Source organism: Micropterus salmoides, unplaced genomic scaffold (assembly GCF_014851395.1).
Source record: "Micropterus salmoides isolate LMB-PRFRI ecotype aquatic unplaced genomic scaffold, ASM1485139v1 Ms_hic_scaffold_17, whole genome shotgun sequence".
NCBI classification, from domain to species: Eukaryota; Metazoa; Chordata; class Actinopteri; order Centrarchiformes; family Centrarchidae; genus Micropterus; species Micropterus salmoides.
Window position 1 is genome coordinate 20,258,065 of NW_024040817.1, and position 144,179 is coordinate 20,402,243.

At 41.0% G+C, this 144,179-nt stretch overlaps 6 protein-coding genes and 1 long non-coding RNA gene across 9 annotated transcripts in view; 4 read left to right on the forward strand and 3 right to left on the reverse strand.

Annotated features, from left to right (window-relative positions):
* Window positions 1-2,013, forward strand: part of gabbr2 (gamma-aminobutyric acid (GABA) B receptor, 2) — a 203,150-nt gene extending 201,137 nt beyond the window's left edge. Inside the window, exon 19 of the mRNA XM_038725903.1 lies at window positions 1-2,013. This exon is cut by the window's left edge and continues 1,818 nt beyond it. The gene's annotated coding sequence lies outside the window, so the exon portion shown is untranslated.
* A 5,458-nt stretch (window positions 2,014-7,471) lies between these two features.
* elp2 (elongator acetyltransferase complex subunit 2) lies at window positions 7,472-35,982 on the reverse strand. The gene is made up of 22 exons (XM_038725113.1): window positions 35,755-35,982; window positions 35,541-35,619; window positions 34,903-34,973; window positions 34,665-34,809; window positions 33,386-33,463; window positions 33,021-33,085; window positions 32,837-32,903; window positions 30,724-30,870; window positions 30,384-30,467; window positions 29,016-29,116; window positions 21,870-22,001; window positions 21,139-21,288; window positions 20,015-20,206; window positions 19,673-19,742; window positions 19,359-19,454; window positions 17,844-17,901; window positions 16,770-16,842; window positions 15,866-16,058; window positions 10,420-10,541; window positions 10,139-10,281; window positions 9,269-9,382; window positions 7,472-8,233 (listed from the first exon to the last, which is right to left on the reverse strand). The coding sequence occupies exons 1-22, from the start codon at window positions 35,965-35,967 to the stop codon at window positions 8,035-8,037; spliced, it is 2,592 nt and encodes an 863-aa protein (XP_038581041.1). The 5' UTR covers window positions 35,968-35,982; the 3' UTR covers window positions 7,472-8,034.
* A 6,736-nt stretch (window positions 35,983-42,718) lies between these two features.
* On the forward strand, window positions 42,719-98,721 carry ctnnal1 (catenin (cadherin-associated protein), alpha-like 1). 3 transcript variants are annotated; one of them, XM_038724789.1, is made up of 19 exons: window positions 42,719-43,075; window positions 78,076-78,265; window positions 83,041-83,228; window positions 84,051-84,170; window positions 85,496-85,585; window positions 85,859-86,029; window positions 87,001-87,201; window positions 88,932-89,015; window positions 89,345-89,503; window positions 90,245-90,337; window positions 91,270-91,420; window positions 92,492-92,529; window positions 92,618-92,671; window positions 93,016-93,170; window positions 93,504-93,552; window positions 94,133-94,189; window positions 95,451-95,570; window positions 96,275-96,358; window positions 96,971-98,721. In XM_038724789.1, the coding sequence occupies exons 1-19, from the start codon at window positions 42,980-42,982 to the stop codon at window positions 97,139-97,141; spliced, it is 2,271 nt and encodes a 756-aa protein (XP_038580717.1). In that variant the 5' UTR covers window positions 42,719-42,979; the 3' UTR covers window positions 97,142-98,721. The 3 variants fall into 3 exon arrangements, with proteins under 3 accessions (XP_038580717.1, XP_038580716.1, XP_038580718.1); XM_038724788.1 differs by having other exon boundaries at window positions 42,720-43,075; window positions 88,929-89,015; XM_038724790.1 differs by lacking the exon at window positions 78,076-78,265 and having other exon boundaries at window positions 42,720-43,075; window positions 88,929-89,015.
* Window positions 98,722-100,727, reverse strand: abitram (actin binding transcription modulator). Its single transcript, XM_038724791.1, has 6 exons — window positions 100,515-100,727; window positions 100,283-100,334; window positions 99,959-100,088; window positions 99,782-99,858; window positions 99,628-99,697; window positions 98,722-99,272 (listed from the first exon to the last, which is right to left on the reverse strand). The coding sequence occupies exons 1-6, from the start codon at window positions 100,594-100,596 to the stop codon at window positions 99,135-99,137; spliced, it is 549 nt and encodes a 182-aa protein (XP_038580719.1). The 5' UTR covers window positions 100,597-100,727; the 3' UTR covers window positions 98,722-99,134.
* Window positions 100,728-107,091: 6,364 nt separating this feature from the next.
* Window positions 107,092-115,370, forward strand: LOC119907508. Its single transcript, XR_005445115.1, has 3 exons — window positions 107,092-107,333; window positions 108,929-109,011; window positions 115,309-115,370. It is a non-coding gene; the product is annotated as an uncharacterized LOC119907508 (long non-coding RNA).
* Window positions 112,861-118,238, reverse strand: sla1a (Src like adaptor 1a). The gene is made up of 8 exons (XM_038725273.1): window positions 118,074-118,238; window positions 117,495-117,575; window positions 117,041-117,140; window positions 116,737-116,823; window positions 116,371-116,474; window positions 115,329-115,460; window positions 114,773-114,902; window positions 112,861-114,237 (listed from the first exon to the last, which is right to left on the reverse strand). The coding sequence occupies exons 2-8, from the start codon at window positions 117,565-117,567 to the stop codon at window positions 114,042-114,044; spliced, it is 822 nt and encodes a 273-aa protein (XP_038581201.1). The 5' UTR covers window positions 117,568-117,575; window positions 118,074-118,238; the 3' UTR covers window positions 112,861-114,041.
* Window positions 118,239-137,012: 18,774 nt separating this feature from the next.
* Window positions 137,013-144,179, forward strand: part of ccn4a (cellular communication network factor 4a) — a 7,222-nt gene continuing 55 nt past the window's right edge. Inside the window, exons 1-5 of the mRNA XM_038725530.1 lie at window positions 137,013-137,331; window positions 140,436-140,724; window positions 141,465-141,719; window positions 142,893-143,083; window positions 143,177-144,179. The exon at window positions 143,177-144,179 is cut by the window's right edge and continues 55 nt beyond it. Coding sequence (XP_038581458.1) covers window positions 137,284-137,331; window positions 140,436-140,724; window positions 141,465-141,719; window positions 142,893-143,083; window positions 143,177-143,476 — 1,083 coding nt within the window. The 5' untranslated portion in view covers window positions 137,013-137,283 and the 3' untranslated portion in view covers window positions 143,477-144,179. The remainder of the gene's footprint in view (window positions 137,332-140,435; window positions 140,725-141,464; window positions 141,720-142,892; window positions 143,084-143,176) is intronic.

A 144,179-nucleotide genomic window follows, 5' to 3' on the forward strand; every position in this document is an offset into this window, starting at 1 on the left:
ACTTGGCAACAGTGAACATACCTCAGTTGCTATGGAAATGTAATTCAGTGCCATTGAACTCGGCCTAAGAAGGCTGCACTGAGCGAAACAGTCATCGACAAAATGTCGCCATTTTTTTTGTAAAACCGTCCTCATGCAGGAGAAAAGCAAATAGAGACTCCGGACAAAAAAAGGACTTTTTATGGAGGGCGAGAGGTGTTTGTTCTCAACATATGTTTCACCATTGGTGTCTTGGTTTTTAGTTTTTAAGGCGTTTGTTGAGCGCTGTGCCTGTTGTCTTATATTGTAGCCTACAGGATCCACAGTACATAAGTAGGGTGAAAATGGCGCTGACCCAGCAAACTACAACATTGCCCACACATCTGTAAATTTTACAACGTGTCATAGATTTATTAAAATTCAATGCCTCAATGCATGGGATAGAGTGGGAGAACTTGGAGAAAGCTCCACTTCAGCTGGAGTGGATTTCCTCAGCAAGCTGGTGTCTGATCTTAAAAACTATCGATCGGTCTTTAGTTGAAAGGCCAGTCAAGGATACAGAGTTGGAGTGGGAGACGAGCTAGCAGAGATCCACCTGCTATCGGACATATCAGAGTGACTTCCTATGAGAGCTCATACCCTTCCATCCCCTGCTGAGCACAGGAGCAGGGAAACCCCGAGCACAAACCTCCAAGGAGTCACGGCTTCTCCCGTACCTTTGCCAACCAGAGAATCACGGTCACTTGACAAGTGAGTGAGAGACATTGTCAGAGGGTTGGTTCTTCCCTTCAGGAGAAGAAAAACCAACTGCACATTTTATATATTACATTATATGTGATTGTGTACAATTTGCTGATACCCTGATGATGGTGTCCATGTATGGAATATTTGGTATTTGGCTTTCTCAAGATGGCATGAACTGAAATGTATAATTCACGGAGTTAACTCTGTTTTTGCAAGTGTCGTACCAATCCACTTTATTGTTTCATCCACTCACCTACAATTTGGTTTTATATTTCCTTACAAAACATGGATTTAAGTTATTTTAACCTGTTGATCAGCTCACACATGTCAATGCCAAGATTCTCAGTGGACAAACTCAACATAATCATATCAACTATGCTACCGGTTTAGCAGTTATTCACTGAGGGCAATAAAGTGAAAGCAGTAGCAAATGATCAATCTTAAAAACCCACTCCTGGCATTTACAAAATTACAAAATGACTTTTTTTTTGTCCATCTAAAATGCCAAATGCAGATCATCAGGTATGGTTCTGTTTTTTTATATGTGCCCTGATTTTTTTCTTTTATTATGATTAATTTCAACCGTATTTCAACATGGATGAAACATTTTTCAAATGCAATTGTGGTAGGTCAAGGGCTCATAATTTCATGTAATAAACGTCATGCTGATGGTTTGTATTTGCCACAGGTCTTTTTACCTTTTCTGTTTAAAGCTCAAATATACATGTACGTATATAATTATATCTGTATGTGTCATCATCAGGGTTTCTGGAGAACACGAAACATATATGTCCAAAAATCTGACAATATGACGTATATATTTAGAGGAAAAACACACAGATCCACACTGTTACTGTTTTGTCAGTGTGATATGTGGTATCACATGGAGTTAAGTTCAATTAAGAGTTTAAAAAAGTAAACAAAACCTATGTTAAATGCAACAAGTTCAAGAGGGGCAATAACTTGTTTTCTTATTACAGAAAGAATAGAACTATATATATGTATATGTAAAAGATCTTTACGTACATTCTCATTTTTACATAGGAAATATTTCACAAATGCGCCACAAGGATACTTGGAAGTCATTTTTTAATTTACAGTATCTGTAACTATGTTATGTACAGATGAGGTATAGATATGAAAAAGTTGTATAAAATAAGTATCACACCTGGAACACCTGAACATTTTTGGAGCCATTAGTTGTTATGGGGGGATTTGAATAACATTCTTCTTTTATTGTCTGAATGTTATGGACAGCCGTTACTTTTCACATCATCGTTAAATAAAGTGAGACTGAAAATAATGCAGTGTTTGTTTCATCTGCACTCAAGTCTTTGATGTAGATCTACTTTTGATGTCAAAAGTAGGTTTGCATTTACAATGTTGATTTAAAGGCACTTGATAAATGAGAAACCAGTCCACAATCTGCACTTTTAAATGTGCTAATGGGGATATCATCAAAAGTAGTTTTTTGGTAGCATTTTGGCAGCCTTAGGAAACTACACCAAAAACAAATGCGTAATCACAACCCATTCTCATCCCGGGACATCACATAAAAACGCTTTGTCAAGACCCATTGGTGTTGCTTTTTAATGCCCTGGTTACCCTTTTGCGTAGTTTTTGTACCTACAGGGCTCCGCGGTCAAGTTAGCAAGAATAACTATGTAACATCCAGTTACACTTTCAAAAAAAACCTACTGGTTAACGTTGTGAAACGGCATGTGGTTAACGTTGTAAAACATTGCAGTTTGGTTATATTTAGACAAAAAAAAAAATTGTTAGCTTTAGGAAAAGATCATGGGTCGGGTTAAAACAGCTACTTAGTTACAATACAACGCTAGGTACGTAACATCACTAAAAGGAACCAATGTTGAGGTTTTTTTTCACATGGGAAACAAACACAGGCCTCCTGGGTGAAAGTCCAGTTTTCGTCCCACTTGTCAGCCCCAACCACCTCCTTTCTTGGATTTTCATGTTAGTGATAGTAGTACTTAGGGTTGACCCCAAATAGTTGAAGATTCAGTGGTTCGATCAGCGGAGCCTGATTCGACTGTCAATCTCACAGTCAAAGCTTCGCAGCGAAACAAGGATCATGCCATTTTAGAAGAAGAAGAAGATATACTTTGGATAGATATATATTTGGCGATATGGGGGTGCTCAACGTCTGATATTACATGGAACTACCAGTTTTCTCCCAATAAGTTAATATACAGCCTATTACAATATAAATTTTAACGTTTATGCTGTAAAAAAACATGTAAAAAGAAAAAAGCCTTCAATAAATGTTTTTAAAGTGCATGAATAAATCCAAAATTGTAACCCTGCTGTTGGAGGTAACAGAGATGTAGCTGGCATTCATCAGCATCAGATCTTTGTTTCTTAGACTGTCAAAAACTAAAAATGGAGTGAAGTGTGCCCATGTGATACCCTGGCTAGTCAAATTAAAGCTCTAAATTAGCATACCAAAAGGCGTACAGCAAGCTGACAGCCACTGCAAAGTAAAAATAAATTTATAATGAAAAGCCTTGTATGTTGAGGTTGATAAATAATTGAACTGTTAGGAGGAACCCAGTGGCAAACAGGATGGAGGGTAAGAGTGTGTGTCTGAGTGTGTTCCTAACAGTGCCACTGTGTGTTTGCATCCGCGTTTGTGTGTTATTTATATATGTGCGAGTGGACGTGTCCTGATGTCAGAGCTTTTCTCTGTCCTCACTTTCAAATATTTAGTATGTGGATGCTAGACGCGGTAGCAAACTGTTTTCGGTTCTTGTGGAGCAGCTGGCTGAGACTGTGGCCAACTGTCATCTGACTGTAAGTAACATGCACTGTATATATCCTGGAATACTTGAAACTTACTTAAAATATACTTCATTTTAAGGTTTTAAGGGGATAGGGGGTCCATTAGAGGGTCATTTGCAAAAATATAAAAGCGCTACAACCACAACTGTCCTGATGGAGGATAATTTTTTCACAAGCTGTCACCCTGAAAGTTGTTCTTATTAATGCCTTATGACTTTAGTATAAACAATCAGTAAATTATTCATTAACCATTAATAAAAACTATCATAAAAGGAAAATTTGAAAGTTAACAGCTTGAGATATAGAGTTTTCTGCCTCAGCAATAATACAATGAACACAAATTGAATTTTTTTAGTGGTGTGAAAAATTACATTTAAAATATTCAGCAGCATACATATCTGTCAAGAAACATCCCTGTCCCTGTGTCTAGTTTTTATTGAAACTGTTTTCTACTGATTAAATAGTCCCCAATATAAACATTGTCTTTTACTGTACACATACTTTTTCAATGCTATTAATGCAATTTAATGAGCTTTAGAGGTTTTAGTAATCATATATATTTTTTTACTTTGGACAAAACCAGTCTAGCTCTTTCACTCTTTATGCTAAGCTAAGCTACCCACCTCCCGGCTCCAGAGCCAGTCAGCTACATCATGAGACTGATATTGATCTTCCCATCTAACTCTCGGCAAGGAAGCGAATAAGCATATTTCCTAAAATGTAAAACTACTCCTTTAAGTTGCAGATATTCTGTACGACTTTGCATGACGACTGCATAACCTTGTTCTGGCTGTAATTGTTGGTTCATACGACTCAGCAGGGAATCAAGTGAAATTGAGCTTTTAAATCCAGTATGCCTCTGCTGGTGCCTACTGATTCAAAGATAACTGCAGATTTCGGCGAGTTGCTTCCGCAGGAAGAAACGCTCCAGTGTGTGTAAATGCTGCATGACCTTCTCTTTCGTCTCGGCGGGATCATGCTGTGCAAATGGAAGGCGGGTTGATTAAGTTGACCTGGGTGTCAGTGGAAGGGAAGAGTCTATGTATCCTCCTTTACATGTGATGGCTCCATTGGAGAAACAAAGGCTTGGTTAGAGATGTTAACAGCAAGTACACGAAGCCAGTGCTATATCCAATTTATCCAATTCATGCACACATGCACATATTCAGCTGCATTGATCTGAGGATAGAGATGGAGAAGGACACACGCAATCATGAATCTCATTGGAGCTCCTTTGACAGTTTTTATGTCATAATAACTTTATTTTATGATGGGATATGAATGCAACAAGGTCAAACTGTATTTACTGAAGGGCCCTGTCTGTAAAAACAATTGTACACACAAAACTTCACTAATGTAGAATCAACTAATATTTTTTGCTGTGTTAGAGGCATGGCTCTAGGGGCCTCTTTGGTCCAGACTGAATTATCTCAACAATGGAGGATGGATTGCCATTAAATGTTGTATGACGGATTGCTGTGAAATGTTGGCGCCCAGAGGATGAATTGTAATGACTTTGGTGAGTTCCTGACTTTTCCAATAGCGGCACCTAGGGGTCAAAGTTGTAAAATATCTCAACAAGAGGGATTGGCACAGCATTTTGTACAGACAGTCATGGTTCCCAGAGGAAGAATCCCAGTGATGATGATCCCATGACTTTTCCTCTTGCGCCACCATGAGGTTGACATTTGTGTTTTTGAGAGCAATGTCCCAACAGTTATTGGATGGATTGCCGTGAAATTTGGTTCATACATTCATATATCTCTAAGGAGGAACTGTAATAACTTTGCAGATCCCTCCCTTAACTTTTCATCTAGCGTCATCATCAGTTCTAATGTTCAGTACTTTGGTTTATGATATTCCAATCAGGATCAGACTCAACTGTAGCCGGTGAACATGTTAAACATTTAACACCAGCATGTTAGCATTGTCATTGTGAACATTTTAGTTCAAAGCAACACTATGCATACTGGTAAGATTATACTGTACACCGTAGTTTACACACATTTTAAGTTTGGATTCATCTGCTTGTAATATTCAGTCAAAAGCTTGGATTGATTCATTTAACTGACATAAGCAAGCTAAAATGTCAAATATTTCTGAACTCCTTAAACCGACTCAGTGGTAGCACCATGAAAAGTTCCATAGGCTAGAAAAGAAGTGGCACTTTTATTTTTATATCTTTTGGACCAGTGTTAATGGGATTTTGTGATTAATGATGTTTTGTTGTAAGTTGCCTAAAGTAAAAGACAGTGTTTGTATTTATAAGATTATCTTTGATCCTGAGCTGCAATCCACAGTCTTTATACAGCTAATTGTGTCTTTACACAACAGCTGGAATCTTAGCAGAGAAAGTCTTAATACTGCAGGAAGCATAAAGGCAGGAGAATACATACACACAGAAATAACATACACTCTCACATGACTCATTCACAAACTACAGTAAGGCAATAAACTATACACACATAGTGAAAGCCCACAAACAGTAAACCCAGAACAATCTTTCTGTTAAAAAGCATATTTCTGACACACTTTCTTCGTCTTTGTCAATCAAGAAATGTCACCATTTTAATGCTAGATAAAAGAGCTCTCAATTTCCATATATTCATTTCCAATTTTCCCCTGCTCAAAACACTTTCCAGTGTTTCTGCTGTCTCAGTAACCTTTGTTGGTGGTATATTACCTGTGCCACTGGTTACCATTTTCCCCATTAATCTGCAATATTCAAGGATTTTCAGATGGGACACCACATTATGACAATCTAACCTCATCAAGATGTGTGGTCAAGGGCACGTTGGAGAGGAGGATATGCCATATGTATTAGTATGCTAGTCAGAGTGAAGAGCTGAGAGCTCCTCACAGATGTGTTAATGAAACTCCCCAGCAAGATGATCAGTCATGTTTAAATTGAAACATCACTGATAATGATTCAATAATTACATTACATTATTTATGATGTGGAAAATCCCTTGATGTATGGCCGTATTGTCCCAAAACCTCATTTTACCCTTTGAAAAACAGCCATTTCCTGGAGGAGCTTGTGTGGTGTGGGTTGACTGATGCCTCCATACATACCAGGATATGCGATTAGAGAGTTATAGGCAGCAGCTACAATCTCTTGCAGATAAATTTATGGCTGACATATAATGACGGCACACTCAGCTGAGCCCATAGTAAATCTAAGACATGGACTTCCTCTGTCCTTGAGAATTCTGTTAAGATCCGGTCTCCAACAGCAGGTGTACCTTAATCTAAAGCTGCAGTGTTCGATTACTGGACACTAATTGACCCTAATCTGCTGTCCTGCCTGTAGTGGACCATCCCAAAGTTTTATACCTACAACTCATGTATTCTTACTGCAAACAGTTTTGGAATGCACACTGTTCCCAAAATGGGAACTCAGGAGACACAAGATTATTACAGGATAGAAAAGTAGACAATATATATTTGTATATACTTACATTTTTCAGCCTTTTCTTTAAGTTTTTTTTCCCATGGTTAATATTACCTCTCCAGGCCACTAAAATTGTTGAATTAAAACAAAAAAAAAAAAAAAAAATTTAAATCAATCTTTGGTTGAACTAGTCAGTAGACATGTGACGGTAACTGGTGATGAGGGATCACAAGCTGGTACCGTGCAGTGGAAAAGGGGCTTTTAAAGAGACAGTGTTTAGTTTTAAGGGGTAAAAAGCCAAGAAGATTGGCTGGTCTACAGTTTCAGATTTTTTAATGGATTTTAAATAGATTTCCAGTTCCTATTCATTTCCATGCATTATGAAAGCATCCTCTGGAGATGTAAAGATTGGTGATCCATCTCAGTCATGTGTTCTTAAGTTCCATTGTTGTAATGCATACTGATTTGAAAAGTCTGCACTGAATTACCTCATTACAATAATTTTACTTGTGAGTTAAAGTAATAACATAAAATAAATTGTGCAACTCAGAAATAAATTGAAACCACTGGCTGCCTGGCAGAAACAGCGACTTTATTCATGAACATCATTGAGAGACCAAAGACAATTTGGATATACAAACCAATTAATTTCATAAAACAAATACACATATCTGAGAGATTAATAACACCCTTAATAACCAGGGAGAATAGCGTGATCACTTACTTGATTTCTTACTGAAAAGCATCCGTTTACCGTATAAATGTTTACTTGGATAACCACTCTAAATATGCAATCTGTATAGTGATCCAGCAGTGTCATCTTCTCTGAATCTAAAACACTATGAAGTGTTGTTGAAGCAAAATACCACCCTAGGGTCATGGTGTGTTCACCATCTTGCTTCCACCCATCAAATCCGTTCAGCTGTGTGCAGACACACTGCAGGGCATGTGTGCTGTGGGTTTGTCCTGCGACTGACCCATGACTTAACTGGCTGTCACAGGGATTGAATGGCTTGCCAGCAAGCAGCTGTGGCCTTGGTGCCACAGTCAGGCCTGTGGCCCTCAGTCCAAGTGTCTCTCTGCGTGTGAGAGACATAATAGTGTCAGTGTTGGTGGTGCTAAAGAGCCCGTTTGTTGATGTTGAAGATTTTGACAGAGTGGTCGGCACTGGCGCTGGCAAGCTGGACCCAGGAGCTCTGCTCCTTGATTCCACTCTCGCTGTCAGTCTGTCCATCCTTCTTGTTGTCGTCGTCTCGACCTGCCCGGCCAGGCCTCGGCCTCCAGCGAAGCCTCTTGACCGCCAAAGAGTGGCTTTGTCTGTGAAAGGATGTATGGTAAAGGGAAAGAACAGGATTCTGCTCTAGGCGACAGAACAAGCATTAGACTAAATCCAGACAAATAGCTTCTACACCTTCTCTACTACTTCTCCTTCTTAAACAAATGAGTATTATATGAACAAAGAGACAATCCCAAATTTCTGTCACACTATTTGGGATTATTGGACACACACACACACACACACACACACACATCCATCCACCCACCTACAGGAAGGTGAGAAATATGTCTGTAAAAAAATAGCTGCTGAGGCACAGAATAGCTACATTAACTTGATTTCAAAAGTTGTTAAAAAATTCTGACAAAATGTGGATTCCTTCCTAAGCTCTACATAGGATGACTCACTCACCCATGTGGAATACTAGACATACAGAAATGCCAAAAAAATGAAACGACCTGCAGCGGAAAAGTTGTGGCCAATCCGGCCACAGTGATCCCCAGTCAGCCTGACATATCACTGACACCAGGCACTATTCAGGCAGAGTTGGTGGACCAAACTATAATGCTCTCCCAGTTGTGTCCTCGCTTGGTTTATTTCATGTACCGAGCTTCAATATCTGTGTCTGGCTTGCAGTCTATGCTGAAAAATAGTGATACAAAGAAGCTTCCTCTGGTTTGTGTTCATTTGTTTGAGGGAGAGACAGAGGTGGTCAAAGAGAGTGAATGAGGAGTGGGAGTGCTGGTAGCGAGAAAGCCAGTGAAACCGAGAAATAAAAAGTTACTTTCTGATTGTTTCTGAGCGGTTACATTCTAAAAGTACAAATAAATACGCCCACATACCACCGCACAACCCTGTGGCCACAACGCCTGATTTGGTCTCAATTCAGCCAGAAACAGAAAGCTTCTGCATCTCACCAGCTATCAAACTGAAGCGACACTACTGTTTCTATGACACATTGTCATTTACATCTAATGCCCATAGCCATTGGAGGCTTTTCAAAGTTGCATCAGGAACTGAACTTCAGATGAACTGTGTGTGTGTGTGTGTGTGTGTATGTGCACTGTAAAGGATACGACATGTCCGTTGCTCCACAGCTGCTCCAGTCGTGTCCTCCAGCAGCCTCCTGGCTAGGACTCCATCTGTATAGCAAGATCCTGCCGCACTCCAGGCCAACTGCAAGCAGGTAGCTGAGGAAGACACCAAAACACACGTTTGCATCATAGCAGACCAAACCTTCACCGACTACATTCATTTCCAATGCGCAAACCTCAGGACAATGGTCTAGAAACAAAACTGAAATTGTGCAGAACTGTCATACTTTGATTCCACTACAAATATAAGATTAAATTCCACAGGATATAAATGTTTCAGCTGGGGCTTTGGAAAAAAACAGTAGTTTCTTTCAATACTTTATACTATGACCGATAAATCTGTATTTATATCAGTACTCTCAAGCAGCCCATTATGCCCCGACATAAGCAATATTGGTATATTGTAGTTGTACTGAGTATTCTAAAATCAAACATGAAAGGTGAAGTCAGACTTCTGCATTGTGTCTGCACAATGATATTGAGTATTGATTTGTAGCCTCTTCATTTCCTTAGTTAGTCCCCTGCCAACACTTGAGCATACTGTACTTCCTTATGCCTTAAAATAACTACAAACAACTTTACAATAAAACAATGGACAGTCTCCTTTCTTATTACTTCTTGTACATGTAGATAGTTGTTGTTAAAAACAGAATATTCTATGAACAAAATAAAAAGAGTGCTTTGTCTATAAGTGCTTGCAGAGATAATTCATGTATTTGGATGCTGTGAGCCATTTTAGTCATATGGTAACTCATTTCCTAAACACATCTTCACTGGGCAGAACATCTGCTATTAACTATTTGTGGATCAAATGAAAAGATTGGTTGTGCATCTGTCCATCTGTGTGTGTACCTGTTATCGGAGCAAAGCACGGGGCAGAAGGCCACAGCAGTAGCAGAATCACCCACATCCAAGATGGAAGAACATGGCTGAATCTCAGGAGGAAGCACAGAGTCTCCAGAGTCCTTTAATCTGCACGGGCCCCACACTATTACCTGGACACACACACAAAAAATGTAATTAATACACAAAAATTCATTACATTAGTATGTCACAATGCAGTTTTCTTACCATCACTTTTTCACCTTAAAAGCAAAGACTTGTATCTTTTTTTTTTTTTTTTGTAGAATTACCTTCTTGTCCCGACTGGATGTCACAAAGTATTTGCAGTCTGGGCTCCAGTCACATGACCAGATTATTCGGCTGTGTATGGCTGTGTCCTTCCCTGTGTGTGCATACAGCGAAAACTGCAGCTCTGCATGGATACAACAAACGCAAACAAGTAAAAACAATAAATTCAGACTCAAAATCCTATCATCCATCCAAGCACTGCATATATTTTGTCACATTTCATTTACAGAACACCACACTGACACGGCCCTGTTTGATGAGAGATGAGCTGGTAGTCAAAACTTTGTGTCACAATTATGTAGCATGACATCAGCATGTCTAGATCCCTACCTCGCTGCTCTGTAGCAGAAAAGCTCTCCCGAGTGACAAATAAACAACCAAACAAGACAAAGAACCTCATTCCAGCCCTTCATTTCAGTCAGTTTTGGTTTATGACCTGCTGCTGTTTATTTCCCCAGCCTAAGTCATTTCAGACCCCAGATTGGTTTTCCCCAGAGAGGTTGTTTGTATGCTGCTGGCAGCAGCCTGTCTGCGCGTCCCCAGCAGTACTGCTCTTTATTGGCATTCTCACACACGCGCACACACACAAACAACGAAGCCGGCATGTACACACAGCCGTATAAACTACAAAACTCTGAGTTAACCACCGTGTCGTGTCTATCCACAGCACATTCACTCTGCAAAATACACACACACACACACACACATATCTGAGGGTGTGATGTCTGGGACACTCAGGTGTCGCACCTCCTTCCATTAACACTCTCATCGGATGGCCACGAGGGGAAGGGGGTCTGTTCAGCCCAAACACACAGATGGAGACCAGAGACGGACAAAGTAAAAGAAAGAAGAGAGACAACAAGCAAAATAGACGAAGATAAAACAGCAGACAGATTAGAAGAAAAGGGAGGAGAGGAAAGTAACAGTGTCTCCTTAATGAAGATGTCTGGGTGCTTGACCCACGAGGGTGAGGAAGGCGAAAGAGGGAGGGGAGGAGGATGTGGTGAGACAAAACAGGTAAGAAGAAAGGTGAGGATAGAGGGAGTCAGTTTGTTTGATCAGCTCTGATTTCGTTTAACCTTCCCTGGTCTGAGACTGTGTGTTCCTCACAATCACCTTGAGTGATTCAGCAGCCAACCGGAACAGACGAGAGACCCCCCCCCAACCCCAAACCATCCCCAAACCCTCCCACAAACACCACCCCTGCCAAAGTGCAGTCCACTATACAGGCAAACAGGAGAGTGCAGGACTGGTTAGTCTCTGTCACTACCCATTAAGACCATCCTGCGCTGCCAAAAGAGCCACGAGATGAGTTATCAGGTGCAGGTAGGAGGTAATGCTCTGGGCTTAAATGTCGTGTTCTGCTCACCTTGGATGCAGGATTGGATTATTTGTCTGAGTAAAGGTGCTGAGATTCTCTCATATAAACAGACTCTGCAGGGGCATGCTCTTGTTTACCACACAGTCCCTGCAGGAGTTGAATGGAGAGTGGGGTCCACAGATCGACTCAGGACACTGGCCAACAGAAGTACTGATCCACTATCAGCCCTTATATTGTGTTTGTTTCAGGTTTCACCATCTTCCTCTAGGCTGTTTATAATTATTTTTATTTACCTGATCTGTGCCCTTGTTGATCAAACTTTTACAAATTACATTTAAAGGGACCAAGTGTATTTTTCAGTGGCCTCTAGTGCTGAGGCTTCACATTGCAACCACTACCTCCCAAAGTGTGTGCTCGTGCGCGTGCTCAAACTAATGACAAACAGAGACTGACACACCAGAGAGAGCGTCACACAAAATGCAGGAAACTCAGGTACACTCCCACTGCAATGTTACAGTAATATTTCATCAGCTTGATGTTGAACTAATCCATGTTTGTTGCACGACAATATTACATTAATTGCATTTAGCCGACATGATACGTCTGCATTAGCTCGCCTGCTGCTTTTCAATAACTATTTGTGTATCTTTTGCAGAGAGGCTCAGCAATGTCAGCACTGGTAAATGTATTGGATGATAACAAAAACTGTTAGTGAGCTAGACTGAATATTATAAGTGAGATTGTTACCACACAGCTGGGGCTCCGTCTCTTCAGCAACTGTTCCTCTTCTGCCACTACACATACACATTACGCCTACACGTGCGCACTGATCCCCCTATAGTGAGGGTTAGGGTTACAATTTTGGATTTATTCACGCACTTTAAAAACATTTATTAAAAGCTTCTTTCTTTTCACATTTCTATTTACAGCATTATATGTTGAAATGTACATCATAATAGGCTGCATATTAACTTATTGGGAGAAAACTGGTAGTTCTATTTAAAAACAGATGTCAAGCACCCCCATATCGCCAAAGCTTCGACTGTGAGATTGACAGTCAAAACAGGCATGGCCCAACTTAGCATCGAATCTTTGACTAGTTGGGGTCAGCCCTACATACAACTATAAACTATGTTTTGCAACAGATAACGTTAGTGTTACTGGTCGGTGTAACTCTGAAAGTCCACTGACTCCACCTGCGCCATGATTTTGTTCTGTCCCCTGCCCAGCGCCAACTTCCACTGGCTTTGCCTCAGACGTGTTTCAGCAGCGGAGCGTGTAGCCTGCCCCACGTTATTGACTTGTTTTAAATGTGTTCTATGTGCTTCTACTACCCATCACAACTCTCTGAACTGGTTTTGTTCCGTTCTCTGCACCGCTTCATATCCCACATGGAGCATTTCAGAATAAGAGCGTTTTGAACCAACTAGAACACAAAATCACAATATATATTTCACACGGTTTCCAGTAATTGTAGTTTACCTGTCAGGACCGGTCGTTTTTTGGTGCTACCAGACTTCATTTTTGTTAGCTGCTGTGTTGCTGTCGCTGTGTGGATGAATGTTTCAGCCTACTCAAACTCATGGATTTTGTGGAAAATCTGACCAGATTTCTTCACACAGGAAGCAGCATAGTGGCTGTTCCAAGCGACCGAGAAAGGAGGCATGTGTTTCATTGTTATGTGAGGTTTCAACCTGTGAACCCATTTATCAAGCGACTTATCAAGCGACTCCTACTTAAGTGCAATTTATACTTCTGCATCGAATCGACGGCGTGGCCCCCCTACCCTACGCTGTCACCTACGCCATAGAGTAGTGTCAGAGTAACCTTTAAAAGCAGCCCTCAAGTGATCACATGATTAATCACATGTATGTTCAGAGCAGGAATAGCCAATCAGAGACAAATATTTACCAACATCTACCATATTGTTCACGCACGGAATGTGACTGCAAACAAAATCAGAATGAGCTTTTATTTTATCCTTCAATCTCGGAGCTCTGAGACGGAGTCTATATCTATACAACAGAAGTATCTTGGAATTATAATTGATGATTCTCTCTCATTTGAACCTTACATTCAGCAACTGGTAATAAAAACTGAAGTGGGTTCTTATTTTAGAAATAAGTCTCGCTTTTCCTTTGAGGCCAAAAGCAACTTGTTGCTGCCTCCTTTATGTCTGTGCTGGACTGGTGATGTTATAGACATGCATACATCTTCACAATGCCTAGACAAATCTTAAAATTCTTACTCACTATTACTCACATGTAGACTTCATCATTAGCATATTGTTATTTATAAAGCTTTTCTTGGACTGCTTCCTTCATACCAATGGTTCGACATCCTACAAAAAAAAAAGTATGACCTTTGCTACCAGGACTTACTTACATCAACCATAAATTGAAATTACTTTACAGGTACATCTGGTTGTAGATGTTTTGAATGTCTTTAATCTTATAATTTTGTAATTTGTTCTTGGTTTTCATTTTAAATTGTTTTATGCTCGTGTTTGTCTGAAACCATGTTATTTGTGCTGCTGCCTGTCCTGAAAAAAAGTATTTTATTCCTGGTTAAATAAAGGTAAATTAAAAATAATTCTTGTTGTTTCCAACACTGATTAGAACAAAAAAAAAAAAGAAAGTTGTGTAACAATTAATAATTGTTCAAATAAAATGCAAATATTAGCTAAAATACAAAAAGCTGCCCTACATTAACTGAGTTTACTTGGAGTTATTTTGAGTCCAGAGATCATTTCTCATTCGCTTAATTTCTCAGACCGAAGGGGATATTTACAGTTGTGACCTTCCAGAAACAAATCTGTTTCTCTAACCATTATTGTCACCACCACTGAGTTAAGTCTAAAAGAGGTCAAAAGGTCAAGCTAAAACAAACACACTGGGTGATGGAGAGCTACAAAGGAAGCTTTTAGATTGATGTTTGCAATACCTCAAAATAACAAAAGGCTGTATTGTTGTGGGAATGTGTCTGGATCTGGTCCCAGGAGCTTGAAACCTAACTGAAGGCCGAGAACAAGCCGCTACAAGACCACTATGTCTGAGGGTTGCACAACTCTAGAAATGTGTTTACGGCGTTGTTTTCTTCTTTTTCATCGTGATCTTGACATGAATGTTGAAACGTTTTAACCGTGTGGATCGCTGGTGTGTGTGTCGCATTGAACGTTACGTCGCGGCAGTTGTGTGTGGTGTCGCTATGACGACAAGCTACGTACTATCTCTGGGTACTATCTGCACTGGAAAACGGAGCAGGGCCGAGCAGAGTCGAGTCTATCGATTTGCGCTGTGGTAGCATTTTTCGGCAAGGCAGCAGAGAACGTCAGAACACCGTCAACAGTTCAACGTTTAGTCCTGATGGTAAGATGTGGAACAATGATGTTGTGGACTTGTGAGTAACTTTTACCATCTGCTAGGTTACGGTCTCAGTCTGAAGCGGCTTTGATTTGGATCACACTACCTTGTTTCTTACGACACGCCCTTCTCTGCTTCTGATTGGCTAGTAGTCCTTACCTGGGAACTGGGCATGTGCAACTCCCAACAAAGATTTTGTACAAGTAAGATTCATCACTCTGTAGCTCAAGAGCGGAGCGTACAACACATAGGGTGAAAAGAGGAGCTGCAGCAATGTGCAGTATGAGAAAAATATGGTGCTGGTGTCATCCTGCATAATACCAGCAAAATGTGGCCAGTTTACATAGATATGCAGAGAAAATGTGGTTGCATCTAATCTTGCCTGTTTTAGCTCCTTTTTGGTCTAGTTTCAGTTAACGTCACATTACTTGTTTGGCTCTTCACAGTATTAATTAGAGGATTCCTTCTAATCAGGCCTGCTTGAATTTGATTTGGAATAAATCTGCTCAGTGGGTTTACCTTACTTTAATTCGTTTAAATAAGGTGTGCTGGTGTCATCTGCCAGTAAGGCTCCAATATCGTCTCTTTGTCTTGAAATCACACATTTTTAATTAAGCTATATTTATTTGCAAAGCAGCATGAGGAATCATTTTCTCAGCTTGAGCTGTCCTGCATTACAAAACAAGATCCAGACAACTAAATAATACATTTCTTTAAAAGGGGAACCCCCCTCTGTCGTGACATCTCCTCCTTCCTCTTGCTCACCTGGACTTTCAGGCGTGGGCAGGTTCTGTCTCCATAAAGACCACGTGCGATCACGGGACACGGCCAAAAGGAGTTGTGCATCGGGGGAGAAGGCCATCTGGGTGACGGTGAGGGAATGGCAGGGCAGCGTCTGCAGCTGACGCCATGTGGCTGTACTCCACAGCAGAACTGCTGCATGCTCAGCTTTAGATGCCTGGAAAGACAGTTTAGATTAGTTTATATACAGAGAAAAAAAAATACACAATACAACATCTTTAAAACGCATCTTGAAACCCACTTCTCATTCTTTTTCTTGATTTTACAACTTTTACTTTGTGGGTAATACACTTACTGTATTTCTCCTTGTTTTATACACTGTCTTCCCTGTCTTTCCTTTCTCCCTCCTAGCCATATCTTCTTCCTGCAAATTACTTTGGAACTTTTGTCTTGAATAAATGTTACAGAAAGTTTGCGTTCTTGCTTGCCTCTTAAAAAAAAAAAAAAAAGATGTAGAGGTGGGTTGTGGGATGAGAACGGCCGTAACAGGGAAGAAAAGAGAACATACTTGTGAGGGGAGAGAGGAATAAAGGAAAGAGGTGCAGAGGAAAGAAAGTAGGACAGCTGGAGGAAACAGGAGATGAAGGGAAGAGAGAAAGGGGAGGAACGCAGGGTGAGAAGGTGGGTGAGGTAGAAAGAAAGAGTCGAACTTAATCAGAGTGACTATATGCCACAGAAAGACAAAATTGTCTACACAATCAAGGTCAGGACAATGTAGGTTCCATCAATATCTGCCTGACAGCAGTGTGTGTGCTGTGGTGTGAAGGCAGAGTAAATATGTCATGATGCTCTCTCCTCTCTGATCTAATGCCCTTTGCTGGGGTAGGGGGTTGGACATGGTCTCTCGCCTTGATCTTATCACACTGACCTTGCATGCAGAGGCTACTACCGTCCTAGCGCTGTCTGCAGCGAGGCAGAACATCTCAAAGCCATGGCCGTACCTGGGGGAGACAGAGAAGGACAATTGTGAAGAGATTACTCATAGACAATGATTCAAGATAACAGCCACACTGAATATGTGGAAGGACCGACCAGCATCTGAGAGACAGACAGGTGAAGGGAGGAGGACAACAACAAAGAGAGGACTCCCCGTCTGGCAGAAAATTAAGTATTCTGTTTTTCCAGAGCGTTGCCCCAACAAGCTCCCAGCTTCGAGCCATCGTCGCGTGCTGACAGGTAAATAAGCGGAGTGTGAAATTAAAATACTGATCTGAGATGACTGGTCCTTCTACCGCTGACAGAGATGAACAATGATGATGCTGCAGCTAATCACTCACAGCCTAATTACTTTTAGCTTGCTGACTATCACCTGGCTGTTTTAAATGTCAACAAGTCAGCAAAGTGAAATCACAGCCTGCAACTCAAAGGAGAGAAATTCCTCCCACGACGACGAGGCTTTCAAACACTGTGGCAATTTGCCCGTGACTGAGAGTATTATTTGTGCCACAAAAATAATTTGGCCACTTACTCATTTTAATGTTCCTATTATGCACTAAATGAGTGAAGGGGGTGAAGCCAAATGGAGGTAAAAAAAAACAAACGCTTTTCAACACACACAATGTCCATGCTTCGTCATGTTTATGGCCGATTGACAGGTAAATGGATTTAGCATTGGCCACAAATGGAGGCAATATATTTAGCCTGGGGGAAGAGGCTCATGGGATGGCAGGACCGTTGGATCCTGATTGGCTGATGAATAGAGGGAGACAACCAAGAGTTTTGGAAAGTCTGTCATTTTCTGATCCAATAAACCCTTTTGGGCAAAACATTTCCCTCCGGAAATGTTGCTTCATTAAGACCAATATGGAAACTCGGACTTCTTTTATAAGAAAGGAAGAATATAAAAAGTGGGTTGTATGTTGTCTCAGGACTCTGGATAGTTTGTACAAGCAGGTAACTGTTTTTGGAAACACTGTCAGCAGAGACATATTTGGATACTCACAGTTTCTGTACCTCAGGCCAGAGTGTGTTCTGGAGAAGGTGATCCTCTGGTGGGGGCTCTACACGTGCATACACACAAACACACAGACTTCAAAATCCTTATATAACTGTCATTTGCAGGGCCCTGAAAACTGAGCTGTTTTAAAATTCTAATACAACCAGTTTCCAATTTACTAAATGAGGATTATACCAAAGTGGCTATTATAATTTCCCTCTTTTAAATCCCTGTACTATTAACCCAAAGAGCGACAGATTGGATACTGAACGTGTGCATTTGTGTATGTGACAGACAGTACAAGTTTAAAAGAGGGGGGGGCGGGGGCGCAAGCTTCATGGTAGACTGAGAACACAATCGATCGCCCTAAGACAAGGTTCACATTCAGCCTCTTTAAACATTTAGCTTTCATGACATCCTTAGCCCTGCAACTTGCCACCCCCCTACCCAAAAAAAGCTACTGCAGCTTTATCTTTGATTCTTAACAGCTGCTGGCTTTGAGGGGGATCAAATCTTGCTGGGTGCCATACCTCTCCTTCACCCCGCAGGCTCCCCACAAGCCTGTGCTGCCTTTGTATTGCATGTAATTAAAAGCTAGACTCCTTGTGTTTTTCTTATTGGTCATCGGCTTCTCATTTTGCCTAGTTATTAATTTGTCCCCCTGCCTGCAGAAGCCAATCAAACTTGTGAAAATGCGGTCTCTGCACTAGGTTGCTCCCTACGTAGCCCGGGGTCACCGATACTTAAACTTCGCAATCACATAAGCCTGCTTCCTAATTAGCATAGCAGATTAAGGAGTGGCTTCAATCATGCTGATGACAGCCCTCAACACCCTCTAGCCCAGGGGTTTTAAAGCACCATATACGTTCTCTTCATTTGACTCTCATCCATTCCCCATCTGCCCATTTCCTACAATTTCTATTTTGCCTTTGTTTCTTGTACTCTTTTTCCTCTGTGTTTCACTGCCGTCCTCTCCACACATAAACTCAATGCCATTTTTTGATCCCAAACCCATCCATCTCATCTTAGATTTGAGATTTTTCTCTGATTTGCAGTCATTGTGTAACGAGAGCCTGCAATTGTCCTGTCTATTTTTTGCTTCTGCTCACATCACTGCTTCCTGACTGACACCTATTCTCCCTCTTCACCCACTGCCCCTTTCCTCTCATCCCCTCTCCTGCTGTAATATTGTCGGCCTCCAGGAGACCTCTGGCACTGTGGCAGAAGAGCTGTAATAACTAACTGTCCGTCTGGCAGCCGCATATCATTGTCTCTTATAAGAACATCCAGCGACAGGCAGACAGGAACTTTTAAATGTGTACTGAGGCTGCAGAGTGGATTGCAACGAGGAATATGAATCAGGCTATCAGACTGCAGGGGAGACAGGAATGCACTTTGGCTCTAAAATTATTTATCAGGTAAATTAAATCAGAGTTTACTGAGATGACTACTTATTTGTAGAAATGACCATATTATGTTGGGAAAATACTTAAAAATGTTATTTTTGCAGCTTTACAGTACCAGTCATGATAAGCGGGTGGAAGTAAGACTCCCGGTATTGATCAGATAAGCTGTTGAACTGCCCTTCTTCTTCATTGGTTTTTGGGACAAGGTCGCCTGTAAAAAAAAAATTCTGTAAATATATTTGACTATTTGAATATTACATTATATAAAAAGGAATGGAAATACTAAACAAACCCTCAGTATAAGGCACAGACAGCTGTCTCAAACTACTGTATGGATCATACAGGCTCATGGCTCATGAAAATTGATCAGACAAAACCTGGCCACAACCCTGAGCTCAAAAAAAGAGCAGAGCTGAGCAAGTATTTTACCTTGAAATACAGCCTTGTTGGAGAGACCCAAGGCAGGTGTGCTGGCTCCTTCTGGAAGGCTGGCACAGTCCTGGCAATGTGCAGATAAATTAACAAACAGAGACACACACATCAATAACTATGCAGGAATTTTAAGGAGAGTGGGAAGTCCACTCAGCACATTTTACAGTTGGAAAACAAAGTGAAAGAGACACTACAAAGAAAGTGAGATCTGGCCTTTGGACAGAGGGCAAACATGTAGCTCTCTACAGGTCATGGATTTGATCACTTAACTATTTTGACAAATGGGATAAAAATAACTTGAAAATAATAATCATAGATAGACATTTCATTGGCACTCACACTAGATGTCAACAGCTTTTCTCTGGAGCTCCCAGAGATATTAGCAAAGTTCTCCACAAAATTCCGCGGCGCTTGAAACACTCGCAGGACCTTCTCGTCAGCTCCAGACACAAACTGAAACCTTCCAACCATGGCAAGACACTGCATGTCGTATCCATGGATCTGCGGCCGTGAGATCTCATGCCAGGTTTCCTGCAGGGTGAAAAAGACAGAAAAAGATATTATGAGTGACCAGAACAGGCTGCATGTGGTTGTCGGAGCCAGCATTTCACAATCTCTCTGATGTGGTGGAGTTTTGTTTCGTTTGTAACCAAGCCAAAACCCTGAACACTGAATCTGAATCTCCAGTTCAAATAAAACATTTCCAGCTTGAGATGCAAAGTGTTCTCACCAGAGAAGATGGAAGGAATGGCTCCACTAAAATGACCGGATTTCCTTTGGTATCGGCATGAGGTGGCAATATTCCAAACAGGCATCTTGAATAATGTGATAAAGACTGGAACCTTGATTATGCTTCTGCCCAAACTGAATGCTAAACTGGGATGTTTTACCTCGCTTCTAACAATTTAATCTCGATAAACCTGAGGTGAAGAAGTGGGAAGCGAAGACATTTCTGCAGTACAGCTGGGGCTCATCAATCAACACCTGCAACTCAAGTCTTGATTCCTTCCCTCAAAAATATATAATCACTTCTCAGAAAGTATTTATTATTAAGTCACAGCCTGCTGAAATTCAATCAGACACAGAGCCTAAACATATTTTAGTAAACCACTGCAAGTAGAGAATCTATTAGGTACACACTATATACACTATATCCCACAAAGGTTAATACAATTGGCACATGTTAAAAGGACAGCAGCATTACAGGAGACTGTTTGCAATGTAGGACTGCTTTATGGCAATATTAGATTTATAAATAATTGCATTAATGTGATGTATTACCTTGATTTTCCAGGTATTATTCATCAGATTAGCTAACAACAGTTTTCCATCAGGTAATAATATATAATTCCAAACTATGCATATAAAACATAAAAATAACTGTCACTAATTTTGAGCTACAATCAGCTTTGCAATTTCTCTTCTACTTCAACATGTTACAGGTGATTCTTTTCCTATTTTACCTGTTTGGCATCTTGTTTCCTCCATGGAGTGAAGAGTCTGGTGGTCTGATCTGAGCCCACACTGAGGATGAACTCACCCTCGGGATCCCAGCTCAGGTCCTGGACTGCATTAAAGTGACCCGATATCACAACCCCAGGCCTCCATTCTCCCTAGTCAGGCAGCATTGCAATAGTCAGTTCACAACTTTCAACTGATTTCTTGTCTAAATTTCATACACACCAGTGCCACATGACGGAAACCTCCAGAACGTATATGATTGGCACCTACAAATGGGCGAGTGATTATAATTTAGGTATTGCGGTCTGAGAAGACAATCTCCTTTGAAACATCTGAATTACCGGTAGTTATCAACACCTTCAGGTTTGTGCTGAACTTTAAATTCACTATCCAAGCTGGCGTAATTGAAATGCAGTTATCTCTGAACATGCGTTGTGACTTCAGACCCCGACTCTTTCTCAGGGACAGCCAACAAAGACACATGCGAAGCCAGTCAAATTGAGTGGCAGAGAGGAGACCTGGTGTGACTAATTACACAGTGTGGCTGTGTAGCAATGTGCTAACACGGAATCTCATTTCAAACACACTTACTGTTCCAGCGCTTCAAGGAAGAGTTTTACATTTCTTGTGTGAATGAAAGAAACGATATGTATTGTAACTGAACAAACTACAAAAACTACTGGCAGTATATTGATTTAGAAAGTTTACGCGTGACTGAGGCCATGACTCTCACCTCTTTCTCTTGGTGTTTGCACCAGAGATGTAGCGCTCCATGAAAAGCGTGAGCCACAATCATGGAGCCATCCGGACTCATCTGGCAGCCATAGAAACCCAGAGTGTTGCCTCCAACCTCCCCTACACGCACCTGGTGTGGAAGAAAAAAATAATAATAATAAATAAACACCTTGTGTGGATGATGATTACTAATCCGAAGAGTAAACTCACTGGCTTTTGAACACACTCGTATTGGATATCAGGTGGACAAAAGAACATTTGGTTTCTGGATCAGAGTCACTGACTTGTTGTGGGCAAAGATGAAAGTAACATGTAAAAACAGGAATGTGCATCAACTGCCACATATGGAGAAAAAAGCAACAAAGTCGGTTAATTTAAAGAAAATGTGATATTTCTGAGAGTTAAATTAGCACATCCTTTCATCCTATGCAACATTCAGACATGCAGCAGATAGTTCGGTTGTTGTGGCAAACACCTGTGTTTTGTGTAAACCTGCAGGCTACAGGCTCAGATTTATAGAAAAGAAGAGGACTGAGGGAAAGCAAATCTGTTCTCGGTCTCCCTTCAAGACTTATTAACTAACAGCTCCCACAATGGTGGACAGAAGCAGAAACCCCCCCCCCAGCAAATTAAGCTGACAAGTCAGATGAGAAATTATGCAAAATGGGACTCATTATAACTGAATAAACTGTGTTGTCTAATACAAAATGAAAGCAATTGCAGCGCAGCATATCACACTAAACAGATAATCAAGAAAAATGGCAAAGCTTGAGAAAACAGAGGGATTTACATAAAATTGGATTCGGGTGAGAGCCTGTGACCCCTGCCTCATGTTCATAGAGCAGATCATGTAGACAATGAAGGGTCCATGGGGCCTGAGCCTCCACTGCAAATAACTATCCAATTTAAAAATGCCCAAAATGATGAGTCTCTCAGTTCAGAAAAAAAATGGTAGAAAATAGAAATTGCTCCTTTAGGATTCTGACCATCTTGCTTTTGTGTGTCAAGACAATTCTGTATTGAATTTTGTGGATTCAAATCACTTTCTGGAGCAGAAAGCCCACTTTGATTTAAGTGCAGTTACCAATTACACTGACAAATGAAAATGTACTTGTTTAAACTCTTTCTGAGGTCATTCTGACTCACATTTAAGTTTCTTTGAAGTTTTTCTTTGCAAATCAGACACCAAACATAAAAAGAAGAACAGAAATAAACAAGTGCATTCAAAGCCAACATAAGTGTAGGAGGCAAAACAGAGGATTGCGACCAAAAATGAACAATAGTCAGCCATAATGCAAAGTAAATAGCTTCTATTTATTTCTAAAAATGTGTAAAAAACTTAATTACAATCTGTATTTGTTCATTCTTTCATTAATATCCATAAAAAAAAACACAAATTACATATTAAAATAGAGAAAAAACAGATAACATTAATATCTCATCCTGTTGCTTGCATAACCAGTAGGATTCAATGCAGGATTATGGCACTAGACAGAAATAACGAAACAATGTGGAAATTAATTGAAACATTTAAAATCTGAATAGAACAGGAATTCTTGTGTAAGCAACAGAGAGCTTTTCAATCCATGCATGAGCTGTCCATATTTTCACCTGCAGCTGGCTGGTACAAGGAGACATACACTTTGAATCATCTTTGAAATATAATGGACAGGGCAAGAGAGCAAGTCTATACTCCTCCTGCATAAAGAGACATACATATTCACAGACATCAGTAAAAGTCAGAAATCTTCATTATTATCATCAACTCACTCTTGACAACGATACTTCAATACCTAACCAAACAAAGAGAAACTATTTGCTTATAACTAAACTAAAATACTCAAGGACTTTAAGGGGGATTCTAAAGAGCAGGCCAACTTCTCACTGCCATGAGGAATTTAAACAATTAAAAGCTTTATCAGGCCCTGAGGCCTTGGAGGTAAACTAGGCCCAGAGGGCAGACCTATTCAAATCGATTGCAGCAGAACCCACCCTAGAGAGCGCTACACTGCTCCCTAAGCAGCACTGTGGTCTGTATCCTGATACGGCTAGGTAATATCTCCGGCCATCTTTAATTAGCTTGTGCTTTAAATGATATGGACATTGGCTGTGAGGAAATATGAGAAGTGCTAAATTCACACTGGAATGATTAAAATCTGGAATGATGTACAGCTTAGCCTGTTATCTTTTCTTAAAGTAGGTAAGTAGAGTGAGAGCATGTTGAGCTGCAGCAGAGAACTGAGGCAGACCGCAGGAGAAACACACAAGAATGTGCGTGCATCAATTAATAATAATAATAATAATAATAATAACTTAACTACTTATTTAGAAAGCAAATAAGATCCAGAAGTTAAGATTTAAATATTTAACTTAAATAATTACTACAACAAAAATCAGTTATGTGTAACAAACACCTTGAAAGACTACACACCAATACACCAGCAGAGACACACACACACACATATTTTCGCAATGTCTGTCTGCTATATGTGGAAGTAAAGTGGTGTTCTCAATCATCCGGCCCTCTTAGGGAGCTTGAGTTGGTCATCAATGACCTTCAAAATAATACCTGTCTGCAGGCTGAAACACAGCAGAACTAATGACAGCAATAAAAGGCATGCCTTCACTTTGAATGGCACGATCCTCCAGCCATCCAGGGAGAGAGACAGACAGGTACAAACATAGATGGTGAGATTGAGAGAGAATGAGATGCAACATTAAGCAGATTGATTCTAAAATTCTGCACACAAGAGTCCACCATAAATCATGCAAAAACTCACAGAGGCAAAAAGCCATCATCTGTCTTGTTTACGAGAGAGGGAACAATATGGATGCACGGCATGCCTTATCGCTGGCCAGCGGGGGTACGGGGGAGGAATAGAACAAGGGCAGCAAAGAAGGGAAGGCATATATCATTCTAGGAAGGAGAGAAAGAGGGTGATGAGTGCTCAGTGAGCTTAGCCAAGCCAGGAAAACCCAAACAATGTGGAGCACATGTTTTAAAATCCTCAACCTTTCAGGTTGAAATGCTGGCCGACACCCGAAGGGTCTTCTTCCCTTCAATTTCTCATGATGTTCAACATATTTTCAATATTTACAAAATAAAGTAAGGACGAAGGATTATTTTTTATTATTTATTGATCTGTTGATTTGTCTCAACCAATCAACAACGGTTCTAACTGTAAAATTTGTATTCAAATAATAACCTTAAAAAGCTTATATGGCAAACACGTTACCTTACCTATTTTTTAAACCAGTAGACAGTGCGCAACATTAAAATTAATTTTATGTCGTGTTTTTGGCCACCTGGCAAATGTAAGTTGAATATTCACTCTGTTGTGGTCTCCACCAACTCCTCTTTAGCTGCGAAATGCTCCATTACGCTCACCACCTACCTACTAACTTTATTTTTCTGCCATTGGGTGCTGTAGCATACACTGGCTTTGTTCCTTTTCACTGAAAACAGAACATGTTACTGAAAACAGCTGCCTGAAACAGGTGGAAATGAGAGCAGTGAGTGTGAACCAAAAGACCAAAACAATGAGCTAAAAGAGGCTAAAAAGCTCCATAGAGCCATGGGGTACTGCACATTCAGCTGAATATTATCTGTTTTTTCAGTAAGACGGACTCATTTCACATTAAAATTTAATTAATTTATGGATTGTTAAGCTTTAAGCAAATAATGAGCATGAAATCTACTCTTACCTGGCATTCTTCCCAAAGGGATAAAGTTAAAGAGTAACTTAACACTCCCTGAAAATCTATCTTGAGGCAGTCTTGGTCTAAAGTCAATAGCACAGTATTTTAAGTATTTAGTATTTTGTTATTTTAGCATTTTGTTATTTTGTGCATTACTCTGATAGTAAGATGCGTCCGCATTTACGCACGAGGCACAGCAGCGTAACTTCACAGATTATTAAAATCTCCCGACATGCCGTCAGGAACGGTCAGGATCTAATGTTATTTCATGTTCTGGGTTCTACACATCCAAAAGGTCTCACACACAGTCCAGGTTCATACTGTGAAACAGTTTGGAGTAAAGCAGCTGTCCTCCTGAAAATCCTGAGCTCCATCAGGGCATCTAAATTATTTCAGAAGCTAAAAGTTGAATTATGTTTCCTCTCGAGAGTTTCCTCTGTTCTGTCATGTCAAGTTTATAACTACAGCTTTTGCTGCTTAAATGCTCCACGACATTTGCCGTGACTTTACTGCGCACATGGAAACATTTAAAATGACTGACAGCAGCCTCTCTAATCATCAAAGTAAATTGTAAAAAACAAACACTCATACATTAATATAACACACAATAAAGAAACCAGTGTAGGGGAGAGATGTGATCCACGACCGGTTCATCATAGTTTATAATAACGCAGCGCAGTGAGGGTCCAAACGTTTCATAGAGGAGACAGCGTCTGTGAGTCTGTTAACAGACTCCAGTCTGCAGTGTAGTTCAGACACTTCACAGATAAACCAAAGAGCTGCAAAGTAAGTAAGAATTTAGCTTCACAATCAGATACAGTTTTTCTCACGTCCACACCTCGATCCATATCCACCCCTCTGCTGTGAGTCTGCAATTCAATCAATCAATTGATGGTTTTTATAATGCGCCATTCATCTGTTATTATAATTGCAATGCTCCAAGGTATAAGCGCACCTGGCTTTTAAAGGGAATGGGAGATGACACTCCTATTTGTTTATTGCATGTCATGCCCATAACACTGTTTCACAGACAAAAGTACAACCCTTTGGAACCATGCGCCTGGTGCACTGACCATTGTTTCCACCATTAAACTAGCAAAATTGGAGTTGGACAGGCTCCAAACGCAACCACACCATACGCTTCACACCATGCTCTTAGATCGTTAAAATAGGGCCCTTGCTGTTGTGAAGAGTAGGAGGACTCCAGGGCTGAGTGACATCACTTTTGGGTGTGGTTACAGGTTCAACAGAGCACATATCTGACCACACCCAACCACACCCATCGATGACACTGCAGCGGTCAGAGGTGAAACAGTCTTGAAACTTTCAGCCAGAGAGGACAGCAAAACACTGCTTGTCAGCCTGGCGTTAAGTTACTCTTTAACAGAAAGTGTTAAGTACACATTATTCAAAAATATGAACTCATTTTGGTTTTAGTGATTTTCTCGATCTGCCATATGGTCAAGTGTAACTTGAGGAGAGTACACAAGCCGGGGTCTGAAAATAGGTTCTCTCTCAAACACACAAACTGACAATCCCTCCAGGCATTGTAGTGGCCCGCTGTGGTCAGTCTGAGATGTTAATTACCAGTGTGTCTCGTTAGTAAGATGTGCTTTACGCAGCGGTGGGCCCAGGCCACCCCACTGTTAACCCCGCTCTCCATTAAATCTCACCAATTACTCTAATCAGCGTGAAGAAACGGAGCACTTCTTTGTAAAAATCGGCTAATTAAGACACACATGGCTGGTCATTTAGCACCGCAGAATCTGCTCTGCCAAAAACTTCAACGTCCCGTAGGAAAGCCTTTGTGAGGCCTATTCAGATCACAGAAAACACTCAAAAAGGACCCAAAGGCCATTAATTCTCTCTAACGTGTAAAGATAGGAACAAAATATAAATACAGTTTAATTCACTTCATTGTTGCACATGTGCATCTCTGTGTGTGTGTGAGACAGAGCTTCAAAGGTTAAGCTTCCTTTATAGGCAGGGAATCTGTCAGTTCAAAAGGGTTTGGCTCTCTCGTTTGAATAAAAAAACAAGTAAGAAGGAAGAGAAATAGAGGAGAGAAATGGAGAGCAGACACATAGTATGCACTTTTACATTCACCAAAAAAGGTTATTTCAGGAAGGGGGTATATTTATTTCTTTTTTTTTTTTTTTTTACATCAAGAGGAAAAACCTGAGCTGTGGAGGGAGACTGACCACACCAGACTTTATTTCGAACGCCCACTCCTGCTTTTCTTTTCCACTACCCACCTTTGTCTGATAATACAGAGAAAAATATGTGAGATCTGCACTGGCTTCAGGCCCTAATCATAGTCCCCTTGTCAGAGAGGAGAATAGGGACTTTCACGGCCGCTCCTTTCTGTGCTTTCTGTTGCTCGTCACTTTCGATGTGAATGATCAGATCAAAGGCGCAAAAAATGTAACTGATCAAGTGTGGGATCTTTCTCATCACATCAGAGTGCAATCACACACAAGGTGACTGCCATAGCGAGGTAAGCCGTGTCTGTGCAATGACAATTGTGTGTGTGTGTATTTGTGAGCTGGCGTGCAAACATTGTGAAATAGATTCTGCGTACGTCTATGACAGTAGTTTGTGCAACTGTGCCTATGAGTACGTGTTTTTCTGTATCAGCCAGGTACACGGAAAGGTAATCTGAGGTGCTTCTGAACCACCTGAGAATTTGACAGTCCTATTTATAAAAATAAAAAAGGAGGCAGATGGGCAGAGAAATGCTTTTTTCCTCGCCATTCACACTTGTGTTAAATTTAGCCCCATTCTGGCACAACAACAGCTGTTGGGAGCTAAGAGAGAAGAGGTGGGGGGGAGCAAAGAGAAAGGAAAAGAGTGATAAAGTGAGAGAGGGAAGACGTGACGGGAGAAGAGAAAAGGAGGCAAGTTGTGGAGAAAAAGAGGAGGTGGTGGACAGAAAATGACAGAAGGCGGGAGAGAAAAGGGAAAGACAGATCATGTAGGGAAAAAAATAATAAGGGGAAAGGCGGTGCAGGCAAAGGCTCTGGCATGTCTTCCACCAAGCCTCTCCATCCCTTGTCGGATATGTTGAGGAATGGGCCATAAAAGAGGGGGTTCAGTATGAGTGAGTGATAGATAGGGAAGATGGGGGAGGACATCCTCAGCTTGTCTAAACTCACAGTGGTGCGCCAGGCTCGGTGCCTCTTCATCACTGTCTGTCACTGTTATCACTTCTATTCCTGACACCTCAATGTCAGTGAGAGTGGAAAACCGTCACAGGGGCATTGACAGCAGGAGAGAAAATACTAAGGGAGGGCTCTGGCTTCGGATCATGTCAAGAGCTACTGAAAGGGAAGCTAGCCGAAATAGAGTGAAAAATTGATGTGTGGGTCTGCATGGTTGTGTGTTCCCCTCAGAGAGTGACTGATATACTGACATACATCCTCCTGGTATTCAAGTCAACACTCACCTGCTCCACCCAGACTCCAGATCCCTCTTCAGGAGCCCAGAGGATCATGGTTTTGTCCATGGAGGCAGAGAGCAGACTGAGAGGCTGTTTCAGCTCACCACCTTCAGGGGGAGACAAAGGGACACTGGAGAACACATGCAGGAGCAGCACACACAGTCAATCATGGTCAACTGACAACAGTCAATTGTTTGATTAGTGGCTTCAACTTCTTTGGCTTCCACTAATGCGATGTCTACTCACATTACCTGTCTAAAGTTCCACATGTCTTCAAGTTATGAGTAGTTGTCATGCTCCTTTTTCAGGTTATTTCATTTGAATACTGTGAGGACTAAAGCAGTAAAACTAATCAATATTGAACAAATAAAAAGCAAAGATAAGGGAACATTCAGAAAAAAATTCTCGAAATATGTTTTTTTCCATAACCTATTTTGTCAATCATCTCACTCAACACTCAGATTTACCTGTAGAACCACTGTATTAGGCCTTACATGGTTTATTTTTCAGGCTGCATTGTATCATGCTTTTGTCTCTACAAATTGATCAGTTGGTAGCGTACGTTACTGACATTTTGTATTTAGGATGGCTGCTCTGTTGTATCAAATCAAAGGCTTCCTGCATGTGTTTACAGGTAAAAAAAAGACTGACCAATTACAGGCAAGGCCGGGTGGGTTAATTGGTCTTCCCAAACACAGGCCATTTTTTCTACAAAGACTAACTACAAGGAGACTGCAACTGCATTTTATAAAAGGATTTCTAAAGAGATTAATTTGTGTTAGAATGTATGGTATCATGTCATATTATTATAATCTATGCTTAATGATAACACAAATGTTACAAATGTTTGTAAAGATGCAAAAATAAACGACCAAAAAAAAGTTAATAATTGCTGCATAATTGTGCAGCTTTACATGCTTAGAGTATCATGTGTGATGTACACAAAAGCTTGGATGGGTGCAAAGTGATACTGATGTAACAAGCTTTTAAGACAACCAGAGTTTAAAGAGAAGATTTAGCACATCCGGCATCCTTTCCCTTGAGAATTAAGCCAATAAGTTTTCACACCTTTTTTTCTTATTCTTTTTTTCTCTAACACCTTCTCTTGCTGGCTTTTGTAAGCAATGACATCTTAAGACAAAGGGAGAGAAACAGTGTCTCTCAACTTAGCCTGGAAGCCAACCCATTTAGTTCCGCAGGCTGTAGAAACGGAATATGTGGTTGAAATGTTTAGTGGGAGCTACGTCTGATTCTGAAAGAAAAAGTTTGATTTTGAGAAAAACTACTAAGACACTTTAGCAAGGACCCGTTGCCAATTATCTAACATTGTTGTGAATAATGATCAATCACTTCCCTGCTTTTTAATCAAGGTACCTTTGTAGAGAGGTGGCTGCCAGTGGACTCCATAGACCCAGTTCTCATGGCCTGCAAGGACCGTCTCCAGAGATACAGCAAACACTGCGCAAGAGAAAGGCAGATGATTAACTGAGTAGGTGAAAAAAATAATCTCATTTCTTTTTGTGGCCAAGTACATGTAATTCTAAATGTTCCATTAAAAATCAATTAATTATGTGTCACACTGATAAAGGTAAACACGCTTGGATCTTTATGGAGGTCGGTAACCACCATGAGCCATTAAACCATCAAAAAAGCATGTCTCTTCATTTGGTTAATTAGCGCCCTTTTTATAATCAAGCCTGTGCGGCCCGCTCACCTCTCTCCTTCACTTCAAAAACGTCCTCTTTCATTTTGATGATGGTGTGATCGTCCTCTGTGCGGGCGTCTGTCCCAGACTTGGCACACAGCCTCCACACTCTAATGAGACAGTCCTGTGAACAGCTGGCTAATAACAGCTCCCCACCTGAATGAGTCAGAGAGAGAACCTGAAAACCTTCCAAAGTGAAAGACATTTCTATCAACTCTTAAACTACACTATCACTAAATTGTTCAAAACTGCCTGCCTGTCATATGAAGTTTACTGGCCCAGTTTTAAACAGACATAAAAAAATTCTGCTGCTACCACTTAAGGCCTCCTGAATGCTGGGAGAGGCAGCAGAAAGGCCATTATTGTTTGTGAATCATGATGTAATGATGATTTTTTTACGTGTAATTGCGTAATCAGTGTAATTGTGGTGGGGAGAGGAGCTGAATCTTTTATTTCATTTGATAAAAAAAACAAACAAGACTTTCCCTGAGTCCGATTTATTTTTCGTTGGAGCCTCTCCATGACGCAAAATTAAAAGAAAAATCTATACCCTCCCTCCCCCAAGATGTCAAAACAACAATAAAAAAACATTTACAGCAAACATAACAAAGAGGTGAAAATACAGTAACTCTCTCATTTTGAATAAAGAACTTCTAAATAAACTAATCGTGACCAGCTCCAGCTCTGTGGCTTCTGAAGCAATATTTGAACCCCTCCCTGAGTTACAACAAATAACCTTAAAATAAATATTACATCACATGATTATGTAGTGTGGTATGTATGAGATCAGATGTCTTACTGTATCTGCTCTAAGAAAAAGATGCGTCTCATGTTGATTGCATAATTTAATTCTGATAATGAATCTAAATTGATTTTAAAAGAGTGACAATAAGTAGGGTTAAGCCCATGGTTGAGAACACACAGCCAGCTGATTTTAGAGCCAATTATATTCTACAACTAAGTTTGATGGAAAGAAAATCTTAAATTTAGAAAAATAGGATAAAAAAAAACCCACAAAAGCAAAAAATAGCATCATGCTCTGAATCCCAGCGTATAACAGCTATGATAAACTGCACCTCTAGTGCTGCAATTTGCCATCTGCCAAGTCATAAAAGAACAGAATGATTTATTTAACTCTATCACAGTGCAGAGAGGGTTTTGTCATTCCTATGGGGATATTTCCTATAAACAAACTTCTGTCTGTCTTTTTGCTGGCTCGTGGCTTGGCAGCATGGAGTAGGTCATAGACTGTGAGTGGGATGGAGACACTAGTGGAGAGGGCTTGTAAAGGAGATGAAATGACTTTTACACAGTCAGAACAGTGTAGTAATGAAGTGCCTTTGAAGAGGGTTACACAATTAGTAGAGAGTCTGGATTGGATCCATGCATGTGCTCTCTCAATACTGTGAATAACAACGCACTGATGTTGGTGAATATAGTTTTAATTTTTAATCCTCCAATGATCTAAAAAAAATAAAAAGAGAAATCTTTTTGCTTGTTTGCTTTTTTGCTTTAAGAAGGTCAAAATGCACTTGTCCGCCTTTCTCATCAAATTGGTTGAAGGCTGTGATGGGAAATCTCCTCCCACCTCTCAGCATTCAGCCAATCACGTGTTATCTGACTCTTTCAAAGCCCATTTTTATTACCCAGCTTTGCTTGCTTTAGATAAACCAAAGATAGAGGGAGAACCACAAGCACAAGGTGTACCAAAAAAAAATGCTATTATTTGGATGCATACAATTGGGAAAACATCCAAAACAAAATGTTTTTACTTTTTTTAAGGACACATCTGAACATTTAGCGCCTACTTGCAACTGGCCACACATTAAACTATATGTTGTTTGCCTAAATCCTAAATCCAATGCGCTTATAGCTATCATTTTCAGTGAAGACTGAGCTAATCTAAGAATGTAACAAGTGCCGTTTTGCCCATATACTGTTTACAGATTGTTAACCACCAAGCAAACATTTAAACAGTAAATCTAAGAATCCTATCATAACTTTTTTACAATCAAAAACATCTTGTGGACTCGCGACCTGTCCAGGGTGTACCCCACCTTTCGCCCAATGTCAGCTGGAATTAGCTTCAAACTGGTTCTACACCTGAAACAGTAGTACTCACCTAGAGATGCCCATGCCACTCCACGAACCCAGTCTTCATGTCCTTGAAGTGACATGGCTTTCTGGAGCTGTTGTAGAGCAGTTCAAAAAGGTCAAATGTCGCCCTCAAACTCAAATTCAAATTAAAGAATTGGCATAGAATACATGAATGAGCTGCCCCTGAGAGAGGAGCAAGCTGATCTTACCTGTCCGTTGGACTGCACGTACAGATGCACCTGAGAGTCATCCCCCCCACAGGCCAGTATGGGAACTGTGAGAAGAAAAGAAGCTTAGGTTTTCACACACACACACGGCAGGTTGCATACATTGGGTCTAGTGGAAGGGAAGGATGAAGAACAGCATCTGACAGACAAAAGGCATGTAAACTAGAAAGGCAAAATGACACGAGACACATGCTGCATTTTCAGTGAGATTCAGTTAAAGGCATTACAGCAGTGGTGCAAATTGAGATGGATGACAAGAAAGGAAAAATGTCTGTTTCTGCATGAGTGTGTGTGTGTGTATGGTGCACAACTTAAAGGATGTCTATGTAGGAACAGTTTAGGCTTACCCCTGCTGCCTGGTAACAGCGCCAGAGAGACATCCATCATGAAACTGCTGCCAAATGATAAGGTATGGAGGCACTCAGCTGAGGAACACACATGCACATGGATTTAAACTTCCTGATGCCATGTAAGTAACACTGCTACGCAATTAAAGCGAAGCAAATACTTCTTTTGACTGTTGCAGTGTGAAAGATACATTTTTTTCCCCCTCTGCCGCATGTGTAGAGGCCAAGGGTCTTTCAAGCTGCTACAATCTCCATAAAGGCAACAACATAACATGGTCAGTATTTTTAACTGGGACTCCACCCCAAGGTTATGCCCAGTCCGCATAAACACACGCTTAATTTCCATGACTGTCAAGCAACATCAGTGTTCATCTGCACTGACAGGTGGACAGAAACTTTCACCAAAGGGAAACTGTTATTGGTGACAGCTTTGAAAAAAAGTAAAGTAGATATAGATGACAGGTTGGAACACCACTCATATTCAACTATGTAATTATTGTGATATTATTATTGTGTGTGTATATGTGTATACACACCCACACACACACCAACATGTAGGGCTGCAACGATTAATCAAATAATTGATTAGTTGTCAGCTATTAAATTAATCTACAAGTATTTTGAAAATCGATTAATCTCTTTGATTTGATTCACTTTTTATAAGAATATCATTAGTTGCAGCCCTATTAACCTGTTAATTATTTTTGAAAGCATTCTTACTTGACAGCATTTCTTTCACACCTCCCTTAAACCACGGTACTGTGTGACACAGTCATAGACATGATGCACCTTAAATAGTTAGGAATAGAGATAGAGGAAGCGAATTATCATTACTTGTAAACATTGCCATGCTCTCTATCCGCCACCGGGGGCACATAGTCGAACTGTTTACAAAAGAACAACAATCTCCTACAGGTGGCTTCTAATTTTGGAGTCTGAACTCCTAAAATGAGTCACACGATGAATTTAAGCATTTGTAAAATAATTACTTGGGCACAAACTGAGAAGGGAAAAAAATCACTCTTTGATTGAACGGCTCACAACTTACAGACATGCACAATGTTAAGATGGGTCTCATAATAACTGTCTTTATATTGAAGGGGTCACAAGCAAAAAAAGGCTGGGTGTCACCCAAATTAATAACCAATCCTGCCCAAATTACTACTTTAAAACACTATTCTTTTATACCATTTCCAACATTATCATGGCAACAAAAACAAGGACCACAACAACTCCACAGACTGACACTAAAATGTCCAGTTTCGATTTTGTCTCTCACCTTCTTTGAGTTCATTAAATTGCCACAGTCTGAGTGTGGAGTCTGATGCAGAGGAGGCCACCAGGATCTTTGAGTCCTCCACATAGATGGCATCCACAGCACAAACTGGACCAGTATGTCCCTTACACTCCACTGATAGGATGAACTGAAAACAGCAGAGCACATTTTAGAAGATATCTATAAAGAGAGTAAGGAAACCTTAAGTCAGAAACACTATCTAATGGCACAGGTGGCTTACCTTCCCATTTTGAGCCTCCCAGAGGATTAGCCGGTTGTCTGAGGCTCCTGAGACAAGATGACTCTCTGGAGCTGCAGCAACAATAACAACATAGTTAAGTAAAGATACACTAATAAGGCTGAAAGAACTCTAAGGCTTGTTTTCATGGTTTGGGCTATGCCTCTTAGATACAATGAAGGTAAATCTTAATGCTACAGCACACAGTGATATTTTTAGACAATAGTGTGCTTCCAACTATGTGGCAACAGTTTGGGGAAGGATTTCTTGAGCTCAGGGGGGGATTGGTTTTCCAGGTTTGGCGTGGAAAAGCCCTGACCATAGCCCTATCCAACACCTTTTAAGATGAACTGGAACGCAGACTGTGAGCCAGGATTATCGCTTCTATGATTCCTGCTCAACATCAGTGCACAAAACCTCACTAATGTTCTCGTTAGTGAATGGGAGCAGATCCCTGCAGCCAGGTTCCCACATCTTAAGAAATACCTGCAGCATAATAATACCCGTGGTTTTGGAATGAGATGCTCAAAAATCAAGTGTAATGTTGGGGTGTCAATATTCTTCAGACCATTTCAACAGATCCCAACCAGCAGTTCGACAGGTCCATCAGTGAAACCAGTTTCCTCCCTCTCGACACTCACCACAGTCCTTTCTGTGAATCCACTGGACTGTATTCACTCTACTTGTGTGTCCATTCAGCACGGCAACTACTCGTCTCTCCTAAAGTAAAAACGAAACTCTGTGTTTACTAAGGTAACGAACAAAATTACAACTATTGTGTTCTTGGTTATAGTTAGCTGTGACAACTAAAAACAACAGCTAACTTTACAGTAGAAATTAGACAGAGTTTCGTACCTGTGGGTCGTACAGAGCCACGGAGTTACATGTCCCAAAAGCAATAGTGCCTGCACGACTCCAAGAAACAACATTTGGTGTCCTATTTGCACAACAAGCTACATGGCATGTTTCAATTACGGGCGCCGCCATCTTGAAAGCGGCAGTTGTGGCGTTGCTGGTAAATGTGGCTGTAGCTAAACCGTCACGTGCTCGCAAACGTTCCACATCCATCTCGGCCTTAAACTTTATACTAATATTGTTTCAGAAATGTGTCCGCAGATAAACTCCTAAATAATTGTCTTTATTGTGTCCAGTATGTTTTAAAGTGTTTTTTAAGTGGTTGATAAGCAAACATTCACTAAAGTTCACTGCTGAGTAACGTCCACTAGATGGCGGGAGATAATCACAAAATCCAGAGAGGCTACTCCGTTTTAAAAATAGTCATAACGGCCTCATAAATTGTCCATATCTTGATTATGAATGTTTTACTACCCCTTTATTTGAAATTGGCCTTATTTGTAAACACAATAAGACACCACTGCTGTATGGATACTGTAAAATACCCAAGGAATTTAACCAAATTAGATGACAATAATAAATATGAGTGAATACTCCTCTCTGTAAGATACCTGTGGTGCAGTTAAAGCGAAAATGAAAAAGCTGCAGGTGGCATATGATGCATCCTGAATCTTGCTAAAGCTTCCAAGATGGACATGTGCATGTTTAACTTCATGTATAAATGTATGTGTCGGCTAATTGAGTCAAACAATGTAATCATAATGGATTTAACTGAGCCTACACAAAGTGACACAAGGTATCTGTATTGTTTTTTTTGAAAGATTGCCTCCGATGTCTATAGGCTATGTGCGTTAATCACTGTGCCATGATCTTGTACATTATTCTGTACTGTTTGTCCTTGTGTTGTATGTTATTATTGTACTGATATGGACTTATGTGTCTGAAATAAAAGTTGATTGAGACTTATTGATTATTGACTCAGTAAAATAATGTCAAAAGGGTTAATATGAGATAAATATTTATTGGTCTGAATAAATTGTTTTATTTACCCTCCTAAAGGGAGTCAAAGGTCAGACCAAAACAGAGCTGGTGAGAATTTATAGCGCCTTGTTTAGAGAGATTTCCGCAGGATGGATGCTTGCGAGATTTGACCATTGGTCTTCTGACTGAAGGTTGGTCCCCACAGTCATTAGCCACTCTGCTACATCTGTCCAGTGTCAGTAAATGGCGCTGAAGACAACCCATGCCTTTACTGAACAGTATACAAATAAGAAATGGCAATAAAGTTGATAACTTTAGTAGGAGCGCTTGGTGTATCTATGGTGTCCGGTAACGATTTCAAGCACATCTTAGCAAAGTCAAATGTTAATGCATTTCTATTTTTGCCTGGGTCTAAGGCAGAAGAGAACCAGATTAAATATACACTGTATAATAAACCAAATAGCTGAGTGCACATATTGCATTATTTTGAAATTGCTCCATAAACAATCAAGATGCATCTACACAGCATACACATTGCTGTGTTGCACTGTATTATCCCCTCGACAAGTGTTGTCTGAAGGTGACTGGTCGCAGCTGAGCTAGCTGCCAGCCAGACAGCCTCGCTTGTTTTGTAAAAAAGCCCCTGGGCCTTTTAGATTTTCAAAGGTTGAGGTGACACTTTTGTCACAAGGAGTTTCCAAGCACCCACTTGACATGATCAAGGGGGAAAATGTGATGGCATCTGTGAACCCTTGAGACGATATGATAAATGACAATGTAGCAAAGACAAAAAGGGATAGAGCCAAATAGTAGGAGGAAGTGAGAAGGGATGAAGGAGGGGTGGCTTGCCTTTTACTGTGCTGACTGTGCGTGACAAAGATAAAACCAACGCACTGTCACCAACACTTTGGTAGAAAATAGATTGTGTTCATCTTGCTATTGTTGTCCCTCCTCACTCAGTCTCAGGGAGACAGGATTTAGACAGACTTGGCAGGGTGAGACGACCTCTCTGTGGAGGATACCCATGCTCTCATCTCAGGAATGGCAGCTAGGCGATAGCTGGGATGTGGCCAAACAGCTACGTCTGTAAAAAAAAAATAAAAATATTTCTCTATTATCATTGTACTGCCTTGACTATGCATTTATCATCCTCTCATGGTGAAATCTCTGTACCTGCGTACACAATGCAGGATTAGTTTGGCTAAATGCAACATGTCATTGTAGGAGAGAGAGAGAGGAGGTTTATTTAGGAAAGATCCTGTCCTATTTTCCACACCTAGGAGTGTAAGTATATGCCTTTATGTGAGATGTTTTGTGAACACGTCTTTGCACCAGGGTGAACTGTTTCCTTTAGCCAGTAATGACAGGGTCATCCAGAGAAAGCACTTTGATTTAGCCCGTGGACACACTCTGCACCAGCTACAGTATGATGCCCTCATTATATGGCAACAGTGCTCAACAGATTAAAAACCTGGTTCCTGCTAATTAGTATATCGCAGGGAGGTGAAATACTTAATATATCTAACTGTGGAGACATTTAAGGGTATGGATTTATGATTAGTAATTGGGCTATTAGCATCAGTGTTTGTGTAAGCAAATGTAGCGGGTATAAATTTGGATTTATTTTCAAGGCCCTGTTTTTGGCATGTTAATTTGAATATATTACATGACTTTATTTCTATAAGAGAATGGAGGGAAGCACAGTGTGTTAGTTCAGAAAGTCGGCTATAAGTCTAATGCATTTCCATTTATCTTTTATTTAATATAGTGACCACAAGTAGGATCCTGACCCCAAAACAGACAAACTCTGTCCTGGGTAATGTTTACATAAGGATCTCCATCTCACTGCTGTATGCATCAAGAAATCAGAATTAATTAAGTTTTACAGTGCACTGTAGATAAAATCCTTCAATGTTTTATTAATTAATTTCACGAAGTGCCCAAAGACTCAGTGAGGCTGAGGATAGTAATTTAGAGAATAACTATAATGAACTTCACACTTGAGGGATTTTCTTTTAATGCTAATAAAGTGTCTCATTCAATGCCATTTCCTCAGTCCCGTACATACAGGCATATTTTGACACTGCAGTTGAGAGAAGCTAAAACATTACATGTAATGACTCTATGATTATACCATGCCACTTTTAAGATCTCAGGTAACAACAGTATTTTGCAACAGTTCACTGTATACCATATACTTTCTCTGAACTCGGTTTATCTTGGTGAATGCTTGGTATTGCATCGAATAATACAAATTTAAATAACAAAAATGATTCATCTACAAAATAAAATTTGCTATTTTGCTAAAACTTTTGTAGATTGTTTCCTGACACACACTTACAGACACATACTGTTTCAAGATACATCTTAATCTTAGAGATTTATCCATAATAATGTCTATTTATGTTTAACATGTGTAGACATTCCTGTGTTTACATATGCTGTTATTTCAAACTGCAGCATGATAATGAGTTAATGTGAGGTGTCCATGATTATGTAACAACAGAAATTGAGATGCAGAAAAGCCAAGATTACTGGGATGGCTGTTTGCATGGCACATTTCTGCTGCCTGGTAATGTTTACGTGCAATTAAATTAGTCTTGTGCCCGAGGGTGCATGCTTGGCAGGAGGAGAGCCGTAAATGACAGACGACCCGCGCCTTATTAGCACTGCTGCTTTGGGTTTTTATTTGAAGATATTAAAATGTCTGATTTGTATCCAGTTTCTACTTCTGTGGTGAATATTATTTGCACTGGAAGCACTGTCATTTTTTTCTAACCAGAGTCCATATTAACATAACCACCTGTAAGCCAGCCAAGATTAAACTAACTATTTAGGGTCAGTAAAATCAGCAGCCAACAAAATATTCAGCCTCACCTCTGTTTGACCTCCTCTCCTTCACAGAGGCCTCTCCGGTCACTGTATCATTGTAAGTGGGTGAGTTCAGCTACAGGTTTCTGTCAAGGACGCGCTAACCCGAAGTGCAAGTATTCTGAGGTCAAGGTTATGGCTTCCCTGGAGGCAAATGTTGATGAGTGAGTTGTGGTATATGCACATACAAAGTATACTTGAGATAGACTTTTCCTTGAATTTTAAAATGCGGCAGGAGTAAAAAAAACCTTCAACATTTCACCACAATCCCTCCTTTGAATCCCAAATTTTTAGTCTACTTATCCAACAGGGGAATATGAGTGAGTGCACTCATTTCACATTTTGCAGTGTGCAAAATCACTATCTCTTTAGGCTCAGCAGTTCCTGTCCCAGGAGCTGTACAGCCAGAAGGAATGATCCAGAGAGAAAGAGAGAAAGAGAGAGAGAGCGAAACTCAGCACTTCTAAAGCATGGAGAGAGACAGTAGCAGCTGTTAGCAACACAATCACACTATGCATAAGCATCTTTTATTTAATGAGTAATACCCTTGGACTGTGCAGATGAGTATGCACAAAAGAGACTTCCTGCTTGTACTGTATGGGTTTTCAGGCAAACTGTCAAAATGCAATGTGCCTAAAAGAGATTAGAGGCAGTGGAGCAAATATTTGAATATTCCAGAACAAATGAGATACTGTTTAGAAAAACAAGCCTGTTTCAAAGCTAGGAGTATGGCACTGACAAACTCAATGAGTATGTGCACACTGTTGTGTGCGTTTGAACTTGTGAATAGGCTATTTGTCTAGATGATAACTAAACTCTTTCCACTGAAATGTTACAGGATATATCATGTTTTATCTTATTCTGCCTCTTGAACTTATCTACTGTGACCAGAAACATTTAAGCCAACACAAGCTGATACAGTACAATGCAAGTAGCCCGAGTGGAGCGTCTTATCATCTTATCACTTGGAAGAGAGCCTCAGAGCAGATTAACAAAAAAACATACAGATATTATCTAGTTAGTAGTAGAGACATTCATCAAAGTGGAACACAACCCTGTCCGCTCATAGCAAGTCAAACTGCTCGCATGCCTTCATAAACGATGCAGTGTGTATGTTTGTGTACATGTCTGTGTGAGTGTGTGTGGAGTGAGACCTATGTAAACAAGGAGGGTTAAACTAAAGCATAGCTCTGGGGTTTTAAATAAATACTGGCTGGGCCTGAGAGCAGCAGACAGTCTTAACGCACACACACACACACACACGCACACACACACACACACGGCCATTGTCTCCACTGCTGACATAGAGTGGTAGCCAGCCACCATAGTTGATGATGAAGCAGGCAGAAAAAGCACTCACTAACAACGCCACAGTGCTTATAAGCCATATCTGCTCTCAGCCATCTGGTGTATTTGTAATATGAAGTGTTACTCACCACTTGTCATTCAGTGGCTGCACTTGCAAAGTTAGAAATAGCAACTGGAGCCACTTGAGGATACGGAGAATTTGGCAATAGTTTGGTCAGGCTCAGATCCAGATGGGAATGAAGTATTTTGAGTCCTTTTATGGATACAAGTCAGTGGGTCACAAAATAAGAAGAGGAACAATGCACTGCTAGGATAAAACTTTTATACCTTGTTCTGGAGTGTGACACAACCTCTGATGCATATTACAGTAATGATGCCAGAATAGTTAACTGTAACACTGGATAGATCGCCTCATCCCACACCAACATTATTCCACCTAGAAATAACATCCATATGAGTCATCGTAGCCTTCAGGTCGGTCAGTTTGTTTAAAATAAAATGTCATCCTGTCATTCCTCTCAGGAACATATAATGTTAAGCAAAAATAAACCTGTTGACAATGTCTTTATCATGCATCAAAAGACTCATAGGTCTATTATATTGCTGATATGTTAAGTTTGTTTCCTAATCTTGAGATCCTTTTTGTAAAAGCAGTTTGGGGAAACTGGGAGAGATGTGGGCATGTGTCGACTGTTGGTGATGGGTAAATGAGGAGTGGGTGATTTATATCCTTGTGCACTTTATGCACCACATCCCTCTGCCTAAACAGTATAAAAAAGGAATAAAATCCCCCTATCCACATCTGAAACAGACACTTGTAACTGAAATGATGCGTTTTATTGATGGGTTTGCGCTAAGCTTTGATAAAAATAATTTCAGCACTGTCTGCAGAAGATAATTCTCTTTTTTTCTCTGGGTAGAAAGGAATCCAGCCAGATCTGTGTGTTCCAGTTTGTTTTAGATACCAAAACCACAACAGCTACTATTATGTTTTTTATGCTTGTTTGCAATTTTACTGATTTCAACCAAATGCAGATCAGCGTGAGACCAAAAATACACACTTTGGAAACACTTTAGTCATTATACTTTAAGGGCCCCCTCCTCGGTTTTGGACCCTGGGTAACCTGCAGCACCTCAGATGGTAAGATCACGAGAATTACTGTTTTCTCCAGACAGACAAAAGGTAAAGTTGGCAGCTTTTTAAAGACTGGCAATGCATTCCAGTCAGTGCAGATGTCCTATGTGGCTCAGTGCAGCCGGTTTTGATTGGTATATCTGGTGTGTATTAGGAGAGGATGATGAGGGATTCTCAGACTCATGGGGATAATGTGGGATTCTTTGTCTCAGGGATCAAACCAGAGCTGTGCTGTGTGAAAAGCATCTCTCTTCTCTCTGGAGGGCCCTGGATCAAAAGTCCTCTGAGATAGGTATGCATGAATTTTTAAAACCTGAAACTCCTATATAAAGTCCACTGAAATTTGCATGAAAGATTGATGCATTTTTAAATCAAAACATCCTACACTTCCATGTGTTTGCATGCTATGGTCAAATAGAAAGCTGCCAAAGGCTTGCTTTTATCCAAATGTGTTTGTTTGGACCTATACTGGTTTAGCCTGGAATTCCATAACTGCTGTAGGTGAGTGAACAGGTGGATTAAAATCCAAGCGATCATCCTGACTGTCAGCCTGCAAAATGATGAGCTGCACTTCGGAAAGCCCTGAGCTTCACATAAACTGAAATAACCTGAGGGTGTGTGTGCGTGCTTTGGTGCGTGTGTGTGGTTGCCCACAGTGGTGTGCTGCAGTCCGCTCCCTGCCGTTGTTGAGTAAACTACATGGACATTAGCGGGCGCAGCGGCACCAACCACCGAGCCAGAGTGGATTAAAACAGTGTGTGTGGACAGCCACTCGATAAACGGCCGTGTAATCAATTGAGGAACCCCGGTGTGTAACCACAAGTCCGCTACACCAGTTTGCAGCGGCGAAACAGCAAAAGAAAGCCTCTTGGTGAACTCAGCAGTGCCGTGCATTGTGTGTCAGGGGCAGGCAGGGAAAGCTCGGCGGGAATGGCTTCATCTCCGTGCGGCAACAGTAACTTTGATTCCGGTCTGGAAATCAAAACTCGCTCGGTGGAGCAGACGCTTATTCCTTTAGTATCGCAGGTGAGTATACCATATACGCAAAACAAGTCGTAGTTTTTGTTATTTCTGACATATTGTACTTTAAAACGCACTTTGGTTTCACAACAACAGTCGTGTTCGGCACACATGAGGCTAACTTTGATTCTCCTGTTTACCTGGTCACTGCCTGCATGTTTCCTTCTCCTGCTGTGTTTAATGTCTGTCCCACGTGTGGTGAATTTACTATGACTTGTTACAATGTAACCACTGTTATTACCGTTATTAGTAATGGTCATTCTTTACAGCGTACTACTAAGTAGACTTATTACAAGCTGCACGCTGCAAAGGTTAGCAAAACTTTTTACATGTAGGCTAAGATAGAAATGAAAATGAGACCAAAGACAGATTTTGTTGTTGTTAGGCAGAAGTTTATAGACTTACATAACTGGCTACACTGTGCTCTAAATGGGGAACTAACACTGACAGCAATTAAACCAATGAGCAGCCATCCAAAAATTTTGTTAAATGGGTCTACTTGTGATATTAATCCCTTTATTCAGCTGGAGACCACCAGAAACTCTCCTGAGAAAATGTTGTTCAAGAGGGCAGAAAAAGTTTCCCCAGAAGTTGTGTGCTACTCTTTGCCAGCCCTGAACTGCACCGTGACTCCCACTTCTCTAATTGGGCCACTTTGAGGCACGTGTTTTGTTTTTCAATAAACAGAAGAAGATGAAAGACCCACTCATGGCCACTGCACCCTTTCAACAACTCTGGTCTTGCGCACTCGAAACAGTAGTTACATCTTTAAAAGGCACAGCGTTTAGGTCAATGAGATAATTCATCATTTTACTGTATAGTGCAACAAAGTAGGCTACAAAGTCCAAGGCTATGTTTTGTAATGTTTTAACAGTAATGCCATTTTAGAATGTTAATTTACATTTTAGGAAAAACAGCAGATGATTCATTTTACAAAGCTTCTGCTTTTAACCATGAACATGACTGTTTTCCACTGTTGTTTCCAGTATGTGTCGCTTAGGATGGGAGGTGGGTTGCATCTCCTGAATAGGGTAATGACCACCAGTCTTATAAATGCTAACATCCCCCTGTTGTGCCGGAGGCTAAAGGGCCAGAGACCTGTAAATGTTCTGTTGTTTCCACAGAGAGACAGTGGAAGAGAAATTTAACAGAGTCTGGACAATACCACAATGGCACTGACCCCCTGTGAACGCTGAAAGCCTGCTTCCTCCCTCTCCTTGCACTGGCTCGTTTGAAAGGTCACCCTGTACTGAATGGATTTGGGTTAGTTATCAGAAAAGGATATCTGTTAGGGGGAGGTGTTTTCGGTGTAGGCTGTTCATTTTGTGGTGATTTTGAATTTCAGTCATTCGTAAGTTCACCAACAAGAAAGTAGAAGAAAATCAGGATAAAATCCAGGTACGGTCATACCTGTGATGCATAGAGCTGTGACTGTAAAGATATTTATAGTGGGCACTGCTGTAATATCGTGCAAAAGCATCCAGTAAATCTGCTGCACTCTGTGTTATCTTAATATTTACGCTGCAGCAAACTTGCACCCCTGCCTGCTGAGAAAGACTGGCTGTGCTCCAGTCTATGGCGTGGAAGAATGTGCTGTATACCGTAACGGCATTCAGCATATTACAGTCCACGGTTGAGCAGTGGGCCCTCAAGGACGGTCTTTGCTAAATTTCTCTTTTTTTTCTCAGCGTGAGGCATGTCCCCATAGCAACAGAGCTCCGCAATGCTGATAGAAACAACATTTCCAAGGGCCGTTATCTCCATATGTTATGATTTGTCGTGGTTGTTGTTTTGATGTCATTAGAAGGACGGTCACTCAGTTGGTGCTGACCGCTACATTAATTTCACCTGCTGTGAGTACTTTTCATCCAGCGTGGGGACATGCACACATACATCGCTCAGTTCCTGCAAATATGCACAAAACATTTCCAGAGCCGCAAACGATTAGTGAATTGACAGATACAACAACAATTATGATAATTGATTTATGAAACTTTCTGCAAAATCTCCAACGCTAAACATTTTAAGATGTCACCATGAGCACTGGGAACTCGTGGTGGGCATTTCTTTTTTCGGTACAATTTTCTGACATTCTGTAGACCAAATGATTAATTGTAACTTGAATTCCCCAGTAAGTTACATAGATTTGACATGATAATAATGTACATTATTGTTGGTATCCATCTTACAGGAACTTGGAATATAACAGGCAAATTAATCGACTTTATTGATATTTATTGTTTTTTTGCATTTACATAACAACTTAAGCCCTATTGCAAGCTGTGTTAGGGTTTTTGAGGCATGCGCACCAAATACCAAAAGAAATCTGTATAACTTGTATATGTGGTCATTAGAAAGACTGATGTTTAACCCAGCTGTACTTCGATTTCTGCCCTAATGTGAGTAAGATAACTGAGTTAGGGGGTTTATGTGACTGAGAATCAGTATTGCCATAGATGGGTTGTAATTGAATTATTATAGTCATTCTAAATGACTGTGTGGGGTGCGTTGTGCGGCTTTTCCTCTAAAGGAGTTTTGTATGTATGTGCATGCATGCTCCTGTGCTGTAGGGGTCATTAGATAACTATCTAGGCGGAAATTAAAAAGCAGTGTCAGTGAGAAAAGCCAGTGTTTTTGATAAGGCATCATGTTGTGCACGCTTCCCCTTCTTTTATCATGTATCTTCTCTCCTCTCCCTCCTCTCCCCTCCTCTTGCTGTGACGCCGATATCCTCATGCCTCTGTTATCAGCTTCACTCCCACCAGGGTGTAATTATAGGGCTGGGAGTCTCCTGGCCTTGCACTACGTACATACACATGCACACACACCACATACATACACAAGCGCACAGACCCACCCACCTCTTCTTTTTCCGTACTAGTATGTTCGTTCACCTGTCTTGTGTATGCACTACTGTCTGAATGTGTCCTGTTTTCCTAATGTGGCCACCTGGATGTTTTCTAGCTGCATTTCCTCATCATTTTGGCCAGTCACTTCCTTTTCAAAAACTTAATTTAAAAGAAGCTCTCTCCTCAGCTAGGAATTCACTAATGTGCATTACTTCACCTTTTCTGCTACAGCCATCTCCATACCAATGGACTTGCATTGTGAGGGGCATAGCGAGGGTAATGAATTGCTCTGGTGGTGGTCAGAAATGTAATGGGAATCACACAGCGAGGGGGGAAACTAAGTGAAAGTGTCTGCTGTGGTCTGTGTCCTACCTGTGATGTGCTCCATAGCCAGCTGGAAGGCAATTTAGCTATAATCGGGCAGCTTTTTCCTTGAGACCTGATTCCTGTCTTGAAGTGGTGATTAGTGAAATAATGGTTGTGTTCCTGGGTTTTTATAATTTTGGTGTGTTCCTAGTTAAATAAAACACCAGTCCTGTCTGGGTACGGCGGACATGGTGGTCCTCAGACTGACGAGGTGTTGTTTTGAGGTAAATTTGTGTGGGAACGAATAAGGGCCAGGGAGTAATTTCTGAGACTTTGATCAGATCGGTGAACATTTAAACACTCGTGACACATTGGCCTTGTGATTACATAGCTATGCCGGCTCCATCATTTTTCTGCAGGGCGAGGAGTTTCTTAAAAGATTTTCTACTATAATTGGGCCTGGAAAATCCGTTCTCTGTCCAAGTTTGTTAGCGTTGACTTTGTCATGCTTCCAGAGGTTCTGTGGTGCTTGCAGTTTTGCCTTCTGATGTGCTAAAAAGGTTTGTAAAAAAGCTTTTTCCATGTTCATTTTGCTCACAAACTGGATTGAAATGGCATATTTATTACCCAAACAAAAGCTCAGTGGCAGGTTTTTGTATGTGATTTGTTCAGGGCATTAGCATTTTGTCACACAAATTCCACATTAAACAAAATGCTGACAAAAAAGCACTCCATAAACATGCTCCTCACTTAACAAAGCTGTAAGCATGACCATCAGTCAAAATTTCATCACCCTTTCTGGAAATATTGGAGATAGAGTTTTATTGAGGCATGGAGCTCTATTTCCCTCTTAATGTCCCTGGTCCTGTGGTGGGGTGACATGACAAACGTCTAGGTTGTGAAGTTGTTTTTATACTCAGACAGAGAGGCATTACTGTTGCCACGAGCCCTAACCGATCTGCTTCCTCCAGGAGCGTATGATGATAATGAAGACAAATAGGCCCCTGGCATGAAGGTGAAACCACATGAGGATTACAGTGCGCCACTAGCATGCGTGCGTGTGCATACACACTCACAGACCAAAATATACTTACCTCCTGGGAATGTGCTTTTATTGTTCGTGTGTGTGTGTGTGTGTGTGTGTGTGTGTGTGTGTGTGTGTGTGTGTGTGTGTGTGTGTGTGTGTGGGTGGGTTTTGTGTGTCTTTGTACATGTGGGACTGTTTGTTTATGGATAACAGAAACTAAATTAATCTGTGGTGCTGGTGTGTTGTCAACTGCATTTTTTTGTGTGCTGTGTGTTACTCTGTCACCTTATCAGCCTGCAACCCTTTGAGGCCTCAACTGAAACAATATGTCTGATAAAACATTTACAAACGCAGGTCAGGCGGGCAACATGAGGCCACTATTTTTCCTATTGCACATGATCAGTGGAAGAATGGCCCATGTACACGGTACAAACATCAAATATATGAATCACAGTTAGCCTGACTCACAATACGGCTGTGTAAATGAGGATCTGAGTTTCATGCTCGGTGGTCGTAGTATAGACAGGCAGTCAACTACGCTGTGTCATCAAATTGAAATGAGAAGTAATTCCACTCAACTCCCCCTGTTTTCTATTAAAGTGGTTGCATTAGTCAGCTAACTTATCTTTTGATGATTACACTCACTCCCTCAAACCTCTCACTCTCTTTTATATTCCATTTTTTATATCACACACACACGCGCGCGTGCAAGGCCTACATGACCAGTGTTTCCCCTTGCGCTTTTCTCACTATTGCTATCAAGGGAGTCATTACAGATCTCTGTTCTCTTTAAGTGCTGATAAAAGGGTCTGTCTCACACGTCGATCCATTGACCTGTGTCTGGCTAATATACTTCCAGACAAGAAAGGTGCCTGTTTTTGTGTGAGATTGCACGTGTGCGCCTGAAACCTCCAAATAACCCAGCCTAAAGGTATCAGTCATCCTAGAGAGGACAGCAGAGGTGAAAAAGCTATGCCACCCTCTGCCATTTAAGTTATCTGAAGACTGTGGCTAATAGCGATAACTGCTATTAATTGTCTCAAGGAAAGCTTCCGTCTCTGACCAATCTGTATTTCTCCTAGCTGGGAGGTTGATAAAGTATCGATTAAACATCCTTCCCATTATCAGAGAGCAAGTGGCATTACCTGTGCGCACATTGCTCACAGTCTTGCATTCTATGTCAACTGAAAGTGGAAAGCAATTTCTGAGAACTGTTCTTTATAATGTAGGGTCCTCTCGTGGCTTTCTTTCACACTAATAGTTTGATTTATTTGTCCAGGTTTCCAACATTGATACTTGATAGTTGATGGCGATTTTGTATAAATACTAACCAGGACATTATTTCTGTAAAGATATGTTGCTGTTACATTTATCAAACGTCATTTTAAATTTTGTTGTTGCCATGAACAAAATCCAGTTAATCTCAGCTCCCTGTTAAAATGATTTTTCACTATCCTTAACTCTATATGAATCCTATGTAAATGGTCCTGCAAAAGGCTATTCATTGTGTAGTTTTCTTATTTAGTATCAAGTGGCTGTCTGGCCCATTACCACCCTGTATTTACAGTAAATTCTTAGTTTATGATGATTAGATGCTGACGAGACATCTCATGAGTGTGAGCACACAGGAAGAGATCTCAATCAGCAGGGATGCGGTGCCTAATGTAGCATGGTGTTTTGTGTTGTCCAGCCTCACTGGGAGCACCCTGTGGATTGAAACAGATGCATAAACACACGCCCAGAAGCACAAACAAGGACATACTTATTGACATTAATTACTCTGTAGTTGCACAGAGGCCATCTGTGAACTTAAGGAAAACAGCACCTCAGTTTCCTGTCAGTCCTGCTGTAGCTGTTCATGGGTAATATTTCAAAAATAATACATCATCACACAATACTGTTTCATTTTATTACGTGTTGTGCACAGACCTGGCACGTCGCACATATTTGTTGTTGATTGTTGATCTTTGTTGTTGTATATTTTTATGTTGTCAGTTTATATATTTATGTGTACACAATATTCTCTTCCGTTGCGTTACTTCTGCACGGCACAGACCCAAAATAATGCACATATATATATCTGCAACATTGTTCTTCCATTCCATATTTATATATTTCTACATTTATTTATGTTGACTGTATGTTTGTCTACGTGTAGCACCTTATCACCACATCAAATTCCTCGTATGTGTAAAACACTACTTGGCAATAAAGCTCCTTCTGATTCTTCTGATTCTGATTCATTATAAAGGATGTACCTGAGATTATAAGATGGCAAAACTTGAGTTATCTTGCTTCCACCTTAAGGCACTGAAAGCAGGTACAGAGATATAAAGATGGACAGCAACATAAAGGGTTATTGTACATGCTGTCTGGACAGAGGGGACTGAAGAATGCAGTAGGACAGCCCACTTACTGCAGTCTTGTAGGCATGTGCCCTCTCACTCGTCTTGTCATGTATTGCCAGAGATATCACACAACATATCTATATTGTCTGCTGCCTGGACAACAACAGTTGTTGTTGATCAGTATTTGGCAGGCAGCTGTTTGTATCCCATTGCCTTTCTGTTGGCGGTTTCTTGGCTCGGTGGAGTGATAATTCCAGTCTTGAGCACATGACATTAACTAGGATAGTTGTTCACTTTAAGTGGTCTGGGCCTTAGTAGAGGAAGCTCTGCAATTCTTGGGGAAGGCAGGAAACCTTGCCAGTTGTGAGTCTAAAAAGGATTCATAAAATGTGACACAAGCATGTGTCATCTTTACATAAAGCAGTTTCAATAGGGGATTTCTATGTAAAGGACTTTGGACATTTTCTCGGGAAAATCCAAAGTATGTGATGTTTACGTGTGCTCCTGAGTGCCTTCTTTTCTCTCCTGTACAGTGCCAACAGTGTGTGACCAAGTGGCAACCTCCAGCTTTCACTAGTGAAGACATCCAGGAAATAACTTGCATTCTTTCTAATGGTCAGCAGGGGGCAACTCCTGTGGTTTCAAAAAGAAGTCCGGTTCCATCAGAAATAATGGTAAAATTACGCTACTTCTCAGCTGATTTATTTTCTCAGTAAATACTTTCTTAATGAGTTTATGGTCTCAGTCGCTAGTTTCAAGTCTTGTTCAATACAGCATGATGTTCATTTAGTAAATTATGGTCCCATTTGAGGGAAAATTGACAATAAAGCAGCATGTACTATAGGACTACCTTGTGATTGACAAGCTGCTACAATGGCGACCTGTCAATCAGGATAGAGTGACAGTATCCACTGTACTGTGTACATTTAACCAGTACCATTGAACAAGCTTATGAGGAGTCTGCTGTTCATTTTTTCCTGTAAGCCTGTTTTTCGCTAACCAAAAATAGCATCCAGGTTAAAATCACAGCGTGAATTACAGATGCACCTAGCTAACCAAGCTTGCTAGGGCCACCGTCACGTCCAAAGTTACCTAGTTGCATAAAATCAATCAATCAATCTGCTTCAAAACGGCAGTCCACAAACCAATGGATAACATCATGGTGACTATGTCCACTTCTGCGTTACACTAGCTAAATTTGGCATAGAAATGGAGTCCATTTGTGTCAACATATGACCAGTACCCACCACAACATAGTCTAGTAGATAGATAGTATCTTGAAGATTGGCTGGGTTGCAATTTGTAGGTTGCTTTGTTGGCTCTGTTGCAGCATGGCTGGTTGGCAGCTGGTTGGCTAACCTTAGCTTGTGTGATCATTAACATTATTGCTAGCAAAATACTATCTGAGGTCCAAATCAACATGGGCAGACAATGCACCTCTCTCGCCTGCTCTCTTAGGTCCAAGCTAGGTTAATTTAATGCTTATCCCAAATTTCTTCTGGGGGTGATCAAATTGCTTGCAGTGGTGTTTGGTCTGGCTGTTTTGGCTGGGTGTGGTTGAGGATGTTGTGGGCTATGCCTATGTGATTAATTGAATTGTATTTTACACATGCAGCTGGCGCTGGATTTATAAACCAGCTGCTACGTTGGTTTAACTCATAGACTGTATGGTGTGACTGCGCCTGAACGCTCCGTTACGAAGCTCCCGCTAATTACTTCTATAGGCAGATTATCCAAATAAAGTGTAACATGTAAATATATTATTATACTAACATTATACTTTCTATTTAATGTTATATATATTTTGTTTATCAAATAGTCAGAAATAACAAGAAAATGCATGTCGTGCGAAGTCACCCCCCAAAGGTCCATTCTGAGCCAGGAAAAACCCTGCTCATGCATGCCTCATGCCTCTTACTCCCCCCCAAACCCCCTTTCAACTCTATGGAGAGCGCACCTCACAGTTTGAAAACTTCTGCTCAATGAGAGGCGCATTCCAGTACTTCATGAATCAGTTTCATGATCCCATAAGGATAGCTAGCTAACTCGCACTGGCTTATACATCAGTATTTCATAAAGGTAATAGCAACATTTGTTAGAACAAGGCTTTCTAAGATGGAATGAAAAAAAGGTTGGAAAGCACTAGATTAGGATATCTGTAATGACACTTGCTGTTGGTTATACTGTTGTAGGCTTGAAGTATAATTGTCCAAAGATGTCTATCTTCTAAGGTCATACAAAACATACACATGTCCCTCTCCAAGTCCTCATGTTTATTCTTCTCTCTCTCTCTCTCAAGCAGCAACATTGCTGACTGTACCACAGAGGAATACTTCTGTCTGGCTTGTATGTGTTAATTGCTTTTTTCGAGCGTCTTTGAACTTCTCCCCTCTCGATAATGAGTTATTTTAAAGAGATGAGGTTTGACATGACAGAACAAAGAGAGTGTGAAGGACGCAGAGAACACAGAATACCAAACGTTGTCTTATCTTTTCTGATTCAGATTAGTCAGAAATTTGAAATATTTCAAGTTTGCTATGTTACTCCAACCTTCTTCCGGTGGTATAACTTATAAATGTGAATGTATTATTTCTATACTGTCTTTATTGCAAATCTTCACCAGTGTTACTTGATTGTCAGTTATCTGATAAATGTTACTGTTAAAGTTGCCACTTTTGACCTTGTGCAAAAGTATCACTTTTGGTGTGAGGCCATAAAACCCAGCAATGAAAAACTTGAAGTGCTATTACTGAGCACACACTGGAATTCTTCACTTTATGATTTGAGTTCAAGGTGTTACCGTGAGGAAGTATCAGTATGGAAGATGCTTTAGCACCTTGTTCGAATGCCTTCCACCCTTCCTCTGTTCAATTTCTTGATTTTGTTTTCCTGTCACACACCTCTTTCGTTCTGTCTTCAGCCTTGTCCTTAGTTTCTCCCCTTCTCTCTCCACTTAGCCTCCTGTTTTCTCACTTTTAATCTCAATCTCTGCAGAGAGTCCAGTGTCTCTGTATCACCTCATTAATTTTTCAGCCTACTGAAAACCTAGCCAAAGGCTGGAGGCACAGTGGTGCACAGATCTAACCATTTTTCTTATGATCTTTTACCTTTTTTTTTCTCTTTGGTGTAAACTGAGACATAATAATAATCCTCAACCCTGCACCTATTTGGAAGAACGGTAACAGGAACAGCATGTAACCAGCTCAGCCAGATTTGGCTGTCCCTTTCTTTGACATAGAATACTTGAGAGTGATCAAGCTGATGGTATTCTTACCATGGTTTGTCTGACTGTTCAATATCCTCAGGGGAAATGTTTTTGGAAGCCAATGCAGTGTTGAAAGCACATCTGTACGCAGATAGGATCTTAGACATTGTGAAAAGACTTAAATAGAGGTGGTACGCTATTTCTGAACAAATAGGTTTCGTTCTCAAATACGGTGCCGGATGGAGCTGTATTTGAAGTCTAACAGGCTGCCAACTGTGAAGGAAAGACACAGCGTTATGAATCCTCTTTAAATTGTCCCATTATATAAACCAGTTCATCAGATTATTTGAGTCACATTTTTAACACATTAACTTATGTTATTTTGCCATTTAAATTGGCCCAAAAAAGTCTATCAACCTTAGATTCATCCTATTGCCAATGTATTTGTCCTGTCATCCAACCTTAGTGATGCTCGTCCCTGACTGATAACCTGAAAGTGCCTGATACCTAGTTCTGTCAGTATGGGGAGGGTGTTCTTATCTTGTCACTTTCTGGGTGACTGAAGCTGGCGGGTGAGAGCTTGGGGCCTAAACACATCCAGTGGGGGTGTACTTAGACACACACACAGTCACAGTACCAACCCCTATAAATAAGTTAAAGTCACTCACCTTCTATAAATAATGTTCCGGTTGTTCTGGACGTTTGAGTGTGCCGTGTTTTGTTATCTGAAAGGTTGAAAGGAGCTTTTTGAGTTGCTGATGATGACATGAAAAGTTCACTAGCATTTGAATGTGAGAGTTAATGATTTTGTTTTACTGAGATTATGTGAGTATTTATTGTGGATGGGACTTTATTTTTGTGTTTAGATTGGATCACTGCTTGTGTATGTAGAGGCTCCTGGTACCGGTTCAAATAAATGGTTTGAATGAGGTTTAAGTAGTGGCTTATTAGAAATTTAAATATGTAATAACAATAATATAATGAAAGCATGTCCCCTAAGCCCCATGAATGTGTCTTAGACAGTCAGTGTCACAACACAGGCCATTATGCAGTCGAAAGTCAGAGGGTCACATTCCTTTACAGGGCTCATATTACAAGCTCCTACAGTGTGTATTGATGTCTGAAATTGTCTGTATTCTTTATAGGAGGATCACGGCTAGGGTCAAAAGTCAAAGTCTCAAAGGGTGAGACCTTCACGCACTCTATGAACTTCGCCTCGCTCCGTCCACTCACCACTCTCATCAGTGAATCATCCTGCTCGGCCACCATCCCTTCGCATTGAGGGTTTTGATGTTTAGTTTGGCACACTACTGATTTATTAATGTAGTCATTCACTTTTTAAAGTCCCTTTCTTCTCAAATGTCAAACCTTCAAGAACACACATTCTTAGAAATACCCTTTTTCTTCTTCTGGGTGAGGATTTGTCTTGCTCTGGGAATAGTTTGCAGTCATGTTGACTCTCTTTCACCCCTGACATCTTATCTTCCCATCTCCTGCCTTTTATCTGTAAAGAAGTTTCAGTAGCTCAAAAGCTGGGAGGACTAAAAAACCCTAGAGATGGCTTGCGAGAATTATTTCATCAGACATTGTTTTTATTTGATTTGTGCCTAAATAGGTTAGGGAGCAATGATGTCCACGATGCAGAAAACACAGACTGAATTTGCGGAATTTGATACTAAAAACTGGATGCAATTTATTAAAAAAATGGGATTTCCCTAGCATTATAAGCGTGTTTTTCACAGCACTTAAAGGGGTACTTTGCGATTCTTATCACTTTTTGTTAAATTCTGCAAATATTTCCTCATGGGTAGGTAGCTCTCTGTTTTTTGTGTGCTCTGAAAAAAAAATCCGCTTTTCTTACACAGCCCTGGGTCTGTAAATTGAGCACAAACAAAGCTGCTCGGAGCGAGCAGCAGGTGGCGGTGGCACGCTCGAAGCAGTGGGAGAGAAAATGTAAACAAACTGTCGTGCGAAGATGGCTGAGAAACAGCCAAAGAGGGAAAGGACTGAGGAATTGTGAAACATGTTATAAGACCAGGCGAGGGGAAGACCTATGTTAACATCTGTGAGGGGTTTCAATGCTGGATAAATCTACAAGATTTGAAATGAATGAAAACCGATGCTCAGGTTGCTCTGTTTCTGCTGGACAGGTGAGTAAAATTAGCTTTGCTGTTCCACATAAACGACTGGTGTTACAGTCTTGTCTGTCTGTTGTCATGTTTGTGATGATCCCAGCTGGTTAGCTTTGTTAGCTTTGCCGCAGCAGTCAGTGTGTGTGAACAGGTGTCCCGGTGAATAGAGAGAAACAGGTCAGCAATAAGGTTTGTTCAGCAGGACATGTACAGTAGAAGTTACAGTGGTTGGTGAATAAAGACTGCAGCTTCTCATGACTAAAGAGGAGCTCCCGTGTGTTGCTGCCAACTGTTGAATAAAGAGTGAAGGAGGTTAGCCCCAAAGTTAGCACTGACTTCGGCCCTGGAGATAAAAAGTCGCTCCTGTGTATCCCAACTCTTTTCAGTCACTGTATTTTTGTACAAACTATTTCAAATAACTTTTAACTAGTTTTTTACTCTGTTGTGTTTTGGATACTGTGTTTGTGTGCTTACAGGTCGTTTGTTTGATGTTTGTTCACTAATTGTAACTATTGAAGTTCCTCTCGATAAACCTACCGATAAATAAACTAGACTCCGTGTCTTAGATTTAGAATTAGAAAAGTATTTTGCTTCAATACAGATTTATATTATAATATTGTCAGGCTTGTTGTCACACCTTCTACAGTACTGCTAAAACTTGCCCTCTTATTGAGGCTAACTTGCTCTCGGACAGCAAACACTGTGGATTCTGCTATATTTCAGCAGAGTAGGACTGGTTACCATGGCAATGCGTGTTCATGAGTTTGTTTATCAACAAACTCTCTGTAGGATCGCATAGTATCCCTTTAAGCCAAACAAACACAAAAAAACTATACAGCTATATTTTGGTATAATTTATGGCTACTCTGCTTTTGTCCTCTGTGTTGATGTTTTACTGAGGGTGGTGCTCAGCTCCTCCTCCCACACACACACTCAGTCATATTGAAGAGAGTCAGCAGCAGATGCAAGGCGCAAGCTTGCTGAAGACCAGATATTACATTAGAAAAAATTAAAAAGCTACATCTGTCAAGCTTTGTAAACAAGGAGGAGAGTTGCCCACGAGTAGTCACTATTATCGTGGTGTGTTTGAGCAGCAGGCAATCCTGCAGAAGAACTGTGGGAAGAAAATGTCAGTAGTCAAGTAATATCCTATATAGGGGACCATTCACAGCAATGCATTCATTGTGAATTGTTACCTATTACAGTGAGGAAAATAAGTATTTGAACACCCTGCTATTTTGCAAGTTCTCCCACTTAGAAATCATGGAGGGGTCTGAAATTGTCATCGTAGGTGCATGTCCACTGTGAGAGACATAATCTAAAAGAAAATAATAACTATTTATTTGTATGATACAGCTGCAAATAAGTATTTGAACACCTGTCTATCAGCTAGAATTCTGACTCTCAAAGACCTGTTAGTCTGCCTTCAAAATGTCCACCTCCATCCATATTATCCTAAATTAGATGCACCTGTTTGAGGTCGTTAGCTGCATAAAGACACCTGTCCACCCCATCCAATCAGTAAGAATCCAACTACTAACATGGCCAAGACCAAAGAGCTGTCCAAAGACACTAGAGACAAAATTGTACACCTCCACAAGGCTGGAAAGGGCTACGGGGAATTGCCAAGCAGCTTGGTGAAAAAAGGTCCACTGTTGGAGCAATCATTAGAAAATGGAAGAAGCTAAACATGACTGTTAATCTCCCTCGGACTGGGGCTCCATGCAAGATCTCACCTCGTGGGGTCTCAATGATCCTAAGAAAGGTGAGAAATCAGCCCAGAACTACACGGGACGAGCTGGTCAATGACCTGAAAAGAGCTGGGACCACCGTTTCCAAGGTTACTGTTGGTAATACATTAAGACGTCATGGTTTGAAATCACGCATGGCACGGAAGGTTCCCCTGCTTAAACCAGCACATGTCAGGGCCCGTCTTCAGTTTGCCAATGACCATTTGGATGATCCAGAGGAGTCATGGGAGAAAGTCATGTGGTCAGATGAGACCAAAATAGAACTATTTGGTCATAATTCCACTAACCGTGTTTGGAGGAAGAAGAATGATGAGTACCATCCCAAGAACACCATCCCTACTGTGAAGCATGGGGGTGGTAGCATCATGCTTTGGGGGTGTTTTTCTGCACATGGGACAGGGCGACTGCACTGTATTAAGGAGAGGATGACCGGGGCCATGTATTGCGAGATTTTGGGGAACAACCTCCTTCCCTCAGTTAGAGCATTGAAGATGGGTCGAGGCCGGGTCTTCCAACATGACAATGACCCGAAGCACACAGCCAGGATAACCAAGGAGTGGCTCTGTAAGAAGCATATCAAGGTTCTGGCGTGGCCTAGCCAGTCTCCAGACCTAAACCCAATAGAGAATCTTTGGAGGGAGCTCAAACTCCGTGTTTCTCAGCGACAGCCCAGAAACCTGACTGATCTAGAGAAGATCTGTGTGGAGGAGTGGGCCAAAATCCCTCCTGCAGTGTGTGCAAACCTGGTGGAAAAACTACAGGAAACATTTGACCTCTGTAATTGCAAACAAAGGCTACTGTACCAAATATTAACATTGATTTTCTCAGGTGTTCAAATACTTATTTGCAGCTGTATCATACAAATAAATAGTTTTAAAATCATACATTGTGATTTCTGGATTTTTTCTTTTAGATTATGTCTCTCACAGTGGACATGCACCTACGATGACAATTTCAGACCTCTCCATGATTTCTAAGTGGGAGAACTTGCAAAATAGCAGGGTGTTCAAATACTTATTTTCCTCACTGTAAATAGTATTATGGTATCTTAAAGTCCTACTGTTGCAATACATTCATTGTGAACTGTCCCGATAAATTATTGCCCATACATTTGAATATTTATACATCAAATTAATTGACAATGATTAAGTGTTTAATCTTTTTTATTTAATTGTTGAAATAGTATTCATCTACCACATGATTCTACCCTCTAAGCTGACAAAATGTGCTTAAATTGTAAAACACAGAATTCAGAACACATGGAATCTGGAAAAAAAATTAAGTTTCATGGGCCCTAATGGGTAAAAATAAACCCATTTTTCTTTGTCACTTTGCTTCTTCATACAAGAAAACAAGCCTTATTATTTTAGAAGCAAGCCAGTGCCTTTGTGTCAAGTATATTAGCTCAGTGTCCTCCAAGCAGCCACTGCAGTCATTCTGGTTTTTTTCCCTGCTGAACATGCTATTGCTGTGGGAGGCTGTCACAGAGCCTGGTTAAGCCACTTTCACACACTGTTCACTGCACACTATTATTTGTCCATTACTTGTAATTACCCATCATGATGACTGATGAAATGTTTTCGAGGCAGAGTTGGCAAGCAGTTAGGATTATCCTGTTGAGGACTTTATATAATTACCCAGTCATTAAACACGGCTCAGTGTGAAAACAACCTGAGGGGGGCGACTTGCCAATGGTTCGGTTGTTGTTTGTACCTCCAGGTTGTGGAAGCCGGCTGTTGTCATCATGCTATGTTGCATCCAAGTAAGTGATTCGCGATGTGTTGGTGTGGTCTGCAGAAGAAGTATCCAACACTGGTATTTTACTCTCAGGATAATGCTTTGTAAGGCTTGTTTTACAAACTAAGCTGATGATGATGATGATGATGATGACAAAGGGATGCAGTCTCTAATTGTCTTGATTGTTTCAGATTGGACTTGTGTTTTCATCTAAATGATGTTGGGTGATGATGGATCTAGAGATAGTTCTCCAATGGGGTGCATTGATTTACAGTTCCACCTCTTTGGGTTTTACAAAGGTACTCATCAATCTTTAGTATTGGCCCAGGAGAATCCTGACTGAGATAATTGAGGAGCACAATGAAGAATACAATAGAGCCTCATCAGGAACTGCCCTTTTCAAGTGCTTTCATATCAAGTTTTAACAACATAAAGAAATCATGGAGGAGAACATTCAAAGTTTGGAGTCAGATAGCTAGAAAAAAGTACGAGCAGTGCTCTGGGCCACTTTGTGTTTTCACAAAAAGGTCCAGAGGTTTCAAAGAGAAAGATTTGTTATAGCTTATGTAGCTTTTTTTAACCTTTTTCTTTTGAAGGTGCGTCATCTCACAAGGTGAAACTGATCTAAATTATTCGAACTCATAGGAGAAAATTGTTTTCATGGTTGACTTTGTGGAGCTTGTCTGCTCTGTCTGCTCACTACAGAACACCATGCACCTTGCAATTGTAGGGTTTAGTTATTCATTATTTGCAAATTTTGGTCTGTTTATGCGTACCAACAGCAGACCATGTCTTGCAGATGAAACCTTCCACTGAAATGTTTGTTTACTTTGCCTCTTCTCTTCCTGGAATGTAACCTCTTGCTTAATACAATTATATGAATATTCTATTACAGAGCTGCAAGTCTCATTCAATTAGTGAAAGAAATGTGACTTCAGTATCCAGGCGAAGACTTTCTTTTGAGACACATTGTTTGGAAGTTATGAAACTTTCCCCTGAATGTAGCAAGAAGCCAAATCTGATGGAGAGATTGGAGACCTCACACACAGATGCAATATTTGATGTCCAAATGTTTTCCTGCTGTGTTTTGCTTCCTTGGTAACATTTCTTTGCCAAATTAAACAACTGACTTATCCTATTAAAACATTTATTCCCAGGCAAAAGAATGAAGGAGATGTTTCTATGAATTTACCTGGCCTTCTATGGAGCAAAGAGCCCAGTGTAGCCTGGAGAAATTTGTAACTGCATACGGTGTACATTTCCAAATGGGTGGGATCTCATCTGCATTTCCCTGCACGCTAGAGATGTCTTTGATAGGGTTGGAGGTTTTGCGAAGATTTGCATAGATAAAAGATGTCTGCGCTGCCAGGCTTTCTGTCTTGGTTTCAGTATGATAGCTGTTAGATCCACACAACATACATGTTTAAAAAAATGTTGTCAGCATCCTGTGTTTTTTGTCTGTTTTTACGTTTGTTACAAGCTGACGTGACTTGCTTCACACTCTGGGACCCTGCTCATCTCCCCTTGATTAGATTCTGATTTCCCTGCTCGCTATTTTCAAGGGTTGGGGTTTTAAGGCACTATACAGTATTTTACATGGGAAGATGCACGTTTTGGTTGTTTATTACCTCTGAAATATTTTTTACACCCTTAAAGCAGCAGAATGAACAAATGAACATAGAATGCAAATCCTTCATCATCTCTCTCTGCTGCTTGTGTTAATCCGCTAAGCCCCTTCCACCAAACAAACAAGTTCGTAGAGCTGCAGAAGGAGCCGGTTGCCCTGCAAAGCCACATCCTGCATAGGGCTCGCTCTTCACGTTGAGAGTCTTTGCCACTCATTGGAACAAGCACCGTGGTATCGGACATAATCAGCCAGAATTTCTGTGTGGACCCGGGATGTGATTGCACACGTGTTCTGTACTATACGCTGTTGTTGGAAAAGGAGGGATGGGCAAATCTTGGTTGTTTAAATACGCCAAAAAGTTATTTTTAAAAGAATTGCCTACAGCTAATTTAAGTGAAATGTTGTTTGTGGAATTCAGCTGCCGGCAGATGTCCACCATTAAAAGTGCATCGCTATCGCTATCGCTATCGCTATCGCTACTGCCCTAGAATGGTTTTCATCTTACCTGTCAAATAGGAAGTTTTGTGTGTCTGTAAACAACTATGTCTCCTCATTCTGTCCAGTTAAATATGGTGTACCTCAGGGGTCGGTCTTAGGACCCATTTTGTTTTCCTAGTATCTGCTTCCCCTTGGACATATTATCCAAAAACATGGCATTGCTTTTCATATTTATGCTGATGACACACAAATATACTTGCCCGTCAGATCCACAGACCCTGGAATGCTGAGTTCACTTAACAACTGCCTTTGTGAAGTTAAAAAATGGATGTCAAATAATTTCCTCCAGCTGAACTCGTCATCAGGTCTCAGCAGATGGCAAATCAAATACTGCCATCTGCTGGTTCCCTAGTAAATCACATTAAGCCTGTGGCAAAGAACCTTGGTGTTTGGTTTGATAGTAATTTAAATTTCGAGCAGCACACCACAAAGCTTGTTCAATCATGTTTTTATCAACTTAGAAATATAGCAAAAATTCGATCTATGTTAACTTTTAAGGACACCGAGACCATTTTACACGCCTTCATCTCATCACGCCTGGATTATTGCAACAGCCTTTTCACCTGTTTAACCCAAAAATCTATTGATCGACTCCAGACTGTCCAGAACTCAGCTGCCAGGCTTTTAACCAGAACAAAGAAATATGACCACATTACTCCTATTTTAGCTTCATTACACTGGCTCCCAGTATGTTTTAGAATTGACTTTAAAATTCTATTGATCACTTTTAAAGCTCTTCATGGCCTCTCGCCTTGTTATATTTCTGACCTTTTAGTCCCATACGCACCAGCACGTACCTTGAGATCCTCGGGCAGAGGTCTGCTGTCTGTTCCAGAGTCTTGACTGAAAACTAAAGGGGACAGAGCGTTTACTGTCAGGGCCCCGAGGCTCTGGAACAGCCTGCCCGAGGAAATCAGGTCGGCTGAGTCAGTGAACTCTTTTAAGTCCCTTCTTAAAACATACTTTTATAGGAGAGCCTTTCCCGATCTTATTTGACTTTATTTTATCCCTTTTATTTTATTGTATTTTACTAATTTTATATTAATTTTTCATGCTCTTATCTTGTTTTTTTGTATTATTCTTTACACTTGTTAAAGCACTTTGTAACTTGTTTTTGAAAAGTGCTCTACAAATAAGGATGATTATTATTATTATTATTATTATTATTATTATTATTATCATCACCCACAAACTGGCAGGAAAAAGTTGAGCCCATCCCCAGCATACAAAATGGGGCTACACTAATGGAACACCTAGGGAACATGTTTGATTTATTTATTTATTATTTATTTGATTTATTATTTATTTGACAGCAGAACCTCTCTTGTATTGTGTTTTGCTCAAAACAAGTACAGAAAAGACCCCTTTCAACTACAGACTGTCAGATGATCTTGGTAGAATGTGTGCCATCGAAAATGAACAATTACGTTGACATGTCAGCAGTGCGGAAGCATTTTAAAGTGTCCGAGAAAGACACAAAAATCGCCGTTTGCAAACACCGTTCTACAGAATTGTCTCCTAGCACATCTACACCATCTGTCTTAGAAAAGGCAACAAACAGTCTGACCAGCGTGTTTCTGTCACTCGTTTGTGAGAAGGCAATTAGGCTAGCCGCACCTAAATTTGGAGTGCACACGTATACAAGCCTTTATGGTAAACCCACTGAAGATACACTGACCAGTGCAAGCTGACAGGCAGGTTAGCGACTTTATCTTGTCATTTTCTCTCTTTACAAAGACAAGTGTTGCAGTATGAGAGTCCTACCTGAAGAGAGGCTGTGAAGTCTTCATGTTACATGATACGAGAACCACATACAACATTTATCATATTGGGTCGGTCTTGATGGATTTAGCGCGAGGATACACATGTGACAAGGTCCGGTTTACAAAATAAGTTTTCTATACAGTATGGAAATAAGATTAATTGGATTATATTCACAGAAAGTATAAAACATATTACATGTATCCATTAAAAATAAATGGACACATGTAATTTACTTTACCGGACCATCTAGGGCCTCGGACCCTATGGGAAACACTGAGTAAAATGCACATTTTGACTATTTAATTTATGCAATGGTAAAAAAAAAGGCAAAGCTTGAGGGCTTGTTAATGATGCAGCCTATCAAAAAACCGAAACCAACATCTGCACCCTGTGTGTTTAATGCTGCTTCACCTGGTCTGTTCTTGTAAAATATTCACCGTGACTTGTAACGTCATAGGCTACCAAGTTTTTAACCGAGTGAAGTCAACACATGTGCATAACATGACCTCTATCCCCCCAACCCCTGTGCCCTCGATGTCATCGTCCATTTCAATGTTTCAACGTAGACATCGTCCGATGGAAATTATGTCGACGTCACCCAACCCTAGAATATACTTGTTCGGTTTTCAGGTTTTAGGCAATTTTTTTCATTAGATTCGGTTTCGGCTCATATTTGATAGGCAGTTAAATGAGCGTTGTCAATCTTTTCATCTTAACTCTCGGTGAGAAAGTGCATACATGCATTTCCCAAAAAGTCTAACCATTCCTTTAATATTTCCTTTATTATTATTTTGAAAAGAAATAAGGCCTATCAATCATGCTCATAAAGGGCTTCACCTTCAGGTGACTCTTGTTGGTGTATACAATTCAATTTTGGCATTAAATTTATTGTAATTACATTTTTTATATTCACTATCCTCCCTCCAACAACTGTAAAAAGTTTGAAAGAGAAACAAAGTTGTTGAACCGCAACAGTAGTTTGTCTCATAGTCTGGTGCTCTGCAAACAGAAGAGATCGATTCCCTCTGCTCCCCTTCCCCTCTTTGTTAACCTTGGATCGTGGTTAACAGAGCAAAAATTGATCCACAGCCATGTTGTGTTTGTCTGTCCACCAGCAAGGACCATTTAATCAGAGGTCACTCTCACTCACACTGCCTTCTCGTGTATCCCCAGTGTTACTCCTAACTGAAAGAGAGCAATTTCTTTATGAGTTTTTAGATACTGTGGAGTGAACTGGTAAACGTTTGCTCTGTAGCTGTGCCTTATGTTTTTCTCTGTCTTAGCTGTCCACCCTCTTTCCTTATTTACTGTATGCCCTCTGCCACTCTCCCGCCTATCTCTTCATCACAGCTGTCCATCTGTTTTTCTCCCAAGTTTATCATTCTCTCTTATCAGCTGCTGCTGGTTCCTCTAGGCTTCCTGCACCTCATATCAGCCTGACTGATTACACTATAGATTATTTGTTACTGTCAGTGCACTAACAAACCAGGTCAGCGGGGTCCCATAATACGTTTTTTCTTTACCCCAGTGAGTAATTCATTCAAATATCAAGTATGGCTTTCATGCGCATGACAATCAAGCATTTGAATAGAAATTGTATTATAGGCATTATTACTGATAAAAGATGACTTTTAATAAAGAATGATTTGATTTTGCTTGTGAAAATTTGTCATACAGTTAACTACATCTAGCTCAGGTCAGAGTGACTCTGGAGAGCGCTCTGTTCAGCACCCTCAGTGGGCCTCTCAAGACTTGATAGATTTCCCATTATTTTTAGACAGCCATGATGGAGTACCAGGTAGCACACAGCCTGTTCTGCTTTCCTTTTAGCTTCTACTTCCTGAGTGGAAACACTACCCTGCTATGGCACATGAGTGGTAAGCCAGTCTCCTGCCAAGTCCCGGAGATGAAAACTTCTCTTCATGTGAAAAAATCACAAATATGTAATCTGGAAGCCTTGGGCAATGTTTCTGTCCCTCTGTTTGGAAATCCATCTCAGAGAGGCTTCAGAGAGGCTATGAACACTTGAACCATGGCAGAGCACCACGGATCGATGCCAAACTGTAATACCAGGCAATAAGTGGGAATATATTTGTCATTTATTTGACAGTGAATGGTCCCTTGGAAAATATGAGCTGAGTTTATTGGTTTTATCTATCGTGTGCCAACTTTACAATCTATTCTGTTGTATTGTGTTGGCTTCTGTGCATACACGTGGGCAGGCCGAGCCAATTGACTGTCAGATTGCTGTAAGAGGAAGCCAACTGCTTTTCACAATCATGCTGTAGAAGTTGCAGCAGAAGCAACTGAAGGCTGAACAGAAACGTGTATGTAACACAACCAACATTTGACATGCTGTAGCATTTACATTCTATTCAAAGAAATCTACTTTAGACATTGTTTTAAAGGCTCACCCAAAAAAACATTGGAGAGCAAGTGTGCGCTGACACCTTTAAAAAATATTTTTTATTGATATACTCACTGTTAAATTGGTTTAAGTGCTCTGTTCAGTGAAACACATCTGCATTTTTCATTATATTCAAGGGTCTCCTTGGTGAGTCAGCTAATCTGACCAAGCTTGCACACAAAAATGATGATGCTCACTGCAACAGCGCTTGCTGTTGTGCCGTGGTGCGACAAAAGCTGGAACAGGAGAGAAAGATTATAGGGTTTGACATGTTGTCAACTCTGTGAGTCATACGAAGAGCCTGCAGCAAACATTTCAGTTGACTACTCAAGGGTTAGATGCCACCTCAGCTTTAATGGGAAAGTCATGGTCACCTGCAGAGATTTAACTGCAAAGAGACCTGACAGTTTAGTTAGAAAATCATGTTATTCCCTTAAGCTTGAAAATGCACAGCGAAAGCAGTTAAAATCTCAGTTCTGTTCTAGAATAGAGCTTGCTTGCATACGTCTGTGTGCGCGTGCATGCGTGCAGTCAATGTTGACTACCAGCTATGTACAGCGTGCTCAACAACCCAGCTATATTCTAACGTTAATAGCTATCCTTATTAGCTAGGCTCCTTACATGCTTGCTAATAACTTTTTTCTATGTCTGGGTGTCCGACATTGACGGTGTTGCGTTGGAAAGATTTGTGCAGCGGTGTTCGTGAGAGAGAGAGGATGTGCTGCACGAATGCACTACGGCGCTCTACAATCAAATACGATTTTAAAAAGGCCTAGAAAACACTGTTATGGTAAATATGAATCCACAGCCAGGAAACGGTTAGCTTAGCGTAAAGATTGCAAACAGTATAAAGAGTGGTATTGATCTTTTCATCTAACTCAGCAAATAACTGTAATTTCCAAAATCTCAAACTATTCCTTTAAAATATCTTTAAACACTGACATTGAGAAAAAACATACTTATATTCTATGGAGAAAACTATTGTTTTAGTCTGAAAGCCAGGTATCGTATTCACACCAGTATCAAAAATCTCTTCAGTAAATGGTTAGGGCACAGAGAAGATGCATGTAGGTTTCAAGGCTTAGGTGAGCCACTGCCCTAGGGGGCTCTGTATCTGATGCTGACTCCCACAGTATATTCCTAGATGCATCCCCAGGTACACCGGAGAAGGGGCAGGTGACCAGTTGAGACACCCTGAGGGAGTTTGACCCAGCAGTCACATTGTGTTCAGTGCACACCTCTTCCTCTCCTTGGTTGACCCTTTCCCTGACTTTCTCTTTGTCTGACTCTGTCTCTCCCTCCCTCCCACCTACTATTCAGAGAATTACGTGAGCAAGAAGGAATGAAAAGCGGTATTGTTCTCTGTTGACTGGAAGCTGTGTGTGTGTGTGTGTGTGTGTGTGTGTGTGTGTGTGTGCGTGTGTTTCATCGGCTGTCCTTTCTCTACTCTAGAACTATGCAACTATGCAGAGATCATGGCCTTGGCATGTCACAGTGGTCAGAGGAGCAAAGAACATGTTTTAACCAGTATCATATACCGTCTTTTCCGTATGTCAGGGTTCAGTCCCACATCTAATACACACAGAGCACTCCTTGACAACATCAGTGGCATACTTAGCAGCTACAAAAGGGGTTCCATTACAGTGTCACTTATACACAAACTCTTTTATTCACTGAAAAAAGTAGATAGTGGAATGTAGCCTAGTAAAATTGCACTGTACATAATATATTGCCTCATAGCTTGACAGAGCCCAGGACCATAATACTGTATCGGCCAACATACTAGTTAGACAGCAATGCCTATGTGGGGCCTCTTTCTGTGCACAAGTAGGTGGGGGCACATGTGATTGTTCACAGTGAGAATGGAGTCATATTTCATCATGCGCCTAACTTGAGTCCTTTCAAAAGGTAAGAATTGTTTCCCAAAGAGAGGAAGAAAAACAGATTTCAGACAGGTTTGTGTTTTTACCGCTTGTAATGTTGTTTTTTCTAGTCAGGAAATGTGACTGACATGCAGTGGCTCTAGGGCTAGATATCAAACCCTCTACTAATTTAGTTCTGACCAAAATATATGCTTTCCATATCACTGTATAGCACTTCTATAGAAAGTATCAGAAACCGTCAAAGTACCTAAAGTTGGCATTGAATGTCTGGACAAATCTCGTTTTACTTGTTCTTTTTTTAAATTTGAATTAAAAAGAAATTTGTTTTTAGACTATTTTATGTAGGGGATGTTCTTGTGCAGCTGCTTGTGTTTTGACAACATTCAGCTTTTAAGGAGATTGCTTCTTTTGTCGAATATAAAAAGAGTCTTGTAAGAAAAACACACAGATATTTCTTAAATAGTTTCTAAAACAGTTTGTATTAGCACTAGTATCAGAAAACACTACCCAGCCATAACTGATACACAAGCAATCGTTATGTTTGTATTGACAATTTCCGACTGTAATTACTTTCAGCTCTTGAACAAAAGGCCCCAACATTGCATGTATAACAGACCTGCTGTGTGCCATTCAGTCACTAAAGAGACATGATACTCTGTTGTTGGTCATTGTCCTTCTTGAGTAGTTGGTTATACGCACTGGGACGCAGCTAGTTATTATTCATCAGCTATAACCATCTCGCTGATGTTTGCTGTGGATTCAGTCTGCCTGTCCACTTATTCAAATGTCAGCAGTGATTGCTGAGCCAAAGCTAGAAGGCCAAACACTGCCCTTTTCTCATAAAACCCGAACGGTGTACAATGTGATAAAAATCCAAACTCATTCGTCTGCTAGCCCGTATGCCGCTCAGGTTGTCTTTACTCTCCGTCAGCCCTTGTCTCTGTTGGTCTGTGTCTGTATCTGCAAGCCTTAGTACACCCCCACTTCTCCATGTCTACCTCCATCAGTGTCCCCATGCTTGTCCATCTGATTGGCCACGTGTCTGTTGGCATTCTGATCTGTAACCTTTGTCACATGTCACTTGCTTTTGCACCCACCGTGTTCACTGTGACTACACATTACATGGATGCCTGCCGTATGCGACTTGGAACACAAAAACGTCACAATGAGAAGCAAACAAAACTATCAAATACTTGAGCAATAATAGTGCACTAATTTCATTTAATAGCTATTACTGCTAAGATGCACTGAAGAAGACTGTTCCCAGCAAAGGGTAATGCTATATTTAAAATAACCTGAGGCATCAAGAAACAAATCTTTACTAACTAGCAAAAGTCCCCCACTAGCAGTTTAAATTCTGTATAATTAAATACAATAGCCAATAATTCAGTGATTGCTTCAGTACCTGATGACGAGCCAACCTGGAGAACATTGTACTCATGCTAAATGAAGAAAGAAATGAAAGGGAGGATTCTACAGTTCTTGTGAAACACTTAGTATAGTAGAAACAAGCTGTAAACACACTTTATGAAATCATATATGTCATATATCTAACAAGTTAGCAAACATATGCCTATTTAAACTAATGTTGTGATAATTATGGTGAAGAAGAGAAACAGAAAAGCAGTGTTCTCATGCAACTGCAATGAAAGTACAATAACAACTTGCAATCTCAAAGAGACACAAGCACATAGAGATGCTTGTCCTTTCGGGCATAAATACACAAGAATGCTAATCTGTTTGTTGGCTAAATTACATGATTGTTGGCTTCTGTAGTCTTCCTACATCCATCACCTCCTCTGCCCCCCCAACTCCCCATGCTTTTCTCTCTGGCAATCAGCTGGAAATATCCCTGTCATCTTGTGGTCGTATAGGCACACAGTGATCTTTTCTGTCTTGCCGGGTAAAACGATCTGTGTTCAATCAACCTGAAGGGCCAAAACTATACTGCACACTCTATCTTTATCGCTGGGAAGTTTGGTGTTTCAGCTGTGTGTGTGTGTGTGTGTGTGTGTGTGTGTGAGGAAGAGGTAGAGAGGGAAAGTGGGCTTCACTAGTTGGATGCAGCCTTATAATGTCAGGCCTAGAGGCTGCTATAACTGGTTTGGTGGGCCTAAATAGGCCTCCCAAATCAGACTCATATGAAGTCAGTTTGTCTCAAGAAGAGATTTAGAGGAGCGTGATGCCTTCTGTGTGACCTCCACAGGTCCAGCAGAATTGTTGTGTTTCTGCTTCTTTCTGTTTCTGCTTCCAAATGAAGAAGTGCTTTTGGTGTGGTGTCAATGCCTGTATGTTTTTAAAAACATTACAGAGATTAAAATGTACCTTATACCTTTTAGGGACGCAGCTCAAGCAGACTTGCGGTGTGTGTGTGTGTGTGTGTGAATGTCTCTGCAGTGTGTGTGTGTGAGGCAGTACCGAATGAAAAATAGCTCTATATGCAATCTAATTCCTAAAGAATGCATGACCAGTCAAGACTACATATGGATGTGGTTCGGCTCAACTTATATGCTAAATTGAACTGCTGCCTTGTGGTTCTAATTTAACAAGGTACACCAAGCTACACTTGCATTCTGCTCCCATTAGCTGACTCTGTAACTCTGTCCATTGTGTCTGTGGGCAGCAGAAAGAGCATAAAATGAGTGCAGATTACATTTGCTAGATGAGGGCATGACTCATTGTTGCAGAATAAGTAAATTGGCCACTGGCCCTTTGTGTTTTAGTAAAGTTTTTGTTCAGTAATGACCAAATGGTGTACAACTTTATGTCATGAAAACTGGCCATATTCATTTGGACCAATCACTTGACATTAAGGTCCTGGAAATTAACTAATTTCATTTGGGGAATGAAAGGGCATATGTTTTCTGACTAATAAGTTTTTGCAGCGCCAGAGCTTCATGGTGCAGCAGCTCTACTCTTTCTTGTTTCTGGGGTTTTACAGTATAACCCTAAGGATGCTGCTTAAACATCACAAGCTGATACTGTACTATATCTCATTGTACTGCACCACAGCAGCCTGGCTCCAGGGACTGACGTCAAGCACTGCACAGAGAAGATGCCAGAGGAGAGATGAATGAAGGTGGGGGGAGAAAGACAGAGAGTCACAAGGGAGGGACTTTTGAAAGAGGGAAGAATGGCATTAGATACACAGTGAGGAAGAAACAAGACAGGGTAAAGTGTGATGTAGATGTGACATGTCCTGCTCTTTATTCTCTCGCTCCCTTCACCTCTCCCCATCTGTCTGTATCCGCTCTACTCCTAACTCCCTCGTCTCTCTTTTCATCTCCTCGTATCACTTCCCCAGTCTGGCTGTCGACCAGTGCGGCATCGAACTCCCGTCTGCTTGCGGGCAATTTGGAAGGAATTTGTTCACCCATTAGAGTGCACGTTTAGTACGACTTTCATCCCTTTCCTCTTATGTTTTTCTCCCCCCTCCCCATTCGCGGTACCGCAGCAAACAGCCAGCCAAGTCTCTCCTTGCATCAATAAAGACCGAACAGAAACTCTTCAGAAGTTCAGATTCTGTGGAAGAAAAAAATGTCTGTAAACCCCCAGGAGAAACCCAAATGGAAAAGAATAACATTCAGTGTCCTTTTGGGTGCCGTCGTCCCTGCCACAATGATCCCTTTGTGCTGTAATGAGCAGAGATGAGACCAATGTTTTTTCCTGCTTAAGAAAATGATCTATATGCTGTAGAGTGTGTGTGTGATGACAGCAACAATCTGAGGTGTACAAGGAAAAAACTCACAAAATAATGCAGTTTCATCGGATCAGAAAGTAAACACCACCAAGATTTTAAACCTTTTTGTTTCTCTCCTCATTGTCTCCTTCTCTTCGCACCAACTACCGTCCAATTATTCCTTGCCTGTAGATATACTGTTTAAGCACGCACACTGTACACACAGCAGAAGTAAATACTTGTATCTGCACACACATGCCTAAGTAGACTGTGCTGTCATTAGATGGATGGATAATGTTTCCCCCACATTCAAACATGCGGAAATCCTTGATCTTGGCCGCTAATGGCTGAATGTGATGTAAGTTTCTTTACTAGGATTCTGTTTATTATCTAAACTTTCAGTCTTTTTTCTCTGGAAAAAACAACGTATTTCTGAGGCCAAGTAAAGCTTAAAGGAATCAGATACAAATAAGCAGGCACTTGCCAAGCAAGCAATTATTGTGATGAATGGCATAAATGTGTGTTTAATAAAAACCCTGTCAGGCCTACTGGATGAGCTTGTTCACACTCACTTTTGTCTCTCGGCCTTTGTTTGCGAAGGATTTCTTGCAGTTATTAAATGACAAGAGTGACGCAAATGTGCCACTGAAAAGAGGCTTGGGATTGATCTGTTTTGAGTAAACTGGATTTTTCTTCACAAAGACACCCATTTCTCTACACACGTATACAACTGCACAATCCAGGAATCAGAACAGAGAAGAAGGGAAAAAAAACAAGCTGGGAGAAAGAATCACTCTGATAACGCCAAACTTTGTCCCGGCTCAGCCATTCAATGAAACTCAGTCAGTAGCCATGGGAGGCAGCCACAAATGTTTCCAGCTTTTGTTACCCTCTGATTTATAGTCGGTCACTGTGTCCTTGAGGTGTGAGTCTAGATTTCCCGCTAACCAATGGGTGAGCTCTGTTCCTGTATTGTGTTGTTTAGAGTAAGCTGTTGATGTCGCTTTTTTTCTTGTAATTGTCCTCCTAATTATGGACAACAAAGAGACGAGAGGTGAATTGTTGGGAATTGACTGGTCTGAGTACCAGGGGAGAAAGTGGTAAGGAGGGAATAGGCAGGCTCTGTTGTGTTAATGTAAAAGTGAAAAAGAGAGACTTTATAAGAGAGCATATACAGAGCTCTGTGTGTGTAGGAGCAGGAGCTCACCTCTCCAGAGTTTCTGCTGTTCATTCAAGTCCTGACATGCAATTTTTAGAGGTTTTCTCCCGAATCAGGGACACCACACTGATGAATTCTTTACAGTGACGTAAGAGCAACAGGTATGTATATACCAGAATGTACATTCCAAGTTGTCCCTGAAATTTATTAGCTGCTTTTCTCCACACACCCTTCTTTATCCAAGCCGATATAGCACCAAACCAGGAGGGAGTTAAGTTTTTTTAGGTAATAGAAGTGTTCAGTTAGCCTTGTCAATAAACAAATCTGTTGGATGTCTGGCTTTGCATCCAAAGCAACATTTGTGCTTATTTCACGGAGTTCATATCGTGGAAATCCTTGGTGGGTTCTGGAGGCTTTGGGCCGGATGCTGCTTGATTGGTGGTGCTCATTGGCATTCAAACACTGCTGAAGTGCAGCAGAGCGCAGCAGCGTGATATGGCAAGGGTGGGGTGTGAAACAGAGAGACTGAACTGAATGGAGAGATTTTAAATGAGTAGACTGTGGTGCATTGTATAGTACACTCCTAACCTTTAGCTCGAAGGCAGTTTTAATGATAGAGCAGCTGTCTATAGGGATGAAGCTGGGTGTCGAACCTCAATGCTTTTCTGGTATAGAGCAGAAGTATCAAAATTTGATAAGTGCTGAAATTGGCATTGAATTTCTGATCATATTTGTAGTACTGTTTATTTATTAATTGATCAGATATTTACTTATTTAAATAACGATTTAGCAGCTGTTGCTTATGTTTTTGAACAACACTGGATAAGTTTGGATTCTTTTGTAAGAAGAAACTCAGGAGTCACAGAAACTCGATACCCAGCTCTAATAAGCAGCGCTGGTTTACTGAATTTAAAATTTGATCCACTGACTCTGAAGTGTTTCACTACTAAACATGGAATGAATGTGTACTTTTCACTGACACAAGTTCCTTTGATACACACAAACACAAAGGTCTCTCTTCTGTGATGGCACTGTATCAATATTATGTTCTCTCCACCCAGCTCTGTTCCTGTTTGCACAGCCCAGTAAATGTACCCACCTAGTAATCCCTAATGGAGGAAATCCCAGGCAGTGGTTATTCTCTGCTCCCTCTCCCTCTCTCTCTTTGTAATTCACACATACTTTTTCACTCTGTTTGTCTTTCACAGACACGCTGTGTTAAACTTGTTAAACTGACTTCACTCTCCGCTCATCTGTCGCAGTGTGGAAAGGGCTTTTTCACACAGGAAGATCCGTCATCAGGTTTTCTCTTTGTGTCACTTTCGACCCTCGCTTTCATTTCACCTCTGTCTGTCTGTCAAACTCCTTCTGTTACTTCCTGTCTGTGAGCCTCAGGTTCTGGTGTTTGTGTACCTGCACACATGCTCTCTTGCTTTCACCCCACTTAAACACTGGTTTCTGGATCAGCGCTAGCCTGAGTGATCTTGGGTGTCTTGTTTATACCTCCTCTGGGAAAACAATCATGCCTTTCCCTGCATTCAGACATGCACAAACCCTGCAGACATAAAAATACATGTACAGTACTGTGTATATACACTTTCTGTTGTACATACAACAGAGCCGTCCAGAAAAGCCAGCCACAACTCCTTCAGCCATCAGAAACATAAAGTTTCCATCATAGAGATGTTATGAGGTCTGTTGTATAACATGAATATGACTTGATGTTGACAGCAGTCTGTTATGACGTAGGTCTGAATCATGTGTCACGGTGCCCTAATTTCCCTCTGTTAGTCTGCTTAATGTCCAGCCAGCCGGCGTTGGTGTTTTCTAAGGAGTAGCCTACTCTGTGTGGGTGAGTAAGTGAAAAACAGTGAGCTCACAGGGAGGGAAGCTCTAATACTGAGATAAGGAAGACAGAGTGTTGCATAAAGTGATGGGTGACGGACAAAAATGAGCTGGGTCAGGATCTTGCTTCGGGACAATGGTCTTTCACAGAACTGAGAGCAAGAAAAGAAGCAGACACACAAGTTACAACTTCTTTTAAGGGAAACGTGGTGACAGTCGGATGGGTACTGACAAAGAGGAAATCATAGAGGAGTAAGAGTGGAGGTGGAGGGAGAGCAGCAGGGTTATAGTAAGCTTATTCCAAACATGTGCTTTTGCCATTTAAGCATCTAGTCGTCAGAGCAGCCAGTGCAGCTCACATACACGCAAACACTTATTCAACTTCTGTCTTTCATTACGCCTCTGAGCACCTTCAGTGCTTGGCTTTATTTGGTGTGTAATTTGGTCAAGGCACGTTAAGTTCTGGGTGATGTAGAAACAAGGATACCCCTTTATTTGGTCTGCTATTGAGCGATTATCTTTATTTTCTGATTACTTTTTTTTACCCCCTTCAACTCAGCTTTGCCTTCGTCTCCTGTTTTTCCTCATGCCTCTTTTATTTATATAATTGAATTATTTATATAATTCAATTATATATTTATTTATTTATATTTAGGGGAGGCTCTGGCTCAGATGATAGAGCGAGTTGGCCGTTAATCGGAAGGTCGGCGGTTCAGTCCCTGGCTCCCCCAGGCCACATGTCGAAGTGTCCTTGGGCAAGATTCTGAACCCCAAATTGCCCCTGGCGGCTGTTCTGCCAGTGTATGAATGTGTGTGAAGGTTATTTTTTGTTTGAGCACTTAGGCTCAGTGTATGAATGTGTGTGAATGGTGAATGCAGAAATAGTGTAAAAGTGCTTTGAGTGGTCAAAAAGACTAGAAAGGCGCTATACAAATACGGAGCATTTACATATTTGACAAGTAACAATTTGTATGTTATTGTATAGAAAGTAACTGTGTATGTGTTCTTTGTGAGTGAACTGAACTACTTTGTTGTGACTTCAATACAGTACAGCAATATGACCTTCATTTCTGAGAATTGAATTTAAGCAATACAGTTTTCTGTCTTGTGCAGAATTTATGCCAAACCAGGCAGCATTTCGTTTTTTATTAACATTCCCAGTTTATTAAAAGAATTTAAGTCCTTTGAAGTTGGAAAATGTCCATCCTTGACACAATCTTTTACACTTGCATATGGCTTAGTTTTTTTTCCATTTTTTTTTCAAAATGACCAAACTATCATGGTCTTTCACAAAAAGAGACATATTTGCCGTGCACAGTGCTTATGAGCATGGAGTTGGAGGACTATTTGAGAGGTGTCAAACACGTTGTCAAAACCAGTTTGAAGAACTTTGAAACTCATTGATATTTGATGAAACTGTCAGTGTGGGTGATGTGTGATGTGCAGTTTTAATGTGGGTCATGTCTCACAGGGCAGCAGCTTGAGAGGTTTTGCTGACTGAAGCTAATTTAGAGTTGTGGTGTTCAGAGTCTTAATGACATTTGTAGCTGGTTTATAGGCTCCCGTTTGTGGTGTGCCACTGGAGTTCGCATGAATGAAGACAAATAAGACATCTGAACTCATTGTGATGGGATTTTTCACACTTTTCTTACATTTTGTACTTCATACATTTCCTGGTCGGTATTGAATATTTTGGGTTTTGGACTGTTGGTCCAAAACAAGACAGTTTATTACGTCACCTAGGAAACTGTTTAATGGGTGGTACTTAACACAATAAGGTACATAAATAGTCCTCCATTTGGAGTTATTCACTAACTGATTATTAACGATTCATTAATTATCAGGTCATTCCTGATTCATTCCTTTTTTCGTTCCTTATTAACTACTCACAATTTTAGGTACAGTATTGTAAAGTGGCACTGCTTTTTTTATTTCACTATTTCCTGACATTTTAATGGAGCAAACGATTAATGGTAACAGGTGAATCAAAAATGTAAATGATTACAAAAGGCTTGGTAATTGCATATACTATATATTACATAATTGAATGTAGAGCCAAAATGATCAATTTGTCAATTGGCAGAAAATGAATCTCCCTGGCTAGCTCTATTTTGTTTGATTACAATGCAAACCACAGACCCAGATAACAAAAACCTCTATATCATGTTTGAGCACAGTCTGCCCAGTTTCTGTGTGCTGCCGGGGGAAGTACTGATCTGTGACAATCCTGTCAACTTTCCATGACATCTGAGGATTCATTGTGTTATACACTATCAAATATACCTTAACACACTGAGACTGCCTGGTGTGTTACAGTCCTGTCACAGGACGCTGCTTGTTCAAACAGCCATCTGAGCTCAGCAGTACCAGCGTGTGTTCTGAAGCCCACAAAGACTTTAGTGTAAAAAGTTCACCAGCAGCTGTGGACCAATTAAAATCACCACTCACCACTCCCTAACCCAAAACGGTTTGATGCGTGCGCGCACACACACACACACACACACACACACACACACACACACACACACAATGATAACAGCTGGAGAGAGTGGAAGCAATCAGTAAATAATTAATGATAATTGGCTGTACCCATTCATAATTGATACCTCCAATTACCACTAAGAGGCCCCATCTGAATTTCGAGTATGTGCGTGTGTGTTTCAGTGTACCCAGTAGTCTTATATATGTCACAGAAGACCATGTGTGCATGTCCCATCTGCTGTGTTTGTTGCTGTTTTTTTTAAAAGAATGTTATGAACTATCTTTTAAGGGGTGATGGAGATTAGATGCGTGTTTGTGCTGTAAACATGCATTCTCTCTTTCTGACACGCATAGTAAGTCATCCATTCGCTGCCTTCCAAAATGTTATCTCCACTTGTAGCTGTACAGGCAAGAAACTCCTCTCTCTCCTGATAAACAAATGGAGTACGTGCTCCAGATTCAACATGCTCCCTTATCATAGGTGTTGTCTGGAAATAATCACAGCATACATTCACTACTGAACAAGAAAAACACGGCTCAAGAACAGCTGGATCGAGCTTTCTCAGTCGCAGCCCCTAGACTGTGAATGAATTGCCTCTCTTCATGTCAGACTGGCCCCCAGCCTTCCGTTTTTTAAATCATGACTTAAAACTAATTTTTATTCCTCTGCTTTTAATCTGGGATGAGAGCTATATGTTGCTGTTTTGTTGTGTATTTTGTATATTTATTTATTCATGTCAATGTACAGAACTTTGGTCAACCTGGTTGTTTTTGAATGTGCTTTAGAAATAAAGTTGGATTGGATTGGAAGAAGTTTGTAGATTCTAGTTGGGATGTTTTTTGTACTCTGTCTTGTCTTGGACATTGAGGACTCAGGATTTTATTTCAAGACCAGTCAAGACCATAACTTTGGGAATAACAATAAATTGCTCTTGCATTGTTTGATTTATTTGTTAACATCCTAGCTTTGATTGTTTGTAAAATGTTGTTACATTCCCCGCGATGTTAAGCATGGAAAAGGATCATTGAATAAAGATGCTTATGTTGATTTCAGCTCTTCAGGTGTACAGTGTTTGTACGTGGGTGTTTTAATGGGAATGTGGATCTTTCAGATCAATTTGAGAAGTACCTAGGATCTCGTTCCACATTTTATTGTGTGTGGGGAACTGGTCTTGACTTGGTCTCGCCCTCCCTGGGTCTTGGTCTCAACTTGGTCTCAGCCCCTAAAAGTCTTGGTCTTGTCTCGGTCTTGATAAACTCTGGTCTTGGTCTTGATTTGGTCTCGGTTTGGGCGGTCTTGACTACAACACTATTCGATACCAATACCAGTGAAATTCCACAATTCCTGATACCAAATTCGATACCACGTAATAAACATACACTCCTTTTAATAAATTCTCTGGTATAGTAAAATAAAATAAAAAAACAACAAAAAACAGCGTATTTATTTAAAACTAACAACATTACGACAGATGACACAGACTGGTAAGCGGTTTGGAAGGCAGCCTACTACTACGAGCTATGTTTACATTACGTTAGCCTGAACACTGATGCCATTGCGAACGTTGTATGTTACATAGTTGGCCAGGCAACAAAGCAATGCCAGTTGTCTCAAACAAAAATAATAATAACACAAAGTACTTCTATACACAGCTTTTAGACAAGTCAAGGTGGAGCTGTTGCTGCTGCTGCTCTTGTCACCATCTTCCACGTGTTGAATCCCCATTACCTAGACTACCTACAGTACCGACATGTTTTCATAATTTTGGTATCGTGTTTGGTTACTCAGTGTCAGTTCTCGGGACATCCCTAAATTCTAGATTGGCAATGTGCAGCCATGCAACTTATGTATTCATTTATATTCCTCCTTTTATAAAAGTAACAATAAAGCAAGGCTTTAATATCTGGCTGTGACAAAGTATATAATGTTAGATTGTCATGTTTTTCACACACATCTGTGGTTTTACAATGAGTGTTGTTCAGCAGAATTCATCAAGTCAGTCGTTTATCAAACAAAAATGTTTATCAATCTGTTTCCAGCATCATAAATGTGGAGATCTGCTGCTTTTATTTGTTTTTTGTTTTAATCATTGTAAATGATAATAAATAAAAAATACTCAAATATATATGGTCATAGGGCCTTATATTTATATTTATTGTTTTTGGGGGGGTTTTCACAGTTGCTGTAAACCCTGCAAGTAATTCTGTCATCAAGTAGTCATTTGACAGTTTTTGAGTGTCATTGCGGTCTTCCTACACATAAATAATAGCCAACTCTCTCCCATTCTCTATCCACACATTCCTGCAGATCACCACTCTGATCAACCATAAAGACAAGCCAAAGAAGTCAGAGCGCACCCTTGCAGCCATACACAGGGTGGGTCAGGCGGTGAGCGTGGCTGTGGGACGTTTTGTCGCCGTCGGGGAGGCCATCGCCACAGAGAACCAAGAGCTAAAGGATGAGATGGGTCAAGCCTGCTTTGAGGCACGCAGAGCAGGTAGGCGTCTTTGGCTGGATCTTAATATGTGCAGCACTCAAACTCAACACAAGTGTTTCTTTCACAAATTTATGCTGTAAAAGGGTGAGGGTGCTTCATCCTAAATGCTTCTTCATAGTGGCTATGTTCCTGTCAAGTGCATGGCCATGGCTTTATGATCTTCCCGAACTGCCAATGAGGATGTTATAGTTGGTTATCCAATGAGACTTAAGTTAATGTCTCCATCAGTGTTTATTTGTCAAGACAAAGTGAGAGTTTCATAAAGCATCAGGCAACACCTTCAGGTTTCACTGTATTATCAAATTTTAGCAAATTTCAATTTGTGTATACGGCCTGGCTGTCAAACAGTATTAAACCCCAGGATCTCCAGAGTGTTCTAAAGACATTGTTGTTATTAGGTTGAAAGTAAAGGCTGGGGAAAAAAAAGCTTTTTTCACCCAAGGGTGCTGTGTAGAATAAATGTGTCTGCACCGGCTTGGAAAGCACAGCATAATAGATTGTGATAGAAGGCTGCTGGAGACTTATGCGTCAGGCAGTTGCCGAGATTGAAGGAGTTGTAGTTTTCCCGATATTCACTGCCTTATAGATTGCTTCTGTGTTACGTTGAGAAATATTTCTCAACCTGAAGTCAGGACCCCAATTTTGTCCCACATTTTGAATCCAATCTGCTGGCTGGGTCTTTTTTTTTTCTTTCTCTTTACTCCTTATATCTGCATTACTGCAGCTTCTTTCCCGTTCTAAAACTTGCAGGTTAGGTGATAGACTATTAATCTGAACAGACTGTAGTCTTGCCCAATGTGTGCTACAAGAAGCCCCATCTGTCTGGATGTTTGTGTGGATGTATCAAGTGTAAAACAGTAAACAGCTGACAGAGACAAAGAGGTACTGAGGGTTGCAGTATATTGGGAAACTTAGTTCTTATCAGGCAAAACAAGGACCTCATTTAGCCTTCTCCAGAGCAGAGCGGAAACAATATCACATTGGATAAGAATTTAGACACAACACCGTGATAATAGGTTTATATTGGGGGAACCAGCAAAGCGTTTAATCCTCACACAGCTCGGATTTGTAAAGACGGCTAAAACTCAGACAAAAAGAGAGAGCTGGTGGGAGGAGGAGAATAGACTGATGGGAAAATGTATGTGTGCGCACGCGGGTGCGCAAAGGTACGGCTAAGTAAAGTATATTCGTGCATTTGTGTGTGTGTGTTCATGTGCAAATGTCTGGTTGTGTGTTGTCCACAGTGACTAATTTATTTAACTTCTCACTTTCCTCTTTGGGAGGTGTTTTCACAGTTTTCCCTTGCACTTCTCCTGGCAGACACTGTAAAACTGTTTCCAGATTAAAAAAACAACAACTTTTTGTCTGGTCTCTGATCATTTTCTTTAGAAATGATGGAGACATCTTCAGGGATAAAAAGACTTTGCAGTTTTTAAGTCTACGGGAGAGAGAATGGCTAGTTATCGAAGGACTGACATTTCTCTAATACCTTGCTGCAGGGAGAGCTTAATCAGGCAGGCTTCAGCCTTGTGTGCTATAATGAATTAAATAAAGGCAGGCTGAAAGCACTAGTTTAATTAGATGCTACCCATCATCAGAGCAGTGGAGAGATCCAATGAGGCAGGTCAGTGAAGGCAATCTGTGTTGGATCTCTGTCTCTGTCTCTTTCACTCAGTTTCTCAGTGTCATTCTCACATCTGCGTGCTTCTGTCTCACTTTCTCTTTCTCCTTCAGAAAGATTCAAGATACGATGCTAGTTGGAATCAAAATCAAGTCATAGCACATACTGTATGTGAGTGTTTAAATACTGGACTACATGTGGACTACACGGACAGGGCAATAAGTTAAGGAATAAGCCTCTAAGCATACCCAACACAAGGTTGGCCTTTTTAAGGTTTACACTCATTTCTGAAGTCTACAGCAATGATAGCAGTTTAGTGAGGCTGTTCTGAGGCACAGCGGTGCTTAGAGCTAAATGCTAACATGCTGATGTATAGCAGATTTATGGATCTTAGTTTGGCATGGTTAGCATGCTAACATTTTCTAATTAGCACTAAACACTAAGTATAGCTAAGCCTGATGGGAATGGCATTAGTCTTGAAGGCATTAGGTCATAAACTAAAGTATCAGACAGGTCAAAATGTTTGACTGATAATGGCGCTCCACGTTCCAAAGTTAAGGAATCCCCCAAGTTTGTACAATTTATCCTGAGGGGAACATGAATATCTGTACCAAATTTCATCGTAATCCTCCGTCAGACAGACAGACATTGCCATCTATTGAGTCATCCAAGACTGACTGCCTGCAAGCACTGTACCAACACATCAAGGATCGCCCTTTCAAGTTTTCACTTGTGAATAATAAATTGATTATACAGAAAAAAGGAGAGTTCAGTATTTCTGATACATGATTTTCCATGTAGGAACAAAACCACTTTACAACAACAGAAGATTTGAAGGCCACGAGTACATTTGATAAGTAAGGGGGCAGTGGGAGGATAGCTGTTTTACATTTAAGGTCATGAAAATTCATACTCTAGTCCATACCATCCATATTCTGGTGATTTTAGACAGTTGGCTCCCTCTGCTTTCCACCCTGGTAGTGTCACAGGGGGGAGTTGAGCAGCATTCTTTGTGAGCCAGGCCTAGATGTTTTAACTGGTGGTTAGCGGAGCTGGCACTGAAAAGCAGCCTGTCGGATGCAATCAGTTTGTCGGTGCTGCTTCTTTTAAAAGACTAGCCAAACCCCATAGACAGCCAAGCTGCATGACCTGATAGAGGTCCAGCTATCTCCCCTCCCCCCTCCCTTTCTGAGCTCTCTTTCTCTGAGATTTCTCTCCTGATCCGTCTCGCTCTTAACGCTGGACATTTTCCTCTTGATAGGTAGGTACTATTTCGGTGATGGGTATTCAGCCTAAAACTCCGTATTCTTCCCTTTTTGGGGCTAGTATGAGCAGGATAGAAAGAGAGAAACAGGGAATGCTGGACTATTTATTTATAAATATTTTCAAATTTGCATATTCACTATATAATTCGTTTGTATAAGAATTTGCTCTACCCCATAAATAGCTCACATCATCCAGAAAGCATACCGGTAGTGTTTGGGTAATGCTGGCATAGCTGTCGTACCACTGTGCTGAATATAGTACCCTAGTGTTTCATCCTGTCCAGGACACTCTGTTCTCCCAGTGTTGAAGAGTGGCAGATTGGAAGAACACTGTGCCATGGTGTTGTCTGAACTAACTTAGAGGGCATTCAGGAAATCATCTGGTTACCATCCATCCTTCAGTTTTCTGCCTCTTATTTGGGTCCAGATCACAGTGGCAGCAGGCTTTCTTTCTCATTTTTGATAAGCAATACCTGTTTTTTTTAAAGATTTGTACTGAGCAGTACATTTTGCAGTTGAAAAATAAACGTTTAAGTGCTTTCTAGTTGATGTAATGTATTTAATGCTGTTTCTAAATGCGCTTGGACACATCATGTCTGTACTGCTATTTCGTGTTACCAAAATTTTGTTATAATGGCACAAATTAAACTGTCTAGATCAAGGTGATTAGAATATGCACAAGCCTAGGAAGAATGTAATACAAATGTCCCCACTTACAGTTAAAACATTGTGTTTTAGTTGTCATGTTTGAAGTTATTTTTGATCTAGGGCTGAACGATTTTGGAAAATAATCTAATTGCGATTTCTTTTTTTTACCAATATTGCGATTGCGATTTAATATGCGATTAATTTTTAAGCTCTTTACTTTCTGTATTATTCAAAATGGACAAGCAATAAATCAGTGTATAGAATGACCAACACAATATTAGATAGATGGAACCTACACTGTTCTTTCTTGTGGGTCAGGCCTGTGTTATGACGAATTAGGTAGAATTATTATTATGAGCAATGGTGGAGAAGATATATCAAATTATAATAACATGAACATTAAATAATATGATATAACATCATCAGGTCGGCCTACCTACAGACTACAAGAAAAAGTAAGTTCACCACAGTGTGTTATACAGTAAGAGCTCAATAGAAAACCCACAGTTCAACCACCAATGAATGAGTCTTTCAGACTGGGCCTCTTTCGGACTTGTGAGTTTGGTTTGAAACGCCATTTCACAGATATTTTCTGAGCTGACTGGTGACTGTGTGTGTGATGCAGGTGCCACAATACACTTACCTTACTACACATGTCTTTCTGTTCTGCATTTTTCCTGTCGGTCAAAGCCGCAGATGGCCCGACGATTTCGCCCACCACCACCACCAAGTTACCTGTGGGTGGCGGGTGCTACTTTCATTCCCTGTGTGACACTAAAGTTTATGTAGTGTCAGCTTCTGTCAAGCTTAAGGCCATTGTACAGCAAGAAGGCAAGGTACAGCGTAACGTGCAGACAAAGCATCAACTGCAGAATGCTTTCCTGTTGGGTGTCAAGTGACCAGAGTGTAATAGCAGCCTTTGCGATTAGAAAATCTCGTTTTATTACATTGCGGTAATATCGCATAATGCAATTAATCGTTCAGCCCTAGTTTGATCCCAGTGAGATCCAGGCAGTGAGGAAGCTTTATATAGATTTTAAAATTGGGAAAAAGAGACCACTGGTATGGGATACAGTACAACGTATCGGCAGATAACCAGTTTAGGTATACAAATCAGTAGCAGCAGAGAAAAAGTTGTATTGTTACATTCGTATACACCAATAAAAAATATCAGACATGTACAGTTTATCAGTCTGGCTCTGTTGCTGAACCAAACTGTACCCTTCTCTCCTCTCTTGCAGGTGATGCCATAGCCCAGCTGACAGATGTGGGATCAGCCGTGCCGTCCCAGTTAGACGGACGCGTCACTGTGTTCAGTGATAGGACAGGGATGGTGAAGGCTGCCCGCTTGCTTCTCTCCTCAGTCACTAAAGTCCTGGTCTTAGCTGACCGCATTGTCATCAAACAAATAATCACATCACGCAACAAGGTGAGATATGCAAATGCAAGATGGCATATCCATTTAAGATTAGGCATAAACTCTCTCTTGCTTAGTCTCTCTTACACACACAGACACACAGACACAAAATACACCCTCACACACACACCTTAGCAAACTCCATCTTGAGTACTTCATTTCCTAATAGATAAGCACTGGCTCTCTGAAAGAGGGCTCTAGAGGTAATTGAAGGGAAGCAGCACATTTAGCGACCGCATAAAAACACAGAGTGAGACACTGTCTCTCTCCATTGTACCTGGCTATGCTCTTAGCCAGACAGTGTGATATGGATGCAGCTGTAGACTGAGCCAAGAATGGAAACGGGGCCTAATCGTGACTGGTTAGCCTTGTTTGGACGGACAGTCGACAGCCCCCTGTTCTCCATTACTGGAAAACACAATTATATCTCTTCCTCCTCTTTGTCTGGTATGGATAAAAGTAGATGCATTTGCACTGCCAGCTAGCCTACCCTCTGCAAATAAATTAGCAGCTACAAAGACTACTATTAGCTAAAGTGCAGGTTAGGAACTACTTAATCCGCTTATTTTATTTAAGGATATAACTGATATAATTACATCATATTGAGCCATTAATACTACAAAAGACAGCGCTGGAGTAACACATAAATTGGATGTAAAAACCCACAGTTCTCTTGTAAGGAAAGGGTTCTCTCTTGGGAAATAAACATGGTATATGATATTCTCGGTTGTTCAAGAGCAGTGTTTGTTAGGTTGCCACAGTGTGGAAGGGCTACAAGAACACCAACCACTCAGCCATTCAGTTGATTTTATTTTATTTTTTTACTCCTCTCAGGTCCTGGTTACACTCGACCATCTGGAAAGAGTCAGCACCTTCCAGGAATTTGTACAGATTTTCAGCCAGTTTGGCAATGAGATGGTGGAGTTTGCCCATCTCACCGGAGATAGACAGAACGTGAGTAGTGTGTGAAGAAACCAGCGCTCACCGCTTTTCAGTTTTAAGAGTGTTAAAATCATCAGCACCCTGTAAATTTCTCTCAGTAAATGAAATGTAAATGTGGTCTAATTTTGCTGCATATGGTTATAGTGATGGTTATGAACATGCAGTAATTTGTCTCTCTGCAACACTGAGCACATTATTTATTCATGCAGATGTAATCTTCTAAGAAGCAGATATTTTCTAAACATGGTATTCTGAATGTGCAAGCAAGTGGTGGAATTAGACTGTGAAACCTGCCGTACTTACATAGGCAAATCAATAATTCAAGCGTCAAACATTCACACTTCCCAAAAAATCAATCAACAGTGAAGTAACAAGGAGTCTTCAGGCGTCTCTTGTTTCCACACTGTTTCCTTATTCCATTCTGTGTATTCATTTTTTGAATCCATGTCTCAATCCATAAGAGAAATGAACAGGTCAGTTGTGACTCATACGCCACAAACACTGTTTACATCACGAATCAGTGTTGATATAACTGACCTATGCTTTCAGGAACGCATTCTCTTTGCAATGTATCAGTTTCTATCCTAGCAAATTTGCTAAACAAAACTTTTGCTCAAAGCCTCACAAAAACAGACCAACTTAGGGCTTCTTACTTTGTTCTGTCAAGGACTGCTAATCCTACTTTGATGCATACATTCAGCCTTTGCAACTAAAGCGCTTTGCCTGCAGAAGCTGATGCAAAGTGCAACGGCTGCAATATCTAGACAGGGAGAGAGGATCGACCATCATTCTTTCTGAACTTCTTCGGGGGCCCATGTTTTGACACGCACATCATATCTCTCACCAACGCTAATGCTCTTTCTCCTCATTTACCACCCTAATCTTTTTTTTATATTATTCACTCCCACTCATGCACATGCAAGCACACAGCCCTTTAGAAAATCTACCATCTTCATCTGTTGAAGCACAGAGGCAAAAATATTGTCTTCTATGGCAAAGTGATGGCAGAGGAGTTGTTTCAGCTGCCTTTTCCAAATCCCCTATCTATCTAATCCCAGCTGTCTATTTCTGTTTGGAATACATGGAGGGGTCATACACGCTGTGTCTTCTTTCCTATTCTGAGAGCTCTTTTTATTTGATTACAATTAACCTATGAAAGGTTTGTGTGTGTGTAGACTTGGAGAGGAATCTCGGTAACATTTGTGTGTCTCTTCATACCAGCATAAAAGAGATTTGTTGCATACTATTGATGTCCTTCAGACACCCCAAGAGTTCTTAGAAGTTGCAACTGGAGTAAAGCCACCCATTACCATCTGGTGTGTGTGTGTGTGCTGTAGGACTTGAAGGATGAGAAGAAGAAAGCACGGATGGCAGCAGCCAGAGCAGTGCTAGAGAAATGCACCATGATGCTCCTCACAGCCTCCAAGGTAAGCAGCTGGCACACCAACAGTAGACCTCTGGGCAAAGGGTTATGGATTATGTCTAGTTTAGTATTATGTCAAGATTCACAAGTTTATTTAATTTCAAGGTTTTTTCAAATGCTGTAAGCAGTGGTAATACTCAAAACTCAGTCACGTAATCATAAAAAGTGAGAGAAGAGAGTGAATAATCATAGTTGAAAAACAAGACAAAGGACAGAAGTTTTAAAAGAGTAGCGGAGTGCTCAAGGTTTGACATTTCACATCGAATTCCCTCCAAAGACTTGCCTGAGGCACCCAGATTGCGAGTCAGCACGGATCAACAAAGACGCCGTGTTCCACCGAATGCGTTGTGCCCTGGAGCAGGTCATCGAGATAGTCACTGAGGCACGGAGCTGTGGGGAGAACAAGATCCTTCCTGCCAGCATCTACAACGGCATCAAGGACTTCAAGGTAGGGTCAGAAATTAGACTTAGTGGAGTAGTCGATATATCTTACAGTAAAGGCTTAAGATTAGGGATGCCCCTCTGACAGCTGTTGGCCCATGAAGTTAAGTAATGATCCTCTTGTGGCTGAAGTGTCATGCTGAATAAATTTTTTTATTTTATTTTATTATTTTTTTTGAGTGCGCTTAAAAATCGCTGTAGCACAGCCTTTTGAAAAATGGCAGTGACATATTCTATTGATATTAATAAGAAAATTTAAGCAGAAATCATTAAATCACAATCTAATTGTGGCTCTGTGTGAGTGTTGGAGTGTGTGTGCAGCATTCACTGTGTTTGTTGCAACAGCTTCATGTGCAACTCAGAGAATCAACACGGAGGACCAGCCCAACCTATTTTATAATTTTGGTCATACAGTTGTGTGAATCTCCATTAAACCTACATCACCATGAATAATCTCCTCTGTCCTTCTTGTACACTGGCAAATGAAAGCGATAAAAAACAAACAAATGTGAAGGGTCTTTTCCATTGAGATAAAAGAAGAAGAAAGTATTTTAATGAAAGGACCCAGAGATGTGTATTGCTTAATAAATGGCTTCATAGCTCTTAATGACAGAGTTTAACTAAAAGCTTATGTAAACCTGTCATCTAAGGACACATAAGCAGAGGAGATTACTTCTCTTAAAAACATATCTTTGTTAAAAAAGACAGGAGAAGGCTGAAACAGGAAAAAATGCATCAGCTTTTATGTTTGTGTACTTGCTGTTTGCAGAATTTATTGTGCATCTTCGATGGCCCCAAGGTGACTCAAAGACTAAACCCATAGTCAAGAGTCAAGAGTATAACGATAATGAGATAGTAAATTATGTTTTGTTTTTTTTCATTAGGACATTTGTTAGTAAAACGTCTGTGTGTGTTGCCACCTCAGTCTTTTCCTTTCTCTTAACAATCTTTCCCAACCCTCCTCCCCCTCTCCTGCAGTCCAGCGTGGAGTGCCTGCGGGAGAACCTGTACTCCTTGTCACCACAGAGCATGGGCAGTCAGCTGGAGGCACTGGTGGAGCGGACAGAGGACTTCACTGATTCGGCCTACACCAGCCACGAGCAGCGGCAGGCCATTCTAGGTCTGTGCCAGCTGGCTCGCCAGGACACTCAGCAGCTGGTGCACGCCTGGGTCGAGGCGGTATGTTGGCACAAGCAGGCTCGCTTGCACAGATGCACATACATCTACAGGAATATTCATAAAAACGTGTCATACCATATTAAGAATCCAGTAGTAGCTCAGTAGAGAAGTACCTCATCTGTAAGAAAAGTAAGTTCAGTATCTTATAAAAGGGAGTACACCTATCACATTTTAGTAAATATTTGATCATATCTTTTCATGTGACAACACTGAAGAAATGACACTCTTTTGCCAGCCCTGAAAAATGTCACAGAGTGTGGCGCCCGCAGTTGCTTGTCTGTGGCTGCACAAAGTTGGAACCACCTTTTTGCCTGATCATTGTTGTAAGCTCATGAGCTTACGCCATCTAGGGGATGTAGATTGTGTCTGACTTGACAGCGGAGGGGAAGGGAGCAACCGAGTGAGAGGAGGTGCGGAGCGAATATTTGCTGCTCAGCGCTGCAGTCCAACATGATAACGACCCCAAACACACCTCTAAGACGACCATTGCCTTGCTAAAGAAGCTGAAGGTAAAGGTGATGGACTGGCCAAGCATGTCTCCACCCTATTGAGCATCTGTGTGGCAACCTTAAACCGAAGGTGGAGGAGCGCAAGGTCTCTACCATCCACCAGCTCCGTGATGTCCTCATGAAGGAGTGGAAGAGGACTCCAGTGGCAACCTGTGAAGCTCTGGTGAACTCCATGCCCAAGAGGGTTAAGGAAGTGCTGGAAAATAATGGTGGCCGCAGAAAATATTGACACTTTGGGCCCAGTTTGGACATTTTCACTTAGGGGTGTACTCACTTTTGTTGCCAGCAGTTTAGACATTAATGGCTCTGTGATGTGTTATTTTGAGGGGACAGCAAATTTACACTGTTATACAAGCTGTACACTCACTACTTTATATTGTAGTAAAGTGTCATTTCTTCGGTGTTGTCACATGAAATGATATAATTAAATATTTACAAAAAATGTGAGGGTTGTGTACTCACTTTTGTGAGATACTGTAAGTAAGATAATAAGATGCAAAACAGAGTTACCCAAGCAAAGAGGAAGAGATCTGGGTTGGGTTACTATTGTCAGTGTAAGGAATGGCTCACACAGTCATTTCCCCTACTCACTTTCTTTTCACACGGCCCTCCTGGAACAACGAAGCATAATAACCCATCCGAAAAATAGTATTTACCGAGGCTTAGAGAGAAACATCACGTAGTGTTCCGCATTTGGCTGCCATTCAGCAGAGTCTCCTTGGCCTTCGAAATTGATTGGGCTTATGAAACAAGTCATTATGTTACAGTTTCTTATTGTAAACGTTCAAGATTACACAGAGAGACGGCTGCCACATATCCGTACAGTAGCGCCTCATCTAGCCTTTGCAATTGAAGGTCATCTGGAGAACTCAACAAACACTGCATTGTTTTGAAATCTTGAGTGTCCTGCCCAGTTCAATTTTGGTCTTGGTTTCTTGTTGTGGCAGGTTTAGGAGCATATATATTTGTTTCCAACTGGATTTGTGGAGTCAGACAGAATGAAATTTCAAAAATTGAATATATATATAAATATTTAATTGGGATAATTTGTTTAAGCCATTTGCGTTTGATTTAACACAATTCCATGTTGAAATGCCCGACTTTCTTATTGCATATTCAGAACATAATAGTTCACAAGTGTAATTGGAAAGTCAAAAACTGGCCTGTAAAGCCAAGTTGGGGCTCATATTTTATTCTCCTCTCCCTCTCTCACCGCAGCAGTCTGCCCATGCCAAAGAGGCCACAGAGGACATGGAGGTGGCCATCCTGAAGACATGCCAGAGCGTCAATGACCTCAGACGTGAGGTGAGCGGCAGTCTTTCTCTGCTCTTCTCGTCGGCCCTCTGAGTCTGAATAGATGTACTCAGCTACAGAGTGACACAGACATGACTGAGATGTCTCTCACTGGGTGTTCTGCCTCTGTAGCTGGTTTCCCCCGTTTCTTTTCCCCCATCACTCTTCAGCTTACCTGTCAACTCAACTATGCCATTATGTCACCTCTGCTCTTCTTTTTTCTCTGCCTCTTCAAAATCCACTCTGCCTCTCACTCATCTCTCATTCTCTTGTGTTTTCTCCAGCCTCCATTACTCGCTTGTCGTCTTATTCTGCAATTTATTCTTTGATTCCTCCTCCAGCTCCATAAGGTGGCAGTCGGCCGTGCCTCAGACTTGCTCAAAGTTCACGGGGAGCAGCTGCCTCTACGGGCTCTTAAAGCCGCAGGCGCTGAGGGAAACCTGGAGGCAGTTGCGGAGTATTCACGCAAGCTCACCGAGCAGAAGGAGCAGCTGGTGGAGGTAGGTTGAGGCAGGCGCAAAGGAAGTAGGGAGGCTGGGAGAGGTTTGGTGGTAGTGCCACCTAGTAGAGGTGTTCATCTGGTAAATAATACACCAGTAGTGTAGTGAAGTTTAGATTTTTCCATATATTTGTCCGTACTCATCAATCTACCTTTTTAGGCAAAACAGCTGACATGCCACAAGCACTTGTTTATGCTAGGAAACACATACAGCTTGAGATGAATGGAAATGTAGACTACACTTCTAATCCGCAACCAAATTAAAGTAAACGTGGTTCTGTTATGCAAACACTGAGCAGAAAACTACCATGCAGGCTTTGTCATATCTTTGCTAGTGGCATAAAAAACAAAACCTGTAGTATAATTTGAAAAGAGACATTGTGTAGTGGTAAGAGTAAAAACTGGGGAGAAACGTTTTCTTAAAGATGCAGGAATTCACTCAGAATCCACCCACACTAAAAATAAAGCTTAAACACCATTAAAGTTATTTTATCTTCCTGCTGGACCCACATGAGTGCCTAAGGTTATCGTGTAAACCTCTAAAATATATATATAAGATCTACCACTGTAAGTAAGGTCGTATGACCACCTATGGTTGTGTTTTTGCCAGTTAGAGCTGAATTGGTAGGCAGGTACTATATATACAGTAACTTTTAACATTCATAACTGCATACACTGCAGTATACCTTTCAAACCTCAGAAGCACCTCCAGTCAATCATTGTCTTCCTTCTGTGACCTCAGACGTGCCGACTGCTGGGCCACGTGTCAGGCACAGAGCCTCTGGAGATTACCTGTGTACATGCTGAGGAGACCTTCCATGTCATTGGTCCACAGGTAACATTAACCCTCCAAACATTTCCTGTATGGATTTTGGTTTTTGGTCGGTTTGATGCTATACCCCATTGACTTGATGTGTAAATGGCAGCAAACAGGGGAGACAGGATCAGTCTCTGGAAAGACATACAGGTTATCTTTGATTAAAACTGAGCCCCGTTTCATTCCATTCAACACTTTTATTGTATGTCAGTAAAGTCAAACTGGTCTCACAGTGGTCTGGGAGTGAAATCAAACCTGAGTAATATTCTACTTAGATGCAGTGGGGAGGGAAAATAGACATATTCCCTCACGTCTCCTCTGTCTGCCTCCTACACCTGCCAGCTATTCAAGATGGCTGAGAACATGCCGTCCACCAAGTCCCCCTATCCCACATCTAATTATGTTTGCTCTTGGAAAAACGTCCATGCCAGTAATTATCCAGCAATGTAGAATGTTCCCGTTCCTGCGGTGCTAATGTCAGGCCCCGCATGACTCCGCAGTAATGACTCCGCTCCTAAGTTCAAAGGTCAGCCAATCAATAACGTTGCAGTATGGGGTGGCGCTGGTGATATGTCTCTCTGTGTGTGCCCAAAGTAATAGAGGGGTGGCCCAGAGGGTAATTGGCTATTAAATACTACACTGTGGAGGAGGGGTGTGGGGCGTGTGTGTGCTTGGGTGTGTGTGTGTTTGTTTAAGTTAGATTGGTCTGTGTAGTTGTCTGAAATCTTATTTCCATTGAGTCTAGAAACCAGACTAGATTGCAGATATTACTAATTGTTACATGTGTTTCAAACATTGCAAGCCTGAGCTCGGTTACGTGTGTGGTGAGATGTGCTAAAATGGACTTATCAACCTTAATCTCTTTATTTTGCACCACATTTTTTTCCTCTGTCTTTTACTGCACTTGAATACAAAATACAACTTTTCTCATTCTTCACTCTGCTGCTCAGATCATCTCAGCAGCCCAGACGCTGGCCCTCCACCCATCCAGTAAGATCGCTAAGGAGAACCTGGAGGTGTTCTGCGAGGCCTGGGAGTCACAGCTCTGTGACATGGCCCTACTGCTGAGAGAGATCAATGACTTCTTTGAAGGCAGGCGAGGTGTGTTTTAGTTTACTAAATGGATACTCGCGTGGATTTGGATTCGTGTGGGCAGGACAGTCAGCACATACATGAGGAACAGAAAGCCTTTCAGAGTGAGAAGCAGAAGCGAACACAGGCAAAATGTGCTGTCAGCGGCATTTTAGCCTGAGAGAATCAAATCTGCTGATAAAACCTTGGTGAATCATTTTGACCGTGAACACTTCAATAGCCTCAATGAAAGTTAAAGTAGGCAAAGCAAGCAGCATGAGCATATCTTTAACAAAAAATTCATCATGGATTGTGGGAAGTATTTTCTAAAAGGAAAAATGTCAATGCCATTAAACACCTGTGCATTCATTCCTCCTCTGTACTCCCTCTCTTGCAAATCAGCTGCTTTTATCCTCACTAACAAAGACTGAGACAGAAAGTACACATAGATACTCAGGCATGTGTGACTGTGTATATTTGCATGTACTGTACATTTGTCCGTGTACACAGATTTACACAGTATGTTTGCATCGGGGAGTGTTGGATATAAATGTCACAAAACGCGCGCTTTCACATTCTGTAAATAATCTCAAAGACAGGGGAAAGATGTTTTGGCATATTTCCAAGATGCGGTTGCCCTCAAGAATGTGACCTTCACATAAAAAGCACTAAATATTTTGAAGTGCACCTCAGCGGGTGAAAGGATCACATCCATCACACATTTGTATTTCCATGGAGCCAAAGTACCGTGTTAAAATGTAAAAAATATGGACACCGTGGAGAGATTTACTTTCATTATTTTCTCCTAATCTTCCTAGGTGAACATTTGGTACATGACAACAAGTTTATCGCCCATGTAGTTGACTGAAAGGAACCATGCTGTTTGTGATGAAAGATAAAAATGTGTCAAGGGTGGACAGCGATAAAAGCAACTCTGTCATTACCATAATTACTGAATAACCATAATTGCCACCCTAAATGTCTGAAAAAGTGTGGAAATCTACACACAGTCATTCAAAGACAAATAACACATGATTATGTTTTGGTTGTTTTGCTTGTGACCTTGTGTTCAGATAATCACAAATAACTCTCTACTCCTAGGAGACAAAAGACCTTATTTGTCACTTCCTAGACCTGGGGTGAGTATCACTCCATCTATCCTCATGAATGTTCCAGTGATCCAATGGTTTGTAATCCTCTGATTAATGTCGCTCTCTTTTTCCACAGAAACACTCACTCACTAACTTGAAGACTGCCAAGGCTGTCAAGTTGGATGCAGAGGTAGCATACGCCATAAACTCCTCTGGCTTTCAGCACAATACATCACATCACTTCTTGTACGCTGTTCTGACAGCGGTATATTCATCTCCAGGAAACTATGTGTCACTCGCTTGAAGAATTGATAGTGTTCGCATAGTAATAGGCTGCAATTTTGCCGGCCGGCAGTTTTTCACATTGTACCGCCACAGGAAGCAGGATAATATGATATAGTTCTTCTCAGTGTGTAAACAAATTAAAAGAACACTGTTTGCTAATGTACATTTTTAAAATGACACACATTATATTTCAATCTTTCCCATATAGATTTTATTTATATGTGTGTGTCTTTCTTTGTGTGTGTGCAGGAGCAGACTAGCATGGCCAAGCTGGGTCTGGAGCTTCGCCTGCTCTCGTCAGATGTGGACACAGAGGTGGAGAAATGGGAGGAACAAGAGAACGACATTGTCCGGCAGAGCCAGAGCCTGGCCAGCATGGCCTACAACATGCACCTGTTCACCAGGTCCCCGAACAGTACCACACGCTACACAGACGCGCACATGCCTTGATTGTATATCTGCAGCCTGCTGAACTGTTGCATTCATTTCAGAGCTCAACACTGTAAAGCCTCTTAAGCATCCACATGAATCTATTTAGAAGCTTAGTGTTAATGAGAATCCCCCCTCCAGCTATCGATAGGCTCTGACAAAGTTGACATGACTATAACTCATTCTGACAATAAGATGGTTGCGATTCATCTAAGTTTTTGATTGCTGTGGATCTATTTGTCCTTATCCAGCTTTCTCATCCATGTTTCCTTTCCTCATTTTCTGTGTTTCCTATATTGATTACCCAGAGGGGAGGGGCTGCTGAAAACAACACTAGATCTTTTTCATCAAGCTGAGGTATGTGTGTCCATATCCACTAATCTTTCTTCCTATCCACCTTCTATACTATTTTCCTCCCCGTTTTATCGACGTTGCAAATGAATGCATCTGTTGTTTCATTAAACCAAAGACACACTGGGGCTGGCAGATCAATAGGTTAGTAAATGCCAGCATCCCCTCATTCACTTCCCTCTCGCAAATCTGATAGGGCATGACTAGGACTTATGATTGCGATGTGGAGTGCTGTTTGTTCCTGGCCATCATCAGACACATAAGTTGATAACAAACAAGGTTTGTATCCTCTTGAATTGCGATCAGTGCCAATAATGTGCAGTAATATGTAGAATCGGGGCCCAAAATGCCAGGCAAGATTTGTTCCATTTGGAGTGAGCGAGGGAGATAAGAGAGGAAGAACGATAGGGGAAAGAGAAGGGAAGGCGTACTGATAAGAAGAGCCAAGAAAAAGTTCATTCTCATAATACTGTGCTTTTTCTGGCATTCAAACGGCATCTTGTTGGAACTTAAAAGAATTATAGTTTTGCTTGTATTTATGTGAGTTTTTTGATTTTTGTCTCTTTTTTTCTGACTCATTCTTAAGGTTTTCTCTGAAGAGTGCCTCCAGCTGTGCTCATCTCTCCGCACTTTTTGCACCCAGGTATATACTATTAAATAAGTCTCTTACTCTCTTGAACATACACCAACAGTTTAAGGCTGAATTCCAAATCACGATGTGCTCACATGATACCATTTACAAATATGTTTGCTCATTATGCACTCTAGAAAAAAAAGAAAGAAGCAATTAAATTAAGAATTTTTGATTCTTGATTCTCTGGTGAAATCAGTATAGGAGTAAGAAACAGAAAGAAATAAACCAAATGAGAAAAGAAAACTGCTTATTTTCTTTTACCCAGTATGTACAGTAAACCCATCTGTATGCAGACACACACTGGCACCTGTGCCCCCACCCATGTTACACCTCTCACGCACATACACACCCATATCACCCTTTCTGGCATGCCACGGTCCCAGGTCCTCCTTATAAATCACACAGCAAGAGCAGGAAATTAAGGCTGTCACACACTTTCACCATCCTCTTTTTCCTCTCCGAGTCGAGATCCAACAAACAAACGTAGCCTCTGTGCCTTCGTTCCACTTGCCCTCTACCATCTTCTTCCCCAGGTCCTCCCAAGTTTAATTAAACGGCTCTTTTTGACAGCCATTAACGGCTGCCATTTGTCACCGCTGCGTATGTTTGCGCACATGTGCGTGTGTGGAGGGGATGAGAGCGTGGGAGTTGACTACGACCGCCCGGGACTAATTCATAATCAGGAGGCCCAGCTCTTCAACTTGTCTCACGCTTTCTGATTAATTACATCAAACAAACTGTTGCTAATGGAGTCCCTCTGTCTCACCCTCCACTCCCATAGTTCTTTGGCGTCAAACACACTTGTAACACACCTGTGTTGCCCTCATTGAAATTATGAGGCTATTTATGCAAATTAGCTTGAGCATTTTTTAATTGTTTTTATGTACTTTTGTCAGTCATGAGTAGCGCTAGCCTGAATAAAAGAGCTTGTGTTTTTTTAGGTCATTGTTGGCATGCAACTGGAGTAGATTGATGGCCCCCGTGACAGAGACCTAGGGATTAACTCAGCTGGATAACAGATTTAAGCAGTAGATCATGACCTGGCTGTTGCGGAGGGATTACATCAAGCAGCACTAAATTTGAATTTATTTCATCCTCCTTTTTCCTTTTTGTGATGCTTGATTTGTGTTTCACCAAGTAAATCTATCAATGTCTGTACATATTAACCCAGTCTCCCTGGATAATGCCGCCATAAACCATCCCTGCTGTCCTGTAAGACATCTCTCTCTCTCTCTCCCCACCCCCCACCCCCACCCCCCCCTTGTTCCAGCTGGTTGATGAGGAAAAGTCTGTGCTGATGACAGAGATGGAGAAACTGGTGGCATTATGCCAACAGCTGCAGATGGGGTCCAAGACTCCTGTACAGGGCAAGACTGCCACCTTCCAAAAGGTACCCATGTGTATCTAAATTTTGTTTGTAAAAAAATTAATGACTTATTTTTTGTTGTTTGGGGGCCATTAAATGAGTAACATCACACAGAACAGACTTTCTTTAGTTTTTTTTTCTTAAAGCGATAATTTGCTTTCACAGCATCAAAACATATCCAACAACAGACAGGCATCAGTGAAGCACTGAGCACACATGACTAACCAATAGAGCATGACTAACTTACTTCATTACTGGCCACGGCGTAGTCTTTGAGTGATCTGAGTAACACCATTATTGAACACAGGGCGCCAGATTAATGAATGTCTACGAGGAATTAATGAGCATCTTGGGCAGGGATGAGCTGGCTTAGGTCACCTTGTAATAAAGGGGAAGGTTAGAATCAAAAGGACAGGATGAAGAATAGCATGTCCTCTGCTGATTAATGAGCATCTCTTTGATATGTATTGCCTCCCATCTCTGTCTCTCCATCCTGATGTTCACTTTATCTTTCATCACTAATGGGATAGTATGTGTCTGTCGGGGGGTGGCACAGTAGAGCACTGATCAGAAAATGTTAAGCGAAATGCTAATCGCAGTTTAGATGGTGATGTGTGCGCATGGTTAGTAGTCTTCGCGGTGGATGTGTTTTTATGTTCTTCTGCATTTGTATCTAATGTGTTTCCATGCTGCCCCTCTTAAACTTTTTATTTTATCTTTGTCTCTAGGTGGACTCATCCATTCAGACAACCAGAAACATCTTGACTGTGGTCGTCTCTCTCCTCCCATTCTGTAACAAGCTCAACAGAAAGGTGAAGCCACTGAACAGGACTCATGGCTGAATGAATGACCGGCACTAGTGTTAGCTTGGGGGGGGGGGGCGTACACAGCAGCCTGTTGCAGCTGAAACCCATTCTGATGAGAGCAGGGAAAGTGAACCAGATCAGTAAAATTGTGGGCCAGAAAACCAAAATAATGAGCTAAAAGATGCCAAAACACTACATAAAGCTCAGGGGAACTGCATAGTTGAGTGAAAATAGATAAAAGTATGTTGTTACATTTGTTTTCTCCCATTTTGTTGAAGAATTTTTTATTTGCACATACATGCAACGGCATAAAACCAGGTAACAGAAGTTTCATTTATTTATTTATTTAATGCGTTTATCCAAAGCAGCTTACAAAAAGTGCATTCAGCTATGTGGCTACAACCCCAAAATTGCAAGAATAAAGCATCAAATTCATCACATATGCTGAACTGCTTGAAGTGCTACATTTAGAAACAATAACAGATAGACAAAGAGTTGACAGAGAGAAATAAAACAACTGGCAGAGGCGAGGTCATTTTTTCAAAAGATAGCGAGCCCTTGATTTTCAGATTTTGTTTCCTTCCATTCATCACCTATACATGCTATGTCCGCTTTCAGTACAAGTCAGAGAGGAGTAGCCTGGGTTCCCCGCAGGACTGGAGAGAGAGGCAAGATGGATCCACACCTGTCAAAGAGGAAGGAGCTCTTAACAGCAAGAACAGCAACGGCTTTGGTGTCAAGTCCTTGGAGCAGCACATGGCCGGTCTCAACCTCCTTGAGAGCAAATAATCCCAGAAATAGTTGCCTCCTTTGTCCATTATTCTCCCTTGGAGCAGCACATGGTCAACCTCACCTTTCTGGAAGATATGTAATCCAGGAAATACTTCATTCCCCTCATTCTCATGCACCCACCACCAGATCTGTGGGGTGAAGATAGTTTCCTGGGTCGGTCAGAGTTTGTATTTGCTGTCTGGATGATGAATTGAAAGTTTACAGAGATAGAAGCAGATCCAAGCTCTAAGTGCCCAGGGGCAGTTTTACCCCCAGGGTAGCGCTGCACATTTTTCCGCACCAGTTCCACCCCAGTCCACAAGATGGAGACAATCAGCCAACACTATGACTTTACCATTTTAAGTGAGCCTATTTAATTAAAGAGGGGCCTGACACACACCTGCTTTTGGAGTCAGTTGTATCACTTCTCTGGATATTGAGTTGATAAACTGATCAGAAATCAGGAAAGAACCCCTCTTGATGCTCAGCCATACATCTCTCTTCAGTATGTGCCTCTGTGTGACAAGCCTATTTGTTTTGTGGTGTACTGTAAACGTGTTGCACATGTTAGCCAAATGGAGGGCACAGTGAAATGGCTAACAACCCACCATGCATGATGCCATCATCACCAAACCCTTGTATTTGTTTGTGGTCAATGTGTCATACGTTTGTTAACACTTGTTCTGTAATGTTAACCATAGTGGTACATTCTGTCCTTGATCACTGCCATTGCAGTTAGCATCTCACTGGGATAAATAAGTATTTTAAAAGTCAGCCATGCCATATGATTAATGTCTAATTTCCATACAGTTTGCTATGGAATAATCCCCATGTGCCATGTTAGTAACAAAATGCAAAAATCACAATTTAATGCCAAATATGATTGTTCTCATGAAGACGCTCTGATCTTCAGCTTGCTTCTTGTATTAAATATAAAGCTCTTAGTCCTCCTGTGTACATCACTGGAGATTTTTTATTCCGGCCTGGTTTCTCCAAAAACTCGGAAGATAAACATAAAGTGTATCACTAAGATGCTTTTGGGATGTCAAGACCTTACTTTATACTGTCCTGGTGATTATTAAATCATATTATATGTATACTGTTAAACATTTTTTCTCACATATGATATGAAAGATATTTCTGAACTGGCACCTGTGTCAAATGGAGCCTTGAAGTGTACTTGTTATGAAGACATCATTGTGAAGCTGCCTAGTTGGCCAATATGTATTAAATGGTATATGGTATGTATAAAAATGGTACGTATGTGTGTATACGTACACACACACGCACATTATATATATATATATATATATATACATATATATACACACACACACACACACACACACACACACACACACTTTAAGTATCCTCAGATAATGACTTTGGTACTAGGTGAGGGTGTGATAGTGACTGAAATGAATAACATACATTCAGCTTTAGAGATGCTTTGTACAGTGTAAGAGCAGCTAAGGATGCTGGGTATTGTAGTGGCGCTACAGATGTGAAGAAATCATAGATCTAGTTTTGGACCATCTATTCTTTTGAAAATTGAAAGGTTAATAAAGGTGATGCATAAGAAATAAACAATATTTTTCTTAAATCACTGTTCGTCTTTATTGACATTCTATAAAAATAATTCAAACTGAATATTCAGGGTTCAGGGTATTTAACAAACAGACTTGTTTTTGTCTGTAATTGCAACTGTAATTTGTCATGCTTTCCTCTATTTTCCCATTTTTTTTAAATGAGAAAAACCAAACAATAAATAAAGAATGCTTCCTGACACCCTCCTCAATTTCCAACACAATGAAATGCAATGTGTAATAGTCTAGAGAGGCACAGTACAGTGCTTGCATTATACACAACAGTCCCTTTGATATGACCAAACATAAACTGTCACTTTCCAGTATAATGTTTCCAGTCTTCATCCAAACTGGTGGGAGTGGAAAGGAGGGAAGCTCTCCTAGAATACTTTTTGACTGAAATAAGGCAAAAACATGGAGCTCTGTCAAGTGGGTTGTGACTGGGCTGCAGTGCGTTTGGAAACAACACTCTCAAACTCCTCTCTGCTCAGAAGATTCTCTGTTATGCTCTTGCTCTCCTCAAACTTTGGAAGGATGACAGCAATGTATCCTTCGGTGGATGGCTGTTCAGATTGGACAAAGTACAAGTACAACAAAGTAAAAAAATTGTATTGATGAGATTAGATGAAACTGGTAGAGAAACTGAGCATGTGGATGAAACTGTCATGCAGACTTATACGATATTGACAAAACAATACATTGAAAGTGTTAAATTAAAGTTGTATGGCCAAATGCAGGACATCCAAAATAGTGTGCAAAGCTGACTATTTACATTAATAGATGCAAAAATGTGTTATTGGCAATTCAAAGGACTCATTCACAGCATGGATGGACATATACACACACACACACACATATATATATATCTATCTATCGTAATGATAACATTACAGTGTAAAAATGTAATTTGTAATTTACCTTTTCCAGCAAGAGAGAAGGTGTTTCTAAAATATTTTCATTGACTTCAAGAAGACGTCCACGGATGCAGCTAAAAAGATGATAGACTTGTGTGACTGATCATGACATACACGCATGTGGAATGTATGCCTAGAAAAACAAATCATTGTCTCACCTGTAGATTGTGTATTCAGTTTCATCTGTGCATGTTATCCTACACAGAGGTGCAAAATCAGTAAGGAACTGACCCCCCTATAAAGGGGAAAAAATGTGAGAAGTGAAGAGAACACAAGTACAAATGTATGCCTATATACCAAAAAAATCTCTGTTTTATGGATTATTATTAATTTACCCGCTTGGACTTCCCAGACACTTTATTGTTCAGCCGACTGCAGCCGTTACTGATCTGGTAATTGATGCTTTTGACTGTCCGCCCGTTCTGAAGGATCGGGTGAGTGTCTGCTAACGTGACAACACATATTCTGCAGAGAGCAAGCACAAATTTAGAAGTGTGCCCGAAAAATAAATACCAAAAGTTAACAATATCAGTGGTTGAAAGCCACTTATACTAACGTAACGTTACACTTACATTCAGTGTGGATTAAGTTGAAACAAGTGCGACACAAAACTTCGGGGTAAATTAAAAATGCACAAATTGATGGGGACTTAACGTTACCTGTTTGAATGCTGCAGAATGCAGTGGTCCTCACATGGATTCCCTTTCATATCTAAATAAAACAACGGCAATAACTTAACGTATTTGTGACATTTAAATAAAATGCATTATGCTGGGTAAGTATCAAAATATTTAGTGCTCTCCCTCCCTCTTCTCTCAAGTTAAACTAACGTTAGCTGACTCAGCCACCGGGCAGCTAACATGAGATACATTTCAGTGAGACTTTATTTACCGGCTCTGTACCATCGCGTGTAATATCGGTCGACAACTGAAGGCGCTTTTGCTTCTGTGTCTTTCTCCTCCACGCAGTCCATCAAAAGTGTTCACAACACAGCTTGTAAGAAAACGACTAACAGTGCCTACGCTGCTTCACTATACTACTATGCTAGACGGACAGCTAATGACGTGACACCGGGCGGTCCGTCCTTCGAACAAATCCGAAACGTTTAAGAGCGAAATGGTTCCAGGAATTCTTTATCGCTTCTTTGGAGGACTGAAGAGGTGAATTTGACACTTTAGAAATACAGTGCTTAAGGCTGCGTGAATACCCGGGCAAAGTAGGCAGCTGCACCAGACAATCACGAGCCCCATTTATTGTGTGTCACTTGATTTGTTGTCAAATTTATCAACAGTAACACGCAATATCAACTCAAATAAAAGGGACCTTAAGGCTGCTCTTGAATAATTAACGCTACTTGTGTCATCTCTGTCTTGTAAAGGGGCCCCATGTCAAGATTCTTAAACAAACAAATAACCACAGGGGTCAATATAGGCCCAAAGCAAAATGTTTGCAAGTTGCATTTTTCTCGTCCAGTAGCAGGGTCATGTGGTCATACCCATGCTGTTGGAGGCTGTAGAGTTGTTGTTCCCTGGGACCTTACAGGTGCTGGTCATATAATTAGAATATCATAAAAGAGTTGATTTATTTCAGTAATTCCATTCAAAAAGTGAAACTTGTATAATGTATACATTCATTCTACACAGACTGATATATTTCAGGTGTTCATTCCTTTTAATTTTGATGATTATAACTGACAACTAATGAAAACCCCAAATCAGTATCTCAGAAAATTAGAATATTGTGAAAAGGTTCAATATTGAAGACACCTGGTGCCACATTCTAATCAGCTAATTAACTGAAAACACCTGCAAAGGCCTTTAAATGGTCTCTCAGTCTAGTTCTGTAGGCTACACAATCATGGGGAAGACTGCTGACTTGACAGCTGTCCAAAAGACGACCATTGACTCCTTGCACAAGGAGGGCAAGACACAAAAGGTCATTGCTAAAGAGGCTGGCTGTTCACAGAGCTCTGTATCCAAGCACATTAATAGAGAGGCGAAGGGAAGGAAAAGTGGTAGAAAAAAAGTGTACAAGCAATAGGGATAACCGCACCCTGGAGAGGATTGTGAAACAAAACCCATTCAAAAATGTGGGGGAGATTCACAAAGAGTGGACTGCAGGTGGAGTCAGTGCTTCAAGAACCACCACGCACAGACGTATGCAAGACATGGGTTTCAGCTGTCGCATTCCTTGTGTCAAGTCACTCTTGAACATGACACAGCGTCAGAAGCGTCTCGCCTGGGCTAAAGACAAAAAGGACTGGACTGCTGCTGAGTGGTCCAAAGTTATGTTCTCTGATGAAAGTAAATTTTGCATTTCCTTTTGAAATCAAGGTCCCAGAGTCTTGAGGAAGAGAGGAGAGGCACAGAATCCATGTTGCTTGAAGTCCAGTGTAAAGTTTCCACAGTCAATGATGGTTTGGGGTGCCATGTCATCTGCTGGTGTTGGTCCACTGTGTTTTCTGAGGTCCAAGGTCAACGCAGCCGTCTACCAGGAAGTTTTAGAGCACTTCATGCTTCCTGCTGCTGGCCAACTTTATGGAGATGCAGATTTCATTTTCCAACAGGACTTGGCACCTGCACACAGTGCCAAAGCTACCAGTACCTGGTTTAAGGACCATGGTATCCCTGTTCTTAATTGGCCAGCAAACTCGCCTGACCTTAACCCTATAGAAAATCTATTGGATATTGTGAAGAGGAAGATGCCATACGCCAGACCCAACAATAAGAAGAGCTGATGGCCACTATCAGAGCAACCTGGGCTCTCATAACACCTGAACAGTGCCATAGACTGATCAACTCCATGCCACGCCGCATTGCTGCAGTAATTCAGGCAAAAGGAGCCCCAACTAAGTACTGAGTGCTGTACATGCTCATACTTTTCATGTTCATACTTTTCAGCTGGCCAACATTTCTAAAAATCCTTTTTTTTGTATTTGTCTTAAGTAATATATTCTAATTTTCTGAGATACTGAATTTGGGATTTTCATTAGTTGTCAGTTATAATCATCAAAATTAAAAGGAATGCAAGGAACACTTGTGTATATATAAGTCTGTGTGGAATGAATGTATACATTATACAAGATTCACCTTTTGAATGTAATTACTGAAATAAATCAACTTTTTGATGATATTCTAATTATATGACCAGCACCTGTACACTGTATAAAACTGGGACACATTGTGAGAGCAATTTTTCACATTGCCCACTAGATGTCAGACTACTGCTAATAACTCCAGTGTATTTTGTAGTCTATGTGATTTGACTCTACGCATGCAAGCTCCTAAAATGACATTCAAGTTTATTCAAATATTATTTATTCGAAATCTCTGTATCTTTAAACTGAACTAATATATCTAGATAAACATTTTCTTATTTAATTAACATGCAATCATTTTGTATTAACAAATATTAAACAATATACCATAGTTGGGACATGCCCTTTCACAGTTTTTCTGTGATCGTCTGCTCAATATCCGTACTTTGAACTACGTGTCATAGTTTTTTTCCTATTTTGCTCTAATGATTCTCACAGATGGCAGATAGACGTATACGTATGTTGAGTCTGCATCCCAGTGGGTTATGTAATGAGGAGGTCTGGGAGAGCATGGATGCAGGAAAGAAGGACTTTTCCCCACGCTGGTTCTGGCAAGTAGCCTCTCTCTGACCCAGACCAATCACATACCGAACATATCTGGCGGGATGTGCCTCTTGCACAATGCTGAGGGAACATTTTTCGGGCATTGGTATCGGCATGAGGCAGATTAAGTAATGATGACTTCATCTTGGTCACATAATTGAGAGAAAGCAAGAGCAAGAGACTGAGAGAGTCAGCTGATGTTTGGTGGCACAATGAGTTTTCCATGTATCAAGTCACCACTACCAAGACTTGGAAGGTTTGTCGAGGCCCATCTTAATGAGTTTTTCCATTACTGCTCAATCTGTGGTAGGACGTGGTCTGCTCTTAATTCAGAGAATGAAACACAAAACCCTTGTGGACGCAGCGGACACAAAGGGGGTGTGCCATAGATATGCAATCTTGCATCAGGAATTTCTAATAAACAAAGCCATCCATAATGTGAGTCAGCAGCTTTACCTGTGATATTTTTCAAAAAATTTCCCATAGCAAACTCTACAGCTGCTGCTATTAGAGCAGTGGTTCTTAACCTGGGGGTCGGGACCCCCCTGGGCGTCGCGAAAATGCTGCTATAGAGACAAAAATAGAAAAAATATAGCTTAAAAAGAACTAGACGGACTATAGTTGTGAATGGAATCACTTTGGGTGGACACTGTAAATATTTTGCACTGTTTAATCCAGCAGGTGGCGGTAATGCCAACCGCTATGAAACGACAAAGAAGAATCAGGCCCAGCTCAGACATAGAACCTTTGCAGGTTCGAAAACGCAGCGCCTTTTTTATGTTGAATATAGAAAAGAGCAAAGCGCTGCGGTTTTTTAATGTTGCTAGGCAACCACTGAATCAGCTGTCCTGTCAGTGTAATCAAAGATTATAGCGCCAGCCATCTGTAATCTTTGGTTTGCCGCTAAGTAATAACGGTCATATTAGCAGAAACTTGATCACACCTCACAGCTAAAAAAACATCTGCCAAACGGAGGGCGCCTGCTCTGGCACTGTTTTGAGTGTGTGAGGTGTACAAATATTTTCAACTTCAAAAAGGGGTCGGACTGCCAGAAAGGTTAAGAACCCCTGTAATAGAGCAACATGTAGATGCTGGATACCGAAAGTCGGGATTTCAGTCACGCCATGTGGATCAGGTCACATTCATCTTCAGTTTGGATAGATAACATTCTGTGAAAGTTCTTGAAGATGTTTGACAATTTCTTATTTGACAGTGTTGTGCCAGAGGGAAAACAGTCCCATGTGTCCTGTTAATTATAGCCGGTGACCTCGCTGGATGTTGGTATTTGCAAGAGAGTGTGTGCATCTGTGTTATCATTATGTTCGTTGCCTATATCTGTCAGTCTGTGTACATTCCCAACCTGTTACCACTTATTGTTGGAATGAAACATTGCTCCGTCTCCCACTCTTCGAGACTTGACTTCGAGGTTCACTAGCTGGCTGTCAGACAGGCATCTCAAGTGTCTCCAGCTGCACACGCTTCTGTGTGTGTGTGATTGTGTGTGATACGCACATAGCTCCACGTCAGCTACTGCTACAGCAAAACCCCTTCTTCACTGGTCTGCTGTTTGTCTGTTTGGCTCCGGCAGTCTCTCCCTCCTCATGGAAGTTGTCCAACTTCTTTCTGTTGCTGGTCCTACATGCCAGAGGACAGCCTCATAAGGGAAGAGAGAAGCTCTAATCAAGAGGGCTGATGCCAGTGGCTTCCTCTTCTCCTTCATCTTAGGACTGTACTTACCTAAAGAATTGAGGATTTCTTGGATTGTGGCACACAGTTTTTAAGTGATGCAGATGGAGAGAATTATTGCGAGAATGTAGGTTTCTTTTTCCTAAGTGCTTCAAGCTATCAGTAACACTTTCAGCAATTCATTTTTTACAAGGGGGAATTGCATGCAATCCAGATTGGCTCTCACTATCTCATTTAATAAATGTCTAGGAAAACAGAAAGAGGCATGCTGCAGTTATAAATACTGCCCATCACATTTAAAGCCTTCTTGATTCACTGGTATGTACGGGTGGGATTCAATAAAATAACTGTCATTTCAGGGTAACACCTTTTTTTGAAGGGCTGTCAAATGTGCTTTGTGTCACAGGACAAGAATTTAAATATAGCAAGTGTGTAGCAAGCTAATGCCGTGAACTGATCAACTATTACAGTGTCACAGCCATAGTGACAGTTTACATATTTAGATGGGAAATCAGGAAGTTGTCAGTCTGCTGTCAGTGAATTTGCTAACATGCCACAGCACAGAAACCCCCAGAGCTCCTGATCATTGCTTTGAATCTGGATTATAAATGTGACATCTGCAGAGGAGTGGGATCACCCTGATAAGCTGGTCCCATGTCAAGTTATTATTAGCTTTCTCTGTGGTAGCCAGTGGGCAAAGGTGCACTCAATCATCTCTTATTTGTGGCCTCTCTCCAAAGGGAGCAAGGTCCTGAGTCTCTGAAATATGTGCGCGCACATAAGTCAACTTTATGATCAGGGCCTTTAGTTGAACCATATTTCATCAAGTGAACCGTTCACATCAAGGTTTGCATCCTCCCTTCACAGTGGTCGCAATACACAGGACACAGCTATTGTGTCATGAGGTGGGCCTGAAATGATAATGAATTGCAACTGAAAAGATCAGACTGAATGTTCAGCAAGTGATCCTGAGGTTTTAAATCCAGCGGATTTATTGTTACCATGGAAACAAGACAGATGTCTTTAACAGCTGATTGTTGTTATTTCCCCTTGAACTTTCTGCTCTTTCGTTGCTTTGTAGTACTTGAATTCATGACGTGGGCCTAATGCTGAAGCAAGTGGAGATACCACCGTCATCTACACTTGCTTTAGCATTAGGATAGAAATAGGAAGGAGTAGTACAAAATTTTGGGAAATATGTTCTTTCTCTTCCTGAGTTAGAAGATTGATGCCACTCCCCTATCTGTCAGTGACCTGTCAGAGAGCATGACCAGAGTCAGTAACGTAGACATCTGCTTCTGATAAAAAGATAAAAAAGACATCAGTATTTTAGACATGAGCGTCTACAGTACGTGTGTGAGAGAAAGGGATTAGGTGTCCCTGGCAGCAGACCAGGACATCTCTTGAGCACAAGCTCATATATCATGTTGTGTGAAAACATTCTAATACAAAAATGCATGATGGTCAAACAAGTTCCTGTAAAAGTTTACTTTTGAGAGAGATTTTACCCCACAGTGCTGTTTTTTCACTTTGACCACTGACGTGTGAAAACAAGAGGAAGTGATGTGAACTGCTGACTGTCAGTTTGGGACACTGTGCTTTCATCTCGTATTTAGTAAAGGTCAGTGGCGTGTTCTCCCAGAAGCCAAGGGAAGCCTGGCTTCCCCTGTTTTTATCAGACTCTATTTATCATTTCAATAAAAACACAATGTCTATAGTTTCGAGAAAGTTGTTGCGTTCATCTCTTCCCCATTTCTCACTATCTTATAATAAGTGAAACAGCGCCCATCTAAATGCTCCGCGTTGGATGTGTGGTGAAACACTATATTGCACCACCGTAGACTGGCCTTCAGTCTGACTCATAGGGCCTTTCTCAATCTGTGTTTTTGTCTGTACTTGTGTTCTTGTGAAACGTCATCTTTTGTGGCCCAAGTACTGTCCCAATACACAAATTTGCATTTTGGCAAGAACGATTAAAAATCCCGGAAGTGTTCATGACACGCCCATTTTACAGAGGATGCATCGGTTGGTAACTTGTGTGAACTTGACGGCAGAGATATCCCTAAATTTTTTCATCACAAAATCCACTTCTGAGAAGGTTTTAGGCGAGAAATCAACTGTGTAGATGGCGAGCTTGTTTTACTAAAAATGATGGCGAATCGAAAATGTGCTCAATCGTTTTCGGAGTTGTGACGCTCCTCAACCGTCAGCGGGGGGAGCTAGTGAACCAGCGCGCGGGGGGGAAGCTAACGAGCTGGCCTGCCAGTCAGCTCACAGAGCCCTCAGACACGCAGACCACTGCAGAGTCCAGCAACAACAGCAGAGTAAAGACCTAAAGCTGTATGATGGTTGTTATTCCTGTTAAAACCTACAATAAACCCGAGGTGAGCTTTTTGTTTTGGGGGATGAAGCCTGGCTGTTATAATAATTAGAGCAATGCAGGCGGCCTCTATGCTGGGGTTATTGCGCAATACCAGCAAGAACGCATTGTCTCAAACTGTCAGCAGCGTTTTGTGTGCTCGTGACATTGCAAGTTCATTCTTCCATGCATGCCTAGCAACAACGTTCTCCCCAAGAACACAAGTCCGTTCTTTGCATTCTTGGTTTTGAGAAACGCCCATAGACTGTATGCGAGGAGGCCAGGCAGAGTTGGCATCCCTTTGTAAAAAAAATAAAATAAAAAATAAATCATTAACCAGTCAGATGAGGCCGCTGTCATAACGGCCCTGCACTGCCTAACTGTGATTAGTCAGGATGATGCCAAGGGAAGCCAGCCGCTGTCTGGCTTCACGCCAATCAAATCACAGCATGCGATCAACGTCATTCAGATGAAATAACGTGAGTTGTTAGCAACTTTAGCTGGTACAGTTGTGGAGGGTGGAGATTTGGAGTATTTAGTTATTATAAATAGTTCTACTAAATTACCACTACAGCAGCAATTTAAGATTAAATCTGACGGAAGACCAACGCCAAAACTGGAGCTGGGCGTGGAGAGAAAAAAGGGGTTTTGGACGTTCAATGAGGAAAACTAGATCCTTACAGTGTGGCTAGCTAGTAGTAGCGCCAAACTTCAACTGACTCTGTTGTTGCGGAGGACGAAAAGCCAGTGGGAAATTCTATAACTTGGTTATTGACCACTTCTCCACCATGACAGACAGGAGAAATGTCACCTCCTTCTCTCTCTGAACTTAATTGAATTGCAGCTATTTGTGCGATTTTTAATGTGGTTATATTGTGTTTTGCTTTGCTTCCCTGGATTTAGCTGTGAATGAATTGTCAGTTGAAGTAACCGTATTGTTTTTACTGGGGTTAGATAATGAGAACCACAGACAGCACAACATTTGGCCAAGCATTAAGAAGTATCTAGGCCTATTTGATACATGCACCACTGCTACTGTGCAAATGTATTCAATCGTCTTCTGATTGAGCTTGTGAATGCTTCTTTTATTCTTAACCTGCACCATAAGCAGCGGGATATGAATGCTATTTGGGGTGAGAGAGAGTGACTGAGTGAGTGAGTGAGAGAGAAAGCGAGCGTATGTCTCTTCCCTTGATAACAGTGCGCATCTTTAAAGTTTGTAAAATTATACCCTGCACTGTAATAGCACAATGCATTAGATAATTTCCCTCCAAAAAGAACATCCCCTCTCACTTGGCTTCCCCAAAAATGTACCCCACCCCACTCCACTGGTAAAGGTAATCTGTGCTTTTAAAGGATAAAACACAAAGTGTTTTTGAAGCATTTTAATGTCCAGTCTGAGAAGTCACAAGAAAAATGAATGCTTCAGTAATAGTGAGCCACTAGTTTAGCCGACCTGGTTACATCAATCACATATTATTTTTTCCGTCTTAGTGACACATCCATGTTATGCCCACAGTTTTACCTGGTGCCCATCCGTCTTTATTGCCCTCTTTTTCTCTTTGATTTAACTGACTACAAAGTGCTTCAGACTCATTCCTCACGCTAATATGTTTGCAGCTGTCATCCTGCTCGTCATTCCCCAGAGACAAATGCGGTTCAGCAGGAGCTGAGGGCAGTGGAAAGAACATGCCTACTGCCAGGTAAGACGGCAAATGCACATGCACACATGAGGAATAATTTACAGGTATTAAAATGATTCAGCTTTGGATTCTTACCACATGCCTCTTGCCAAATCAGTCAAATTTAACAAGACTTTTTTTATGAGACACTGGAAGGGGTATATATACATATATTAAGTCACCAACTGGGCTTATTTAGGTTTACCAGCAATTGAATTTCTAATTTGAAAGTGTGTGAACAGTGCATGTGTTAATAATTTGTTAGAAGCCACGTGGCAATCTCTTTGAAAATCTCCTCATGGAAAGTGAACTTCTCTCCAGGAAGAGCTCTCCGCCTCTCATGTTTGCTTGTAGCGAAGCAGCAGGGAGGATGCTCTGAGCTCTAACTCTGCTGGCGGTTGAATGACAGCGGAGCCAGGTTGTTCCTTTTTCTCCAAATATCTGTCCTTCAACTGCTTCCCAGAAAAACTCATTTATGCCTCTGCCTGACTGAGGTTTTCCAGATCCAAACGGTTGTTTTCTTTGAAAAATATTACCTCAGCTTCTGCCCATTCAAACAGGCTTCTCAGCACTTCATTAAGGTGTTAAAATGTTCCTGTATTGTTCAACTTTATTATGGCGTTAGTTTACTCTCAATGGAAAATGCCACAAACACCTAACTATTAACAAGATCACTCAAGTCCAGCTAATAAAGCAGAAAAGTAAACGTTTCCTTATGCAATGGTCATTGTATAAACCTGTCCATAAACACACAAAGCATGGCCCTGCATACTCCAGCTACTGTTGTGGAGCAATTGTCACTATGTTTTCCTTGCCTATTTTTACTGTGCACTTTTGTTTTATATGACAGAATATTAAAAAATGACTTTATGAGCACAGTGAACGTCACTGCTTTATTCTGCAGTATTGTTTAGTTGAAATGGCTTAAGGAATGATAGCAGAGATTCTCAGCAGGTCACATAAGAACACTCCATTCCCTGGCAAAGATATGGATATTTGGAGCTATTTGGAGTTTTTTTGTTTGTTTTCCCCTTGCTGTCTGGGCAGCCCTGGATATGGTTGTGTTTATTGGCTAAGGCCCTTAGTTCAACAGTTAAGGACATGTTCCATGTGCTGTTTCTAAAGCGAACAATCTGTGTTGTTGTCACTGTCCTTTTGAAGGAAGTCATTTTACATGTTTGGTGAAAAATTGTTTGATTTTTTCAGGGTAATTATACCATTAATTGTAATTTTGGCACTAGTGGATGATTTCTCTGTTACCCAATAATAATAATTTTTTTTAAATCTGCAGCTGCCATATTTGCGTCTACATTGGGGCTACAGCGAGATGCAAATCTAGACTCGTTTCTATTCTCTACTAGGAGGAAGTGGTTACTGTTAAAGTTAAAGTAGAACACTTGTTACACCAAATTAAGTTGAATGTAAAATAGCTCTTAGTGTGAGGTTTTCTGACTGGAAATTAACACCCACACTAAATGTTTCCACAAAGGAAAAAAAAGCTGATATGAACTCATATTTTATATTCGAGCCGGGCCGGAAACCCTACAAAAGAAAAGTTGCTCTTCAAGATGATCTCATGTGATGAAGGCAACTATATGGATAAGCAAAACAGCAGTTTTAATTAATGAGGGTGAATGTACAGAACTCGTTTTTGATTGAACAAAGCAAACAATTTACAGGATTTTTTTTCATCCAGTGCCGAAATGGTGAAGTCAGAGGTTTGGACAGCTGGGCCTCAGGGTAGAGGGCAGGATGTGGCGAGATTAGAAGAACCTGATTAACAGAAAACAGGCTGGAGCAAGAGGAATCTCCTTGCATCTCTTAATTTCCTTCACTTATCCCCTTTTTCTCTCCATGCCTTGATCCCATTCCTACAGAAAAATACATGGACGTGCCACAGCTCTACTTCCTCTTGTTATCATTCGGGGGGGGGGGGGGGGTTCCTTGGTGCTTACATCCACTGTAACATCAAACAAAATTTAGATGGAGAGCAAGGGACTCAACTTAGGATCTCTTTTGTTTCATCATAAAGGCATTTTGAACCTGGGGTTTTCTCATAAGACAACATGCACCATACGGGTGTCTGGGTTTTTTTTTTGCTGTAATTCTTCGGTTCTTCATCCCACGGAGAGCCTTTGTTTTCCCTGTGTACACACACAGATGTGTGATGATTGGCAGGGTGAAGGAGTATTGTCTTTCCTATCTGCATTGGTATTACAGTAAATGCTCACATGACTTCAGGGAAGAGCTGTTTTTTTGCTGAATGTTCAGTGATGTGAATATGGATGAATAGATCGGTCGGAGGGAGAGGTACGTTTATTTTGAGTGTATAAATGGCCTTTGGTGAAAGTGTTTTCCAGAACTTTGCCTTCATTCTGATTCAGAGATCACAAACTTCACCCTTTACAACTCCCCCCTCCCCCCTTTTCACCATAGATGTATAGCATATCTGACTAAATCTGCTAAAAATTTATTATATAGTCATCAATCAACTGCACATTTACTCAGGGCATGATCTTCCATTGCTTTCAGCTCTAGTTCTGGTCTAGACTGCTTTCACATGGTGTGGAGAGGCAGCCTGATGTGAGGAGTGACTAATGCTGACTGGACAGCAGTCTGCATGGTGCAGCAGTAGGCTACCAGATGTGTGTGTGTGTGTCTGCATCACTGATTGTTCCACTCAACACACAGACACACACACCCCTTGACGTCTCCCAATTGGTTACTTGCAGGTATTTAACGAGACTTTAAAACTGGGAAACACAAGCATTTGATCCTACTTTTTAACCGGGAAGAAAGTGCTGACCCCGTCGTACAGTCCCACACATTTGGCTCATGAATTTAATGGAAACCAATAAATTAGATTGGCAGAGTTGCCTTTGGGGGTGTGCAACAACTTCCTGAAACTTAGAAGACTGAAGGTCTGAATGCATTTTCTGTACATTCTTCCAGGCAGGCAAGTGAACCCAGCAGCCATGAAGTCTCACATCCACTGATCCACTGGCATTGATGAAAATGTCACAGGTTGTTTAAACAAGCTCCTCCCAAATCTTTCTTAGAGTGTGACTCCTTAATATAACTTGAGATCTCTCATTACAGATTGCATGCCTATGAGGTGTGAGCAGAGGGACTATCATTTCTTAGTCTACTGTTTCCTTTGAAGGGTTAGGGTTAGGGTTATTTTTCGTATTCCTCACCCAGGCAATCCTCTTGCGACCCCATACTTTTATTTTTCATGTTTAATAACCACTTGTGTGGCTCCCAACCCCCGCTGTTTTAAACTTTAAAGAGAGCTCTCATGTTTCAACAGTAATATCATGTAGTTAGCTTGAACTTTTCCTCACTCCTTCTGCTCACATTCTTGTACATATTTATAATGCTTTACCTTCTGACTCAAGATGCACAGCAGGGAGCAGAAAGCTGTAGATAACGACACAGGCTGTTGTCTTTATTTAAACCCAACTTTCACCGACAGTCTGCTCTTTGGTGTTAGTGGTCAAAATGTTTTGGTCAAGCTCTTAAATACAGAAGAAGTTGCACAAATATAAACAGGTTAGAGGGAAGTTTGGTTTATGGTTCTTGCACAATTAACCATTCTGTAGCTGCTCCTTTATTAAAGATAGGCTCTTATTTATCATCTTCTTAAATAGCAGTTGTTGAACCGGCCGGTCATACGGCAAACGTGTGAAAATTAGTGAGACCATCCCACTGGCAAGACTAGCCGCAGCTCAACAGAGGAAGTTCAACAAATATCAACAATTTGGCTGGATGTTTGCGAGGAGTGTAGTCACTCTAGCTTTTAACCCTGGATTCCGTTCAAAGAACACAAAAGGTTTCCAAATGCTTAAAATCACTGACACGGGCAAAGTGAACAATACTAGATCATGACCTTTTATTCATATTTCAGAGATCTTGTAGCACTGTATTTGCCCAAGTACCTGAATGGACAATACAGCCATTGTGCACAAATGATAATCTTGGCTTCAGTACTCAAATATATGTATAATATAAATAAAGATTACAGAATTGTCACAGTGGCTTGTTTCTGTACAGTCTTATCTTAGTGAATTATCTGTGTATCCATCAATGAAGTGTATCATTTTCGAAATGATTACTTCTTCTACTTCCTCAACCCCAAATATTTAATACTGAAAGCGGCTCTGATCAACATTTCTATATTAACAATGGATGAAATGACTATCACCTATCCCCCAACTCTGCAGTTCCTGTTAGCTCTATGAAGCATTTTAGCATCTTTAATCCAATTTTTTACAGCTTTACTGTTCTGCATAACAGCAGGCAGCTGTTTTTAATGAAAAGGCTCTGATAAAACCACAGAAAGTTTGCAACTTGCTGGTAAACAAAGTGGAGCATTAAGCGGTTAAAGAGACAGATATTTCCCTTATGAGTTGGTAGAGAGCAAAACAGAGCTTAAAGGAGAGTTTGGACTTAAAAGGTAGACACAAACACGACTTCAAATTATTGCTGATGTTGCTCCGTATCTGCTGGATTTGCCACTGTTTGCTAACACGTTTCCATAGCAACTTAATGAGGTAAAAATATTTCAAAGTTGCAACAAAAGAAAATATGATGTTGTTTAAGTTGGTGTCAAAATATAACAATTTTAACATACAACATTTATTAAGAACAAAGGAAAATAGTTTGAAAATCATTAATAAACATATATTACCCAACAATACCCATAGCATTCAAATACTATCATAATGCCTGGTTGTTCATTTTTCCAGCTCATGTGCAGAATACACACCACAATTCAATTGCACCATTGTCCAGTTCATCTCCATATAGTCCTGTCTCATCTTATCAGTTGAGTCAACGTGGTCATGCAATTTGCGTTATTGTTAAAGTACTTCAAAGTGCTCGCATTAGAAACTATAATACACTTCGTTGTTTGTTTTGTATATTTAACACAATTGCCGGTTCAGTGCAGCCCACTGCCGACATCAGAAATGTGGTGGATTTCAGAGAAGGATGCCCTCTACTGCCCTTCACTTGAAGGTATTCCAGTCTTTTAAACCTCACTACTGTCTCTAGAAGTCATCATCTAAGTCAAAGTTTGTGAGGCGTCTTTCAGGGAAACCATAAACAGATTTACTCTTCTTCTTCCTGCTCTCTGCTCCCGTGTGTGCAGCGTCTTCAGAAAAGGACAGGTAGGCGGCCATGCTGTTCCTGACGCCATAGCTCACCATGTTGTCACTTTCCAACGCTGTGCTGACCAGCTGTCTCCTTTTAAGGGAGGAGATGAAAAAATAAATCAGAACAGAGCATCTTAGTGTTGGTACTTTAGTCTTTTGTGAAAAAAAGTACAGTATAATTGCCTCCTAGATTGTAAGAGATTACTTAAAAGTCCACCAGGGATTTGCTTGACTATCTATACTCAATAACAAGTAGTTAAGTATTTTAATGGCCAATCAAAATAAAATCAGCAACTATTTTGATAATAGCAAAATTGTTTTAGACAATTTTCATGAGAAAATGCCAAACATATTGGATTTTAGTTTGAGGATTGGCAGCTTTCCTTTGTCATGCATTATAGTAAAAGTAATATATTTTGACTGTTAGTCAGATAAAACGTTTGACTCTGGGAAATGAGAGTGTAAAAGGTCACTATTTTCCAACGTTTTATACACAAAACAAATAATCAGCAGATTAATTGGAAAAATGATTGTTAGCTGCAGCACTAATCTATATTCTTGCATCTGATCTTTGCTATTTGGACATCCAGTACAAGACCAGAGATCAGATGAAGCCTCTGTTTTACCTGTCTACTTTCCTCCAGTCAAAGTTGTGTCGCATGACAACAGGTGGTGCTCCAGAATTTACATCTGGTGGCGGCGGTGTGCCTGACAGACAGGGGGTGGTTAATGCACAACACAGGCCATCTGCAAAGTCTGCAAAGTCAAGGATAGGGGAAGTAAAATACCGCTCAGAAGCTTACAAACAAACACAGTAAAAATGTTATGTTGCATACTTTGCATTAACCGCTCTCATACTCTACTGATCAGGCAGCAGCTATTACAGCATATAACGCCAACCCTTCTCTCACAGTGTACGCACCAGTGGTCAATATCAAGCATGCATGTTGTATCTCATTTCCTGTTTTGTTCCAAAAATGTTCTATTAGACCAGGAAATATATATCCACCAATGATAACACTTCTATCTTAAGAACACAATGTATTATTTGATTGTAAATGCGTTTCCATGGTGTATGGCTCTACATGTCATGATGTTTGTTTCCTTCCTTTTTGTTTGTTTTTAGACCCAAGTGTTTCTGTTCATTCTGTTATGTCTGTAGGTTTTCGTGCATCTACCCACCAGAGTAGTGGTTGATCATATCTTCAAGGCACTGGAAAGTGAGGCGAGGAGAGATGTAGTACCAGCTGTTGTCCAGTCTGAAGATACGATAGTGCTTTATGATCCTGTGCTTCACTGAGAGCGAATACAGACCTGAGGATACATACCGACAAGATACTTTCAGTCAGTAAGCACACAATGGTGTCTGGTCTCTGTATTGTTACCCAAGAACACGAAAAACCACTGACCAAATCATACTGATGTTGTGGGAAAATGGGTAATCTTTCTGTTCATCTCCTCTCTTGCGTAATCATCGTACATTTTCGTATCATGAGTAAAGAGAAGTTTCAGAACAAACAATGAACACAGAGAATATGTCAGGCGGGAATCCGCTTACATGTAATTCCACTAATACATGTCCTCTAAGAAAGGGTTTTGGGACATTTTGGGTAATCTCAATATTGTCTTTGGGAGCAGTTACTCCATGAAGTCCTGGTGCCCGGCCAAGATATAGTCAGATTAAACAAACAAGATATGACGTGTTAACTGGCGATCTTTAGAGGTGTTGGTAGGCAGATTGTGTTTCCTTTGGACAGCGTAGCTGTTTCCTATTTCTGTCTTTGTGCAAAGCTAAGATAATAGACTGCCAGCTGTAGCTTTTATATTTAAATAATGCCATAAAGTTATATTTATTCCATTCCAAATCCCCAATTCCTTTCATTTCTAATCTCTCTTCTAGGAATTCTTGTTTTCAGGTGGAAACATCAGTGAAAACCATTTCCTTGTCAGTATTGGACTCAAGATGCAGGTCGTTCTTGTCTTTCTCTCTTCTTCAACTAGACCCCTCTTGTTCATGCTTTGGATCTGACTAGCTCTCGCCTTAGCTTATCTTTTACTCCCCTGCTCTTGTCTTAACATCAACCTGACCTAATCTCGGCACATGCTTCCTTGTTGACAAGGATTTAATTACCTATGCAGACACTCTGTACTCACTTTTACAGAAGGCCCCAGTCAAACCAAATTAAAAGAGCTGATTGCAGACTGTTGCAGCAAATGTACTCACCTCTCTCCCTGCTGCTCTCCCGCACCAGGAAGGAGCCCACTCTGTTCACAGGTAGTAAGAGCAGCTCCTCGGCCTTCTGCCTCTCCACCCCCTCAAACAGCCACCTGACCCAACGAAAAACATCAGATCTCATTAGATACTTGCTGCATTTTAAACCTTTCATACCATTCATATTAAAGACATGACACTGAAATCAACACATGACTAATTTTGTGTGTTACTTACATATCCTGTTACCTCCCTAAAGAGATATCATAGAGTGGAAAAAGATGCATTTGATATTTTTTGCCCTTATCAATTTAAAGCAAGTTCACCCAGACCTACTAGGCAGATTCTAGATGATAGTGTGGGTATAATTTTACTTACCCATGGTACACTTTGGCCACATGGCTGTTGGGTATGTAGTTCTCATTTCCTGTTTGAATAGAGCGGACTCTCCACCAGTAAGCCTCCCTGACAACCATAAAGAGGCAAAGAGGAATCAAACACTGACCTTTTTGTGCAAGCACTTCTCTATATTTCAAACTAAAAGCATCAAGTTGCAAAACAAAAACTTAACCATGACAAACAAATGTCCTCCTAGCTATATGAGATCTTTTGTCTACAAAATGTGTGTCTGGATCGGAAAACTTCATTGATTTTAATCAAGTATGCAAAAATATGATCGTACTGAGCGATAACTCTGAGCTTCTCCCCCATCCTGTAAATGGGCTCGCTGATTTCACGAGACGGGTAGTCCTGAAGCACCACCACAATGTCGTCTTCCAAACCTGCCGAGAACAATATTTACTGCGTTTACAAACAGCCAAATGCTGACACACAGACATCATGATTTTGGAAAAGTCCAGCGACGTCTCAGACCAAATGTGTAGCTTACTATATCATAATATCTCTGATAACGTCAGACTGTTAACATAGCTGTGTGTATTGTTACATACAAATAAATTATTTCTGGCAATTAGTATGCTTCAGTGTTTTTTGCAGGCTCCATGCAAAAAATGTTATCAGTGAAAATATCACACTTTTTACTGTACAAAGATGATGATTGCTGTGACTGACAGTAGTCACTATGCGTGCTCCAAAAATACTTTAGTTACAGAACAAGTGATGTTAAAAATGTTTACCTTTTTGAGAGCTGTCATGGTTGTCCGTGTTGACCTTGACTCTGGCACTCGCAGCTCGCATCATATTCCCCATCGTCCAGTCTGAAGTCAGGGCAGAGAGACAGATTGTGATACTGTGAATGTACTCCTCCCATTTTTCCACTTATGTACTTATCTGTATTTTTTTATACCACTAAACTTCTCTCTACTGCTGCACCACGAAGGTTGTAACTTCCTATGAGCTGATCATTGAACAACAACTGACTGATTCTGTACAGAATGGGGAAGCTGAGACTAGATGCTGTCATACTCAGTTTTCCATTGCAGCCCTGTGTACTAACCACTGACGTTTATTAATTATATTGTATTAATAAATTGCAAAATCCTGTTCCCAAATTGCAATGTTATATTACATTATTTACATTATGATTAATCAAAAACACATGCGTTTGAACACATCCTGCCCATGTCACACTTATTCTTTACTTACATCACACAGTGTTCAGTTGACGGGTGGGGAGAAATAACATTGCCACTGATACAGAAACTATGAGTAGTACGTAGCAGAACCAACTGATGTGCTAAAATGTAGACGCATACCTGTAGGACTTGTAGCTCGCCTGCTGTGATGGCCTCAAGTGTGCTGAGAGAGATGACTGCCCAAACAAGACATGGTGGCAGCAGCAGAGTCTGGCACTAGAGAAGTACCATGTTCACAAGGGCTTACTGCTATGACCTGTCATGGAGTGTGGCGACAGTGCTGTATCTGACTGCAAACTCACTTCCTGTAATGAAATGAGGAAGAGGACCAGAAAATGCGTTGTTGAGACATACAGAACAGATTGTGAAGGAAGAGGTTACAAAGCACCCCTCTCGATGTAGTTATTTAGTGTAACTGAAAGCACTATTGTGTTTTTTTGTTGATATTTATAATTCATGTAGATGTTTAGATGTCTAGACTGCAACAAAATGATTGCAAATCAAGATTACTCTGAAATAAAAATAATCATTAGTTGGAGCTCTACAATCAATTAAAATCAAAATATTAGCACATTGTTACCTATTGTCACTGCAATATATACGTTAAAGCATCAGTATTCAGAGACCTCATTGGTCACTTGAGAACTTCACACCTTAATGTGGCTGCATTAAGGTGTGAAGCATTAAAACCGTTTGAGTTAGACAGTAAACAGAACTGAATTTCTCTTCCTTAATGGCCATCAGAAATAAAGGCAAGACAAAACACTTCAAACATGGTTCATATGGTTTACATATAATAATATATGTTTTGTGACCACTGTGGTTATCTGTATAGTCATGGCATCACAAATAGCACCATAGTTATATTTCTGCTAAAGCAGAAACAAAAAATCTGCTCAACTGTACTTAGTAATCATATATAGCTGCAGAAGAGCTTTCCCTTGCATTGCAGAAAGACAAGAGGGCAGAGTTAGAAAAACTTAAAATCTAAAGATATTTTTGCTCTGTACATGATAGACACAGAAACATGAAAATCATGTAGTGAATCTCTCATGAATCTATATATATCTGCAGAGGGGAAACTGTAAGTGGAAACCATCCAATTTCAGATCTGTGACCTTCTGAGAGAACGCATCCCAGTCTGGATGGCATTAATATATTTATATGTTCATGCTCTGTGTGGGGCGGTGCGGTGGTGCAGTGGTTAGCCTCACAGTAAGAAGGTCTTGGGTTCAAACCCCTTTCTGTGTGCATGTTCTCCCCATGTCTGCATGGGTTCTCTCCGGGTGCTCCGGCTTCCTCCCACCATCCAAAGACATGCGGACTAGGTTGATTGGTGACCCTAAATTGTCCTTAGGTGTGACTGAGCATGTGTGGTTGTTTGTCTATGTGTGGCTCTCTGATGGACTGGCGACCTGTCCAGTGTGTACCTCGCCTTGTCTGTTTTTTTTCCTATTAGTTCTCTTAAAGGCAGGAAACTATATAATCCCCACTTATTTAGCACCTCAATATTGTTGTTTTTATTTAAATCACAGTATTTTTGCACAAACAGCTAGAGCTAAACAAAACTTTTATTTTGACAAAACATACACCCTCGGACTGTCAGTCAAAATGTCAAATGGAACACCATGTTTACCATCAACCTAATCTGATTCAACCCATATATATGGATAGATTGAGTGCGTCTGAAGCCCCATATCCCTGGTTACATAAGAATATCCCTCTGTGCCACACTTTATTATTCTCAAGACAACTTAGCTCATGCATTTTCCATATTAAAACCTGGATTAGACTGCTCCAGACCATTAGGCCTCTTTCCTCTGCCACCTTTCCTTTCTGAATGGAGGCACAGTAATGCAGTAAAAACAAAAACTGGAGACAGAGTAAGAGATCAGCCTAACTGGTAAATTAAAACTTAAAACCCTTTGGGGACTTTTGAAAGCAGATAAATAGTGGTGTCATATAAACCTTTTTCATATCTGCGTCACGGTGGAATCTTGGCAGATATTAGTTAGAGTCAGAAAACAGTGAGCTGGCAGTTCCTTTTGTTGGCTTCCTGCTGTGTGAGGAAGAGAGTCAGTTGTGAGAAATAAATATTCCTTAGAGGAAGTACCGTCCATCACATCGTGTCCAAACTGAACTTTAACTAAACCGAATTTTAAGGCTGAACGAACAGTTTTTCTGCTGGTTGTTAAAAAAAAGCAGCTGCTGTGGCTCGGTGGGTGGTGGCTGATGTCAGATGCCAGGACTCTAACTGTTGTGGCTGCAAAGAAGGAAGGAAGTCTTTATCGGCTTCAGATTAAAATAAATACAAGGTCAACATGCACTGTCGCCTGTGTGGTGACGGTGTAATGAGCTCGCAGTTTCATCTTCTAGAATGTGCACCATTTCCTGTGGGCAGTTTTATGCTTTTTTAGAAAGTTTCAAAGTAGATGTTGCTTGTATTTATGGCTGGAAATGTTACAGGTAAATGTCTTCTTTGCTTCTCTCAACGACTTTGTGCTACAGCAGACAAGCCTTTTCTGATCTTTTGTGAACTGTGTTAGTTCAGCCGCATTACGTATGGTTTAAGTCTTCCAGAAACAATGTACCTGTTACTCGTGATAATCTACGGCCCCTGCTGCAAACAGTCCTTAGTGCATCTGCTTCTATTATACACTGTAGTGTGTATTCTGTTTGTAACAAAGTCAAGAATAATCACATCATGTACTTAACTAATAGGAGCAATATCACACTGTAAAAGTATTATCAACACAATGTATCTAGTACAATACTAATACTATTATATTTTTGCATTAATTATTAATGATGCATTCCTGTGTGATCAGCACCTTTGTCAAGGTGGAGCAAATTCTAACCAGTGTACATCTTTGTGTAAAATCTTTATGTAAAAGGTAACTAGTAACTTTAGCTGTTAGATAAATGTAGTGGAGTAAAAAGTATGATTTTGCAGAAATACTCAAGTATAAGTACCAAAATTGTGTTTGAATACATCACCTGAATTAAGTTACATTTTACCATTAAATTATAAAACCATAACAAGTATTTAAAGGAAAAAAGAGGGGGGGAGTTACAAATATAACATACAGAAGACAGTATAGGGGAAAAGGGATTTAAAAGTACACAACAACAGGTTTTTAAAAAGCATTTAGGCATATATGGCTATTACTTCATTCTGGAACATTTTCGTCCTTGACTACACAGCTTTTTTTATTTTGTTATTCTATTCAGGTCCTGGCTCCTGTCACTGACAGTGCCAGAGCCATGTGTGTCTTTCAGTGAGTCACTAGCAGACATAACACAGGTGAAACTCAACTAGTGGGGCCATCCACATTGAGCTCCAGCTCAATGGACTCTTTGTTACATTGGGATGAAAAACTTAAGGTCATTAATTGAGACTCCTTCCCATCTACATTGCCTCTATTCATAGCCTTTCCTGTCTGACATTAGATTAGGCAGATGTTTCTTTGGAAAATTACATAAATAACATTGTAGAGGCTGGTGCAGTTGAGAAAAAGGAAGAAATTAAATCATAAGTGGGTATTAAGCTGCCACACACCGTTGCCATTACCATTACTGGTATCTTTTTTTATAGACCCATGTTCATGTCAAGACACTTGCAACAAATGTCTTTATTCCCAAAATGCTCATAAAAGCAGTGTAACAGGTGTTTGCAGGTGTTACGCTGGTTGCAAAGCTGATATTTAGCTGTCAGAGACTTTCCTCACATGGATAATTGCTAAAGAGGTCTGCGTGATTGATGTCCCATTGCCTGTATGTAACACATGTTGGAAAAGTTAAGCTCCAACTTTGAAGATGGTCAATGATTTGTAAGCACTTTTTTTTCTGGGCAACATACACTCTTTCTCTGCATCTCATAAAGACAGATGCTCTCTGTCTATGGCTGGAGTTAGCCACAATTGCCAGTGGCTGGTGTGTAGGAGACTGGATATGTTTGAACATTTCAAGGAGAAGTGACTTCCACGCCCTCTGTCTAAAGTTACGAAATTACTGACTGTTAGGAAATCCCATCATAATTTATTTTTCTGGGAGTCTAAATCAAGACTTGTTCATATGGCTTTAAGGAGTGGAAGCAGGAGGTGATTGTTGTTATAATGAATCTGTCCGCAGTTCCTCTTTTCCTTAAAACAATACATTCCACGCGCTCGGACACTGGTAGTTATGCCTTATGTGGTTGTTGTGTTCTCTCACTGTAATGAGCAGTATCTAAATACAGAAGCAAGGCTGACCCCACTGGACTCGAAACCACAGGATTGACAGGAACAGGGGGGGGTGTTGGCTATATGTGCATGTGTATGTAGCTGCAGCTTTTTCAGCCACAGTTTTATCCACAGACCAAAAATACTTACATGAAGGAGCCCAAATCTTCCACCAGTTAGCCTGTAATCATTAATATAACGTGGTCTGTATATGTGGGTCATTCAGGCATCTGGAGCATCTTATCCACCAAACAATCTGCACAAGTAATCAGCATTCCTCAAAGCATTCACAAATATTCCTCAAGAATAATCCTCAGATAATTTTCAGCAGCATTGTTATTTCTATTTGCTTATTTAGTGATTTGAAATAACTATAATAACATAGCATTTTAACCCCAGAGCACACTTCAGTGGAATCATTTTGGTGATTGTAATGGTAACATAATTGGATGAAATTGCATTAAGAAATTGGAGCCTGTACTTGCAAACCACTTCATCATTATAGCAGAGTTTGTGAGGAGAGAGAGAGCACAGGGCTGTAAAGTTGTCCTCTGTTAAGTCTTTTCTGGCAGGAAAGCAAAAGCAAAGTTCCCCAGTGGATCAACAACAACAGCAACTTTAAGACCTGAAAACCTCCCCAGACTTGAAACATTCACGTTCAGTCTGCTGCAATAATGATACCTGACTTAATGGCTTTTCTTTCAGCTGTGTGTAGGAAAATATTACTCATCAGAATTACATCACTGACATTACTGTGAACCACGACCACCGTTAATAAAGCTCCAGTATACTGGGCCATGTGATGGCACTTAAGACAGCTGTGGCTGGACCGTCTTGGCAAAATAACTCCCATGAAGAAAAGCTGCAGTAATGAATAACACAGAACCCACCCTGAAAAGCCACTCTTTATTCTCATTCATGTACTGGTCTAAAATTGTTTGAAACCCATTTTTGACACTTTTTATGGTCGATCTTTTATCAGCAACAGCCACTTAATGTATTTACAGTCTGTCTATATAATAGTTGTTACTGTTTGTGGCAGAGTCAACCATTCCGGCGCTGGACTTTGCAAACACAAGGGATTCACAAGAAATGTTTTAGCATGAAATCCAGCGTTTCTGTTTTTCATTTTATCTAATCCTCACTTTTTACTGTTCACTCTCCCAAAGGCACATCAGATTTGTCTTCATTTACCGCTAATGTAGACCAAACATTTCCTACTGCATTCATTCACGGCAATAACTATTAAAACAACATGAGTTTGTTTGACTGCACTCTAAACAGATACCCCAGTTGCTCTCATGTGGTATTTCTGACAAAGCATTTGCTCAGGGAGTGTTTGCTGTAGTTTTTAACTCACTTGCTGTTACCACAGTAACCATGGGTTTCGCCAATTTTAATCAGGACTGAAAAGTATTACAACTTAAAGGACAGACAGATGTTGACTGTAAGAGAAACATGCATTTAGTAGCGGGCCTCCATAAGTTGGGGGACTTGCAGGAAAAAGATTTTTAATAGAATTGTCAAAATCCATACAGTCGAGGACCAGACATCCTGACCTTTAATCTCAAGTATAGGTTCCAGTGCCCCAAACACAGCGGATACTACCCTTCCTATAATGCGACTCAATAGCATCTTTTGTCAGACCCTCTGTGTCTTGCAAAGCTCTTTCAATTCTACAGCTCTAGGCTTTCTGTTATGAAGCTCAACCTGAACTTACCCTGATGATTTGTCAGGTCTTATTTTCTAAAGCTGGGGTAGGTGACGTTGGAGAAAGCAGCAAGAAACAGCTAGATTGTAAAAAAAACCACCCGCCCCCTTCAGGCTTTCATCCAAAGCCACTCTCCCAAAACACATTTTCTTGCGTAATAAGTGGAGAGTGCGCGCAGGTTGGTAGGCTTACAGTCCTGCCACAGCCACAGACCCGAGATTTTTTCCGTTTTTTGTGTGTTTGATGTATTGCTGTCAGGATGTAAAGAAGAAAAGAATTTCAATATATATATATAATCAAAAAATGCTTCTGAAATAAATTGCCTACCGTAGCTTTAAGAAACCTCCTTCCAGAGCCACAGGAGACATTATACAACTGTTTTCACTGGCTGAGTAGTACTCCCCATGACGAGTAAACTGGCTTTAATGTGTAAAATCTGCAGAGAGCCCCTTTAGTTCTCACTAAGGTGGCCTAAGGTTATTCCCGGAAAGATTTGACATCATGCATCCATTAGTGGATGAGGTGCAGTCTTGCACTTATTGAACCATTAAACTAACAAGTCTCCATGCAGTGTAATCAACAAAGGTGTTCTCTGCGAAGAGGGAAAGTGTTCGTAATGTCAGGCCATCATTCAAGCTCTGTTATCAGTGGTTCCATGAGGCCCACCTGTGTATTCTGGCAGCCCCGCCCTCCACCTCCACATGCATACACGAACACACATCAAGGATAATGCCAGCTTTCACATCCAGGGCAGGGTAACTATCGGTTACCTTGCCAGCCAGCCCTGCCAAGCCCATAATGAGAGTCTGCATCAGTGGACGCAGTCGCTCTCTTCGACGATCCAGATGGGAGTTTATCGTAGCGTCATCATCTATTACCCAGTCATTACAAGCCAGCGAGCTATTTTCATGATGCATGTTTCACTGTGCACCTGTGAAAGTACATCCACCCCCCTACAAACATATAGGCACACTGCTGTTTTTAAGACATGTAAATCCCAAAAAAGCCCTAGAGCCAGATCTGAGAAAGACTTTAATGCTGTTGTCAGCTTTGGTGTAAGCATATGTTTGCTCACTGAAAAACATGTGATGAGCGATGTATAACTGTGTGAAATGTAATAATTCAGTCTTGAGCAGATAATGTCATATAGATGTCATGTTAGCTGACTTCACTTAAAACAGAACTTTATATTTTCATAGTGATGCCAGAAAAAAAGGTGCCACTAACAGTTTTGACATCTAAAACTACTGTACTCATTCAGCTCAGTAAAAGTAAAGGTTCAACACAAATGCGATGAACTATTGATATTAGATGGGCCCTGATAAGCTGATGTCGTGCCTTTTCAGGAAACGTAAATCAAAGCAACTGTTACATAATAAAGGAAACACTCTAAACTTATTTTTCCACTGGCTGGTTTTCTAAATCATTCCGCTTCTGCAGGCACTCCAGGCAGATCATGAAATGCAAAATAAATTGCTAACAGTTCTTGAATTTAGGTTCTCTTTACCGTGTAACTATGGCTGTCTAAGCTTGCCGTCTTACTAAAATATATAGATCCTGTTATGGATTCAGGATGTATGTGGAGAAAAGCTCACCATCACACACACTAGTGTGACAGAGCACATTGAAATGCAGACTGTGATCCTGAGCATACAGCTGGCTCAAAATTCAAAGCTCCTTTATGTGTAAAATAAATGTCTTTTATATAGAGTTTATAGGAACAACTTAACAGTCAAAGAACATTTTGTTTCTCTTTAAAGTGAGACCATGTATGTGAGAGATGCAACATTTGAATGAATGAATAACACTATTGTCCTCTAACAAAAGTAAAAGAAAGTTAAATTCATAAGCAATAAAACACACCCTTGTTCAATTCAACACACTCAGGAGTTTTGCTGCTACAGTCTTACTGTCTGTTATGGCCAGTACCTCATGGTGGCTAATGCCAACTAATATTAGCAAACTGTAACTGACATTACAGAGTTAATTTGTAGACGTTATTATGCTGGTCTACTGGCTGAAGATATAGCTTTGAGTTGACCTCAAAGACTAGTAGTTGTGGTCTGAATATCTGTTGAAAATTTCCAGTTGTTCTTTACAACTTATCTACTTTTTATGCAGATATGATCGAAATGTGAAATACTTTGTTTGGAGCTTTAATGTGCAGGAAGAAACAGCCATCAAGTTTTAAGTTCAAGTGGGCCTTCCTTGTGGAGGTGCACTGACATAATTCTGGATGACCTTCGACTCTCTCTGCTGACACTAACGTCTTTAAAAACTCTAGATCACAAAATGCTGGATAGTTGTGCAGTTCGTCTATTCACCAAAACACTGAAGCTTGATTTGTTTGACAATTGATTCAATTAATGATAATAAAGCAAAACAATATTCCCTTTGTTTTATTTCTGTTTTGGAACAAATGCTTCCTGGTGTTCATTCCACTAATGTAACCATCACTGAATGAGTGTAATGTGATTCCTGTCATTTGCCTCGTTCCTGGCATTCCTGCCTGATGCTTTTAACTTTGGAATTCACCTTGTCATCTGTGTTCAGGGTATCAAGCCAGAACTGACCAGCACCCACTCGAGTTCCTTCAACAGAGTCAAGGATAAGGTGATTACAGTACATCTCTGCTTCCAAAAAGTGGTTGTATTTTGTTTGCTGTGATGTCTTTCAACTTTACCCTAAACCTTTTCACCTGTTCAATCTTTTTATTGGCTAGCACTAAAGTTTTATCAGGTAAAACTGATAAATAATAGGAAACACTTGAGGCCGTACTTCATCTATCAGCAGCCACATGCACTGAGGAGAATCTGACCCCAGGTCACAACAATATACTGACTTAGTGTCTTGCCATTAACTGCTGTATAGGAACATATTTCAAGGTCGAGTGCAGAGGCTACTGAAGAGACGTCCACCATGTGCAGGTTGTTGCATCCCAGTGTGTAATTGACCCTTCGCTAAGCCACGCCCCCCCTTAGATACTGTTGCTTAGTCCGACAAACTGCCGGACCTGTCGAAGGTTATTTTCAGGCATTCTGACGTGAAAAAACATGTCAGAAGCTAAAGCTTACCGATCACAGAGTAAAACTAGTGAACCACCTTATTATTATTGACTATTGAGAAAGAGGACAACGATATTAATGATCAACAATGCTCCTGTACAGCTGGGTAGTTCTCTGTTCACTCTTACAATCATTAAAAAGCAGAACAGTAGGGTTATATAACGTTACATTTAGTAGGAAGTTACATTACTAACATAACTAACATTACATTAGAAACAATAGACATCCAACATTTTCCTGGATTTGTTTTAGGTTTTGGAAAGTGAATAAATCGTACTTCTCCTTTCAACCTCTCTGGGTAGCAACTGTAAGTGCCCCAGCAACCACGTTTGACCATATCTTGGAAAAATACAGCAAAAAAAAGCTAGTAAACAACGGATTTTGCATACGAGTCAATGGAGCACGAAAGTGTCAGAGTTAGACAGTTAGAGCAAGACCTATACTGCATGTGACTGGGCAGCTGCGTATTCGGGGCGTGGCTTAGCAAAGGGTCAGTTGGAACTCATTCACTCGCATAACAAGAAAGAAAGTATATATATATTTGCATCTAAAGCCATCCAAACTTGGGTTAGTTTGGAAATTTGTAATTTCCAACCAACGACTTCCTGGGTTAAAGCGAAAAAAGCAAGAGAGACGAGAGAGTGCAAAAGAACCAGATAGGGCCAAACGTTAGGTCGTCACACCTACGAAAGTGTCAATGAACGATTCCATCAATGCTGACAGGATTAGTGGTCGATGTAAGAGATCTGGCATTAAAGCCTGAGAATGCCTCAAAATCATTTAGCCCTGCTGTCAATCATTTCACTATGCGCAGGATCTAGAGGGACTGTGATAAACAGCTGCTGAAGAACATTAGAGAGAGACCTGATCTCTCTGCTGTGTATCCATCTTTAAGTGGAAGCTTTTGTACATCGTTAGGGTAAGCCTTTAGAGATAGCAGGTCAGCCAGGATGAACACGCTGAGACAAAGCATTCCTACAGTGGGCTAGCCTCATGCAATTAAGAAATGCCAGGAACTCAACAAATGAGCCATTTATAACAAAGATCTGTCAACAGCCATGTTTGTGTTTACTATACACAAAGCTAAAAGGAACCCGAGCCAGTGTTTGGTTTGAATTACAGCCAAAGCCATACTGAGCTGAAATGTATACGTTTCACTGGGCTGCTTAAGTGTTGAGCCACACACAGACGCTTCAAAAGACAGCTTTTGTCAAAAGTCATGATCTTGAGAACAGATCTCGCAGCATCCTAAATCCCTCGCTTTGTACATCTACATGTCACCTCTCGCCAGCCAAAAGCTGAACAAATGAACAAAGCAGCTTGATGCAGACACTCTGTTTGAGGCAGACAAGGAGCTCCAGTACAGCTGCCCCTTAATTCATGAGACGTGAACCACAAACTTTGGAGAAGTGTGTGGTTCTGGCACACATGTTCAAACATACACACATAGGCACTGACATCCTACTGCACATCTTGTCATTATCACATGCATACACACTCACACACTGTACAGCATAATGCTTGTAGGTTGGCACGGTACCAGCACATGAGGCATGTCTGAGCCTGGACTTAAATCACAGGATAAGGCTGATGTGAGGTGAGGAATTTCAGTTTATGTTACCTGGACACCAAAGCTACATTCACACAGATGTTGAATTGATAACATGAAACACAATACTGAAATATTCTGTTAAACTTTCCTTTGTCTCCTGGTGTTAGTGCTGGAATTCTGGGGGGGCGGGGGGGTTAGGTTAGGTTTTATGGAAGATTTTATTGGACTTTAATGTATGTAACCCACAGAAAACAATCCACAAATGTGTACTATGATGCGCAAATATTTCACTATCTACAAATATGTATTTTTACATTTGTGATGTGTAAAATCCATCCTCCATCCGTCCATCTTCATCCGCTTATCCGGGGTCGAGTCGCGGGGGCAGCAGCTCCAGCAGGGGACTCCAAACTTCTCTGTCCTGAGCCACATTAACCAGCTCTGACTGGAGGATCCCGAGGCATTCCCAGGCCAGTGTGGAGATATAATCTCTCCACCTAGTCCTGGGTCTTCCCCGAGGCCTCCTCCCAGCTGAATGTGCCTGGAACACCTCCCTAGGGAGGTGTACAGGAGGCATCGTTACCAGATGCCCAAACCATCTCAACCGGCTCCTCTCAACGCAAAGGAGCAGCGGCTCTACTCCTCCTCGCAGATGGCCGAGCTGCCTTATGGCTCAGCTCTCTTTTCGTCACAACGGTGCGGTAAAGTGAGTGCAATACCGCCCCCACTGCTCCGATTCTCCGGCCAATCTCCTGCTCCAATCTCCCCTCACTCGTGAACAAGACCCCGAGGTACTTGAACTCCTTCACTTGGGCTAAGGACTCATTCCCTACCTGGAGTTGGCACTCCACCGGTTTCCTGCTGAGAACCATGGCCACAGATTTAGAGGTGCTAATCCTCATCTTCGCACTCTGCTGCGAACCGATCCAGTGAGAGCTGGAGGTCACGGACCGATGATGCCATCAGGACCACATCATCTGCAAAAAGCAGTGACGAAATCCCAAGCCCACCGAACCGCAGCCCCTCCTCGCCACAACTACGCCTCAATATCCTGTCCAGACCAACCCTCACTTGGAAAGAATCCAGCTTACTGCCGAGTACTCGGACACAGCTCTCACTTTGGATGTACAGGGATTGGATAGCCCTGAGAAGGGCCCCCCTCACCCCATACTCCTGCAGCACCTCCCACAGTATCTCCCGGGGGACTCTGTCATACACCTTCTCCAGATCTAGAAAGCACATGTAGACTGGATGGGCATACTCCCAAGCCCACTCCAGGATTCTTGTTAGAGTAAAGAGCTGGTCAGTTGTTCCATGACCGGGACAAAAACCGCATTGTTCCTCTTCGATCTGAGGTTCGACTATCTGCCGAACCCTCCGTTCCAGCACCCTGGAGTAGACTTTTCCGGGGAGGCTGAGAAGTGTGATATCCCTGCAATTGGCACACACTCTCTGGTCCCCCTTTTTGAACAGGGGAACCACCACCCCAGTCTGCCACTCCTTGGGCGCCGTACCCGACTTCCACGCAATGTTAAAGAGACGTGTCATCCAAGACAGCCCCTCCACACCCAAAGCTTTTAGCATCAATCCCTGGGGCTTTGCCACTGTGGAGTTGTTTGACTAACTCAGTGACTTCCTCCAGAGAAATTGACGAGAAACCCCCATCAGCCTCCAGCTCTGCCTCTACTAGAGAGGGCGAGTCAGTCAGATTTAGGAGTTCTTGAAAGTTTTCCTTCCACTGCCCAATTACCTCCCCAGTTGAGGTCAACAGGGTCCCATCCTTACTGTACACAGCTTGGACGGTTCCCCGCTTCCCCCTCCTGAGATGGCGGACAGTTCTCCAGAAGCACTTTGGTGCCGACCGAAAGTCCTTCTCCATGTCTTCTCTGAACTTCTCCCACACCCTCTGCTTCGCATCTGCCACAGCAGAGGCTGCAGCCCTTCGGGCCCGTCGGTACCTTGCAACCGCCTCCGGAGTCCTCCGAGAAAAGAAATCCCAGAAGGCCTCCTTCTTCAGTCGTACGGCTTCCCTGACCACCGGTGTCCACCACGGTGTTCAAGGGTTACCCCCCCCTTGAGGCACCTAAGACCTTGAGACCACAGCCTCCCACTGCGGCTTCAGCAATAGAGGGTTTGAACATTGCCCACTCATGTTCAATGTCCCCAACCTCCACAGGGATGCCAGAAAAGCTCCGCCGGAGTTTTGAGATGAAGATCTCATGGACAGGGGCCTCCTCCAGACGTTCGCAGTTCACCCGCACTACCCGTTTGGGCTTACCCTTTCTTCACCCGAGTGTCCGAAACATGCGGCCTCAAATCAGATGAAACGACTGCAAAATCGATCATTGATCTTCGACCTAGGGTGCTCTGGTACCACGTACACTTATGAGCATCATTATGTTCGAACATGGTGTTCGTTATAGACAATCCATGACTAGCACAGAAGTCTAACAACACACACTCGGGTTCAGATCAGGGAGGCCATTCCTCCCGATCACGCCTTTCCAGGTATCTCCATCATTGCCCACATGTGCGTAGTAGTCTCCCAGCAGAACTATGGAGTCCCCTACTGGAGCCCCATACAGAACTCCTTTCAGGGTCTCCAAGAAGGCCGAATACTCCGAACTGCTGTTTTGTGCATATGCACAAACAACAGTCAGAGTTTCCCCCCCCACTACCCGAAGGCGTAGGGAGGGTACCCTCTCGTTCACCGGAGTAAACTCCAACGTAGCGTATCCCCACACCCGCCTGCCGCCTCACACCTTGAGCAACTCCAGAGAAGAATAGGGTCCATCCCCTATCAAGGAGTACGGTTCCAGAACCGAGACTGTGCGTGGAGGTCAGCCCCACCAGATCTAATTGGTAGCGCTCCATCTCCCGCACAAGTTCCGGCTCCTTCCCCCACAGAGAGGTGACGTTCCACGTCCCCAGAGCTAGCCTCTGCCGCCCGGGTCTGGTCCATCGAGGCCCCTGACCTTCACTGCCACCTATGTGGCAGCGCACCCGACCCCTGTGGATTATCCGATGGATGGTGGGTCCAAAGGATGATGTGTAAAATCATATCCACAAAAACACAGGGTGACTTCTACACACAAAACAGTTTTTGCACATTTGCAGATTGCTTTCTGTTAATTTGTGGGGCATGTTACATTTGTAACTTCCTTTTTACACATTTGTGGAATTTTGTCCAATGTGTCCTATGGAGATCTGTAAAAAAAATATACACAAATATCTCACTGCCCAAAACATGTATTTATACATTTGTGTTGTGTAAAATCATATCTACAAAAATACAGTGCAATTTGCACTGGAGGAGATATTAAAGCAGGTCTTTGATAGGAAAAGACAAAAATATTTCACCAGAGTTATAAATCTGGCCTTGTTGGCAGCCAGTGGAAATAAGCTGTTCGGAGAGAATAATGATGGACATTAAAAGTCCTTGGTATAAATCATTTTAATCATAGGCAAATTATTGTTCTGCTTTCAGCCCCTGGTATGTGTACTTGTATGTGAAAATGTCTGCATGTATTTGCACATTCAGTAATTGAGTGTGTGTGTGTGTGTGTGTGTGTGTGTGTGTGTGTGCGTGTGTACAACACACTACGTTTCTTAAAAAGAGAGCCAACAGCATTGGACCTGAAACTAAAATGGTTTTTGGCAGGCCATGATTAAATGTTTTCTTGATGTGTTCAGATTTTCCAATTAACAGCAAACAGCTAAATTAATAAAGGTGGAGGATAATTTGCCGCAATCTGTAAGAGGAGTAATCCATTAATTATTAATATATATTCTCATCAGGTATGCATTGTACACCAAACAAATTGCTTTATTTATGTAATAAATCAAAAGTTTAAATAGCTGACTGACATTTTTTTAACTCGTATTGTGCGCTGTTTGTTTTACCAGGCCAACAATATTCTAGGTTTAAATCCATCAATAATGCAGTATTAAGTGGTAAACCATGATGACAGATGCCTACAACACAGTGAGCTATGTGAGGAATCGCTTACTATTAATGTGCTTTGAGTTCATGCAGGACTCTTGAATTTGTGGAGCACAGCAGATGTTTTCCTCAGTCCATGAGTTTTAAACCACAGCTATATAAAGACAGTATAATTACTGGACTGGTCTGAGCGCAGTCTGCCATGCCCTTTCTCTGTCACACACACACACATACAGATACACACAAACAAACAAGCCCCTCATATAGTTTAAGCATATGGCTCACAAAGTTCAATCAAGTTTTCAAGAATACTTTGAGAGTTGGGGAAATACAAAAACACACTCTCTTGCTGTTATTTAGATGAGAAGATTGCTATGTTCATGTTGTATGGTAAACATGAAGTGATATAAATGTACAGGGGAAAACAACTAGTATGGCTCTGTTTGATGCTAACAAAATCCACCTACCAGAAGTATAAAAATGACATGTTGAGTTATAACGTGATAGAATGTTTTAATTATTGAGCTTCAGAGGTGCTGGCAGTTGGATTTTGTTTGCAAATCGGATCCGTTCTCAAATGGAGCCATGCTAGCTGCTTCCCCGTTTCCAGTTTATGCTAATCTAAACTAACCTAAACTAAAATCTAGCTGTCTCTTGCTTATGCGTATCCAACTGAAAAAAATCTCATCCCCCCACTTAAGGCCTCCCTCCAAAGCCACTCCTCAAAACACATTTTCATGCACAATTAATTTAATTAAAGTGAATTAATTACTAAATTTTTGTGTCAGAGCATTTGATTTTATTGGTTGCTGTTGGGATCTAAAGAGAATATCACCAATTATAGTACATTTCCTACCCCAGCTTTAACTTTCGAACTTCCCACAGTCTGTATTATTTACAGAAAGATTGATTTTTCTGAACTTGAGCCATTTCAAGCTGCAGAGAAAACACACTGTGCTGTTCTAAGCAGTTTACAGACTATTATGAGGCCACTAGCGGGAAAGGAGTGATGTGATGTTCTGAAAATTTTCCCACACTCATGGTGTGCTGTGAAAAAACTCCTTAGAGTGGGAGAACTCTAAGGAGGATTACCAACTTCACTTGACTTTGAAGCTTGAAGATTTCCAAAACATGGTTTAACTTCAAGGTTTCTCTGTGAGTTGAGAGGATTTTAATGAGGGGATTTTCAGTTTGACCCGCTATGCAAGACTTAAATCATAGATGGTCAGCTCCTGTAATCAGGCCATCTATGACACTTTTATACCTGGAGAGCTTTAGTGGCTCCTTCACTCTCATGGGATGTGTGTTTCATTCTGCCTCACATACGGGAATGTGGTGCGACCAAAGGGTCCAGGGGTGCTCTTGCCAATATAGGGTAAGGTAGTGGGTCAGTGATTAACATTGGTGACCTGAGGTTTGATCCCATTCGTGTGCAGATTGCATGTTTCTACCCTGACTTTCAGTTTATGCAAATCATGTGAAGACTTTAAGCTCACCATTAATATGAATTAAATTCTCAAGGCCAGAAGAGGATGAAAGGAATAGTCTGACATTTTCTAAAACATATTGCAATATCTAATCTAGCGCCTTTTCAGGCAATACTTTGCTGGCTCAACACCGGCGCCGCTCTCCATGAGCACCAGTATATGTTGCTTGAAACTTGGCTGGCAAGCAACTGATAAAAGAGCGCTTACATTAATGTTACGGATGTCCGAGTGTGTTACATAGTAAGTATGCTAACAACACAAGGCAAACATCAAGCAAGTGTAACAACACAAGACACAGCAAGCCAGCTAATAATGTATTGCTTACTAATCCCGCAGCAAGAAGGCCAGCTCAGTATCTGTCCTGCACCCTTTCAGCTCTTTTAGCTCACACCAACGAGTAAAAGCCAGTCCAATATTTGCTCTTGTCCGGGATGTTACATCGTCCCAATTCCAAGCGAGGCAATGATAGAGACGCCTTTCACCCTATTTCAAGTCAGTGTACTATCAAAATGATTTTTAAGCTTCTATTTTAACATAAAAATACTACATGGCTTGATTGCTGGAATGAGTCTCAGGTGTGCAGGTGATTAGACAGCGAGAGAGGAGGACAAGAGTCCCACATCCAGACAACACACATACGGAGAAGACAGACAGGGGACAAACAAGAAACACAAAGAGCTGAGGAGGTGGCACAGCTGACGATAACAATGAGAGTAGTAGTAGTAGTTCTTGGCAAGAACCAAATGAATGTATTATGTCTAACTATTGCTTTAAGACAATAAATTAATTAATGACTTGCTTTTTTAAACAGAGCTCTACATCCACTTCAAGTGAGAGCAAAGCAGTAGTCGCCTCAGACTTGGCTTTCATTATGGGAATTTTTTTTCTGCACATGCACCGCAACAGACACATGAAGAACACAGACAAGTTGGCACGCAGCTGTGCTTTGATTAACGTCAAGCTGTGCTTTGATTAACGTCATCTAATGATGCATTCTGTAGGTCCATGTAAAGCTCCACAGTTAAGCTATCGAATCAGACCAGAAAATGGAGGACAGATGCTGACATGTATTGTTTCAGTGGAGGATATTGTGTGAAGCAGAGAAAGGTTAGAGGATTAAAAAGAGAAAGAAAGGGATGGACTGAAAGTGAGTAAGGGAAAGTGAAATGAAGATTTATACAAAATGACAGAACAGCTTCTGATTGTCTCAAAATGAGTGAACTGGCCTTTGAACTGATCTGTTACTGATCTGATCAGTCCATCTTAATTTGTTTGTTTTTCATTTCACAACAACTTATAAATAACCCATATGTTTTTTTTAATGTGCACATCCACCTGCGATATATTCTGGTATGATATATATTGTGTTTTTTGTCTTTAATCATAGTTTGCATTCATGGGAAATCATCAAAAGCATTACAATAGGAACACTTACTGTAGACTTACTAAAGCATAAGTTGCATAGAATAAAAATGTAACAAATATACCAATGAACTGAACTGAATTGAGGTGGATGGAAATGGATTGATGTGGGAGAAAGAAAGAGGGCAGCAGAGGTGGAGAGAGTGGGTACATTGTGCTGTGGAGGGGATGGGTTGTCCCGGGAAAGAGCAGAGAGAGAAGCACTGCTCAGATCAGCTCAGAGGCTGACAGCTGTCTGACAGGGATAAGAGATCTGCCTGTAAATAATAGGGGTTCAGACGTGGGGCACCTTGCTCCTTGACAAAGTGCTCATTTCTGATCTATCATTCTTTCTCTCTCTCTCTCTGTTGCCTACGGAGCGAGTTTTCAGTGATATTTTCATGAGCAGACCGGTGACACACGAGGTCCTGCATAACCGAAATAAAAGATGTTTTCCATATGGTTGAATAGCAGTGTAAAGTGGAATTATTTTGGCCCTTGTCTGCGTCGTTTCAGAGAAACGTTCAAATTTCCAGGAAAATGAAAGGAAAGCAGAGTAGCAGACTTGACTGAGATTGATGACATCATTGATTTAAACTGAACATCTGTGAGCCAGACACAGCCGTCAGCCTTAAAATAGGTACTCTATGTAGGAGGTGGCAACCTTTAGGGTGTATTTATTCACTTCTTGTGAAAGCAAATCATCTTTTCAACAATATTGTGTGCAGTTCAGATCACGATTGGCCCAGCTAGGGCCGAGCCATTTGAGCAAGAGGCCATCATGTGCATAGAGAGAGATTTCCCTGAAATGTAAAGTGCATTATAAATAAAATTTATTATTATTATTATTATTATTATTATTATTATTAAAGATAAGATCAGATCAAATGAGGTGAGGTAGGGTGAGATGCTGTTAAATGAAACATTAGTGACTATTTGGGGCTTGATTGGAGAGTAACGATCCCAAAGCAACAAGCACAAACTAAGATGCACATTGCACTTCAGCGCACTACAATACAGTAAACAAAAGTTGAAGAAGTAGCATCTTTGGCTCAGATTTTATAGTTATATCATGCATCTAAACCAAATACAGCGTGTGCAAGACCATCACTTCACAAGCCCACTGTGCATCAAGCCCACTGTGACAATTTGATCTGAAGATGTCACAGTGTACACATTCAGTGCCCTCATAAAGACTTTTTGGTCGCTGTTATCTGAGGGAAGGGGGAATTTTGCACTAAAAAACAGTAATGTGAATAACTGAGACTGTAAGGTTATTGTAAGGTTTTTATTTTTTTATTTATAATTGAATTGTTCACATTAAAGGTGGAAAAAGTTCTGATTTATCTATGTTTCTTTATTTTACATCACAAGAACTTTGTATTTTAACAGGGGTGTGTATACTTTTTCTATCCACTGTATTTTGGCACAGAATGAGGACTGTGGATTCTGCCTCCTCTCACTTGAAGTTCTGTCAGGAAAGAATCTCTCACAGCATGGAGAGGATACATCTTTTAATGTACATAATAGGCCAGGCATGTGAGTGTTGTTTTAAGATAGACAAGAAAAACACATCTGGACCTGCCCTTTAATCTTAAATGAAGCAACAGTAACTCAAGTGTCAGAGGGACCTCTGCATGGCCCCGAGTGTCTCTGGGTTTCCAGACACGCCCAAACCACCGGGGCTGCCAGTGCTGTGAGGAGGAGGATCGGGTGAGAGTGGAGAGGAGAAACCGTCCCGTTTCAGAAGAATGCGGGGCTCGTCCTTTCAGACCTTACGTCAACCCGGAGTCTTTAACAGGCTCGGTCAGCCCCGGTCCGGACGCAGACAGAGGCGCACAGAGATGACAGCGACGGGAAGAGGATGTAGCACACCTGTGGAGAGCGGCGAGTTGAGCGTTTAGGACGGGACTAATTCTGGATTCAATGCATTTGCAGTTCCTCACCAGTGATGAGTTGGCTCCTGTTGTGGATTCTAACTGCAGCCGGGATTCAACAGGTGGGATGGAGGATAGATAAATAATATTAATGCAAGCAGCATAGGCTACTATAGTGTGACTTTCAGGATTCTGAGGAGCAGTGAGGTGAATTAATATTACTCTAAAAATATGCATCTTTATCGCTCATTTAATAGTAGCCTGTCAATGTCCATATTACACCAAGAAAAGCTACTTTAAACCTCTTATAGGAACTTCCAATGTGTTTGTAGTACTTCACAGTAAGTTTTAGTGACTGAAATGATTGTGCTATCCCTGTAAGAAGCATACTAGCCTACTAAATGTTTAATTATGAATCCAAAGGGACCTTATTGTGACTTACTCTTTGTCCTCTTATTAGAGCCTAATATAATCGTACTGTCATCCTTCCACGTATAAGCGGGTTTCCATTGTTAGCCTACTCATGTAGATGTGGCCTCAAAAGATAAGTGTCTGCTGACTGACAATGGGAAGTGTTCTTAACTTGGAAATGGGTAGGCTTGATTGAATACACTGACTGACCTGAATATTCCCTCTAAATATCTCTGGAAAGAAGTCAATTTTTTTTCATCAATCATCCCGGGGTGAGAGATGCTGGCTGCTGCCTCACTGCAGCTTCACTTTCCAGCTTTTGTTATGTTTTAATGCCACCTCGTGGTTATGTGGGAAACAGCTTTTTTTAACGGCTTAATCAATGACATCCATTTCCACGCTTGTACATTATCTATCTATCTATCAGTCAGCTTTAGGAAACTGGATGCTTGGGTAAAGTTAAAAAAAACTTTTCAGTGTGTCATAATGTGTTGGACTATTCTATTATTCATTACAGAAAATTGCAGTCTTCTTAGTTTTCTTCTTCTTAGTTTTGCTCAGATACCTTTTAAAGCCATTTAGCAACTGAAAAAATTATTAATGTAGTTATTGCCAAAAGAGTTAGGAACTGCGTACTAAAATGTCCCACCAAATGGTTTTATTTTGATAAAATGTTAAATATTAAAATTGGGTCATATTAATACATTATATCACATGGGATGTTATTGTCATAATTTTAGCTGATTATGTAATGAAATGCATTCTTCTTGCTTTCATAGCATCTTTTAAAGTATGAATATGTTTTCAGATGTTTAAAACCACGTTCCCTTGCTTAAATGTCACAAGCTGTTGGGGGACAATTTAAGTAAACAATGCCCAAGTGACAGTTTGTCCATTGCCCCTTGGTATTTTGTGGGGAAAGTGTTGTTTTTTGGTCCTTGCCACTTCTTACAACAGAGAAAACACCGTTTTCATTAACTGGCCATCACCAAAACATGACAGCTATTTGAGGTCACACTGGAGAACATTCAAAGACATGACTGAATAGGTGTGTCACTAATATTTTAAATTGATTAAATCTGAATATTTTGAGATCACCAACTTCTTTGACTGTCTTTCTCTTCTGGTAGTCCTGCTCACATTCTATTAAAAATCTGTTTCTCTAACTCATTTAGTGCTGTTACTCTGCCCTTTCCTTCGAGTGATTAAATTCTTTTCAAATAAAATTATGCTGAAGTTAGTCAGCTCAGATGAACAATTTCAGGATGATGATTGCATTAGGCTTACTCCATGTTTTCCAAGTGATGGACAGGTTTTGAGCTGTTTTGTATGTATGTTCTCTGTAAATTAGCCTGATAGCTGGGGGCTAAATGAACTCTTCTGAGGAATGGCTTAGTGGCACGGCCATGATTGAAACTCATTTATCTGCATTAGCTTTCAACACTGTGCACAGCAGTTATTAATATATCCATAATTTAATTGAAGTGCAGAGAACCAGCTCAGGTATGTGACAATGGGTAGGGCTTGCATAAGATGATTGAGCATGTTTCCTCACAAATAACTGTGTGCAACTGTGTCAGGAGCTCCTTACCAAAGTGCAGTGCTCTGCTGTTCCAAGCATATGGATGATATTATAATTTATGGGTATACAGACGATATTGGACTTCCAGTGCATTGTTTGCCTCCCTAAAACAGTCAAAAGTGAGGCAATTAAGATAGACATAGTGTCTGTTACAGCTTAAAAGCGTCTTAACTCTAACCCTTCATGATTTTAATTATTCCTGCATGTGAGTTGAATGAAAGTTGACATATTCTCCATTTTTGCCAAACAAATCCATTTAAGTTGTAAGGACGTATTTGTAGCAGAAACATAATGCAACTTTTCTTTGACTAAAAAAATCTCTGTCTCACTCACTGAACAATGACCCGAAAACAAATGTTCTGGCATTTTCTCAAGCACACTGTGTCCTCAGAACAAGCCAAATTAAATTTTTGGCCTCTAAAAAGTGATGTTTGTTGTCAGAATGTTTCCTCTGCTGAGACTCACGCATCCACCATCCAAAACTAACCTCCAAGTGTTATGCTGTTAATATGGCTCATGTGGCCCATTTCAGTGAGAACATCTGTTTTTAAGGGCTGCAGAGCTCTTTACTGTGTGATCTTGGCTTCACAGAGCAGCTTGTAAGAGTCACACTGATTAGGTTTCATTGGCAGGTTTTTGGATCTGTTTGTAGCTGTAGATTTGAAATATGATGATGGAACTCTTCCAGAGTGTTAAGCACATACAAGACATTGTCATTGATTTAATGAGATTATCTCTGCTGGGTGTTACATTAATTTTTATAGTGTTATTTGATTTATTGCACAGCATGATCAGACATGGGCAAGCTGCCATGTATTTCACCCGTGTAGGCAGTGAATCAGAGGTGTTTCAGACCTTTCTAAGACAGGGTTACCAAAGAGGGCTGGATATGAAAGAATTCAGGATTAAGGATTAAGAATATTGCCTCGCCACAGGGTGTCAAATATCTTTCATGTAATAAAAGACAGCATTTTGATTTTGCACAAACACAGACAAAGAGTAGCCGCTGACGCCTATGACATTGCGTGGGAAATGCTTGTATTATATATTCAATGTAATGAAGTCTCATTCATGATGGTACAGATAATTGGGCATACTGTGAACAAAAACACCATACTGGAGTGAAATGGCTATAAATATGAACTGCACATCATGTTGCACTAAACTGCATTTGCTTTTAAGAAAGTTGTTGCTTGTATTTTAGGCTTAATTCATCCACTTTCGTCTCTCCAGGCCTACTCCCAGAATTCCACTGCCATGCCACCTGCCACAGCCGTCACGTCCCCAGCCGCTGACCTGTACAACCGGACACAGTACTGTAAGTGGCCCTGCGAGTGTCCCAGGGTCAACCCTACCTGTCCGCCGGGCGTCAGCCTCCTCATGGACGGCTGTGACTGCTGCAAGGCCTGTGCCCGGCAGGTGGGCGAGGTGTGCAATGAGGCAGACACATGCGATTACCACAAGGGACTGTACTGTGACTACAGCTCGGACATGCCTAGGTACGAAAAAGGAGTGTGTGCATGTAAGTGTCACTCACCAAAACCGACAAAACAAAGCAGAGTTTTCACACAGCAGGAAAAGTTTTTGCTTGTTTTCTGATGTTGTATTTTAACTTCACTGTCCACACCGCAGTACCAACTGCAAGTGACCAGATTTGAACAGAGCAGGTGTTTTCTACATCAAAACTGGTTATTAGTATAACCAGTTTTGATGTAATGTGAATACTGATGCATTTTAATGTTGTCTGATTGATACCACAAGCAGCAGGAGGCGTGGATTCTTTCACTTTCTCTGATTTTTGTTTGTTGTTTTAGGAGTTTGTAGTTGCATGAGACATTTTGATACAGATACAGTGACAACAGTTGCATGTCCACAAATGTCATATTACAAACCACATATTGAAGTGACTTGAAGTGATCAAAAGCCTGAGTTTTGGGAGTATTTACACATGGGAAATAAAATACTCCTGGACATGCAAAAAAATTGCTTTTAATATTAATATTATTCTGTTCAAACTGTAATTGTAATACAATATGTTTAAAGTAGTGATTCAATAGATCTGTTTTACATAGATGAGGTTTTGATTGTTATTGTGTGATAAGTGGCAATCCACAACATCATATATCCTACAAAATCACAGATGTTTACTTCTAAGAACTATTTGGATTATAAATGCAAGTACATTAATACAGCGTCCAAGTGTTTGCTGTTTGCCATGCATGTCTCTATAATAATTGACTGCTTGTTGTTTGTCTGTGCCAGATATGGTGGGAACAGGCTGTGAGCATGATGGCGTGATCTACCGCAACGGGCAGAGCTTCAAGCCTAGCTGTAAATACCAGTGTGTGTGTGTGAACGGTGCCATTGGATGCGTGGCACTGTGCACAGAGTCCCAGCCTCCGAGAATGTGGTGCCAGACCCCACGACGGGTCAAAGTCCGGGGACAATGCTGTGAGAAATGGATTTGTGATGAACCAAAGAGAGGGCGCAAGACGGCACCGCGACATGCAATAGAGGGTAGGACGTGATGGATATAATACTAGGGGTGTTAGTATTCTCTGTTGCTTAAAGTTGGGCTTTATCTTGCAAACTCTCCTTGGATTGTTTTTTCAATTCCCAGTAGCACTTGCCAAACCCCCTAATTTCCTTCCAGCTCACTGACATGCAACACAGTTCACGGTTGAGTCTGAAGACATTGAGACAAGCAAAATCAAAGGAAATGCTTCAGGTATTATACAAGATCACACAAAACTAGGGAATGCTAGGGAATAAACTGGGGAATGACTTTTTAAAGAAATCGTCATTGTCATTGCTTTGTAGGCATGGTTATATGCAGGTTCAGGAGGCTTGAAAAGAACACCTGTGATCATGTACAGTAAAAAAACAAAATGTTGTAAGATACCAAAACTCCTTAGTGACTTCATATGGTTTCAACTCTTTGGATATTTATGATTGTAAATTAGTGCTAATTCAATCTGAGTACACTGTGTTATAGAAGAAATTGCCAATATATTGTTTTTCCAACAGTGGGTGGATAAGGTTGGATTTGATAAATAGCATAGCAGCAGGTGTGTTTGAAATTGGCAGTCGAAAGTCTGTAGTTGTGTGAGTTGAGTGAGGTGTGTGTGTGTGTGTGTGTGTGTGTGCAGGGACGGACCATTCCTTTCCTGAGGAAGCACTCACACTGTTTTTGGGTCATGTCCAGTTTCCAGTCATTTAGTGCAGCAGCATTACGGAGGGAAAAATGTGAAGGAAGATCTCTTTGTGTTGCATAAGGACACTGATCAGAACCAGATTACTAGGCAAACACCACTTAAAGATTCAGGTAGTGGAAGGGATGCAGTGTAAAATATCACGAATGTAGGACGAACTGGGAACTGGTCTTCAATAAAAATGTTAACAATGGAACCAAGGCATGACCCTCTGAAGACAATGTGCATCAAATATGTTGCACAGGACTGTGAAGTTTGGATTATAGCTCCAAAAGATAAATGTTAACAAAATACTGAAAATGTCGAAACATAGAGATCGGATGTGTACACAACTCCCATTCTGTATTATCAGCAGGTGTCTAAAAACCTTTTAAACAGTTATCAGGGCTTTTTGACATCTTGACAAGTTGGCACTGACTAAAAGTTTTGAATAGACACAAGATGTGTCACTTTACCTCACTTCTCTGTGTTGATCCAGTTTCCCCCGCTGAGACCAACTGGCACAAGAACTGCATTACCCAGACTACCTCATGGAGCCCCTGCTCAAAGACCTGTGGCCGCAGCCTGTCCATGAGGATCTCTAACGCCAACGAGCAGTGTGAGCTGGTCAAAGAGTCTCGGCTTTGCAACCTACGGCCCTGTGAGGTCGATATCACCAAACACATCAAGGTATTAATTCTGTTTAATATCTTAAGCGGTCAAACAATGATTGCAAAAAAGGATCCCAGACTTTACATACTTTCCACTTCCTTCCTTCCTCAGCCGGGAAAGAAATGTCTGAACATCTACAGAGAAGAACAGCCCTCCAACTTTACCATCTCTGGCTGCACCAGCAAGAAGCAGTACAGGCCCAAATACTGCGGCGTCTGCACAGACGAGCGCTGCTGCATCCCCTACAAGTCCAAAACCATCGACGTAGATTTCGAGTGTCCTAACGGGACAGGATTCACCTGGAAGATGATGTGGATCCAGGCTTGCTTCTGCAACCTCAGTTGCAAAAACCCAAACGACATCTTCGCCGAGCTGGAGAGTTACTATGGTTACCCAGAAGTCATGAACTAACCCAGGGTGTCCGCGGGGTCTCAAAAAGTCTTAAAAGGTAATAAATCAATGTTGCGAAAATTAAGGCCATTAAAAAATATTTAAAAGTCTTAATTAAGGTATTACATTTTGAAGATATTTTTTTCAATGTGAAAATCCTGTTTGTCCAAAAGTTTGTTTGCTAAAAGTGTAGGTGAACGTATTTATTTATAATGCGTAGCCAAAAATACTAGACAGGGAGAGAGTAGCGACTGTGATTCCTTTCTGTAGGCTCACGTTAGGCGCGGGGATCTACCGAGCGCCTATTTCACTCTTAAACGCTCCATAAAAATAGATCCGTGCGAACCGGAAAATGATTTACGAGTACAACCGACCGTAATCTCCCACCCTGCCGGACCCGCAACGTTAATCGTCCAAAACATAGTCGGAGTGGCGATCAGGAGTAACGGGATTAACCCGGTTGGCCGGTCGCTGAAAAACAAGAGTGAGATGCGCTGCAAGAAGCTGAATCGCAAAGACAGAACAACAGGGAAAATTCAAGGAGCGTGTGGGTTTGGCTAACGTTAGCCGGCTATTTAGCTAAATCTCTGCCTTTTATTGAAACACGTTGAACTTCTCATAAAGCCGATGCTCTTGTTAATGTCACTTTTTTGCACAGATCAGTCACAGCCTGGATGGAGCGGGATTTTAATAAAAAAGTTTGATGTGCTGCAACAAACTTTAT

Excerpts from the sequence above, each read along its gene's own strand:
- elp2 (XM_038725113.1), bottom strand. The coding sequence starts at position 35,967 with ATGGATGTGGAACGTTTGCGAGCACGTGACGGTTTAGCTACAGCCACA. Across the intron at positions 34,974-35,540 it reads GATTCACAGAAAGGACTGTG|CTCCAGAGAGTCATCTTGTC; the intron begins GTGAGTGTCGAG and ends TTGTTGCTGCAG. Across the intron at positions 30,871-32,836 it reads AGTGGCATGGGCATCTCTAG|GTGGGGAGCTGTTATTAGCC; the intron begins GTGAGTACTACT and ends TGACTCATTCAG.
- ctnnal1 (XM_038724788.1), top strand. The coding sequence starts at position 42,980 with ATGGCTTCATCTCCGTGCGGCAACAGTAACTTTGATTCCGGTCTGGAA. Across the intron at positions 87,202-88,928 it reads TGCACGCCTGGGTCGAGGCG|CAGTCTGCCCATGCCAAAGA; the intron begins GTATGTTGGCAC and ends CTCTCACCGCAG. Across the intron at positions 92,672-93,015 it reads CTGTCAAGTTGGATGCAGAG|GAGCAGACTAGCATGGCCAA; the intron begins GTAGCATACGCC and ends GTGTGTGTGCAG.
- abitram (XM_038724791.1), bottom strand. The coding sequence starts at position 100,596 with ATGGACTGCGTGGAGGAGAAAGACACAGAAGCAAAAGCGCCTTCAGTT. Across the intron at positions 100,335-100,514 it reads CACGCGATGGTACAGAGCCG|ATATGAAAGGGAATCCATGT; the intron begins GTAAATAAAGTC and ends TGTTTTATTTAG. Across the intron at positions 99,273-99,627 it reads CTTCTCTCTTGCTGGAAAAG|CCATCCACCGAAGGATACAT; the intron begins GTAAATTACAAA and ends CAATCTGAACAG.
- sla1a (XM_038725273.1), bottom strand. The coding sequence starts at position 117,567 with ATGGGGAATATGATGCGAGCTGCGAGTGCCAGAGTCAAGGTCAACACG. Across the intron at positions 117,141-117,494 it reads CCATGACAGCTCTCAAAAAG|GTTTGGAAGACGACATTGTG; the intron begins GTAAACATTTTT and ends TGTTCTCGGCAG. Across the intron at positions 114,903-115,328 it reads TATGATCAACCACTACTCTG|ACTTTGCAGATGGCCTGTGT; the intron begins GTGGGTAGATGC and ends TTGACTTTGCAG.